Raw genomic sequence first — 137,849 nt, 5'->3', positions numbered from 1 at the left:
GAGAGCCAAGTTAGCTGGCCTCAAGTAGCATCTGTAGGCAAATTCCTCCATTAAATATTTGGAAGGCAGCTAATTGTAGTTCAGAGCTATTCCCTAAACAGGTTCATCACCTGAGTTCCTTCAGTGACTTTAGGGGACGGGTGCTAATATTGTATCTCTGTATTGTTGTAGTGTGTAGCAGGAGTAAAACGCGTCTATGTAAGCAAACGTTAAGAGATGATTGCTTATCTTATGGTAAGCACATACCTTTCATAACCGTCCATCTTATTTAGCTGCTAAGAGAAAAAACACCTGCTGATGAAGGAATTGGAAAAGTAAAAAGTTACCCTCAAGTTGCAGGCAGAAGTGACCATATAGCCCAGTTTAGTTTCTGCTGTGGAGCATAGGGAATGTGTTTTTTAAATGTGTTAAATAACAGTAAACTAAGATGAGATACAGTTGTAGTTCTCCATCTTTATAAACTACCTGCCTTTGGCTACACTGCATATTTGGTGTCTTTCAGCATATTGTGGGTGGGAGCTCGAGCAGTTTTAGCACATTGGCTCTTAAAATAGGTCTATGCTCTCAAGAATTTCAAGCTGGCTCTTTGCTAAGGTGTGCAACAAACAGGCTAAGTTTGGAATGAATTTCATCCAAAGAGCTATGTACATCTGCATGGGGAAATGTGTGTGTTTGGGTGTGTATATGAAGTAATCTTTACTTTTTGCAGTGCAGTTCAAGTAGGAGCTGGTATCTGGAGTGCTTAACTGGGTGAAGATAATCTAGTACAGATTGATTGCTTGTTTGTTTTTGAAATGTCTGTTGTGATACATTTGAATAGTTGTTAAACGTTAATAAAAGCTGTAGTTGTTCCCTAAACAACTAAAGTTTTAATAAATAAAGTTCTAATGTGCCAACATGATTTATAGGCATGCAGTCATATGAAAAGGTATTGTTTCTCGTTTAATAAGCAGTCTCCATTACTGGTGGATGTTCCTTCTGTGCCCACTTTGAACCTTTGAATACAGGGTATTTTAACACTGGAGGTTCTGCATGCTCTGTTGTGCATTTATTTATCCCAGGTGCCTTGCACACTATGCAGTGACGGGAATGTACTGCCTTGTTTAGTGATAACTTTTACCCTGTAAGCAGTTAGTATTTAGTGCCTGTACAGCAGTACTTCATTGCTCTCTATATGCTCTTAAGCAAGGGAAAGTAATACAAAATGCATGTCTTTTGGAGGTTAAAAACTGAGGTTTCAGTATCCCCCATTCAAACTCTGAGACGTGTTTTGTAATTTGGAAATAAAAAGAATAACAAGTAAATCTTTGTGCTTGCGGAATTCACTAGGAGGGGAGGGATGAGAGCAGGGCTGTAATAAATACATCGTGGGATTACTGACTGCAGGAAAGAGGTGATTTTTGAGTTGAAAGTCTGATTGCGAATCTATACAGCCCATTTGAAAATCTGCAGGTGATGTACTTATGTCCACTGATACGGAGTTGCAATTATAAATAATAATATATATATATATCATATATATATATACCCATATATATATATATATACACATACATATATGTATATATATATATATATATATATATGTATATATATGTATGTGTGTATATATATATATATATATATATATATATATATGAAATCCTGGAACTTTTTCTCAAATTTCTTTATCAAAATGGAAAGCACAGTTGCATATTTTTCCCTGTGGCTTCTTTCCTGACTGAAGGTGTTATCTACGTGTAGAGACCTGAGGTGAATGTGTGATGTGCAGTGAGGCATTTGGCAGGAGCCTCTAGCTCCCTTATGTCTCCTAAGGTCTTGTAGTTTATCCACACTTTGTCTTTGAACAGCTATTAGCTGGAAAACCAGCTCCATTTAATGATTCTTCTTCTTCCAATGTTAGGATAGAGAAAAAAAGTCTGAACTGGAGAAAATGTGCCAAATAAGAAGGAACAGAAGGTAAGAGAGAACTGGCACATCATATCCTGACAGGAAAGCTGGATATTGTGGGAGTGAGCAGGATGAAAATAGATGTGTGGATTCCAAAGGGAGCGAAGCACCTGAATTAGTTTTGTTACAGAGAGATCTGAACTTCACATTTCTGTCCTGTGTACACAGGCAACATGACTGATATAGTTACCAGAGACTAAAGTGCCACAGTGGGTTGTATGCTGAATGAAATAGATGTTATTCTTACAAAATATGTTCTTATACTCCTACAAAACAAGCATTGTAGTGCAGATGCACGTCAAGTTCTCTATACAAAAAAAAAAAGGTGGCAGATCTTTGAGAACCCTTCAGGGAAGGAAAGGATTGCAGAAAGTGTAATCACAGAATCACAGAATTGTAGGGGTTGGAAGGGACCTCTAGAGATCATCGAGTCCAACCCCCCTGCCAAAGCAGGCTCCCTACACCACGTCGCACAGGTAGGCGTCCAGGCGGGTCTTGAATATCTCCAGAGAAGGAGACTCCACCACCTCCCTGGGCAGCCTGTTCCAGTGCTCCGTCACCCTCACTGTAAAGAAGTTCTTGCGCACATTTGTGCTTCCTATGCTGAAGTTTCAGCCCATTTCCCCTAGTCCTGTCCCCAAGCACTACTGAAAAGAGACCAGCCTCGCCACTATGGCTCCCACACTTCAGGTATTTGTAAACCTGGATCAAGTCCCCTCTCAGCCTTCTTTTCTCATGGCTAAACAGACCCAGTTCACTAAGTCTCTCCTCATAGGGGAGATGCTCCAGGCCCTTCACCATCTTTGTGGCCCTCTGCTGGACTCTTTCCAAGAGATCCCTGTCTTTTTTGTACTGGGGAGCCCAGAACTGGACACAGTTCATGATTGAAACCTCCACTGGCACAACTTAAGGACATTAACTCTCATCCCTCTCCATGATGTTCCCCTTCTCCACTGAGATGTTCACCTGTGTGCCCACAGTCCATGGTGGACCTCCTCCTGTAATGTTGCAGCTATTTACCAATGCTTGGTTCTTCATCAGGTGATGTGTGCTGATGTGTTCATAGGGAGTTTCTTGGGACAGTTTGAATCCTGCACACTTTCAAACAGCTGTTTGTTAGCACATCTTCCTGGCTGGTCTATGAATATATATATAATGGTAACAAGCTAGTAAAATTAGTGATCATGTGTAGCATAATGCTTTGGTATAATAGCTAGTTATGAAAAATGAATGCAAAGTTAAAACAAATTAAACACTAATTGGCTGCTTACTAGACAGTTTTGTCAATGTAGCTAAAACAAATGAGATTCCAGCCAACACACCACTGGCAATGTGCTGTTACAGCTACAACCAAGCTAAATAAGCTCAAGGCTGGACAAGTGCCAGAAGCGTTTCTCAAACCCTTCACTCTTTTATTGCCATGAGAATACAGGGACGGTGGTCTGCCAATGGAGACGCTGTATTTACTGTGCTACGGGACTACAACAGAAGTAAGCCTCATTTCTACAGGGCCAAATAGCGTGACGCTGCCTAGGTGTTTTTTTCCTTATGTCTCCCATAGTTTCATCCTGTGTGGCAAGAGGAACAGAGAATCGTCATCAACTTGAAAATGAGCACAGAAACAAAACAGAGTTTACTTCTATGCTTGGCCAAGCCACCCAGGAGACCAAACCTATGTAATTTTATAGTACAAGGTTTTATGTCTGCTGCTAGAACGGAACTGCTAGGACCATAAATCAGGAAAGATCCCCTTGTTTTCACTTTCTGAGGGTGTAAAAGCTAATTTTCTCCCATAAGCTCCAAGGGCTACTTCTTATACTAGGATGACAGAAGATTTGTTTGTAAATCTTTTGTAAACAGAGAAAACTCTTCCCAAAACTTCTGTCACGGTTACTAGAATGACCTGACAGCAAGGGATTAAAAACCAGAAGTACATTGGGGTTTTTTTCTGACTTATTTTTTATGTACCAGACTGTCAAAATTACACTGGGCTGCCCAGGGCCTCATCTAACCTGGCCTTTAACACCTCCAGGGACAGAGCATCCGCATCCTCTCTGGGCAGCCTGTGCCAGCATTTCACCACTCTCTCTGTAAAATGCTTTATTTCATTAGATATTTTAACCATTCAAACTGTTCAGCTTGCCCTGGGACTGGAAATGTGTTGCCTGTTGGCTCATCCTTGAGTAACGGGGAACTGTAAACATGAAGCACGCTTGTTCTAGCAGCATAAAGGAATGAACTAGTGACACGGACTGCAAGCTACACAAAAACTGCATTTGAAATGAAGTGTGTGGTTTTTACCAACCAATAAGCCAACTCCTATACAAGACTGTACTCAAATCAAATCAAATATGCTCCATAACTGGAAATCTGTAAGATAGGCAATGCTGGCAGCTTCCTGTGGGTTTCTGTGGGGTCCCTGGGCTGTAGCGCTGTGCCAAAGTCCCTGTGAGGTGCAGGGCATGCAGCCAGGATCCATGCAGTTTGGCAGGGCTTGTCTGGGCAGCCTTCCCTGGCCTCATTTGGGTAAAACTTTCCTCTCAGGGCCCCAGTTAAGAACCGCAAACAAACAAGAGCAGCAATAACAACAAAACGGGGACTGGAAGCTGGGTTCGTGTTACCGTTTTCATGCGCCTAAACCCGAGGTGTGACTTTCAAGACTCTGGCAACCATCCAAGTGCAATCTAAGGGGATTAAGCCTGCTTTAGGCTCAGGTGTTTCATCATTATGAAAAATCAGTGCTTAAATGGACACCTGGGAAGCGAGTTTTGGGTAGCTGCCTCATTTATTTAAATCTTGACCCGAATACCCAGTTGCTCTGAGATGACCAGGATGAGACTCATTTCATTTATTTGCTTGCTAACGTTTCAGGAGGGCAATGTAGGTTCCCGAACCTCCCCGTAGTGCCTGTGCCCACCCGCACCCACCGTCCCTCCATGCTTTCCCAGCGAAGCCAGAAGAGGGCACATCTCCATAAGAATTCCGCTGCCTCTGAGCGGTGACGATCCGGATTTTCCTCTCTCTAAACCATCCTGCTCGATCGGGACGCGGCTTTTTCACTAGGCTTTTAATGGCTGCTCTTTGAGATTTACATAAGCAAAGATCTGCGTTATATTGGGCCAGTGGGGCTTTTCTGAAAGCAGCTGATGAGGAGAGAGCTTACAAAGCTTCATATGTGAGCAGGAATTAACAATGCTTGGAAGCAGTTTGCGACTACATCAGCTCTTCCTGATTGCCACTATCAGAAAAGATCGTTTCTTAAATCACCTCCTCCCCAGCCTCAATAAATACGGAGTGTTGGGCTGGCTTAGCCATGAAAATCTGCAGCCTTCCATTCATAACGCTGCTGTTAAATTTTAGGCTGCTTATTTTACCTATCCCGGTGCCTCATTAGCCTCCTTGAACAATTCAGCCCTTTAGACATGGTGAAAGCTGGGTTCCAGAGCTGGAGAGCCCAGGCTCAGGGATTTAGTTTTGCAGGGATTTAGTTTTATTTGGATGCGTCATTTAACTGCAGCATTAGTTAGACCCCAGGGCTTTCAATTCCAAAGAAATGAGCCATTCCGAAGAATCCCAGGGAAGATGATTGGGCCAGATTCATTTCAGGACACTTTTTCTCAGCACAGCATTGTCCAGTCAGGTTTAAATTCTTAATTATCTGTATTAGCTTTCTTGAATTTAAAAACTTCTAGGTTATTTGACAACAGAGAGTCCTCACCACCATGTTGAAGCGCCTGACTTGATATCAGTTGGTTAGCCAGAAGGAGAGTCTCAGAATGCATGGGCAGCATGAGACTATCATCAGCACTCACTGCAAGAACACTTGCTGCTATTCCAGCCCCATGCCTATACCTCAGGGACATGCAGTGCTGCCACATCACTACTGATTAGAGTTCCGATGTTTCAGAGTCTGGGCCTGGTGCTTACTAAACCAAAGCAAGCAAGTACCTCCTAGGAATTTCCATCCTTCAATAGCACCTTTACCACTAGACATGCAACATGTGAGCTTTGCCTAGAGACGACTTCAACTGAAAGAGGTTAATGATATGTTCACAAACATCATTGCATCATAACTGCAAGCAGGATTTGTAGCTTCTAGAAAAGTCCATGGAAGCCCTTTTCCCTCTCTGAATGCCAGCGGTGACAGAGTCCTGAAGTGGTGTGATTTCTCCATGCCTGGTGTTCCTCAGGTATGGTTGACTTGTTTGGCTGCCAGGCACACTGCTGTCTCAGATTCAGTTTACCTCTGATCAGATTCCCCAGATCCCTCTCCTTGAGGCTCTGCAGCCCCTCATCTCCCTGATTGTACACACTCCAAGGGTTGTCCCATCCTGGTGCAGACTCTGGCACTTGTTCCTGTTCAGCTCCATGTGGTCAGTGACTGCCCAGCACTCCCATTTGTCAAGATCTCTCTGTAAGGCCTCTCTACCCTTGAGTGAGTCAACAACTCCTCCCAGTTTAGTGTTGTCCTTAAACTCAGTATGCATTTAAGTCCTGCATCTAGACATCCTCTCTAGATCAAACCTTTCTCTTACAGACAGAGCACTTGATCATGTAGAGAGGAGTGGGATTTAAGTGGTTTAGAGAACATTGCTGATTTTGTTGGATTGCTCTCTAGACTTCTAAAATATCAAACAGCAATGTGGGAATCAGTTAAAAGAAAAGAGGGGCTGCACATTTCCTGTGTGCCATCAGCAAAACTCACTCAGTGTCTTTTTCCATTGGACCCACAAAGCAGCCTCTGGGAGATGGCTGACATGGCAGCACACTGCCTGCACACACAGCTATTCCCTTGCAGAAGCTGTGCTGTTAAAGTCATGGAGCATGTGAAAGAAATGGTGACAAACTGGGAAGAGATGGCTGTTTTCTTCTGTGTTAGCATTGCTTGGGAAACTGGTGTCCACTCCCATCTGGAGACATAGAGGGACATCAAGGAGGCCATAAGGGAGCAATCTGAGGACCACACAGGGAAGGGGAAGAGAGGGAAGGGGAAAAGAGTCATCCTCTTCAGACACAGATTTATTTGCTCCTTGGTTCAAATGACAACACCTGTGGTTCTGTGCAGGATCAGCAACAAGTGTGGGTCAGCAATGCCTACTCTGTCTGCTGCACCAGCCAGGCCCTGGGCACCGCACTGCGATGACACATGGGTGCCATGATGACATCTGAGTATCTCCCAGTGGAACCCCAAACAGCTCCATGGGATTTCGCTTGCCAATGGGCAGGACGAAGAGCAGCTCCTCACAGAGATGGCTGTGAGTGCAAACACGGTGAGAGCAGATAGTCCTGGAAATAAGATGTTAGAATAGCATACCCCTTCAGTTGTCATATCCTTTCATCCATTCATTTGTTCATTCGTTCATTCACTTAATGGTTCTGTAAATAAACTGCCTGAATAATAAACCTGTTCAGTTGTCATGTCCTTTCATTCATTCATTCATTCATTCATTCATTCATTCATTCATTCATTCATTCATTCATTCATTCAATGGTGAAATCTCAGGCTGAATTTGTATTTCTTCTCTCAAAAGGGAGTAGAAACAATGGTTCTTGCATCAAGGTAAAGGTTTTCTGTGGCAAACAGGCTCTAGATTCTTAGCCGTAGAAGGTAACAGACTGGTTGATGTTTCATGCTGCATGTGCTGAGAATGCTCATCCTAATGATGTCTTCTGAGAGCAAATTAGGAGAGACTAATTAAATAACAGTGTTTTAATGATTGAAGACTCAGAGAAAGTCACCTTCTTAGTAAGATGACTGCTCACAAGGTATTGCTCTACACCGTCAGTCAGTAATAACCCAACTTAATTTCTAAGCTAATGTTTACCAAGTTTGTGAGAAACCACGTGCCTTGGAGAGGTCATTCCTTAAAAATCAGACAGTGGTGTTCAGAAGTTATGAAAAGATAAATATTTAGCCTTTCTTGTTTTAGAAAGGTTACAATGGATATCACTTAGAAAACTGTTTTAATTAGTAAAATCCCATTTCTTTAACCTCCTAAGGACTATGCATTGCACCAAGAGGACAGTTCAGTAGTCACTGAAGATAGCATATGGCAGCACTGCCACAGAGACACTGTCATCCTGTTCTCTTTTTCCCACCTTGTGCCAGGCCAGAATTTCATGCTTCCATGTAGTGAGCAGGAAAGCTGAAAGCTGGCCAGGCTTTTGGGGGTTAGTTTTAGAGCAGCTCTCATATCAGGTTCACACTCAATCACTATTGCCTGGGTGACCCACTGGTTGGCAAGAGAGGATCTGAGTGGAGAAGAAGGAGAATGCAGAGGTGAAACAGACAGACACAAGACTGCCATGCTACCCTTACTTAACATAGTAGACTCAGAGTGTGGAACTCACTGAACACTACTGGCTTCCTTTGTGAATCTGCACTATTATGAGCAGAAACAAATACATGCTTCAGTCCCTGTGTGGATTCTGATTAACTTCACTCTCTTCTTCTATGATTTCTGTCTTGCAAAAATCATACTTACTAGAGAAAAAAAGAAAGTTTACATTATTAGTTTGTAAGACCTGAGAAACCCTGTCCCCTGTAGATACCATACTTCCTCCATATTTAAAGCTATTGAACTGTGAGTGAAGGGCAAAAGTACTAAAGCACTGAATGGGTCATTAAAACTCTCAGGATGTTCAGAAGCTCCTGAGAGGTTTGTGTTCCCTCCAGTGGAGATGCCATCTGCCTTTATTTGCATTAACAATATGGCTTTTAATAAGTGCACCTCCACCTTTGGCAGCTGCAGCTGTAGGAGAATCAGCCTGTTCATGCAGGAGCAGTGCTTGCTCACAGCAGCCAGCTCAAGAGCCTGATTCCACTACAGCCAGTGAGAATCTTTGCCACTTGCAGGAAGTTTCAAGAACTGAGTCTTGGACTTAGTCAAGAACTTCTTGGACTTCTCAGTCCAAGAAGAACTTCTTGACTTCTCAGTCAAGTGTCAAGAACTTCTTGGACTGCTGTTTGGGTTATTTTCTCTAGAGGGTTTGTTGGAGCCTCCAAGTAAACAAGGAAGAGGGAGCCCAGTCTTATTCCTCATCCCTGTCACTGGTGCTCTCTTCTGTTGAGAGCTGTCTGACAGAAAATGGTGATGGAGAAGTACCCCTGGCAGCATGGCTGAGGGGGCTGCTTCTAAGGACCAGTGGAAATGCTAAGTGGGGAGAAGAGAAATCTTGTCTGTCTTTGTTGGTGTGCATGTGCACCTGCATGTTTCTCATTCTGATAACATCGGTCAGTTCTGTTTGAGGCGTCTGTTCTGAAACACTCTCCATTCCTCCATCAAAACTAATGAAAACATCACCAGTGGTAGCAGGGAAAGGAGGATCAAATGGAAGCTTTTGCTGAAATGAACTTTGAGAATGTTGATGAATTCAGTCATTTTGTTCACCTTGTTTTTCAGCACAGCTGTGCCTCCCTTCCTTCATGGAGAAAAATAAGGAATTAAGGATAAATATGGTTTCAGTTAGATGTATTTCAGATAAATTGGCATGTCACTGCAAAATAGTTGTTGCTATCTCTCTGCTTTGTGTTGTAACAAATCTCTCGATGTCGAAGGTCTTTTCCAGCCTAGATGATTCTAGGATTCTAGGGTCTAATGAATTTTGCTTTAGCACAGGAGCCCAAGGAGCAACACTCACTGCCACGTGTCAGTCAGCAGGCAGATCCTTGTGAGTTATCCTTTCCTCAGGGAGCTGTTTGTATCACAGCTGTCATGTTTTGTCAAACTGCTGGAACTTCTCCAGTTTCTGCAGGAAATATGTCCTCCTTTGAATGTTTTCTTAGCAGAAAGGAGCACATGCAGAATGTATGGCTTTCAGTAAGGTGCTCCATGAGATTAGCTTCCTATCAGGAAGCTACAAGAAGGCCAGTTCCTTCCAGGCTGCTCTGTGTTTGTTTGCCAAGTCCCAGTGGCTCTCTCTGGAAGTGTAACCAGCAAAGGGTGGTTGCTTTATGGGGAGCCAATTGACACAGGACATCCAGTGGCACTGCCAAGCTGCCATTTGAACATGTTTCACATGAAATGCATCAGAACGTGGGTATGATTTTTTCCTAATGGAGATAGGCTTGCCTGTCTGCCTGTTGTCTCTGATTGTAGCAGCCTTTTTTGGTGTATGTTTCAGTCAAAACTGGCAAAGCAGCAAGAGTGTCCAGCTGAGGGCTATAAGCTTTGTGAAATCCAGCACTGTGGTGGGGAAGCAGTATATACTGTCCTACTGAGGGAAAGGGGGTGGAATTAGATCCCTGTACATTCTGGATTCAGAGCTTCGGGACAACTACAGCACACAAGAGCACTCATCTTGTATGTATGTTACAGGGGACATGGAGGATCTGGAGCTACTGCAGTGTTGGTAAAGGGAGTGAGAATCAGTCATCACTTCAGAAGAAATCCTGTAGATGCAGTGCTTGTTTGATTTTGTGATGGGTGCCCTAACATCTAACTGATCATCTCAAATGGCTGTGCTTCTCAATCTCTCAGGGATGAGACATAACAAGACAATATGTTCTTTGGCACTTTGGTTTAAATTCTGCCCAGCTCTTCTTTTCAGATGTTCAGGCACAAAGTACTTAGGCAGTTTTATGGCTCCAGAGCTGTTGTTCAGATTCAGCAGCCTGATAATAACGCTATCCTTTTGCCCCTTTGTCCTCCAGAGATTTTCATCAGTCTTGCAAAGATATTTGAAGCTTGGGAAATGAGACCTTGCTCACACATGCCAGAGAGATTGTGTAAGACCAGCATGTTCTAAGCAGAAGGGAAAGGCAGATCAAGTGAGCTCCACTTTCTCCTGATAACATCAAGGAAAACTTGTGCAGTTTACTTTGGTGCAGTCGGTGCACTGTTCTTGATCCACAGACAGTGATATTGTGGGCTGGGTGGGTGCAGCTGTGAGGTGGAAAGACAAGGAGGAAGCTGTGTAGTGCTTGTTGCCCCACTATCTACCAAAAGATTGCCAGCTAAGTAAGTGAGTGAATGGCACTTTATTATGCTAAAAGCTGCACTGATGCAATTTTGTACTGATCATAACTGATCCAGGTGCACAGATGTGTTAACAGTTTTCTCATAGATAGAAACCATGTCACTTCCTACTAAAAAATAAAAGAGAACACCACAGGCATGGCTAAGAGCAGAAATATGGTTTTAGCCTAAAATAACAAGCAGGGAGGTGAGCTGAGACCTGTTTCCAGGTGTATTACCAGGCTGCTGTGTTGACTGGTCCAAATCATTCCTTGTTCCCTTCTTGGAAAGCACACATAAGAAGATAGATAGCTTTACACCATGAGGAAATGAGACCTCAGCTCTTGCATGCACAAGGGATGATCCAGTGATGAACTCCCTGGAAAACCAGTTTATGGGTAACCTCAAAAAGCCACAAAGAACCGTGCTATCAACACAGGTGGTGCCACCATGACTGAAAAGACATTCTCTGTGCTCCTCCATTCAAGATCAAAGTATTTTGTCTAGCAAGCCAGGTCACTCATCAATGTGGCAAGCTAGTCTAAAGTTTTTTGTAAATCAGGCTAGTTTGAGGACTGTATTTTCTGAGGTCCCTTTGCCTTTCACACTGAAGGGAACTAGTTATTTTGTGCTAAACAAGTGAAATGGGCACACAGACTTCAGAAATTTCATTTTAGCAGAAACACCTTCAGTTTTCTCACCAGGAGTCCAGGTCTTATGGCTGCTCCACTCTGTGTAGCACAAACTGCCTCTCTTCACAGAGAGCAGTTATATCCTCTTGAAAGCAGGGCAGGGGAAGGGTCACCACATTTCAAGATTTGTATCTGTCTTTCTGCTAAGTGTGAGGTTCCTCTTAGCTTCAGCAGCTGGTTTAATCAATGAGCTAAATAAACAGCTTTCATCTGCAAAGAGTTAGAAGCCCCATCATGCAGGCGAGAGTGAAGAGTAGCATTTAGTGCTGCTGTGTGAGCTGAAGTGTTCAGCAGAGAGTTTGGGAGAACTTCCCTGACCCCATTTGTCCATTTTGATTGAATAGAAGCTCCTGTTGTTCATTTTCATTCATGTGGATACCAGCTGCTTCAAACATATAGCTTGAGGTTAACCTCAGCTGGAGACAGTTGTGCAGTGGGTAAGATGGCTCTGTATTTACAACTTCTTCCCTATGAGTTGGTAGAGAGCATCAAATAATGCTAATAAGGAGTAATGGTCACATCCCTTCACCTGGGATGAAATTCAGGGAGGATCCTGTCCAGGCAGAGTAACTTGCTACGAGGTCTTTCAGGTGTTAGTAATGCAAGACACAGGTCTAACACTACATTAGTGATCATGAATTTCACAGAGCAAATGTCTAATTGACACATTGACCTTTGGTATTATTGGTTGTTCCAACAAGGTCCAAACCATCGTGCACCCCCCCAAATCTTCCATTTTACCTGTCCTTGAGTTACTTATCTGTAAAGTAGGAGAAGAATTACACCTTTAGATATGAAAGTGCTTGGCTGTAAGTAGCACTGCAAAAAGCATTTGCATCCTATCCCTAACACAAAGACCAGAGGAGGAGTAGGAATGCTGCAGAGAGGATGATGTTTGAACATGCTCCCATATCAGGATGGCTGCAGGGGTAAGATACCAACAGGGGAATCTCGTAGACAAAAGCTAATACTTCCAAGTGGTATCAACAAGGATGATGAACCCAGTCCTGGTTTATCTTTAAACAAACCTTCTAATGTTGAGGGTGGTAGGAGGATAAGGCTAATCTTGACAAGACCAACTCAGAGCAAACTCACCTCAGATAGCTTTGAATGAGATTTTCTTTTTGCCTGTCCACATGACTTGGCTACACTGAAAGAAGCAGCACATCTTTTAGCAACAAAGAATACCTCTTGTTAACTTCAACTGTCTCCATTCTATGTTTCTTAAAGCCATATTGTTGTTCCGCATGACTGCTAATCCTTGTGACTCACACAAGACTAATAATTTTAGCATAATTTAAACAAAGCATTTTTCATAAAATTAAAAAATTAAATCTAATAAACACCATTTATTTCCTGCAGAAGAAAACAAAACTCATGTTACTGTAGAATTAGCATGGCTATTTCTCAAACATTAAATGTAATGAAAAGGGATTATTTCATAGCCTTTGCTGAGAATTGTCATCATGGTACGCTACCCCCTGACCTTGAAGTTTTGGATTGGGAACAGAATAAACTCCCCATGATTCAAGTGGAAACTTTTAGAGACCTACTACTTCACTTGCACTGCTATGAGGGTGCTTGGGGAGCTGGTAGAGGTGATAGTCAAGCTGCTTTTCATCATCTATCAGCATTCCTAGTCAATTGGAGATGTCCAGAGGATTGGAGGCTTGCCAATGTGACTCCCATCTACAAGAAAGGTCATAAGGAGGATCTAAGGAACTACAGGCCTGTCAACCTGACCTTGGTGTAAGGAAAGGTTGTAGAGCAGATCATCTTGAGAGGGATCACAGTATGTGTGAGACAGCTGATGAATCAGGCCTACCCAACATGGTTTCATGAGAAGCAGGTCCTGCTTGAGCAAGCTGATCTCCTTCTATGATTGCGTGAAATGCCTGGTGGATAAGGGAAAGGTTGTGAATGTAGTCTACCCAGACGGTTCACAGACTTCAGCAAAGCCTTCAACACTGTCTCCCATGGCATTCTGGAGAAGCACACAGCCTGTGGCTTGGACAGATACACTCTTTGCTGGTGAAGAACTGGCTGGACAGCTGGGCTCAGAGAGTGGTGGCGAACGAAGTTAAATCCAGCTGGTGACCAATCATAAGTGGTGCCCCCGAGGGCTGTTAATGGGGCCTATCCTTTTCCATATCTTTATTGATGACATGGATGAGGACACTGAGTGCACCCTTGGTGAGTCTGCAGATGACTCCAAGTTGGCTGGAAGTGTTGCTCTGCCTGGGGATAGGCAGGCCCTTCAGAGGGCTCTGGACAGGCTGGATAGCTGGGCTATCCAATGGGCCAATGGGTTCAATGGGATGAAATTAACAAGAGCAAATGCTGGGTCCCACACTTTGGCCAGAACAACCCCAGGCAGTGCTGCAGGTAGAGTGGCTGGAAGACTGTGTAGAGGAAACAGATCTGGGGATATTGGTCAACATTCTGCTGAACATGAGCAAACAGTGTGCTCAGGTGGCCAAGACCTGCCCATTTGGAGAAAATAACTGTCACATTAGGTTTCCACAGAGTTATCCCAAAGAATTTTGTTTTATTAAATAAAAGAATAAAAATGATTTTAGTGCAGAATAATGACATATCTCTGGAAACGTACTAATTCTTTTACAAGAGTGTGTGCTCTGCCATGACCATTTTTGCTAGTATTTTCCACAAGTTTTTTGTAGTATTTTTCACAAGTCCCATGTTAGCTCAGATTTTTTTTCCAGTCAGTTCAGACAAGGGCTTTTTGCCACTGTTTTTTGGATTGCCTTCATCATGATGGAGGCTTTTGTTCTTTTTTGTTCTTTTCATTCACAGGGTGTCTGTGAATGTTAAGTATCCTTTTCCTTCCCTTGCCTTGTTTTGCCTTGCCTTGCCTTTCTTTGATTTGCCTTGCCTTGCCTTATCTTGCCTTCTTATTTTTCTCTTCTTTCTATTATTTCCAGACATTGACTGAAGGTACTATTATTTCCTTTCCACTGTAATTCTTAAATGTGCGACAAGGTTTGACTCTGCTTAAATCTGATGTCTGCAGACCTTGCAGTATGAGCTGAGGTGTATATACTATTTCAGTGAGCTCTGCAGGGCTAGGACAACTGGAACTCCATGGAGCATCTCCCACCTGCAAAAGCTTATGAAAGAAAGACTTGGGCATACCAGGCTACCCCCTACCTCTCTGGGATCCAGCAGATGAATCATGACTTCCTTGCTGCCAGATTCATTTCTGGTTTGGAGTACCAGTCAAACTGAAGCTTGAAACAATCGAAGGTGCTGCTTGCAACACCGGAGGCCCGGGGTTCGAATTCCCCCTGTGGCGCAAGTGGTAGAAGTGCTGCTCTGCTACACAGAAGGCTCGAATCCCAGGAGTTGGACTCGATGATCTCTAAGGTTCCTTCCAACTCGCACGATACTGTGATACTGTGAATGTGTAAACCAAGATCCTCAGCCAAAAGTTTTGCAAAATGATATTTAATAATAAAATACAAGCATAATTCCAGTGCCAATAAATGTGCTACATGAAAATAGACATAAATATGAGTCAGAAAATTTGTCCAATTAAATGTCATCTTTAGCTTCTGCTATTAGTAGAGGGTTCTAAAAGCGTTCAGGTGTAATGCGGAAGTCCTCATAAAGTAATGATTTGAACAAATCACTGAGGTAACAAAAGTCATTCTGGGCACTTAAGTTTCGCATCTGGGCATAGTTTTAAAAATCTTGCTACATATTTATACCAGCTGAGATTTTTTCTATGTGTAGCAAATGAATCTGTTGAAAAATAGTGTTTTATGGACAAGCTCACCAGGAGGCGGTGGGTAAAAGTCCCTTTGCAACCTTAGTAAAAAGTGAATCAGGAAAGTATTCTGAACAGAAGGGTCACCGAAAGTCTACACAATTTGACAAACCTTTCTGAAGCATGATTTGTTTTGTTTTCAGTTCATGCCTAGGGGCTGAAAGTCAAACAGATATGTCAAAGGTTCACCTGGTTCTTCAGCCTGTTTTTTTGTTTTTTCACTGAATCTTAAGGGTCAGAAGGGACCTCAGTTTGTTTCTCAAAAGCTAAAAAAAAAACAAAAAAGAACAAAAAAAAAAAAAAGAAAGGAATGGTTGTTGGAAAGTGCTATGTGAGCACAGACAAGCCCTTCCAGTCAAATACTTTTTTTTTTCAGACATCTGAAGCTTTTCTCTCTAGTAGGATGCCACGAGCATATAATTAAGGTTCCAGGTCTGTGATATTTTCCTGTATGCTTAATGGGGTGAGTTCTTGATGTTTCTTGAGAGATTTTTTTCCCCAAACTGAGGTCAAACAGTTGACTAGTCATTCTTTTCATTGTTCTATATATAGATAATGCAAGAAACAGGACATAGTAACATTCTCTTGTGATTCACCATGAGGAAAATATTGCATTTCTCTTTGGAGACAATCCTCAACAGACCCCACAGCGGTCATTCATTTATGGTTTTCTGGGGAAAAAATTTACTTTCTCCCTATGTCTGACATTAAGGACTGCAGTGCTGCATGAACTCAGTCAATTAATTCGAACTAAAGGCTTACTCAACCATAGTCAGCTCTGTAAGGGCACACAAAATTTCTTACATGCTTGAGAGCCTTGTGTCTGTTAGAGACCTAGCACGACTGTGTCAATGTCTTGGCCTCTCTGTAAATTGCCTCTGTGTCCAGGGTATGTAAATAAAAGAGCTTGGGAGGCCTCCATGAGGGGTCCTTGTTCATAGGGCGCAGAAGATGCTGCTGAGCAGTTCAGCTCAGAGAAGAGACCAAGTAAGTCCCCCTTCACATTTATATTGGATGAGAAGCAAATATTTCTCAAGTTTTGTTTCTCCTTTCAGGATGTCAGCATCCCATCCTTTGAGATCTTTTTGCTGGAGTGGCTGGTCTCCAGCTCTGCATAGCACTGCATGGGGGGGTTCCTCTGGGAAGAATTATGGGGAGGAAGAAGTAGAAGAAACTCTGATTTTAAAGAGAGAAAACTTCCACCAGGAACAAGTGGTCCTCTTGAAATCACAGACTTCAGACTACTCAACACTGGAAGTTCTTCTGCTCTTTGGCTCTCAGAGATTTGTGTCCATTCCTTCCCCGTTATGTAAAGTCTGAAGCATTGCAAACAGATTCAGCACTGACGGAAGGGCAATAAAAGCCAAAAAATCATGCTGTTGTTGAGAGGAACAAACGCTGACTTATGAAACTCATTCTGTATGCCTGAGGTTCATAACACTGGCTCCTTCATATGTACAACATGCCAAATCCTAGTATGTAACGTAAGAAAGAGTCTTCAGTGGCAACACAGCTGTTGGGGGAGGCATAACAGCTTCCCACACCTTCTTGTGGGTATCATCATCTATTCCTCTTCTGGAGAAGACAATTTTATGACCAAACATGATGTCTGAGGAAGATGAGTCAGCAGAGCATGGAGCATGTCATCTGGCAGGTGACAAGAACAGGGTATTATTGAATTTTACTCAATAGGGGAAGTAAAATGTGCAAATCAAGGACACATTTTTTTTTTTCCAGATAACCTACTGCATTCCCCTTGAAAGACATGGAATGTAGTTTTCAAGAAAAACTATTATAAAACATCATTTTCCATGAAAAGTCTCTTAAGAACATTTCAATTCAAACAATTTCAGGAGGAAACTGCAACACAGATCTCCTGTGTACATGTAGACAGTGCAAATAGTTGCAATATTTTCCCTGCTGACTGCTTTTCCTCTTCCCACTAAAGTAGGAGGTGAGACAAAGGAAGGGGAACAGGGCATGCTGTGAAGTAGGGTGCTGTGACCCATCAGGGACCCATTGTGGATCAGGCAGAGACATGTCCACACCTGCACTCCTCTGACTTAACTGTGTGGAGCAGCCATCTGCTCAGCTTATCATACTTTAACCACAGACAAAGCTTAGGCATTCGTGCCCATTCCAGAAATTCTGCTTCAGCTTTTCTGTCCCTGCAACTGAAGACGCCTGGCTAATGACACCTGTACTGCAGGCACATTTTATATAGGTTCAGAAACCCTCATTAGGTCATCATGGTTAAGCATTTTCCTGTGGTAACTGCCTGAAAATTGATATCCAGGCATCAGACCGGTAATTTCTAAAGTTAAAAAAAATACTGGAGTAGAAATGCTTTTCAGATCCATCAATTTTAAATAATTATGGGTTCATTTAGGAAATCATGCAGTGGAGCACAGCGGATTGATTTGAGCAGTCATACTGGCTTGAACTTGTTGACTTGATCTTTTAGTCAGACAACAAAGAACTTGTGTTGAAGTAGCCAGTCATTGTGATTGTCAGGAAAATTATTTCTCCCTTACAAGTGGGTTTATATTTGTCTGTGTAGAGCTTGATGGAGGATTTAAACAATTGCCTACTTGCAAACTTGATCAGCATACTTATAAGAAAATTGGTTCCCATAAAATACCCAACCTAGCACCAAACAGCTACTAGTTATTCCAGTTAAAATGCCTATGACAACCTTAATGTCAAAAATAACATTCTCAGCAAAATTACCCTCTAAGGCTTAGAGAACTGTAGAGGTGTAAGAAGATTTAGAGCATACTTATGAATATGCAAAATACCTGTTCTTAGCCAGTTCTAATTTTTGGCTTATGCTATTGTAAAGAAAATCCTGAAATGTGACCTGGAGAAAGCCACTGTAACATCTATCAGCAAGGCCTGATTGAACCTGCAAGCAGCCTCATGATGAGTCCTTTTCAGTCTTGCTGAATAACACATGCAGGAGTTAACTCTGGAACAAAGCGACAAAAATTGTGAGCTGACTATTTACCTATTCATCATTTTAGTGGAAACAAAGAATGTACAGAATCACTCTGGATGTATTCTTATGCCTTCACAATCAGAAATTCTTTGTATTTCTCTCCCTGCCAAACTAGACACCCATCTCTCCTCCGTGTGGCTATTTTTCCATATAGTATTCAGCAGTGATCTGAATATGAAATGTGATGTGGGAACATTCAATTAACACAATTAAGTAAGACACAGTCATGTTACATGCTAATCATTTCCACGATCCAACAAAAGCCTGCCCCATTTTTAATTTATTTGGAGCTGCCACTGAGTTTCCAGTCTGCTGCACCAGAGCCATCACAGATTTAGGTCAGGCTTGCCATGTCCTCTTCTGCCTGAAACAAGCTGCTTTCTTCCCTAGTGGATAGATGCACACATCTCACCCCCTCTCCCACTGCCAGTGTATGACCCGTATCTTGCAACTCTGCCTGCTGACTGGTGGCTTTAGGGCTGAGGAGAGCTCCTGCTCCATCACCACTGGTGCTGAGGTTGGTCTGCTATGTAAGGACCTTCAGCACTGGAGCAAGAGTGATGCCTTGGGTGAAGGAATAAGGAATTTACCTCCTCTTGGTGGCATAGCTAGTCCTCAGCAACCACGCACTGCTTGGATAAAGCACTCTTTAAATTGCTAAATTGTGCTCAAGCAGTTTCACTGATTCCAGTATCATCTTCCAGGTTTGAAAAGGTGAGTCTCCCTTGTGTTTTAGTGCCTTTTCATAGAGCAAGGCACCTCACTATATCCAATTTATTAATTCCCACGTGTAGTATATCATACCCAGAGACATCTGTTTCCCATGATAGAATGATATTAAGACAGATTTTCCTCACCTGTTGTGTAATACAAATTAAAACATAGTGTCATGAAGCACATGGATGGCCCAAAACTGGTGCTGGCTCCAATTTCCTAGCATCACATCTACATAAAAGCTACATCAATGAGGTGGAAGCTTTGAAAATCCATTAAGCCCAGATACAATATTGAGGAGCTTCAAATCCTAGCTGAGTCATGTAGCTATACAAATTCACTGGACAGACCTCTCATTATGGATGGGGAACTTTACAAACTACTTTGAAATTCCTTAAGGTAACTTTAGTGGTGGGAATCCTTCCTCATCTGACCCTTTTCTTGTCTCTGACTTACGAGAGCATTTGAGAAATGGAAAAAATTTCACATGCTTTTGTGAAACATTATTATGGTATACAAGCACTAAATAAAGGGCCTCTATTGATACGGATACAGCCAATGCAGAGACATGCTAGCTACAAGGCAGTAACACAGCAGGGACATGCGATTTCCCCTTTGGCCACCATAGGGGAAGAGCAAACGTTTTGTGAAACCTTGTCCTGCTGAAGACAAATCCAGAAAACTAGAAACATACATATATGATAGCTCACTGTGTCCCACAGACTGTATGCTAACATATCTTATGGACGTAATCTACATCAGACTCCTACCTGAAACTACCCCTGAGCTCATGCACTTCTCAAGTCTAACCACTGGCAGCTCGATCTGGCTTCGTAGACTCCGCGTCCCTGGCTTGGAAAATGCAGATTTTGGTAGTTCAGACCTAAGCGCGCTGTCAGTGATCTTCATATATCACAAAGGACACAATCCAGTGATCTAAGGCTTGATTTACATGCTGCCAAGATAATATTCAAATTGAAATCTTAAGTTTGACTTTTTGTTGTTTTATTATTATTATTATTTGTTCTTTTGGATTTATTTCTTCTTTTCTGCTTGGTAGGACAGACTTATTGCAAGGAGATTTTTATGCTCCTGAGCAGCAAGGAACATTTCTATTTTTGGTTATCACAAGTACTTAAACAGGCTAGAAAGAAGGACATCTGAGCTGCATATTTTTTCTTCTGTTTGTTTTGACCCCAAAGTAGACTGAAGTCATAAATATTCTCAGTTTTCCTCAACAAGATGCAGAATTCCAAGAAAGTCTAATTTGAAAACAATGACTACAAAAAAGTCTGTCTAGAATATCACAGTCCTGTGAGACGGAATTTAATCCTCAGGCACCAGGTGTTTTTCAGAAAACACAGGAGAACACCAGCTCAGATGGACTCCAGAGGTGTGAAGGCTTGCAGCTGTGTTCCAGGCAGCACTGAAGAAGTCAGATCTTCCTGGAAGTCATTGTGGACTTTGTGACCACAAGCCCACAAGGATGTCAGCTCCAGGGCAATGCGCTTTGAATCTAACCTGTGTTCTTTCCTATGTTCTGTGCACTGAGCTGGATAATAAGATCACTGAACCTGCTTGTTTCAGATAAATTGATCCTTACTCAGTGAGTCAGTAACATCAGACTGTCTCCATTTCACATTTGTTCTGGTAAGCTAGACAGCTCTCTGCATCTGCACATGTTGGGGAAGATGCTCATGGAATGAATCATTGAAGTTGAAGAAGACCACGAAGACCACCCAGTTCAGCCATCAGCCCACCCCCACCATGCCCACTGCCCACGTCCCTCAGTGCCACATCCACACGGCTCTTGAACACCTCCAGGGACGGTGACCGCACCACCTCCCTGGGCAGAATTTTCTGCTGCCCAAAGGGAAAAAGAATGAAAACAAAGAGAGATAGGAGACTGGGGAAAGTCCAGAGTTCAATAATGAACCAATCTGACAGAATCTGTGGAATGGCTGACTTGCTAAACTTGTTGTCCTCTCATGACATGACATGAAAAGAAACACTGAGATCTTTCTTTAGCTATACTGTCCTGGACAGTTCCTCACCTTCAGCTTTTGGGCTGTAGTACTGATGTCTGTAGGAACGTGCATCTGGGGGAAAAAAGCACATCAGCTGAATCATTCAGAGCAGATGAATAAACAAATGATGAGCCTTCACAGTCTTCGCAGTCTTCTTCACAGTCTTTTCCAACATTTTAAATGTTGCAGCATTGGCTGTAATGAATGGATGCACTGGACGCAGCATGAGTCCTAACTGACTAGTGGTTACAAACACATCTTTAAGAGATACTTTAATAGCATGCCTTGTAGCAGATATCCATTTATAGAGCACCAAACAGGATGAAAAGTGCTGTGGGTTATTACTGTCCCTGAATACCCTCTCGTACATGACATCTGAATCATTTCTGCAGTGGCAAGAGCAATGGTGAGTCTAGCACGAGCATTAGAAGAAGGCACACATCGTAAATGGGAAAGTTGACTGTTTCTTTGCCAAAAAGCCTTTTCAAATATACATATATATATAAAATGTCAGAAAATTCTACACAGGCATACATATGTATACTGAAGTCTACAGTAGGAATTTGTGTGTGTGTGTGTGCTCACACGCCTCTATTACTGCAATCGTATGCTTAAATCTCTATGGCCATATAAAATCCCAATTACTAATGTGTCTAAAATAAAACATGAATGTATACTTATAACGATGTGTAATATTTTATATAACACTTGAGAACAGATGTCCAGGGAGCTGCAAAATTTTAATTAAGGTTTTTCACTGCTTTTCCTAAGAAGTTGAATCAAAGTCCCATTGAAAGACAGGGGTTAGACAGACTAAAAATGAAACAACCCTCCCCCTCCTGCCGCCCCAACACACAGCAATAAACATTTACATGTATTTTATACTTCACTCTGTAAAAGACATCTGTGGCTCATCTAGTGTAAAACAGCCCAAGACTATCTGGTCTTTCCTCATGTACATTTCTCTAATGATCATAGAATCATACAATGACTTGGGTTGGAAGGGACTTCAAAGTTCACCTAATTCATCACATTAATCATGTTCAGGGTAGTGTGAAAAAGCCTTGAGTGACCTGATTTTCTATTAGTCTTTGTCACTAGGTTTATAAATGTTTTATTAAGAGATGTCTTAGACAGAAAGCTACCTTAGGTAGCTGCATGCTGCTGAAGGTACCTGTGCTGGGTTGGAAATCCACTGTCCCAGGGTACTCTGAACTGGAAGAGTAAAGTCACATTTCAGGCAGAGATGAAAAACCAGCCTGTAAAGACTGACCAAACAAACTCTGAAGTGTCATATGTGGATGCTGGTAGAGTGTGGCTCTAATACCATAGAGCTCAGCAAGGCTTGAACAACAGGGTAATTGCCCAGTACTAAAGGCAGGACCTCAAGCCACCTGAGATTCTGTTTGCATACTCTTCTGGAAACTGGTTTAAAGCAGGACTAGAAAACACAAATCTAAGTGCAAAAATATGTTTGATCTCTGGGTTGAGACATTTGTGTCTCTGAGCTACTGTAATTATGCTGTCAGAGGATATAATTAATTTATTAAATTCAAGCCATCTCTGCACGCAAGGAAGTCTTATTTTCTGTTTGCAGAGAGGGAGCCATAGGAAAAAGTTCAGGTAGCAGTCCAACATCCATCTCAGAGGATAAGCCCAAGAGGGCTGGATATGGTCTAGTGCTTTCACCATAGTGCCAGCGTTTTTCTACCTAGACGCTCTTCTTACATCTCTTCTTCTACACAAGACGCTCTTCTTACATCTGAAGAGGGAGATTTTCTTGAGTTCAAAGGTCTAAGCCTGCTGCAGGCTGAGGTAGAAGTGAAAACAAGAGACCAGACTGAGACAAGGAGTGACTTCAAGGGGCACTCCATTTCAGTATTCAGTTGTGGCAGGACATTGCCCTTACATACTGGAATGTGTGGTTGCCCAGAGAAGCTGTGGTGCTCCATCCCTGGAGGCGCTCAAGACCAGGTTGGATGGAGCCCTGGGCAGCCTGAGCTGGTGGGGGGCAGCCCTGCCCAAGGCAGGGGTTGGGGCTGGATGGGCTTGGAGGCCCCTTCCAACCCAAGCTGTTCTGTGATTCTATGATTTCCCCCCCACAGGACTGACACTGGAGACAAGACGCAGCTTTCTATGTAAACTCTGATATTGCCTTACTGTCATAAATGGCTTAATTAGAGCCTGCTTCTAAATAGGTTTGGAATTACTGGTCATTCTAAGCTACTTCTAAAGCATCAATGTGTTAAAATATTCTGATTGATTCATTTTATTCAGTATCTCAAAGGCAACTTCACACACACACACAAAAATGCTGTGAAATCAGTAGTAAGCTGTTTGCTCTTGATTCTAATTACTCTCAGTGGTTATATTTAAGCATTATTAGACATAATTAAATGCACGATCAGTAGACAGTCCTGTTTTTATATATTATGCTTGATATTCAGGAAAGGCCTCCGTGATGTGTACCTCATAACATGAGTAATGTGATGGAAATCTATTAACAGGTGAAAAAACACTCTGCATTAAACACTACCTGAAAAGGGCAGCCAGTTCTTCTTTAGGATCTTACTCATCAAACAACAAAAGAAAACCCACACAGATGAAGGCTGAACTATTCGTTTGGAAGTTTTTAATTTCTTTCCCCAAAAGAAGCAGAAGAATGTTTTTAAAATATATACTAAGTTATAATTGACATTTCCTTGGCCTACAGCATTTGTCTGGGGATTGGAACCAGATGATCTTTAAGGTCCCTTCCAACTTGAGCCATTCTACTACTCTGATTCTATGTGTCTATAGTGTGCCCCTCTGCTCCCTGCGAGGAGCTGCAGCTGCCATGAGGCCTCCCCTCAGCTCCTCTGCTCTGGGCTGGACACACTGAGGGGACTCAGCTGCTCCTTTTATGTCTTGTCCTCCAGACCCTTCACCATTTTGTATCCCTCTCTTGGATGCTCTCTAACTGTTTAATGTCCTTTTTGCACTGCGGTGCCCCAAACTGCAGACAGTACTCAACATGAGGCTGCATCAGTGCAGTATAGAGTGAGATAGTCGCTTCCCTCAACAACAAAGTATGTGGAAGTTCTAAGTGCCAACTACATATGTCTGTTCAAATGTGAGCAAGGATTTACTAAGATCATAGAATCACAGAATGTCCTGAGTTACAAAGGACCACAATAATCATCTAGTTTCATACCCTCCCTGCTATGTGCAGGGTTGCTAACCACCAGACCAGGCTGCCCAGAGCCACATCCAGCCTGGCCTTGAATGTCTCCAGGGATGGGGCATCCACAACCTCCTTGGGCAACCTGTTCCAGTGTGTCACCACCCTCTGAGTGAAAAACATCCTCCTAATATCTAACCTAAACCTCCCCTGTCTCAGTATAAAACCATTCCTCCTTGTCCTATCACTATCCACCCTTGTAAACAGCCATTCTCCCACCTGTTTATATGCTCCCTTCAAGTACTGAAGGGCTCCAATGAGGTCTCCCCAGTGCCTTCTCCAAGCTAAACAAGCCCAGTTCCCTCAACCTTTCCTTATAGGGAGAGGTGCAATACAGCAACAATTGTACAACCTTACAATAAAACATAAAAGCAATATATATTTCAAGTGTCTATCTATTAACAACAGGATTTCTCTAGTTCCGTATCCATGTTTATATAAATAATGTATTTTTGTGTCAGTCTTTACTCTGCTCCAAAATCTTCTCTATGTTACGTGTTCATTTAATGATTATTTTGAGTGTAAGAAAATTAATTTTATATCTTCATATTTTGGCATTCAACCAGTGTTTAAATGTGGAATGTGTTAAACAGTTAATGGCACGTTTGCAACTCCCCAGTATACAGCCTCCTTCAAAATGTTTGCTCATTTTATTATGTCTTCACTACTTGTTTTACTCTTTTCTTAGCAACTGTAATTATAAAATTGTTCAAGTTAGGCTCATACACAGAAGCAAAGTCTAAGGTCAGCTTAGATAACAGTCCTAAAAAGCCAAACATTTTGCTTGAGGACCAGATAGATAAAGACAGTCATGATTTTGTAGTTTCATTTCAAAATAATAAATTCAGAAGATTGCTAAAGCAGCACTTTCCTATTTTAGTCGAAGAGTGTCTAAAAGCAAAAAAATAAGAAACTACATAATACGAACAGAAGCTACAACAGCAACAACAGAAAACAACATACCGTACAGTTGAATACTGTATATGTATAATGACAAGCCCTTTGTGACAAAGAAAAAACCTTACTTTTACTTCTCAGACTATTCCGAACCAATCATCTGCAGTATCTCATCATGCTTCATCTGGTGTATTCTTAGTATAAGGACAGGTCAAACAATTTAGAGTTTTATTCCAAAGACTATCATTAATATTTAGAGGTGTTTTCTCGGTCAGATCACATTGTCTCCTTTCTTTGATCTCTTTAAGGAGCACTACGTCAACTGAAGGCACTGGCATTTGCAGAACAAACATCACTCAAAAAAAAAAAAGAAAAGAAAAGAGGAAACAAATCTCATAAATTTTGTCTTTATGTATGTAGGCTTAAGGGAAGTGTGTTTTGCTGTGCACTCTTGTTAGGAAGAGACACTTTACACATGGGAATATCTGAAAAGTAACAGCAGCTGCCAACAGAAGGTCTTGGACTGTATAAGGAATAGAGGAGGCCAAACTCCCCACTGCCTTTAGTAGGATGCTGCTGCCACCCCAAGAGCCACACCAGGCTTTATAAATGAAAATGCTTATTCAGGCAATTGTCAGTAGGATGTGTGGGGTTTCTCACTTTAGATTATGGTTTCCCAGTATCTACAGAATGCTTTGTGTTCAGCTGCTCAGCATTCATGTCTACTAATGTGAGGAGCTGTCCGGTAGCTCACATGAACAGGCTTGATAGATTGTCTACTGTTTAAAGTGAGCCACAGCTCATATTCTGATAGAGGAAGGAAATGTTTTCCCCACATCTGGAGCAGACTAAGGAAATATTCTAGCACCATTTTCTGTGCTACTGCTTTCCTATGAAAAAGTGCCTGGACTGTGGAGTAACTTTCTCCAAGCACTGAATTTAATCAAAGTCATTAACAGAAATAATCAAAGGAGAAAGGATAGAGATTTACATTATGAAAGTAGGAAGACATCAATAATTTCTAAACCCATTTTCCAGTCCTCATTTCCTTCCCTTTTGTTATTTCTCACCTGAACATCCATTTTCTTCCTAGGATTCACCTGTGAGTAAGATTTTTGTAGGACAAGAGTTTAACCATCAGCCTGTGTGGAAATGAGAGAACACTTGGAATCTTTCTCTGGCAGTGAGTAGAGCGAACTGCAACACCTATTTACACCACCACTTGCATTGAGCTCTGGAGAAGCTTTTCTGCATAGCTATGGGGAAGGACGAATGGTAATATAAGCTTTTAGCAGGAAGAGGAAGGAAGGGGAAAAAAACTCATGCTTGTGTTATTACTTCAGACAGAAATAAAGAAAGCCACTCAGGACGTATAAATACGTCAGTTGTAAGGGCTCAAATTTAGCAGATATCCCTATCTTAGAAGGGTAATAAAATATTAATTTGAAGTAAGCCAGCCTAGTCAGAGCTTTTAAAGTAAATATGTACTTAATTATCTTATTTCCTTCGTAAACTGTGATTATATCTTTTTCCTGTTTGGCTGTTGGATATAAGTTGGATAGCAGAGTCAAGCAGAAATCTCATGAAAGACCAGACTGTTAGTGCTGATTCATCTACTGGATTCCTGCAAAGCTATTTTATAGATACTAATGTACTTAATACATTCCATAATGCTGTAGTAGTAGTAGGTTCAATTTTTACAGTTGTAACATTTTCAACCTGCACTGCTGTTTCATAGATTTAATCCTGAGATAATACACAAAAATCAGTAATCTATGTAGCATGCTAAAAGGCATATATTGTTCCTTGGGTCAGTACAATTTAATGCTGACAACAACTAGGTAACTATAATATTTACCTTTTCATTGCCTAATATTTTTACTAAGTGGCACATTCAGAGGGCATTTATTACATTTAAATTAACTGGCTCAAAGTACTCTTTAGAGACTCATCTTTCAAATAATGTGCAGATTTCTATACAGAGATGTAAAGAAATATTGCCCTCTTCCGTCAAACCAGGCTGAATCTCCTTAGAGACAGGCTTTCTTCTTTTTTTCTTTTCTTTTTTTCTTTTTTCCCCCCGTAGAATCACAGAATGGCCTGGGTTGAAAAGGACCACAATGAACCCCCCTGCTATGTGCAGGGTCGCCAACCACCAGACCAGGCTGCCCAGAGCCACATCCAGCCTGGTCTTGAATGCCTCCACGGATGGGGCATCCACAGCCTCCTTGGACAACCTGTTCCAGTGCGTTACCACCCTCTGTGTGAAAAACTTCCTCCTAATATCTAACCTAAATCTCCCCTGTCTCAGTTTGATGATCCTGGCTTGTATCAGGACTAGGGAAGTCATCCTGCATGTACTTGGCACTGGTGAGGCCTCACCTCGAGTACTGTGTTCAGTTTTGGGCATCTCAGTGCAGAGAGGACATTGAGGTGCTGGAGCATGTTGAAAGAAGTGCAACAAGGCTTGTGAGGGGCTTGGAGAATGTGCTCTATGAGGAGAGACTGAAGGAACTGGGGCTGTTTAGTCTGGGGTAAAGGAGGCTAAGAGGAGTCCTTATTGCTCTCTTCCAGTATCTGAAGGGTGCTTACAGTGAGAGTGGGGTTGGTCTCTTCCCACTGGTGACAGGTGAGAGGATGAGGCAAAATGGCCTCAAGTTGCACCAGAGTAAGTTTAGGTTGGATATCAGGAAAAACTTATTTGCAGAAAGGATTGTGAAGCACTGGAATGGGCTCCCCAGGAAGGTGGTTGAGTCACCATCCCTGGATGTGTTTAAAAACTGTTTGGATGTGGTGCTCAGAGACATGATTTAGTGGAGGGTTGTTAGTTAGGATAGTATGGTTAGGTTGTGGTTGGACTCAGTGATCTTTAAGGTCTTTTCCAACCTCAGTGATTCCAAGATTCTATGATTTTATACCAAAAATGAGTGAATCAGACATCATGAGGACCATGACAGAAATAGTAACATCACATCCACATTGACCAGATGTGCCTGTGATGAATATACATGGCTTTGCCTAGTTATCACCTCAGGCTTTGGAGGAATCATTGCTGCTGGCATGTCCTTGATGTTTGTAGAGAGAGAGGCTTGTAATTTCTCTGGCAGAAACAGGACACATTCACTCAGAGGGACAGAAAGTGGCATTTTCCCATGCCTGGAAATGTGGAAAAGAAAAATGACTTCAACTGGACCTGCAGACAAGCCAGCATCCATCGAGTGTCATCGTAAGGAGAATGCTGAGTGATCTATGGTAAAACATCTGCTTGCCCATTTGATAATCTGCACTCATATCTCTTGATCTGCTCCTTGTGAGCAGAGGCACCAGGACACATGCTCCGTATTTGCATGGCTACGACATCTCAAGTGCATGACACTTAACAACAACAGCAAAAAATTGGTGGCAGATGGTCTAAAAGGACAAGGCTGAATTTGAGGATTAACCAGACCATAATAAAAGCTGTCATTACAAGTTGTCATCATTGGCGAGTTATATATTAGCTCTAAACAAACAGTGTTCCCTTCAGATACCAAATGTCAAATGATTTAATATGTAGAAATCAGGTCTTCCACTTCCAGCTTCTCTCATTTCATCCTGCCAGCTGTACCGTCTCATCTTCTAAGACCTGCCAAAGAGCCGAATATTAACATACCTTATTATGCATGCTATTTTGCCAAAAGGGGCCAGATGAGGCCAAATTGTTCTGATAATAAGCCCCGCTGTCATTAAATGCTATTATGCATGCTACTGTTGATCCTGAAACCTTTGCAGAATACTAATGAGGCCATTCTTGGTATTTGCTGAAAGCGTTCTGGAGTAAATGACTTCAGCACTCACTAGATTCGTCCAGAGAGAACTGGTGCTATATGTAACTCAGAAAAATATTAGGTGGCTGCATGCTAAAGATTTGCATTTCTTGGAAGAATTCCTTCTCCTTTAAAGCAGTAACAGCTAAATTACTGTTTGGTTTGGAGTTTGAAGTTGGCTCATTAGCAGCAAAGAAAAGGAAAATAAAGCAAGGTATTGCCTCTGGGTGATCAGAATGTTACATCTCTTTTTTGAGAACCTTTTTTTTATGGTCTGTTTTAAATGACAACGTTGTTGTGAATTCAGAAGCTGAAAATGTCGTTTCGAAAATAGAAGCTGAAACACTGGAAATTCTCTGAATGTTGTTTTCCCCCCTTTTACTGAAGAGCTGTGTGGGACTTTGATCTGGAGGGGTGAACATCTTTGGTTAACTCAGAACTGAATGTTCTAGTGATTTTATTACTTGGAAAAAAATATTCACCTGCTGTATACAATCTAAGTTCTATGGGGTGAATACTGTACATTTACCTGGAAGTTTTGAAGTTCCTTTCACCCAATATTTCAGGTGTAATTGGAATCATCTGATTTGTTTTCTAGAATTAGTTAGACCTAGAAATTCAATTGTTTTCTCTTTTTCCTGTCCATCTTCTGCATGTCTTTGGACAGTTTTTATACAACAAGATTTCAGTACAACAGCAACACATAAAAACAGTGGGGGAAAGTGCCATAAAGTCTCTATTGCGACATGACCATAAAATCAAGCCTTACATCTGCTATGGGTGGCCTCTTCTCAGCTATTTAAAGGCTAAAGCCTTATGTGCTGTGATTAATTAGTCAGAATCTCAGCCAGCTGCACACCCTATGACAGAGATCAGGGAAAGTCTGTACAGAAAGTTATTGTGGTCATTTTTTATTATTATTTTTTTGGCTATGCCACAGAAAAGGAGTATAAAAGAAAACCCAAAAGGGAAATGTTTTCATCCCTTAACATCTGTCTGGGAAGAGATTGCGCATTTGCCAAAAAGACTGTCTCTGACTCTAGAGGTGCGAGATCTTGTTATTATAAGAATAAAAGGGAAAGAAAGATAGAGAGTCTTGAAGAGAGCCTTCCCATCTGGGTGCTCTGCCTCCTAAGCATCATGAGGTTTTGTTGTGGCCCTGCAGGATACAGGAAATGCAGGGAGGCAGGGGCCTTGCAGGGAAGCTGCTGAGCACGGTATGCTGCTATACGATGCTCCCAATGGCTGCAGGACCCACAGCACAGCCTCAAGCTGGTACATGTCCCAATGGAGCTGGTCCATGGCTCCCTGCACAGGACAGCCTTCTTTTTTATTTCTCTCCTTTTCTTTTTCTTTACTATTTGGACAGCAGTTGGTTTTGGTGTATGCAGTTCAGATTTGACGCCTCTCAGAATTTGAGCAGCCACCACCCTTGAGTCTAATTTAACGTGTTTTCCCTGACCTTTTGTCAAGTTGTCACTGTGGGTAATTTATTTCACTTTGTGCAAGGGCCGCCTGTTCTGGAGGTTATGCTGCTTTCAGCCTGCCACAGAGTGATGTCTGCAGCTGTTACTGCACTGTGCTACTGACCTAACGTGCAGAATTGAGCAAATCACATTATCTCTCTGCATTTCACAGTCAAACTCCTTTTAATACAAGGGTGCAGTGAGTGGGAGAAAGTGCCCAGAGATACAGAATCAAGCCAAGAAGGGGCATCTGAGAGTCTCTGACACTGCTTGCTCCCTCCTGCCATGGTGCTGGCTTTCTACGAGACCCTGCAAACATCTGCTTGCCATTGCCATTGCTTTGGCAATGTTGATGGTCTTAATCATACTTTGCTGCAAGTCTTTCCACATGTGTGTTTGTATACTCAGAGTAAGTGTGGTTATACATATATTTTTGTAGCAGAAAAAGTGAAGCCTGTTTCTTTTTTTCTTTTCTCCCTTAAACCCTCAGGCACTCTGCATGTATTTCACCATTCCTTGTACCACCTGGGAAAGCTGGGATGTCTACCCATGACATATGGACTCAGCAGTTGAAGGCAGCATGAGGGCAGAGGGGTGGAGAGGAAGGTTTATGAGCCAGACACATGAGAAGAAGCTTTAAAGTACACATCTGTACTCTGTGCAGCGGTACGTATATTTGATAGGGTCTCACCCACACATGCACTTTTGCAGTCTATCCAAAAGGAGATGAAGGCATTTGTCAGAACAACAGTTTATTCCCCATCTGCTGGTGGACCCGGAAGAGGCTGAGCCAACAAACAGAGGAGGGAGAAGGGCAGCAGGAAGCAGATACCAGGACTGCAGGTCTATCCTGGGGGAAGCTGCTTTAGAACAGATCCTTTATTGGTGCAGCTGTATCTGGGGCTGAGGAATAGGCCCAAAAGGTCAGACAAGGTTTGAGTGTCCAGAGTAACCATGGTAGCCCTGGGTGCTGGAGAATTGGCCCTGGAGCATGTGCAGAGAGGGGCAATGAAACTGGTGAATGGTTTGGAGCAAAAGTCTTATGAGGAGCAGCTGAGGGAACTGAGATTGTTCAATCTGAAGGAGACTCAGGGGAGACCTCATCGCACTCTACAAACACCTGAAAGGAAGTTACAGCAAGGTGGAGATTGGCCTCTTCACCCAGGTAACAGTGATGAGATGGAATGGCCTCAAGTTGCACCAGGGGAGGTACAGGTTGGGTATTGGGAAGGATTTCTTCTCAGCAAGAGCAGTGCTGCAGTGGCACAGGCTGCCCAGGGAGGTGGTGCAGTCACCGTCCCTGGAGGTGTTCAAGAGCCGTGTGGATGTGGCACTGAAGGCTGTGGGCATGGTGGGGGTGAGATGGCGGTTGGACTGGATTATCCCAGAGGTCTTTTCCAAAGTTAGTGATTTTGTGGTTCTGTAATTCTATTCTGGAGTGAGGCAGCTGCTTTGCTAGAGCTACTGGGATGCTCATTCCCAAAAGGTGAAGGCAAAGCACCCACAAAAAAAACCCAACATAGCAGTATGTTTAGTGCCCTGTTGGAATCCCCTGCAGACTAATGCTTCTGACTGTTTTTGCAAGAAAGAGATTTATTTCCCCAAGAGGAAATAAAAGGTTGTCTGCTATCTCCTGTTCTTGTCATACCACAGTCCTTTCACTCACTGATTTTATTTTCAACTCTTTCATAATGCCTTGGATTGTGGTGTAGATATTGCAGCCATATCATGAGATGCTTACTTTTACATGCACAAGAAATGAGCTGTTGCTCATGTAATATGCAAAGTTTGCTATTTTGGTCTAGATATTTAATTCCAATCAACATTTTCAGCTGAAAAGGTTGAAAATATAATTTTGTTTCCAATCAGCTACAAAGCTTTTAAAAAATCAAAACTGACATCATTTTGTTTGACATTTGAAGTTTTGGTTAAAGACAGCATTTTCATCACCATGTTTGGGAAAAATAAAAACATTTTTCAATCAAGTTTTTTTTTATTATTTTTTTTGTATACGAGTGGGACTGGCAGGACTTTTTGTATTCCTCGGGAGTTAATAAAATTGAAAAGAGTTGACAGTGTTGCCCATACTCAGATGTCAGCATGTTGCGTGAACAATTTCAGGACCGTTTTGCAGAAAAATTAAGGGTCAGAATTTTGCTTCATCTGTTTCGCTGTTCTCCAATCTAAAACCATCCCACCACAATCAAGTGCCTGCGTGTATTCAACAGACAAGTGGTTATAGATGATGGCATACCTTACCAATGCAAAAGCCAGCTGTTGAAATATCTATGTCCTGGCTTTCAGAAAAAAGAAAGAGGTAACTTCTTAAGTAACATTTACTGCCACCGAAAAGAAATAAACAGAGAGCACATGCCTAAATCCGAGGCAGAAAAGAGAGCCAATGTATTTTTAGACCGTCTGGGTTTACAGCAGAAGTAAGGGAATGACTTTAATTAGCTGTAGCCAAGCTTCAGTCATTCTTTCTGTGGTTGACTTCAACTGTATATCTCACATCTTTGAACAGCTCTTCTCAATTGAACACAGGCAGCTTTGTTTATAGCATAGAGAAGGATCAAATGGTTTCCATTCTGGGGGGAAGGGAGAGCTAAGGAAGGCATTTTCTTCTCAGTGATCCTTGCCTACAGAGGAAGATTTATAACTTCACAAGAGAGAGTACAATATGCTCAGCATATGTCAGTCTTTCCTCCCAGTAAGAGAGATGAATCACCTGTTTTCTCTTGAAGGGCGATGTTTAAATCCTCTCTGTTCATTAGGAATAGACAACAGCTTCCTTATTATAATGCATATTAGTAATAATCCCAGCAAGAAGAGCAGCATGTGCAGTTGATGCTTCATATTGGCTATGGATACTGACAGAAGAGATCTTGAGGGAAGGCTTTTTCTTCATGAATAATGCAGAATGTTGTATTTGAAGCTCCAGAAGTTCAAGGTCCAGGTAGGAAGCCTACTTCCTTCTACACAGGGCCACACTTCCCCCCAAGGGCCCTAATGATGTGGCAAACTCTGGAAGAGGCCCGATGTCACCTCAGAGAAACTCTCTGGTTCATAAGTGCATGAAATTCAGGACTGGCGAAGAGGAAGGCAACACATCTTTCCACAGAAGTGGACTTTGATAACCACCTACAGCAAAGCACGTATGTTTGGGCACCAGTCCACCCCTGTTCAAGAAGGCTTTTCCTTACAGTACAATATAACAATATTTTGTGGTTTTAAGTCCTTGCTAAAAGCCAAGCTTCTGCCAGAAACTCCCCAGAATAAGTGCGGTTTGCAAATTGGACTGCAAAGTTAAAAGAAGCAGAGCTGTGTAACCTCAGAAGGGCTCAAGAGGCTCCACTGTAAATCTGATATTTGCAATTGTTACTGTGATGACAATATCCACCAGCCTTAGGGGGGACTTTGTGGTGCTGGAAACTCTGCAAATAGGGAGTAAGAAGATGGTTCTTGTCACAGGATTTTCAAGCTGGGTAAGACAAGCCAGCAAAGGGCAGGAGGAGTCCAAGAAACAGTAATAATATGTCAACCAGAAGTGATTTGCCTGTTGGATAATTGGAACCCTTAGGCAACTTGTTGATTCTAAAAAAGTGCAATAATCACATAATTCTGTGATGGAGTTAGGAATCCTCTAGGCTCATTTTGCTGGTTGTCTTGAAGCAAGCTCTTTTGAAATTTTCATACAAAGGGAAACAGAAATCTTCTGTTGCGTGGCAGGAACAAAAAGAACTGCTACTTTGCAAAGGCCAAATGGTTTAAACTGTTCATACAATTCACCTTTCTCAGCATATGAATTAATGAGTGATGTGGGAGCAGATGGCCCACTTGTGCAGACGGTCATGATTGAGCACAGGTTTGACATTCATTTTTGAGCACAAGTTTGCCATTCATTTTTGTGTGAACAAGAAATAAAAGCATCTTGTATATTCAGTCTCACTGATCATAGGGAATGGCAAGAAGTGGGGAGCTCAGTACAAAAGAGAATCATAGAATCATAGAATCACAAGCTTGGAAAGGACCTACAAGATCATCTAGTCCAACCGTACCCCCCTTTGCCATACCTACAGAAGAACTCCTAAACCATGTCTCCTAGCTCCCTATCCAGACGCCTCTTGAACACTGCCAGGGATAGCAACTCCACCACCTCCCTGAGCAGGTTATTCCAGTGCCTGACCACTCTCTGAGAGAAAAAGTTCCTTCTTATGTCCAGTCTAAACATCAACTGATACAAGAGAAATTGCTGCTCTGAACTTAGATTGAACTGAAATGGTTCAACAAATGAAAATTAATACAGTATCCTGGGAGTTCAAATATGTAAACGATTTATCTGGGTAGCAAGTGGTCAGAGCAAGCTTTAAAGAAGGAACTTTGACTTCTTTAGATTTGTGATTTGAAGTGCCTCTTATTGTCTCTAATCCTCTGATTTCTGGAAGTGGAGCTGTTTTGCTAGGAAGAAGCACATTTTACCCATCCTATTTAGTGTTTATGTCCCCTAAAACACCCTTGAAGAGCCACCCCTGGAAAAGTCATGCAGCAGAGAGCCTATATGCATGTACATGTGGCTGTCTTGCTGCATCACTGCTTTTGCCAAGGCTTTGAACAAGTGTTTTAAGCAAGTAGCTCTGGCCCAGCCATTCAGTCATAAGGTCTCCTGTCACGGCACAAGAGCATGGACTGGGGTGGTTGGCTAACATGAGTGACCAACCAATTGGCCCTCAACTTCCTCCTTGAGAAATGATTCTTTGCCCACCCCACTGGCAGCTTGACCCTTGTTGGGGCTCATATGCTGGTAGAGCAGAGGGAGGGTGGAGGAACTCTTCCTATTGCTTATGCTCAAAGCATGGCTAACCTCACAATGGTTACTTCACCCCTTTCAGAAACATGAGTGTAGGGACAGTTCTTCTGATCACACTACTTTAGTACAGTAAAAGTGTACACATTTGCCCTGACAGCTTTTCACTGTTTATCTGATGACTGATTATTAAATGCCATCATGTCCCTGAATTTCCATATAATAGATATCCTTAAAATATTTCACTATTCATGGGGAAAAAAAAAAAAAAAAAAAAAAAAAAAGAATAAAAAAAAGAAAGACACCGTTGGTCAATGAAATCCTTTGAATCAAACTTCTACAGACGTACTTATAATCATCTGTAGCACATACTACTCATGTCAGCAACTTCTTATAATATCTACTAAACATTTTAATCCTTTGCAAAATATGCAAGGGAACATCATGTACATAACGCATTCCCTAGATTGCTGAAGTTTTAGGAATTACGTTTCAATAGCTTTAAGATGTTAGGAAATCCATTTCCTACAAAAAGAAGAAAATCTTTTCCCCTGACTAATGGGGAATGTCATGTAGCTCTGACTGTCAATGAAGTGATCCCCATGCTGTCTTAGCCTCAGTATTGTAGGTGGTAAGTATATTGCAGCACCTTGAATCCTATTTAAAGTTCTACACTGGATATAGAAATGTTCCTCATTGATTTATGTAAAGTAAACATTCCAACTTGTGTCAGAATAATTTGGAGGATTATTCTTGTTTTAAAAATATTTCTTTTCCAAGTTGAAAAGTTTAATAGTAGCCCCAAGCACAGCAGTTGTGGAAACGCCTGAGGCTAAAACTGTACTGCCTTTGGATCATGGATACCACATTTTATACACTTGATGTTTTCCTTTCACCAAGTTTGAGAGCTAAAGTTATGCAGGTCTATTTTGAAATTAAATAAAACATTTTCCTTTTACAGTCTGACAGTTTATGGACGTTTCGGTAAATGCATAAGCAGTCCATCAGATTAATGCTTTTATTATCAGCTTGAATACTTGGTGGTTGAAAAGTAACCTGCCTGAGAGACAAGAGAGTCTCATTCAGTGAGGTCTGTCTGGTTGCTGGTCTTTTTCAGAGAGAAGACAACCTCACCCCTCTAACTTGCATTTGTTCCCTCAATGAGACAGTCCCCAGTGTTCATGCTTCTGTGTGCTGCCAGGCACACAATGGCCATCCTGTTTGCCTAGAGAGATGCCAATCTGTACAGTTCTTATTTGTACTTTGTGAAGTGCTGCAGCACAGAGATAGGTAAATCCCAGTTTTTGTGAAATTTGGAGCAGGAATTTTGTTTGGGATCACACCTCATCTAAAGAAGGGCAATGAAGCTGAGAGGGAGCTAGACCACAAGACTGATGCAGAACATCTGAGGGAACTGGGATTGCTTAGTCTGGAGGAGATTCAGGGGAGACCTTATCTCTCTCTATAAAACACATGAAAGGAGGTTGTGGTGAGGTAGAGGTTGGCATCTTCTGGCTAACAGCGATAGGATGAGAGGGAATGGCCTCAAGTTGCACCAGGCTGGATATCTAGAACGATTTCTTCTCAGAGACAATGGTGAGGCAAAGGAACAGGCTGTAAAGTAAGGTGGTGGAGTCACCGTTCCTGGAGGTGTTCACAGAGTCAATCACTTTTAAACTTGGTTGTGTAACAACCATACTGATTAAACTGGTGAAATTGGGTGAATTCTCTGTGAAATGGCAGATTAAATTATTCATTTATGAGAAGAAAAAGGAATACATGAGTTATATGAGTCACTTGAAGTACTGAATTTGGGAGCAGAAGTATAAAACCAACAATATAGATTATAATATAGATATAGCATAGTATAATGTAATATAACAATATGATAAGACATAGTAACTATCTACTATATAGTAGATATCTACTATAAGATGTAGTATTCAAGAGCCATGTGGATGTGGCTCTGAGGGACAAGGGCAATGGGCATGGTGGGGGTGGGCTGATGGTCGGACTGGGTGATCTTAATGGTCTTTTCTAACCTTCATGAATCTATGATTCAGAGATTCTGTGTAGTCAGTGTTTTCCCCACTGGTATGCCATTAGTGTCATGGGAGAGCCCTCCCTCCTCTGGTAGTCAGGATGGCAAGGCTATGAGGAAGTGATGGTGTGTTGCTGTGTGGGTTGGTGGTGGTGGCCTGGTGTCATCAGACATGTAGCTCTACTGTGTCCCTGTTCTGTCCCTGCACAGTAATTATGGGCTGATTTCTAACCGACAAGGCACACAGTTCCCACAGTCACTTCAAAGGTGTATCTCTGGTGAGCTGAAGGCATCATCACATGCTGTGTCGTGTCCTTGGAAGCCCTAACAACAGCAACTGGCAGTCATATAGCTCTCCCGACAGCCTAGCTGAATCCATAATCTAGCTGGCTCTTTGATGAAACCTTTCTGCCTTCTCTGCCAGGACTCCAGGCCTGCTTCAGACAGCTCCAGCAGGAACTCCTTTCACTCGCCCAGCCTCCCCACGTGGTAGTAGAAGGCAGAAGATGACAGTACCTGGAATGACAGCTGCTTCCCAGGAGCTGGACTTACAGATAAAAGTACCTGACCTGCTCCAAGGGTAGGTCAAGTGCCAGCTACTCTCTAACCTACCAGTCAGCTGGCTCTCCCATTTCACAGGAGATCCTGAGATTAAAATCAGTTTTCATTACAGATTGATAGTCCACTTCCACTTTCATAACTGCTGGGGATACTGATTGCTTAAAGTTCTCTTTCAAAGTTAATTCTGAGCCCAACTATACTGCCTATCAACATGATTTCTCTCCCTTATCAACAGTATGAATATCAGAAATATGCATTTCATGCTGGGCTATCTCTTTAAAACATCACAGTTTTGCCTTTTTAGAGTTCTTTGACCATGTTTCCTCACTGTGAAAAATGCATGGCTTAATAGTTCAATACTGCATTGTATCCAGACCTGTGACATTTTTCCTACAAACAAGAGTTAATCTCTTTCAGAATATAGGCAGAATTTCTGTGTGTGGGAAATGGATCAAATTCCCCACAGAAAGTTTCCAGATCTATCCTTAATGTCTACAGAGACAACATCCAGGGAGCAGAATATTCTGCAGTGCATTACTATGACTTGCTCTTTGGTCCTGACTCAAACGAAGCTGCCACTGATTACAGGCTCAAGTGCTAACCAAGCAAAGCTGGGTATTCTGCAATACCCAGAAACCACAATATCAAAAATGTGCAAACTGTTCCAAAGGCATTATCAGGATTTACTACATGCATTTGTTCAAATTGATAAAGGGCTACATTTTCAAATCTGACTTTTAAGTGCCAAAATCTTTGGTGTCTACTAATTCACTTTGTATGTACACACCAACATTTCATAGCATTGTAGTTTCCCCTGTCTGCTATAAATCTCTTTAGAAAGGATAAAGTTATACACACTGAGAATACATAAAGCACACTGAAATCTTGGCCCCACAAAAATAAGTGGGAGTCATGACTTTGGCTTCAATCTGTCCGAGATCTTACCCACAGAGTTTAAAGAACAAGATTTTTTTAGGCTTAAAGGGATTTTTCTTCTCCTTGCTGGTATTGAGATCCGTACTGCACTTTTCAGTATTTATTTCAAAGTGATATTCCATTGATTCAATAGAAAGAAAAGGCAATGCTCTAAATTGAGAGAGAACAGAGCACCTAGTCTACTAATGAACCATAATTATTTCTTTGTTCAATTGAAATTGCACTTAGCCCTCAGCCTAAAGGACTGCTAATTCTGAGAAAAATGCAAGTTCTATGCAAGTTCTGTACATTAGCACATGAAGACAGATGCTGATACGTACACACAGACACAAAAAATGGCTTTCCAGCAGCTGTCAACTCATTCATCTGACCTTTAAAGTAGCTGAACAACTCTAAAACAAAAAAGTTATATCGATTTGGCTTTCCCACAAATTCCCCTCACTCTGCTCACGGTGTTTATTTGTCCATTTGTCCCTACTTTTCATGCACATGATCAGACTGAACATTTCATTATGTCAGCCCTTACCTTGGGTAGATAATAGCATAAGTCCTATAATATATATGAGACAGGCACAGGATGAGTTGTCTTTGCCGTCATTGTACATCCACAAAACATCCAGCACGTCTTGCTGGCCGATTGCTCAGCATAACCAGTTTCTACGTGATGCTCATCCCAAATTCCTGTTGCACGTCTAAACAATTGTATTAATTCTAGGAATACATCTGCAACAAAAATTCAGTTGAATTCATAAACAATTGCCCTGTCTGGGTACAGAAGTCTCTGACTGCTGTCAGTACAGGTATATGTGCTGCATTTACAGCCATGTTCTTTTATTGCTAGTCCATCTGTACTGCATTAGGCCAAAAGGGGTATTTTTAAGGCCCCAGGTGTCCTCAAGAGCCATTTTTTTCTTGGAGACAGTGGCACTATCAGCTACTTTCGAAGAGATCTGCATAGTCCTCTCTCATGAAATGAGAGGATGATTGAGACAGATTTTGGAGGTTTTTATCTGCTTCAGACCCTTTGTAAGAGTGACAGCAGAAGGGCCTCACTGTGCCAGTGAAGATCACTCCTTTTTCCTCGCATTAGGAAAACACTTTCTGTAACAGGTAAGACACACATCACACATGAACAAAGTGATATGCCTCCTATTTTATTCCCTTTGTCCCTGATTTAACTCCTACAGAGAGGCATCTAACTACTTTAAAGACTAACCACTATAGACAGTGACTTTTCGAGGCTAAATGCTCTGAAATTACTTTATTTATTTATTTATTTATTTATTTATTTATTTTTTAAGGAACTATTCATTTGCTTATGATCAGCCAAGACTAAATGGGAACTTGATTACTTACTGAGTTCTTAAAACAACTTTCTTTATCTGCATTCCCATCGTATGCAGAGATCATTTGGGCCCATATGAGGCATTGACTGGTTTAAGTTCCCATTTTGTTTTTAAGAACAAAAGGTCTCATATGTCTAAAATTACTTCTTTCCTCTCCCATCTTTCCTTATACCAACTGGCAATCGACATGTTTGTCAATATCATTTAAAACATCATGAAGTTCAGAGCAGGTCTATGTGTCTGACAGATATGAGGAAAGACTCTTCTTTCCTCAGAAAGTCAGCCAGATGAAAGCCATGTCAAAAAACTTACTTTAGGAAGGAGATAGGGATTTCACTATGACCTCTTCTGCATTAAAAGCAGCTTCACAGTGCTGCTCGCCCTGCCAGCTTGCTGAACTGGGCTCTGCAAAGTCATAGCTGTAATGGGTTTGGATTGACTTGCACAGTGGCATTTCTGTGTGTGCATAGGGCTGGATACAGCTGTTGTGTGGCTGAAGAGCAAGGAGAGATCAGAAGTTGCATGACCACATCACACAGCTGACAGCATAAGTGCAGCAACGGTTGTGGATAATGGAATGGGACTCTTACTCTCCTAGTTGGGAAACTGACTTGACTTTACGTGCATTCCTTCTCTCTTCTGACTACATGCAGAACAGAGGACGCAAGTCTGGGATTAATCCCTGCTCTGAACATTGCCCAAACATGCAGCTGCAGTGTACTGTGAGATATTTACACTGTGTTCAGTTTTGCTCCAGAGACTGTTGGAGTCGGTGGGAGTCTCTCCAGCAATGTCTGCGAGCTTTTAATCCATCAAAAGGTGAAAAGCAGAACTCATGACCTGAGTGTGCTGGAGTGCCATTGTCTCTGCTTTTGATGACTATGTCAGCACAGAAAAACATACCTTGCTGCTATATTCCAGCAGGTAGCTCACTGCAGAGCTGTGAAAGAGGTCAAAGCTTTTTAAAGGACATCTACACATTGCATCCTGTGTGCTGGCTGGCTCTTAAAGCACATCCATGTCTGAAGCTTAACACTGCTTCACACAGCTAGGCAGAGAACAAATCCTTCCTCCAAGTGACCTCCTCAGAATGGTATTTGAATCACACTGGGGAAAAAAAAAAAAGGAAGAGGAAAATGAAAATAAAAGTGTAATGTAATGTACGTGCTGACTGGACTTATTTCCCTTTGAGTTTTCATCTCAGGCATCAGTAGCTCAGCACAACCTAGCAGGGTCTAGAGAGCCTACCTGCTTCACATTCTATAGGGACTAGCTTGACCAAAGCAGTAGCACATTGAAATAATGATTTCCTGGGCTGCCTCTTCACTGCAATTGTTCTATCTTTAGCATGTTACTGGTTCATGGTGCTTGCTGCCACTGCCTATTCTGGACCTGGGCATTTAGTATCTGTGCTCCTCCAGCAGAGAGCATGTGCTTTCCTCATCTGACTCACTTTCCAAGCTTTCATTGCCCATGAGCAACAAGCAAGGTGGAATCACAAATTTCTTGGCTCGCTTAGAGTCACAGAATCATTAAAGTTGGAAAGACCACTAAGATCATCTAGTCCAACCATCAGCCCATGCCTGAGACTGCTCTAGACCATATCCCTCAGTGCCACATCTACCCTTTTCTTGAACACCTCTGGGGACAGTGACTTCACCACCTCCCTGAGCAGCCTGTGTCTTCTCTATCTGAGCAGAAACTGTTCCTAATATCTGACCTGATATTAAATGGATGATGTCCTGCTAGGTGGCAGAATCCTAACAATGTTGGGATGAAGTGCCAAGAAGCACTGTACACCATGTGCTCTTAGCTGTGGCACGTGGGAACTGTTGGCATCGCCTTCCCCAGAATGGGGTTTAGTCACCCACAGTGGGCAGCAAGTAACAGCGTTTGCTGCCAGATGAAAAGGAGACAGAGTCCCGTGGTGACTGGGAACAGCACAGTGCTGGAATCTCTGATTTTATGCAAGCCAGTCAACACAGGACTTAAAGGTCCCAGCTGCTTCAAATTGCATCAGGCTGGAATCTGGCAAACAAATATGACAGAAAGAAACATGCACATTTGCAAAGAATTAAGTGATATCTTCAGTGTTGGGCTTGGGTTTGCTATTAGTTGTAATCACAGCTTTATTTTATAGGACTCTGAAGCATGAGTGTGAGTTACTTTTGGGAGTCCAGCTTCCCTGGTGCTTGAAATGCAAAAAAATTTTCCATCTACAAGCAGCAATCCTCTTCCTCCACTCTGTGATGCATTCCTTCTTCATTGCTGCGTGGCCATACAGCTCACTTAGCACAGGGTCTCTTTCCACATCAAGACTACCCCAAAGCCTGCCATTACATGCTTGTGGGGATGGCACCGGAGCCTAGCTGCTGTCACAGCGTGGGGTCAGTGCAAATGCACAGGGACAGCACTGTGGGCAGGGGGACTGCTGAAGGGCACAGGAAATTATTTTCAGGAACATAGCAGGTTGAGATTTTTGAACTCTAGGATACCTGGGCAAAAATAAAAGAGCATGGGAAGAGCAAGAGACTAAGGCAAAATAAAATAAAATAAAATAAAATAAAATAAAATAAAATAAAATAAAATAAAATAAAATAAAATAAAAATCCAGCTGCTATTCTTTCTGCTCACAGAGGAGCTGGTCTGCCTTGCTGCTACCAAAGCACACCCAGAGCAAAGAAAGGAACTTTGTAGCCCTCAAAAGAGAGACAACATGGGAGGTGCAGCAGAGATTCTGCTAATACAGTCCTCTTTGACCTGGGCTTCAGAGGATTTTCCAACTGCTGCACTGCAGCAACCAGTGAAGTCTGGTTCAGCCTCAGTGGCATTTTGCGGTGATACCATTTCTTCTCCAGATCAGCTTTCAGGATTGCATTGCTGTTGCTGCCAAAAATGTTATTTTCTTCAGAACTAACAGCAGGGGTCAGAATGGCTTTCCTCACACCTGGAGCAAGATCCTCAGCTAACTCAGAACAGCCATTCTTTATAAATCCCACTGAATATCACCAGATATCCAACACCCCTGGTTACTATGGGTGTGAACCTGTTCCCTCATATGGCTGGAGACAACACTGAGATAACCTACTGTCTTTAAGTAGGCAGAAAACTAAGTCCAAACCAACCCAAAGCTGGTCTCCATCCGGGAGTACCTGATCAAGAAATCTCTTTTGAGATCCGAAGGGTGAATCCCCAGCAACCTTAGTATTATTATTTTTCCAATAGGAGAGCAATTCACATTCAGATTGGAAATACCTTTCCTGTAAAGGAAAGAACTTTGCAGCTTCCATTTAAAACCCACTGCTTAATACACTGCTTAATACCTTCCCTGTTTCAGCTTGTAGTTAAGTTCCAGCTGCAACAGGCTGAGAGCTAAAACCCAGGTAATTCAACAAGCAATTAAAAACAACTCAATTCCATGTGCTAAATGACTTGCAAAACCGGGTTACTGTAGCGCCGCTGAGCAGCGCAGGTAGGTTTTTATCCACAGGGGAACATCAGTCAGGTAATTGCCTTTCCATTTGGAATAAATATCTTTTATTCTTTGCTGCTTAACATAGTGTTTTTTAAAAAACCATCACTATTAATGTGAGCAAGGAGACGCTTCAGGCAATAAAGCCCAAAGGTACTTGTTAAACAGGAATAGCACAGCTGTCACTAGCATGAACCCCTTTGCAGCTGACTGGCTTTTTTTTTCCAGCTGAAGTAGGGTTCACCTGTGTAATTTCAAGACCCCGTGTGTGCTCCAGTACTTGCCAGTGTGAAACTAAATATCTTCCTTCTCATTCACTCAGCTTTCTAAGGCTCCTCTTCACAAACTTTCCACCCAAATCATCATTCATGATCATGACTAATACTAAGTCATTTTTGTTGCCTGCAAATGTTGCCATTTTGCAGTTTGTGGGGAGTCTTTAGTTATTCATAATATTCGCTTGATATGAATTAAATCTGTCTGAATTATTTAAGCACGCAGCTTAAACAATCCCCTTCACTTCTGGTTATTGGAAGAACAGATGGAAAGAAATGTCTCTACACAACCAGGCATCCCTCTCAAAATGAAATCTTATATACAAAGGGATGATAGGATACAGGGAAATAAAAGGAAGGGTGAAATCTTGAGTGCTTTTAAAAGGGAAATAAATGGAAATAACTCCAAGAGAAGGCATTAAAAAAACACCAGATGCAGCTTGACTCAGCACAGGGAATACACTTGCTCAGAACTTCTCTGGGAATGGTTTTGATGAGAGAGTTGGCTAAAAGAAATCTGAAAACTCTAAGCAAAGAAGTTGGTCCCTGCTGTAGGAGTTCCACTGGGTTTGGTACAACGAGATTTTGTCCATCTATTGTAAACAGATTTCTGTCACAAATTCCCAGTTCCACCATCAGTTTCTCCTGGCTACAGCAGACGGATCAGATCAGAAGGGCTAATGATACACTGAGCAAATTCTCATCTCACTCTGGGAACTCTGATGAGGAGATGACTGGCAAAGATTTCACAAGGTCAGTCACACAGCTGTATGCAGCATCAGTTGTATTTAACCCCTCCTGGCAGATGCTACTTCAGCTTGTTTGCAAAAACTGCCACTACTGGAGCTTCCTCAGTTCTCTCAGGCAATATGGTACAGAGCTGTGTCCACAGCTCACTAAATGTCTTTCCTTACAACTAACCCTAAGTCTTCCCATGAGGCCGTTAAATTTTTCTCTGTGCCTTGAGCACATGAAGGATAGTTTACGCTTTCCTCCTTACAGCTACCTTTTATGCACTTGAAGACTGTTGGCATCTTTCCCTTTCTTCTCTTTAGTCTGAAACACTTCGATTTCCGCCACCACTTCTTCACAAGTCTTTTCTCTTAGTCCTGGTTCTCTTTGTCATTGCTCTTCTCACCCTTCCTGGAGAACTGTCCCAAAACTAGGCAGAGCAGCAAACCAAAAGCTTCATGACTGGAGCCAACAGAGTGAAGGGATTATTTTAGCTTGTCTTATGCAGGGCATTCCTGTTCATACCTCTCACCACTGGGTGTTTTCTTCTCAGCAGTTTGTTTTTTACAGATTCAAGTGCATCCTACTATCACCGAACCATCCAAACTGCTCTTCTGCAAAACTGACCGTTCCTTCTTGTGGTTGTGCAGGCGGTCCCTACCTTCACACAGAGCAGTGCGCTTCTCCCTGCTGGATTGCAATTAATGTTCCTCCAGACTAGATCCTCAGATGGAAAAGATTAATCTATATTCTGTACTATAGTCCTCGAGTTGGCTTACAGTCTTGCACAGCTTTGTAATATTTGCATATTTGTTAAGTATCCTATCTATTTAGTAAGTCATTATTGAAAATACTGAGTGGTGTGGGCTCCAGGAACGATCCCTGGGGAACACAGCCAAATAGAGTCTCCCAGGTTGATAGAGAATGACTGAGAAACATTATCTCACTGTCTTTCCTTTCTCTTTTTTAAGGCTATGGGCAGATGTCAAGGCCACTAACTTGGCCCTGGCCTGGTTAAATTAACTGAACAGGAAGCAGGGAAACGAGTGGGGAGGACATGAGAAAATGCTGAACGTGAGAGATAACAAAGTGAGAAGCTGACAAAAGTGCAAACAGTAACTAGAAAGGGTGGCTGGATTTTGCATGTGGTTAAGGAGGTGTTAGTGAGCAATGGCCAAAACTCACAAATAACTCAAGGGAATCTTTAGGGAGTAGGATCTTGCAAGACCAAGAACAGTGTATAAGCATGTATTACCTAGATACTGGTATCAGAAATGTTAAAATTGGTACAGCTGAAGCAAAGCTGGGCCAAATGAAGTAAAAAAATATTAATTAGGAGTTGATCGTTTATTTGGAGGAAGCCTAGGATGCGGGAAAGGAAAAGCATAGCAAAAAGGAGGATTAATATCTAGGAAAAACAGAAGTATGTGAATAACGTAATCAGGCTTGCACATCAAATTTGTTAAAGCTTGCACAGGGCAGTGTATCAAAACTGTTGCCCTCATCATACCATGCAAGCAAAACCTTCCTCTGTGCTAAGGAGGGCTCTCTACAACTCTCTACAACGAATCAGAGAACATCCATACATAAATCGAGCATCTTGGTGTCACCAGGTCCATACCCACTCCAGGTCTGACAGCATCACCATCTTCCCAACAAATTCCCATATTGTCTTTTTTAACTGCTTAGTTATTTGAGCCTGTTTACAGCGTGGCTCTATAGTTACATCTATGAAATATGGGGACATTGTTCTGTGCTCAGGAGTGGAAATAAGAGGCCAGAGAAGGCACTTATTTAAGCCACTTTCTCTCTAAAGCCTCTATTCAAACTTTGGCCTGAGAATAAAAGAAAGTGATTTTACACTCTAGCCTTTCCCTAGCCAAAATTCAGGCTCTTCTGAGTGAAAAGTTATGTGCTCCTGCCTCTCATTTCCTCCTTCTCCTTTTATTCAGACATTTATTTATCATCCCAAAACAAAAATCTGTGGAGTAACTTATTCCTTACACTCTGTTTTTTTCTTCCAGATCTTCCATATGACTAGGAAAGAGTATTTGTTAGCTATCCCCATTCTATTTATGTTTGCATTCTCTCTTTCTGTGATAGTAACTTCCCTTCACTCTCTGACATGTTATTAGTTCAAAATGGGAAACTCTGGCCCCGCTGACGTCAAGAGGAATTTAGCTATTGATTTCACTGAAATTGCAAACTCAAACAGTGACCTGACAGACTGCAAAAAGCTATGCCCACGCTCTGCATGCAGGGGCCTGTCACGCTCATCACACATCACTTTTATTTTCCTCTCATCCGTCCTTGGGTCCAGCTCAGAATCAGTAACAAACTGCAAAGATGTGAGCCTTGATATTAACTATCTGCTTATATAATTTTTTCTGATGCTGGCTTCAGTTACCCGTAACTGGGGGTCATGCTTTGCTGCCAAGTCACTGAGCAACTTCCTCTGTTTAAACAGACTATGTAAGCCCCACTTTTTCCCAGAGTTCACGACTCTTTCAGAAAGTGTTTTATGATACAGTTGTTATAGAATCCACCATCACAGTAACAGCTACAGACAAGGCTTCACTGTGGGCCTGGCTTCAAGCCCATTTAATTGAATGGAAGTTTTTCCTTTGCTATCTGTAAATGCATACATCAAGCTGCACCATACACCCCACTGTAATAACAGTGCCACAGTGTTTTGTGGGCTGTGTCCAGTTGATGTTTTTCTTCAGAAAAGTCAGAGATCGTGAAGCTAACGTCGTGCAGTGGATCCTGAAAGCTTTTGCGCACCTTCGAGGCCCTGAAAATAAACTTTGAATGTATTTTCAGAGTCTTTGCAATGGTACTTGGCATAAGAGCCATGTTTAGTCCTTGCATATGAACTCACAAAAGGCCCAAGCTGCTTTTCTTTCCCTTCTGTCCATCACTTACAGTGACTCTGTTCATGTGAGATGCAATACTGACTGTTGGGAGTTGCAAGGAGGAGCCAGTTGGGCCAGTATATGCAGTATGATACACCCTGTTACTGTGGTGCTTGGCCAGCTTGGCCTACTCTATCATGGCCCTGCTGCAGTGGGGTGAACCCAGGCCATGGCCTCCAAAGGTCCCAGGGCTACAGGCCCTACAGCACTTAATGCAGGCACGGGGACATGTCCCCAGCATTTCTGCACCCTGAGTGCAACCATGTACAGCCATTGCTCTTCTTCAGAGATAAGAGTTTCACTGTGCTTCATGACAAAATACCCTATTTTTACATGGCACTGGTTTGTGTAAATGCACTGCTTCCTTTGAGACTTTGTTGGGTGACATTTAATTCAAAAAATGAAGCACCTACTGTGTAAAAGAGCATTTGGGAGATGATGCAATTGGAAGTAATTAAGGAAAAGGCTAAATAGGCAAATTGCATTGTATTTACAGGGTTGTTGCATTAAAACCACAATATCTTTGTGAGGGATGATGGAATTAAATGCCGCTTTTTGATGCCATACTTCTAAGTCTCAACAAATATATTTATTCCCAGAGGGAAACATAAACTCAGTCTCCCACACTTCTGATGAGTGAGCTGCTGTGTGACTGAATGAACCAAAGCACATGTATGGTGTTCTTGGGAGTATGTTGTAAGCTGAACACCTACAGGCCATCAAACGTAACTTTTATTGTATTGTAGAGATTGCATTCTATAGAAACAATGTTAATGTCCTCATACAAGCAGAGTTTTTTTTTTTTCTCATTTCCTTAGGTTCATGTTCATCATTTATAGCTTGACTGCAAGAGGTGACCCCTGCCAGATGCTGCAGAACAAGAACCGGACGATTTTAGATCATCCTGAACAAGAAGAAAGATTTCTCCCAGTATTAGGCTGAAATGCAAGTTTGGCCTAACTTCTGAAATACATGGGGGAAAAAGAAGGGAGAGGCTGTACTTCATAAATTCTCCTCAATGTGGATCTGAAACCGATATATTTCTTTCTCACATGAATGCACAGCTATTTTCTCTCCTTTTAAAAAATGATCGTTAAAAAAAATATATTGTGAAACAAGGGGTTTTGATCATAAAAAGGACAGAAAAAGCTCTGTTGTGACTGCTTGCAAAAACTAGGCTGCAGCTCATGGTGAGCAGTCAGCTCCCAGTTATCCTGGTCATCTCCTTTCCTACAGCTCCTCAGAACGCTCCTCATATGGAAATATCTGTTTTTTCAGTCATAACTGCTATTGCCTGTCCCTGAGGGAGCTGAGTAAATTAATTGAATTGCTCCATTTTATTTACTTTGTTGCTCTTTTTTTAAAGCAAAACAGCCCGTATTTCAAAATCCCTTTGTAATGGATAAAAACACAAAAGAGTCCCTCGAAGTCCATGCAAACATGCCAAATCAATTACAGCATAATTAGCCAGAACTGTTATTTGCTGAAATCCTGTCAGCAAAAATAACTTGCCATTCCCCTTCAAATTGCTCCATCATCTTCATTTTCTTGACAAAGATTTTGAAAGTAAGATCACCGACCCTCCAGACTGAAGGGAGGGAATTAAATACAGATGTTCTAAGCATTATATACCAAGCAATGTTGGAAAAGGGTGGAAAAAGAGAGGACGGACTGAACTGTGGCTGCCCTTCTAGGGGAGGATGGGAGGCTTGGGCAGGCAGGCAGCACTCATGGGGCAGGCTGGACCCTATTTGCCCTGGTGTGATGCTGCAATCTGCTGTCCCTGATTTAAGCCGGCACAGACAGAAGGAGGCCCACTTCTGGCAAGTTTATCTGCAATTCATTTAGGAAGGAGGCAGGTCCTCTCTTCAGACCTAATTGGAAACAGGCAGCCTTCTCCTAATTGTGTGCTCCAACTGGTTCATGTGCATTAGCGGAGGAAATCGTAGAGGAACAGGGTTCTGAGTTGTCATTAATTTCCTGGACTGGAAGGTCCATACATTGGGAACTTCGGCTGTTTATTCATACATCTTTCACACTGTTCTGCTCCTTTATGTAGAACCTTGACATTTGCTAAAATACAAGCATCATGACTTTTTTCTTCAGCTCAAATTTGAAGCAAGTATGCAGAAAGATAGAGCGTTTCCAAAGGGCACCTCATAACCTGCTTTATTAAAAAACAAAGCCAAAACAACAAGCAAATGTCAAAAGACAGCTGCGAAGTTCATTTTTACATTCCTCTAGAATAGCTTTTAATGTTTGATTGTGTCCACAGAGAATGTTGTAAGAAAGTGGTCTGTTCCAGTTAAAAATGATGCATAAATATCCATTTGGGGCAGTTGAAGCAGAAGGTGGCTGCTAGGGTGACCATTTTCATCTGGGAAGGGTGGTGGTTGTGGTGGGAATGGGTAAAAATGTTGGCCCTGCCTTTGTACCAAAGGCACCTGGCTACCCAGGAAAGCCTTCATGGGAAAGCTTTGCTGAGGTGGCTGCTCTGTTCTAACTCAGGTCAAACTTGTAACATTTGAACTGATGTGAATACAGACGTAAAATGGTTCATGTTCTTAATGTGTGTCCTGTAGCTCCTTCAAAGTCAACCCTCTCTTAATTCAAGCCTTCAAGGGGTTTGAGCATTGCTTTACCAGATCTTGAAGCTGGTTCCATGCATCCTGAAGACTTTGGAGACTTCAGAACGTGGTGCAGCCTGTCTGGAAGGATACCAAGCTGAAGAAGCTGATCCCAGCAACTCCTGCACACAGTCCTGCATTGCAGACTGTGGTGTATGGAGGTCTGTGGGACACCCTGCTGCAGTTCCCACTTTTCTACAACGCAAGACACCAGAGTTCAGATCCACATATGGAGCAAAGCTGTGTTTGTTTATATACCTACTCAATAAAAGCTGTTACTGGGAACCCAGCTGTGTCTTTATGATTTCCTCACGCTACTAACGAGAAAGATTTCCTTAACAGTATGCTATTAATTGTTATCCAGGCTGAATGAAAAATAAATTCACAGTTCATAGATGGGAACTGCAGACACCTGATTTAATGAGATGACAACATGTGCTGTCCTTCACATTTTATGCACAGCTGGAGAAAGATAGGAGGCTTTACCAAACTGTTCTAGTCTGTGTATTGAAAAGAAAGAAGGCTGAAGAAGGAGAGTTTGGACTGACAGGGAAAGTTTTCTGTCTTGAAACTGTGTATGCTTATTTCATAAAGTGGATATTCAGTAGATTACTTTTTTTGTTTTTTATCCAGTGAAACTTTAAATAACTTTGGTCCACATCTTTTCTGTCTACAATTTGAAGCCTTCAATAAATAGCCAACGGGATGAAGACGAGAAATCCCTTCTTCACTTGGCAACTTTAAGAGATTTACATCCTACAAAGTCACACATGTTCTGAATACAGAATTACAGTAAAATAATGCAAAAACAGCAATAAAACTTACAGACAGTATCTTAAGTCTGTGTTTGTATTTTCAGTGTTTCTGTGTCTATGCAGGTCTTAGTCCTGAAACTCTCACATCTAAGAATAACCTGAAGTTATTTGAAAGTCACCTTAGTCTTTGGCAACTTGATTGTACATGAGTAGTTATAAACTGGTTGTGCTTAAGCAGACATATAAATTACTGCTTAATTGCAATTAGGTGTCTGTACCTTCGTACAGTCCTTGCAATACACTAAGGGGTACGCTCACTGTATGCGCTAATGCAGTGGAGAGATGCAAGAAAAAGGGAAAGACAAAGACACATTTTTTGAGCAGAAGGTAGAACACAAAAGATGAAATGCTGAACTCATCTGAAGGCAGAGGTTTAAACTTCAGCTTCTTCCCAGTCTCACCCGGTGCTGCCATGGATCCCAGCTCTCTGCCATGTGCTCTGTGTCAGAGGCTATAGCAACAGAGAATGCTCCCCAGCTCCTCTCGCAGGTGTTGCCATCTTTTACAGAAGTTTGTTCACTGCAGAGTGATTTTGTAGTGAGCAAAGAGAAAAAATCAGAAAATTGCTGTTAATCGGGTGGTATTTCTGGAACCCAGCAAAACCAGGGGCCTCCTCTGGACATTTGCAGGGAGCTCTGAAGTGGATAGTGCTTGAATTATTACCTGTTCTCTTTCCAGGTCCTCTAACTCATATGAAAAATGGAAAACGTGCATTCACTGTTATGGTTAAGTGCGGAATTATTGATGGGAACTTTAAAGCTATTTGTCAGGCAGAGGTTTGGGGAACCAAAAGGGGCAAAAGATTTAAAGAGAGTCTGCTGGGTGCTAGCCAGTGGTGTAGACCAGGGACTGAGAGTGGGTGGTCTTGGAAAAGAGCCAGTCGAAATAGGGCCAGGAGATGGTGTCATCCTTGACTCAAGCACACTCATATTTTGGCTTTCTAGCAAGAGTTATTTCTTCTCTTTATTCTGCAGCTCAGCACAAACATCTCTCTCATTTTCTACAATCTGTGGGATGACGTGTTCCGCCCGCCAGGTGCAACACCATTGACCAGAAAAATGCAGCGAATTACTAAAAAGAAAAGACCGTGAACAGGCCTAGGAGAAAAGAGTAACACCTGCTAAGTCATTCAATTAGTAAAAAGTTGACGTTAGGCTCTCCAACAGGAGAGTAAGTGAATCTTGAAAATCATGAAATACAGCAGCAGTAGGAGCTGCTCACACATTGAACTATGAAACACGTCTTAAAATGTTTGTGGGACTGGAGTAAAGTGTGAGCTTTCAGTATATTCCCTTAGTTGCCAGCAAGGAGGGAATAATTTTCAACTGAAGGAATGGAGATTTAGTTTGGATTAGATGTCAGAGGAAAGTTTTTCAGAGAGGGTGGTGAGGTGCTGGCACAGACTGCTCAGAGAGCTTGTGGATGCTCTGACCCTGGAGGTGTTCAAGGCCAGGTAGGATGGAGCCCTGGGCAGCCTGATCTAGTTCTTGATCTAGTGGTTGGCAGCTCTCCCTGCAACAGGGGGTTAGAGCTGGAGGTCCCTTCCAACCCAAGCCATTCGATGAGTCTCTGATTCAGGTTTTTAAGCAGTGCGGCTTGACATCTTCCTAGCAGTAGGAGTATTTTTGTTGTTGTTTTGTGGTTTTATTATTATTATTATTAATTCTTCTTGTTTTCAGTATCACTTAGTAAGAGCATATAGGTGTCGAAGCACTTTCTCACTATTGAGAAGATCTGCTTTCAGCAGAGGTGAGATGTGCCCTGCAGGGCACTGTAGGGCCCTTCCCAGGCCATGGATTTCCAGGTGTGCCTCTCACTAATCAGCTTTGCCCTGTGTTACAAAAACATTTTAAAAATTTTAACCTAGCGAGCCATACTAGGCAACACATTGGTCCTCATAAGCATGGTCACTTTTTAAGCTTTGCTTGACTTGGAAATCAGAGTTTCCTGTTACCGGGACCCCGATTAACTAACCAAAGGTGCAAGTGGTTGGCTCTAACCTCACACTTTTTCCACAAATGGCATAAACTTAACATATTTCACCTTGAAAGTCTCACTATTTCACTGGTGCTCGGGCATGATGGAAATTTTGATTTGTTTTCATAACCAATGCCACTCCGGTTTCTTGTTACTTCACTATTTTCATGAGAGGAGAATTTCAGAGTGGACACTTAGGTCAACTCTAGGAGTGATTTGGGTTCTGTATTATTCTCAACAGAAGAACAGGAAAACTGTAAGTATAGTTGCAAGAGAAAAATGTTCCTTTATCTTTTTAATTCTTCCTAGTCATCATTAAATGATGAGGCCAGACACGGAACACTTCTGAAGAGCTCGCTGGATGCTGCTTAGGGCTAAGAAAATATAAGCGATTTTTCAGAACATCAGCCAAACAAAGCAAATCAGCTGAAAATCCCTCTGGAGTGAAATAAGTTATGAAAGATTTCGAATTCCCTTCTTCTGGGAGGGAAAGAAAAAAAAAAAATCAAAACCAAAAGAAAGCATTCTTTTCTGCACAAAATAACCCATTCAACCAGAGCAAGCTGCTGATTTCTGAGTTTGGGGAAGAAAAGCAAACAAAATGGGAAGCTGGGGTATTAAAACCTGCAAGAAGAAACATTCCCCTTTTCTCACCATTTCAGGGCTGAAAGAACACACTGGGATGTGGGTACATTTCGTTCCTTTCCTTCCTTTGCTTGAGGAGAGTTGAATCCCATCTTCTGGTCTGCAGGCAGTTTTATGGATCTCTTCCCCAAATAAATGTATTTCCAGCCCAAACAGTTCTAAAGCCACTGACGGTTCCAGAAACACTGAGGTCACATTTTTCAATGAATTTACTATTTGCCAATATATATACATGTCTCTGCCTCAGTCTTGCACAGAGTCTTATTAATATCACTCATCCATGTGTTAAATGTCTGCTTTTAAGTTGCTTTCCAGTGCTCCAGACAGAAAGCAACTAAATCCTACAGAATTGGGCTCTGTGAAGTTGGGCTTAAAATGTCTTTCTTCAGTGGGAGATGGAATTGCTGGGTGCGTGTGAGGTCCCATACACCTCAGAAAGGGATGAAAGCGAGATCAAATGCCTGGAGACCACAGTGTACAGGTTGCATTACTTCAGTGCTCTGGGAGAGGGCACCTTCTTGTTTTCTTTCTATGCAGAGGTTTCCATTTCACTTGCATAAGAAAGAGAGCAAAAGAGAAGACTCACTTTGATTTTAACTCTAGAATGTCCTCCTGTGGCACTGATTTTCAGACATAAACATCTTGAATGCCTCCTCCCTGGAAGCATTCCATGACAAGATGGATGGGGCTTTAAGCAACCTAGTCTAAAGGAAGGCATTCCTGCCTCTAGCAATGGTCCCTTCCAACTCAAACCATTCCAGGATCCTATGATTCTATGATCATTTTTGATGGGGTAGAACAGCTGTGCAGAGCTGAGGGTGAGCAGTACTACAGTCACTAGGACAAAATGTGCATCCATAGCAGGGATATGTGCATCCATAGCTGCTCAGAGAGGATCACTCCTCTTGGCTGTGCTGCCTAACAGTTGCTAAGGTGGCGAATCCTAAATGTTTTGCAATCCTTTTCTAATTTTTTTTCCAGGATAATCATTGCTATTTTCCATGAGAATTTTTAGACTTGTAGTAAAACTCTTACCTCAACCATAATTGTAGCCTCATATTCTTCTGGCAAAAATGTGTATGAATGGGAAAGCATTTTCATTTGTTAGCTTTACATCTGTAGGGTTCTTGTCCAACAATGTCTTGTTCTTCTTGTGACCAAGAGCAACACCATCAGGTAGTGCATCTTCCTCCAGTATGCTGGGCCCTCGTTTCTTGTATGTCATTGTCCATCAGATGGAGGCAAGGATGAACTGAAGCCAAACTGTGCTCCTGATGAGGAGAGCAGTGTTAAGCACACATAGAGGAACATGAACTGGGCAGGGGATATCTTCAGTCTCCACCTTTGCCTGTCTTAGAGGCCCTTCATCTGCTACCCTGAAGGAACAAGCTAGAACCACAACCAAGTCCTCAGAGTGAGTTGTTCAACACACAATGGCAACCATCAAATGCCAACTGAAGGAAGGACATTCATGGGCTCCTAGAGTCAAAACACAGAATCAGAAACAGAACATGCTTTAGCAGAGCAGAAAGCAAAGGCCAGTCTGTGTGAAAAGACAGCTTTAGTTTCTGGCAGCCAAACTGGTCTTTAGATGTTGCTAAGGTATTTATAGAGCTTCTGGAAAGGGATTTGAAAATATTCTATAATTAAGCATTTGAACTGGAATAATGTTATGATAAATGAACATATGGAGGTCCCAAACACCTTAAATAGTCACTCTGTGCTCCTAAAGCAGAATGTTATTGGCTCTGATCTTGATTTAATGTTCTCAGAAGGGGCTTTAAAAACAGACCTGGGACAGAGAAGTCAAGCATCAAGTTTTTATTTCAGAACTCAAAAGCCTAATGAGGTAAGGAAGCTACCAAGAGAACTATAAAAAGAAAGGCAAAAGGTTGAACAGTCAAGTAACTTAAACAGGAGGAGGTTGCAGATGTGCTTGATATACGACATAGGGCAACTGCTTAACTTTTTATTTAAATGTTAATCAAATCCTTTCAAAATAGATGCAAGAAAAAAGGGATGATTCCTTTTCCTGTACTTTATCATTTTGCACGGGGAGACCCCACCAGCTGCAAAGAGCCTGATGGCTGCTGGGTGTTTGCCTTCTGCTCTGCTTATACAGTTTTGATGAGTGCAGTTTCTGCCAAACTAGTTGCATTTCTACCATCCTTAATTCAGATGTAGCCGTACTGGCATAAGGCTATCCATTACCACCAGTACGTGGGTCCTTGATGATGATTATTTAGTATTTAAAGTATTTTTTCACCAATGTAACTTCAGTCATACTGAGAGTACCCTGGCACCCAAATGAAGGTCTCAGCTAAGCATATAGGGCTTTGAGAAAAGATAAATGTTACAAACCTTATAAGATTCATCCCAAAAATAAATAAATAAATAAATAAATGAAGGGCCTATAAAAACACAGGATGAGCAGTGCATCTTAAAACAGCTCTGCAGAGATTCTCATGTGTATGGCAGGAGCAATTTTTTCTTTACGTGATTGTACAAAACAGCAATGTTGTCAAAAACATGCCAGTAAGAAGTATGTTAGAACTGTCACTTAAGCCTTGGCCTTTTAGGAAATCCTTCTGCCATAGACGTGTTAACTTTCAGAATGACTGGGCTGAATTTGGAAGAGCAAAGGATCCAAAATGCAATTGGCAATGACAAATCTTTAACATTTTGGCATGTCCTCGCTTAGCATGGCTGTTCACCAACACTGAAGGAATTACAACAATTTACATCTCCTAAGAGACATCATAGACATTCCTTAGCTGTGCATGTATAAATAACTTAAAGTTTTGAGTCGTGCTATTCTTAGAAGTGAGATAATTGGTAGTCCCTTAGGAATAAGATGCAGTAGTGGCAGTACCATAGCGAAAAAGTCAGTGAATTGATGGCTTTTTTTGCCATCTTGGTTGCTGGCTTTGCTAATAAATTCAGGACGCCTTTTTGAAGTGTCTGTCCACCTCTCCTCATGATGAAAATGGAGCTGGGACGGGTTTCCTTATCCTCCAAAGACCCGCTCAAAAAGATCAAACAAACCGGGGAATCCAAACAATTCCAATAGCAAGGTATGAGGAATTCATCTTCTCTTAATGCACGTATCAAGCAAATACCCCAACATCACCCTTATTTACCATACAAAATCTATAGCAAGTGCAAAAACCTTTTTCCTTCTGGCCACCTCAGCTTTAACTATGCAGAAACTGATACTAACTCACCATAGGAGACATGCTGTACTTTCCTTTACCCATTCTATAAATAAGCTGGGTTTTGCATCACTGTCAATAAAGCCAACGCTTTGTTCCTTACCCTCCTTGACAGACAAAATGGGTAGGACATTACATGAATGATGAATTGGTGAATTTGTGATAATACTACTTAAAATAAATCCCTAACTAAGTTTGGGCTGCACAAATGAAGTTATCGAAGTATATAGACTGTAAGAAGGTGTACAACTCCTTATATACCTAATGCTGCAGGAGCATTAAATCTGAATTCTCCTGAATACTGTGCATGGAGTCTTTGGTTAAACATTACATGCATGGCATTTTCACACTGTCATTCAGATTCGTAAACCAAACAGGCCAACATGCACAGACAAATGTTACGAGTATTTTAAGTTCCTCTAAGATTTTGAAAGCAGAGGGGATAAAGCTAAATGGAACAGTTATTGTAGCATAGCATTATACACAGTTATGTCCTGAATCATTCCAGATGCGTGTTGTCTCAAAGAAGTGAAATCAATCAAAAGCAATTGGTCCAGTGAAATTACGAACGTGTGTGTGGAAATAATAAGACATCTGGGCCTTTGACCACCTCTGTGACTTTCCAAGAGCTGCTAGAGTTTCTTTGTTTGGGGTGGGTTTTTTAGTTAGCATCCTGGCTTCTCTTAAACACCCGGGAGACTTTTGCATGTGAATTAACGTGTCTTTTTTTGTTAAGCTGACATGGCATATTTTCATTTCCTCTTAATACATCTGTGTATATATACATACACGTATATGTGTACACATACATACATAGCTGTATAAATAAATCAAATAAACCAATGTATGTCAAAATGGATTTCTTTGTAGAATGCCATCTTGTAACTGAGTCTTGACTAGGCTTCAGAGCCTGGCAGGGTCTTAATCCACTCTTCATGCACAGCAATGACAAGAGATCCCCTGAGCTTTGGTTTGGAGCAGCTCCATCAGCTCTTCCCCTCAGGTACAGAAGGACATATTAATGATATATTTTTTTTCCCACTGGAATTGGTTTAAATGGAGTTATGTGCAACTATCTTGACAATGCAGCCAAACAACAGCAATTGCTTGGCACTGCATCATCCCTTACTACTCTGCCTTAGCACTTTGTCCAGGTCCTCCCTACCAGGAGGAAACTTACATCTCTCTGACACTTGCTTTGTGGAGTTTGAAGTGTCCTTTTCACAGAGTTGGGTTTACATCCTTGGCCCGAATAGGAGAGAGTCTGAGGAGAACTTGGGTGTACAGTTAAAGACCATATCTCACTCTTTTGTATGTACAGACAGAGAACTTCCTTGGTTACAAATGCACCCAGGCTACAAGGAAATTTAGAGTTTGGACCTTTTGCTGGCCTCTCTTTCCTGCTGTGAGATGAAGGGAAATCCATGGATCAGCTCTGGGTCTGGACCTTGCATCTGGTTGTATTTATAACACGCTTTGGAGTAACCAAATTCTATTCTGTGATCCAGGTGATCATGATGATAGCAGAAACATGCTTCACTTTTTCCATGAAGTAAAACTGATGCATCTATGTGTTGTACACCACTAGAGTTGCATGAGAGAAACCACCATGTATTGGTTGAATGCCGGCACTGCAGTACATAAACTGTGTTGGTGTGTGGAGCACTTGGCAGGAGGAATTCTCCCACAGCAAGAGTATAAATACACTGGCTTGAAGCCATCATGGGTTGTTTGGAAGCAGGGACAATGTCAAGGTAACCCTGGCTGGAGGGAGCTCAACCACCAGATGGGGCAGCAGCAAGAGGGTCCAGGGTTAAACCCACCTAATGATTTCTAGGAAGACTTCAATGACAGGGGGTTGCAGCAGGCTGGAAGGGTGCTGGGACGCTGCTTCAGCTGTTTATGAGGAAGGTTTTGCTCCTCCTCTTGTTTCTGCAGTGTTTGTCAGAGAACTGGGATCGTGGTCAAGAAAAGACTTGGTGGGACTATGCTTGTATTTTGCAGTGCTCATGACATTTTCTGAGCCCAAGCTGTATCCTGCCAGAAGGGATAGGACAACAGGAAGACTGTCAGTGACAACTCTGGAAGTGGCAGTACCTTTCATCAGAGAGCTGAACAGGAGCAGGCCTGGCAGGCAACATGAGACAGACCATGGGAATGAAACAGGGCTTTCCAGGGCAGAGTGTGGATGGGGATCCAAAGTGGGGCTGCTCAGGGCCTCCAGGACCTGCATTATTGCTTTTGTAGCACAGAAAGTCAAACGTGTAAGGCCTGAGACTGCAGATCATGATCTTGGTGCTCAAGCAGCAGCAGGCAACCTGAGCCTCCAGAGGGAAGTTGGAGGGAAGCTGAGAAGCACAGTGCTCAGGGAATTTGCTCTTTCTCCAAAGATCTGTGACCCTTGTGCTTTCACTTAATGGAAAAAGAAAGGTTTGCTTCAGAACTCTCACAAAGCCTCTCTGTGTCTTGAGCTGTCCTCACAAAGCCCTGGGAAGTAGTAAAATGTAAAGGAAAAGGCCCACATTTGGGATTGAGGGTGTAGTTTGCATGGCAGGGTAGGCAGAGATGCAAGGGCTCTGAGCAATGTGATCTAGCAAGTAGCCCTGTTCATTGCAGGGGAGATGGACCAGATGAACCTTAAAGGTTCCTTCCAGCTAAAATGATTCTATGATTTTATTCTATAATTGGACCTAGGGACCGAGATACACAGCATGTCTTGCAGCCTAAACGTGCTAGGAGTCCAAGGCAGAGAGCCTGTGCTTGGACACTGGTGGAAACAGGCATGTCTCTCTATGAAGACAACAGCAGCCACTTCTATGCCTAGGAACATTTCCACCCATCCAGCAGTTTCTTCCACCATTGTAAACACATGGCATTTGTCATGGTGAGTCTGTGGAAGTGTGATACAATCCACCTGCCAGGCTGCCAGCCATCATCCTCCATACCAAAGAGAATTTATCTGCTTGGCATCCTTAATTACAGCATGTTTCACATTCATGGATATCCTGTACAATAGCATCCATGGTCAAATCAACTGTTAGGTTGATCCTAAGCCATCAGTATGTTGTATCTCTTCCTTGATGGCCTGAAGCATCTCTGAACCAGAAATAATTCACCTTCATGTTGCCAGTCCAGACTTACCTAAGCCATTTCAATCCTAGCAGCCCAGTCCACCTGCTGTTTGTTTTGATGTTCTTCAGTGGTATGACTCCTGAGTACGTGGGCATCTATGTACGTTAAGGTCAGTGGAGCAGCTGTGGTGGCTTTGGAGAGGCAGCCACCTCTGCACAGCAAGTCCTTCTCCCAGTGACATGTGGGAGAAGAGCTGTGTGCAGACATGTCCTGAAGCTGGGTGTTTTGAGGTGACTGTCACCACTGCCCTATCTTTTGTGACCAGATTAAGTTGTTTTCAAGACATGTTCAAAGCAGTAACCACAGGGTATTTTTTAACTGGCTTATGTTTGAAGGAAAGATACAGTCACTCCTATTTAAATGCAAGCTGAAAATACTCACATCAAGTGGGATCTGTAGTACCAATACGTCCTAAGTCATCATGACATATATACAATGGAGCATCCATTTTATTTAAAAACCCATATGCTGAGAAGAAAGTGAATGGCTTTGCCAAGCCTGATGTTTTGAGGTGAAACATCATAAACTATCCAATAAAGAGGCTTCTGTCCCTTTTGATGCTTTACTGTGCTGTCAAAAGCACAAGACAAAGGCGCTTCCACATGGAGGCTTTGAGAAGTTAACCCACACTAGCATTAATTACTGCCTCCAGCCAGATCCTGGCCTCCTGCATAGGGGCAATCTGAAAGTTTACTGCTCCTGTTCTTGCCATCTTGGGTAGCTTCCATCCCTGTTGCTGTGGCAGCAGGGGAAGTGACCTACAGCTCTGGTGATTTTAACCAGGTCAGTGCGTGCAGCTTGACAGCACTGCAGGTTTCTCCACCAGGATTTTGCACAATCCACTGCTGCCAAATCGGAAAGGTTCCATCCAGGTTAAGTCATCCCATTGGCACCGAGCATCTCTGCAGACTAAACTGTAAACTAGTAGGAACTCAACTGCTAAAAGTAAGATTGTGTATTATCAGAATCTCCCGCTTTCATTTGCGACTTAAAGAAAACTTAAAAATACAACAGTGAATTATAATAAGCCACTGGGATTTCTTTCCTACCTCCTCCAAAATAAGAAATTACCATTAAAACAAACAAACAAACTACCCAGAGCAATGCTGGATTCTTCTGTTTAGTGCAGAATTAACAGAAAATGCCATTAAGCCTGTTTTGTAGCTGTCAAGTTCAGGAAAACATAAGGATTTGAAACAGAAGCAATAAATAGCCAGCAGAAATGAGCCAGAGGCAGATATAGGCACAGATTTACCACAGAGGGATTTTTCAGGTTATGGTGACAGAAGACATTTGGATTCATAAACATTTGCCAGGGGCCATCACTTGCTGGGAAAGCTGAGGCCATACTGTCCCTAAGTTCTCTTTCAGTGCAAGCTGGCATGTATGCGGCCATGCAAAGCTGACAAGTTAATGAAACAAGTGGCAGCATTTATAACCCCTGCAGTCCCTGGAATTGTTTTTCTAGCACATCCTTTGTTGCTGAATTATTGCTATGGGCTTTTTTAATAGTAGAACAGGCCTGGATCCACTGCATCATCATTTATGAAGCCAGTACATTTATCTGATTGAAGGAATTTTTACTGTATAAATGCTGGCTTAATAAGTGAGCGTTGATTTGTAAAGAAGAAAATGAGGAGATGGGGAGGAAGAATGGCTCCGTCTTTCATCTACTGTGAAGGTTATTGTGGGGCAGCAGAGGAGCCATGGGTGCCCAGCCGTGTGACGTGACAGCCTGCAGAGCACAGCCTCTGACAAATGGGCTCTGACAAGGGCAATTGACAAAAGCAAGAGCCAGCGCCTGAATTCTAAGGACTCTTTCCTTTTCTTTTCTGCTTTCAGGAAGGCTGTTGTCAGACAGCTGTTTGATGCAAAGCAGACTGATATATGACGTGGTCCCTGTGGGAAGCTGGGGGAGATGCACACAGGAGTCAGCCCTCCCCCACCTACCTCCATTCCCTATGTCACACTGGAATATTCTTGCAGCCCTCACCGAGCCTTCTGGCTTTCTGCCTTCCTTTGGTGCTGATGGGCCATCTCCCACCTCTGAGGAGTCTTTGAGGAAAGCTGCATGTGTTGCATCAACAAACAGGCCCTGCCTAATTTCCCCATGGTACTTAAGGGGAAATTCTCTATAAGCATCTGTAAAACTAATTTAGTCTTTTCCTCCTAACCCCAGTGTAAATGTTCCCTTTTGCAGGGTGTATTGAAACTAGACACAACTGCTGGCCACTGGATGCTGAGATGAGAATTTGTCGTGCTAACCAAAATTAACTCCTTGTTGCCTTGTCCCTCTCCATTTGTTTGCTGTAGACTGCAGTGTCCTTTGAAGAAGAGACATCTTTACAACGTTTATTTGCACAGCACTTAGTCTAAATTCCTCACTGGTCTTTAACTAAATCTTCCAGGCATTCCAGCTACCCACATAATATATTAAAGAAACAAGTAGCTCTCTCACAGGGCTCTAGTTAGGACAGGCATGCATTGTTGGTTCCTTTAGAAACCTATTCTCTTTGTTTCCTTCCAAATATTTAAACAAACAGTATTTTCATTTCAGGCTTTTTAACTCTTTCCCACATCTTGTAGTATCTTCCTAAAGAAAAGTGTCAGGGGTCCCAAATCCTCAGTAGATCATAGAACAGAAACATAGAATCATAGGATCATTAAGGTTGGAAAAGACCACTGGAATCACCCAGTCCAACCACCAGCCCACCCCCACCATGCCCACTGCCCACGTCCCTCAGTGCCATATCCACACGGCTCTTGAACACCTCCAGGGACGGTGACTGCACCACCTCCCTGGGCAGCCTGTGCCACTGCAGCACTGCTCCTGCTGAGAAGAAATTGTTCCTAATATCAAATCTGATCTGTGCATATGGAGAGTGTACACTCAGAGCTTCACCAGTGCTTTTAGAGTTCCATAAAGTTCTGTTCAGTGGAAGAACAGGCTTCTAAAACAGCTTGCCCATGCAATGTATGTCTGATTAATGTATGCTTAGCGTGAAGCTCAGTCCTCGGTTATCTTTCTGGTTAGGGCTGGAGTTCACTTTGAAAGAATGAAAAATCATGGAGTTGCAGTTCTCTGCAATGGTGAGGGGTTGCCCAGAGAAAGTGCAGCTATCTTTTGCATGGGCTATATGTGGATTATCCACCCAAAGTCACACCTCATGTAGGGTTACAGTTTGGTTTAGGTTTCAAGTTGCACCAGGGTAAGTTTAGGCTGGATATCAAGAAAAACTTCTTTATCGAAAGCACTGGAACAGGCTCCCCAGGGAGGTAGTTGAGTCTCCATCCCTGGATGTGTTTTAGAAACCATTTGGATGTGGTGCTCGGGGACACGATTTAGTAGAGGGTTGTTAGTTAGAGTAGTATGGTTAGGATGTGGTTGGACTTGATGATCTTTAAGGTCATTTCCAACCTGAGTGATTTTATGATTCTGTGATTAAGGCTGAGGGATAGAGGTAGTGTGGAGGTACAATTATTGTGGAGTGGAGAAGCTGTCTGCAAAAGGAGAAAGTAGTCTGCCAGGAGGTCTTGGCTATGAGATGCTTTTTGCATGGGATGTGTCTGGAAGGCCATGTCCAAAGGTTGTTCCTCAAATAAGGGTAGGGCTACCTCTGGGGTTGAGGGAGGAAGGCTGCCTGGATTTGCAGTTGGCTTTTGGGGTGAAAAGAGACTTCCCAAAGCAAGTGCAGTTCCAAGAAAATTTGTGAATCAATTTTCAGTTTGGATTGTGTCTGGGGCACCTTATCCAAAGACTGTTTACCAGTTGCTGTTAGGTTTGTGGTTCACATTGAGATTAAGAAGATGGCTGGAGGTGCTGTTGTCTTGGGGTGGGGATAGTATCTGTGAAAAGGAAGCAAGGAGAAAAGACTACTTTCATTTGAGCAATTCCTGAGGCTCATTGCCCATAAGCCAACTGTTATTTTGGTTATTATGGTTAGGACAGAGAGGGAGAAGTCGTGGAGCTAAGAGATCGCGGCAGCAAGGTACCTTTAGGTTACCTCTCCAAAGACTGGCCATCACTGCTTAAGTGAGAATTGTGCTTAGGGTTCAGAGTAAGTCTGGAACTGTGAGAAGCCTTAAAGGAGCTGCCAAAGGGAAAGGTAAGCTGTGGGGAGAACTTGGCTGTGAGACAGTTTTGTCTGGCATATATCTGTGGAGCCTTAACTAGCATTCAGGATTCCACAGGGTTGTAGCTGAGAGAGAAAGCCAAGGGCTGCTTTTGGAAAGAGATCACCTGAGGAAACTCTTGGCTGCAAACTGAAAGCAACTCATTCAGGTCCTCCTGTTTGGGTCCATCTTACTTGTCTGGGGCATAGCCCAGACCCCACACTGAGTAACTGTTGTAAATCTGAAGCAGTTCTGAATTGGTTTGGTTCTGTCATTTTTCAGTCAGAACGTGGAGAATAACAGAAAACTGTAATGTAAGCTTAAGACTATTATTCCTGTTTAACTTCCTTCTAGCGTCCCAAATGTAAACTTTCTCCATTTGGTGCACGCAGCCCTTATCTGCATTGCAAGGCTGGTTTGAAAAGAAGCATTATTTCTCCTGGTCATGATTTGGGAGTGAAGGGGTGGCAGTTTTATTACCACAGATGAGCCCAACTGCCAAGTTTTAAACAATTCTGTGATCAGCCTATTCTGCCTCTGCCTTGTTACACCCATCCCTGCATCTTGCTCTGTAGTAGTGTTGTTTGGGTACATCCGTCCCCTGTGATGGCTCAGGTTCTTATCCTTGGAACATAATTATGGGTTCCTAGCACAACACTGCAGCTGGGAACAAGTCTTTCTAGAGAAAGTATTTGGTGAAACTCACACAAACTTATTTTCCCCAGCAGAAGCTTGAGAGACAGACTGTTCTCCAAGATACTCCCTGGACAATGGGGTAGTGTACTCTGGCCATCAATTAAACTGTAAGTTCAAGGGTCAGGAGAGCTGCTGGAAGAACTGCTTGTTGCATCTTCATTAGATTCACTGATTAAAATGCTACATATTCACACCTCACTGCCAGCAGTTTCTTCATGGGGACAAATCACTGAAGCACTGGAGAGATGGAGAGGGTGCAACTCATCAAAGAAACCACATCTGTTTGCAGATGTGCAAGATAACTAGTGCAGAACTTAGTTATCACCTGGAGAGAAGCAGTACAAGTGATGTTTCAGAGCGCCCTGAGCAGAACTACTTTTACTCATCCATCTGGCATCTCCATCTTTTGGAAGGAGTCAATCATGTGCAGGGCTTTCAGGCTCCATGGCAAGCCAGGCTCAAGCATAACATGAGGTCTATGAGCAGCACTTAGACTGCAAAAGAGCCATGACGCTGTTAACAGGGTTTTCCTTAGCTGGTCTTACCCTGCACTGCTGCTGTTAATATCTCTGCTTGGCCAGAGTGTGCATTCACCTAAAAGACTGCCAATTCACATTCTGGTGTTTGCTTTTTTTTTCCTAAGGAAGGGGAAAAATTCCCAGTTCAGTAAAGCACATGAATGTTGCGCTGGACTAGATCTTCTTCTAAGCCAGGCAGTGGCAGCCTTACAACAATTAGGAGGATTTAGCACTCCAGTAGGATCTGTTTTACAGACATGCCCTGAGGTACTGAATTGTCTTAGTCTTTACATAATTTGAACAAAAACCACAAAGCTGTTGAGTGGCTCCTGCACTTCAGTTGCTTTGGAGCTGTATCCTCCTGTGCTGAAATACTTGAGAATGAGGAAATTTGCCAAGACTCTGAGAGGTAGGAAAAACATGAGAGAAGAGTCATTAAAATGCTTAGCACCTACTGTGCATGCAATTTGCATCTCTGTTGTATTGTAGAAAGATTAGCTGAATTTTCACAGTGATATTCAGAGATAAATGAAATGTGTCCCCAGCTTGCACATAAAGGGAAATACGAATTGTAAAAACCTGTTTTTTTTTCATGCCTACAAGGGGCTTGATATTCTTCTTAGCTACAGTGGGAACTACCAGGGGTGTTTTGGAAGCACCATAGGAAGCACCTCCTGGGATATACGTACAGCTCGGCCCCCTGAGGGAACAGTGACTCAGTAAAATCACTCATGTAGGCATCCCCTCTGTGTTCTCAACCCTGCTATCCTTACTAGACTACATCAGCTCATCAACAAACTGACAACTCCTAGTCATCATGAAAATACTCTTCTTCAAATGGAATTCAGAAGTGCTATTTTCCTACAAGCACTAGAATTTAGGTTTGCTTATATGCCCCTCGTGATCTCTAACAGGAAAGAAAAGAAAAGAATCGACAAAATTATGCCTGACTCATATTTTTACTGATTCATGCCTAAGGAGCTTCAGTATCGGAAGAGATGTACAGACAGTCAGAGAGAGATGTTATTTGATGGGTTCGGGAACATTTGCATTTGTCTTCATACAGACCCTTGGCATTTGCCTAATGCAAAGTCATGGGGGGCAACCTAGAAGTCTTCCCTCCTGAAGTCACACAGCTGTTGCCAGTGGACCCCTTTGGGCTTTCCCGCTAAAAATATCATATAATCATAAAGTTGCAAAGCAGCTTGGGTTAGAAGAGACCTAAAAGCCCACACTGCCCCAACCCCTGCCATGGGCAGGACTGCCCCCCACAGGCTCAGGCTGCCCAGGTCCCCATCCAACCTGGCCTTGAGCGCCTCCAGGGATGGGGCACCACAGGCATCTGTGGGCATCTGTGCCAGCACCTCACTGCCCTCTGAGGAAAGGATTTCCTCCTAGCATCTAACCTATGTTTCACATCTTTTAGTTTAAAGTCCTTCCCTCTCATTCCATCACCATCAGAGCTATCCCGTGCTGCATGAATTGGTGTAGAGGGACTTCAACTGAGCTGTTAGCTGTGTTGCCTTTTTAGAAGAGCCCTCCCTAATTCCTTTGGGATAATTCACAGGTATTTCCCTGTTGCTTCCTACATTTTCAGTGTTCCTCTGTTCTCTGTCACTCAAAAGTAGGTCTCCTTCCCCTGTTGAATCTAGTTTAAAACTCAGCCAGCAAGCCCAGTCAACTTGCTGCCTCGCCTGATTGAGTCTCATCCTGCTATGTCCAGTTGGGCCTTGTGCTTTCTTCTTGCTCACACAGTTCCCATACAGCATGGTTTGGCCCATGCATTTGCTCTGCCCTTTGGTCCTTGATAATCTACACTCCTGGGCCAGAAGATACTGTAATCTAAATGAGACAACAAATACAAACAAGACAGGAGGATGTAACCTCAGGAGAGATGTACACTGGGGTGATTGATGAGGTGGAGGGAAGGGACTGCTTGCAAAGAAAGGTTTTATGACAGTCATTGCCCTAATAGAACTAAAATGGGACAATTTCTTATTCTGAAATCCATCAGTGCTGCTTTGGGTGACCTTTGGCAAACCAATTCATCTCTGTCTGTTCCTCTGAAAAATGGGAATAATACAGCCTCGCTGTCTGGAGAACCCTTGGTAATTCTGTGATGAAAGATGTTTTATTGGTACCAGTATCATCTTTTATTGTCATTAGCATGATAACAGATCTATCACCTAGCAACGGAGCAGTAACTCTCCTGGCTGATTGTCCATGTACTTTTTCTTGAGTTTTGGTTCTCTAACTGCCTGCTTTCATTTGGAGCAAGTTTACAACCCGTGACTGTTCTTTTTTTTCTTAACATTGCCTCTTACAGACAAGCAAAGCTGTAATGTCCAGGGCTACTCCTTGTTTCATCCCAACCTTTCACCTCTGCCCCTGTCTTTCATACATGCACATGGTGAGAGTATTCCTATCAACTAACAGCAAATAATATTTGCTTCTCTTAGATAAGGCACAGAGCAGAAGTCTTAAATCTTAAAATGGAAATATATATTTAAAATGAAAAATATAGTTATGTATCTGATTTACATGAATTATGGAGAAGAAGGGAGAAAGAATTAAAGCCTGACAATCAGGAGACTTCCTACAATCTTGCAGAGATACTCCAGGCATCATTGAAAGGTCAGATAAAGATGTGAATGTAAATAACACCAGTCTCTGAAGATTAGGATTTCTGCCAGGCCCTTAGACCTGTGATAAGAGCAGTCCTATCCCCAAGTGGCACGTAGGCCAATCCGTACCACTAGAATCAGCAAAAGATTAGAGAGGAGAACAAAGAGAAAGACAAAGGTAGAAGAACATTGTCATATATATATATATATATATATATATATATAATTTTTTGTAAGTGCCCATTTTTCTGATTTGTAGCCTAAAGCATGGAGACACACCGGTTCTGCTTGAGCTAGTATCCTGCTACACTTTGGAGTGAGAGATCTGATAAACGTGGCTTCTCTGCCTGAGAATGACTGCTGTAAAACAGCACTGTCATCCGTCTGATGCTTCGCAGGAAGATAATGTGCCAGCTGGACGTTTATTGCCCAGTAAACCCCATGCTGTTCCCTTCAGTTGCTGCTATAATGCAAGAGTGATTGCTGGCACTCAATGCATATGCAGCTCCCCTCCTACAGGGACAGGCAGCAGTGCAGGTTTCAGATGTTTCTGGGCGCCTGCGATGTGGGGGCAGCCCACCCTTCCTCTCTCAGATCAGAGGGAAGGCAGATGTTCATTCACAGTGCTGATGTGTCTGTCATCATTAGGTGTCTTTTTAGAGGAAACTGTGCCATAACCACTGCTTTTTTTTCACAGTGCTTGTCCTCGTGAGTTGTTTTGTTTGTTTGATTGTTTTGTTTGCATGCGCATTTCTTTTTTAAAGGTACTTTGGCTTCACACGTGATAATAGATGATATTTTTCATATCCCTGTCTTCCCTCCAGGTTCTGCTATATCCCTGTCTTCAGAAACACAACTCCACTCTCACTTCTTAGAACTCACATCCACCCACACCCACACTCCTGCACACCAACCCCCCTTCCTGCTGTCCTGACTTGCCTTCCTGTGCAGCACCATCACTGACCCCAGCCTCAGCTGAAGGCTCATGCAGTCCCGCTCTGCTGTTAACTCCAGCCCTAACCTTACTCTCTCAGCTCTGTCTCCCCCCATCAGGATCCCTTTTCCCTGCAGCTCTTTCAAGTCCTGACAACCTTCCCAGAAAAAGCTAGAACTTCTGGAAGACAACAGAAGTGGCAGAAGCAAAGTTTCCTCCCTCTGCCCCTTCCTGTTAACTTCACCGTGCCTTTGGAAGGACTTTGCACTAGAGGAGATGCTATTTTTGTCCTGCTTATGCAGCTATGCTTGATGCAGTGAATAATGCTGCAGGAGAACAGGCCTATTGGAGAGGACCCGAGTGCAGTCAGCTATATCATATTTCCAGGTTGGTACTTGAGCCTTAACAGTGCTGTCACCACTGGAGACCTCAGTGACAAATGCACACCACAGCATTTTGCCTTTCTTGTCCCTCACCACCTGTGCATAAAACATGAAACAGGGTATTCTTAAGAAACTAACATCAAGGTTTCATTTGACATGGCTGAAAAGATTTGAGGGGAGGATGCCCAGGGTAAAATGCTTGGAAAAATTAGAAATCAGCATCCCTTTAAATAGACTGAATCTGATCCTTCCTAATTGCCATATAATCTTATACTTCTGACACACGGGAGCACAAGTAACTAATCACTTCTGTAGTCTGGCTGTGAGCTGGGGATTTAGTGTCTTCCTTCAAAGAGGATTGCAGGTAACTGACTAACAGTAAGATAGGACTGCCTGAGATGACACTATCCGTGCTAGCTGCTCTCCTGGCAACCACAAGCCAAGAAGAGGAAAATACCAAGAGAAAAGGATGAGCTGGAGGGAGGAACTATTGTTTGAACACGCAGATGTTGAACTCCCCCAGAAGACATCTGCAAAGATGAAACAATTGGAGGAAATTTGCTTTGTGATGTCCTTTCCCCCTGCAATGTTTGACCATCCTGGAGAAGAGAAAGGAGGTTTCGAGCAGATCTCTGTGACATTCCAGTGCTTGAAAGGATCTTACAAGCAGGAGGGGGAGCAAAACTTTTTACATGCTCTGATGGTGATGGGATGAGAGGGAAGGACTTTAAACTAAAAGATGTGAAACATAGGTTATATGCTAGGAAGAAATCCTTTCCTCAGAGGGCAGTGAGGTGCTGGCACGGATGCCCATAGAAGCTGTATTGCCCCATCCCTGGAGGCACTCAAGGCCAGATTGGATGGGGCCCTGGGCAGCCTGAGCTGGTGGGTGGGCAGCCCTGCTCATGGCAGGGTTTGGGGCTTTGTGGGCTTTGAGGTCCCTTCTAGCCCAAACCATTCTGTGATTCTGTGAAAGACATCCCTCTCCAGTTTATTATCAGCAAGGAATCCTCCTGCCTCGGCATCTGATTTTCCTTATCAAGTCACAGTGCTCTGCTTGCAAATTGCAATTAATCACTATGGAGACTGTTGCAAAGTCACCAGTTTGGGATTGGTCTTTCAGCTGAGCACTAAGCAACAGGTGCTGGGTGGCTTTGAGGAAAGCTCTTTATTCACACTGAGGTGCATTGCCTGAAGGTGAGGAGAGGTTTTCCTTGCAGCTAAAAATAATCAGAGAATAAGAGGATAATGAAAGTTGGAAAAGACCTCTGGGAAAAGACCCAGTCCAACCATCAGCCCACCCCCACCATGCCCACTGCCCACGTCCCTCAGTTCCACATCCACACGGCTCTTGAACACCTCCAGGGATGGTGGCTGCACCACCTCCCTGGGCAGCCTGTGCCACTGCAGCACCACTCTTAAATAATGGCATGGGCTGGGGGGGATTTCCTGAAGTGGAAGAAACCTTGTGATGTGGATACAGCCCTGTGGCTCATGGAGGGAGCAAGAGTCAGTGCTGGTTTGGAAGGTCTGCATTCATATCCATCAACAGTAAGAGCGCTACATGCTCCAGCTGTGGCCCTAGGCCATCTCCAGCCTGCCTCTTCAGACTGTGAGGCCAGAGCAAGAGCATCTCGCATCACTCTCCTCACTACTCTTGGCACAACAGTGAGGGAGTCAGAATGCTGTTCTGCAAGGACCTGTTTTGAAGCTGAGACCAGAACATACCTGAGAGCCGTGGCTCCTTTCCTTGTGTCCTCACACATGCAGACTGGGGCTGCAGTCAGCTGGAGGGGTTTTAAAGCATTTTTCTGGAGAGCAGACTTAAATATGTCATCCATTCCATTTGGAAATGAGGGCAGCAGCTCTGAGGAAAAGCAAATGGTGGGCATCCATGGGACTTGCCAGATTAGAGACAAATGGTACAAAAGCACAGTCAGCTCCTTGCTGACTTTGCACAGATGCCTCTGCCCTGTCCCTGCCCCCCTCTTCCAGCCATTGCGTGACACCACAGCCAGTGGGGAAGGGCAGTGACAGCCACGGGTAAAGACTGCATAGCACAGTGCACTTTGGCTGCCTCCAGGAGCTATATCTATGCTCTGACAGGTACTGTGCACAAACAGTGGTGATGAATAATTGCATCCGGAGGCACCTGGGGGCATCAAGGCAAGCATTTTTAACCAGGTGCTGCTGATGCAAATCCACGAGCACAACCCTTTGTGGAACATTCATTGCAGTCAAAGGCTCAATTCCTCACCCAGCATCCAAGAAAGGACAAGGTGGGGGAGGGAAATCACATCCAGGAGCATCCATGAATGAAATATTGAAATGAAATGCTGTGAAAGGGGCCCTTGGGGCTTGGGAATATATCATCCTTGTAATGCACGAGACAAGCAGCTCTGCTCTGGGACTCTGCTTTGCCCCAGTTCCATTACTGCGGACGTACAGTAAAGACAGCAGATGTAGACCCCAAATAATCCTCCCATTTCAGTAAGGAGTGCTGGTTCAGAAGAGAAATGCATAACGCATCTGCTAGAACAGGTATGGCATGGTTCTGAAAGCATCAGTTCCACCTGTTTTCCTAGAGCAGTTCTGGGGAAAAGGATCAGACACATTCTCATCTAAATCCATGCCTTAAGATTTGGGCTGTGTGTATCCCCAGAAAATCATGGGGCCCTATTACATATCCCCATTTTTATCTGAGTTTTACTAAATACATATATTAATTTATAACCCTTTAGCAATGTTTCTGCACACGTAATTCTCTTGGCTACGTATATAGCATCATCTAGTACACATTGTTTTGGCAGCTTTACATTTTTCAGCACTCTCACTGTCCATGAACCTGCTTAGTCACACAGGGTTTGCCCCACTGCTGCCAACTGTGATTCCTTACACCTTTGCACACATTTACTGTGTCCTCATTCTCCCACACACAAGAAAAAGAGATTGTGCTGCCTCTTGTCTGCACATGAAAGTCTGAGCAAGGTCCGCTATGAAGGCTGAGGCAGAGTTTTGCTGAGGCAAATGTGCAGATTTCATAGAATCATAGAACCATATGAGTTAGAAGGGACCCTTAAAGATGATCTGGTCCAACCTCCCTGCAATGAACAGGGGCATCCATAGCTCCGTCAGGTGCTCAGAGCCCAAACCAGCCTGACATTTTGAGTGCCTCCAGTGATGGGGCATCCACAGCCTCCTTGGGCAACCTGTTCCAGTGCATCACCACCCCTTGTGTGAAAAATTTCCTTCTAATATCTAAGCCAGACCTCCCCTTTCACAGTTTAAAACCATTCCCCCATGTCCTATCACTGTCCACCCACGTAAACGGTCATACCCCCTCCTGTTTATACTCTCCCTTCAAGTACTGGAAGGCCACAATGAGGTCTCCCTGGAGCCTTCTCTTCTCCAAGCTAAACAAGCCCAGTTCGCTCAACTTTTCCTCATAGGAGAGGTGTTTGCTCCTTGGAAAGTGACAGTCAATAAATGTAAGAAGAACCATCGTGGAGGAATGGCAAGTTCCCTGATGGAAGAGACAGTGTGGAAGATGTTTCTGGTGGTACAGATGTAGGATGAGTTTATCACAGAGAGTAATTTCTTGTTCCCCATGCAAAAGGTTGTACAGGGCAGGCTGATGGACATGTTGCAGGCCCCAAACTGCAGAGCTGGCCTTAGAATGTGTCAGGTCCTTCCTGGAATAACAACACTTAGGTCCATGTGAGGTGGAAAAGGGTTTTTTTATCCCAGATCACAGATCTGTCTGTCCATCCAACTGTTGGTCTCTCCCAAATGAGATCTGAACCCTTCTGCTGCTTTTGACAAAAGAAAGTCTCCAAAATCCCAAATTCCCAGCGGTCCTACTGGGCAGGTAGACAAGGAAACACAAAGCAACTCAGTGAGGCACACAGGAAATGAAGGTGCAAGATCGTGGTCATGGCAAATTGGGAAGAAATTGCCCTGGAGCAGGTAGAGATGGTGGGGGGGAGGTTGGGGAGGGGTGGAATCGTGTTGTCTAAGAACCAGCCCAGTGATGTTTTCGTTCTGTAAAGGATTGAATCTATTTTGAAATAAAGCCTCTGTTGGCTTTCCTTGTCTTTGTTTTAGACTGTATATTATTTGTTGTGCCAAGGGACATGGTTTAGTGGTGAAATGTCAGTCGGTGGCATGTGGACATTTGGGCTGGGTGATCTTGGAGGTCTGTTCAAACCTGGGTGATTCAATGATTCTGCAATTTCATCTTTACAGGTAGCACGAAATACAGTGAATTGGGGGATTTTTACATTGGTTAGGAATGCAATCCCTACCAACCTGAATTTAAAAGTTTCTTCAAGATGATAAAAATGCAATAGTCCTTTTTTCAGAGTATTAACCAAAATTCTGAATCAGGGTTAGCACTTTGCCTTTAACTGATACGCCTCTTCTTGGTTCTTCTCTCAGGTATTTTGCTGCCCAGCATCAGCAGCCAAACCACAAGGAGGTTCAGGTGAACTCCAAGTTCTATTTTAGGCTCAGCCTCAACACCCTTTTTTTTTTTCTAACAGCAGCTCATTACTTGTAACTGAATAATGGAAGGCATCACGTTACGAGCTTCATTTGATGCTGAATATTTAAAAGACTCAAACTGATGTAAGCCAGCTTCCCCCTGTACACATCTGCAAGCCATCTTCATGAAAGACAAGTACATGTAATGCAGTTAGGTCCCAGGAAACACATGCTGATGCCTGCCTGTGTCTTAGGAATGAGTGCTCAAGAAGCTCATTTGAGAGAAACCTGCTGCAAATGTGGTGCTGCAGTGGCACAGGCTGCCCAGGGAGGTGGTGCAGTCACCATCCCTGGAGGTGTTCAAGAGCCGTGTGGATGTGGCACTGAGGGATGTGGGCAGTGGGCATGATGGGGGTGGGCTGATGGTTGCACTGGGTGATCTTAGAGGTCTTTTCCAGCCTTAATGATTCAATGGTTCTATGATTCAGATAGCATACTCCCTCCCCTCCAAAGGGATGAGCAGTGAGGACCTCCAGCTGAGCCATCTCCCAGTTTCCTCCCATAGTGTTCCTACGGGAGGCCACCTTGGATGCAGATCAGGGGATAGGGAGCTTGCTGAAAGGCAGTGGGAAGGCACACCAAGGAATGATTTTGCCACATGGTTGTATTTTTGCACGCAAGTGATTTATGGCTCTTGTTTCGCAGAGCTGTGATAACTTTTTAATAGGAAACACAGGCAGTGGTTCTGCACCTTGTGGTTTCATTGTGCTCTGGAAGGCATGTGGGGGAGAACAAAAAGGGAAGTGCACAGAATGCTGAACAAGAATGGAATAGGCAGGCAGACTTGGAGTTACTCTACACAAAAACAGCTTTCCTGAAATTTCTGTTTGCTCCTTGATAAGCAAAGCCTGGAAGCGTATCAGCCAGGTATGTGCCCAGGCTGGCACTGGCAAAACTTCTTACAGGTGTACTGGGCTTAGAAGTCGCTCGGAGACCTGACTCCATCATTCTGCAGTTACAGAGGGATTTTGTTGCAAATGTCAAGTGATGTAAAGTGCAAACAACTCTTCAAGCACTTCACCACTGGTCCTCTGTTTCCATTGGGTTCTGGGCATAAACAGCACCTCAAAAAGTCTCCATAAGCTCCAGTGCTTCCACCTTGCACCCAAAAGCTCAGCTATGCTCTCTTTCCCCCAGGGGATGACCTGAAGCGTAAGGCCTGTTTTCAGATCTACCAAACAGGCTCCTCACGGGCTTGGTTCCTACAACTGGAACGATTTACTCCCGAAATGCAGAAGGCTGATCAGCAAATTCCTTTGCTTGAATCAGTGTGAATTCCTATCCGTGGGACTCGCCTCGCTGCCTAAGAGCTCAGTTTTTTTCTGAAGTGGCCAACTCTATTTCCTCTCTCATAACTGAGTGGCAACTGAGAGTGGGGAGCCATTCATTTCCCCTATTTCAAATCCCTGTTTTAAGGAAGGGAGAACTAGAGATGCCTATCTGCCTGCAGTGGTGGCAAATGGAGTTTGGATAATTAACAGAGACAAGATGCACTACATGCAAAGCGCTCGTGTAAAGCAAGGGAAATCTAACCCTGTGCTAACACCAGCCTTTTAGGGCTTGTAGGCAAGTCAGTGGTCCCTTGCAAAGGAACAGCCTTTGCTGGGTGAAGGTAAGGGTACTAGTAATTCCCACCACCTCACTGTTCTGCTGGTTGTTTTGTCAGATGTTCCTTGCCACACGGTGACCTGGCAAACAAAGTCATCACTCCATGGCAATCTTGTTCAAAAAGTATGTATATTTAATATTGATAACAAATACATTTTTTCCCCCTGGAATTTCCACTACTGTATTTCAAGAAGTCCCTTACATGGCCACTGCAGTTGGACTGTACATAGCTACTGTCTAATCTGGATACACATTTATGTTTTAGCAGTGTAGTACTCATATATTCTCTATAAATATAACAAAAGATTTAACATTTCTATTTTCATTCTGATTCTTACACGTATTTACTGAGTTTTCACAAAAATACACGTCTTTTTCCTGCCTGCCCCAACCTTTTATTGGGTCCCAAATAAACCTGAGTTTGTAGTTCCAGTCAGTACCTGCCATCTGTGGGGGTGCACAGGTCTGATGCACACGTGTGGCGGTGTTGCCGTTGCCTCTGCTCACCAGCTCTGCAGCACAAACACGTTCTTGGTGTGAAGGAAAAGAGAACACTTCAGTGTTCTTAAACAAAAGGAAGAGCTGTAATGGACCCCTGCGAGACATGGGTGCTCTGTACCAATAGAAGATGGCATTTTTCCACCTAAAAATGAGCCACTGTATTTCAGGTCTTTGTTAATACGTTGAGGTTTCCATGTGTATCACTTTACAGTTGGCTTGTGACCAAAGTGGTGCCTTCACCACACTGAGGCGTACAGTCAGAAGCATTTGGACACCCCTGCGCTGAATGATGGGCAGCTTCGAGGCTGCGGTGATGGTCCTATCTGCAGAGATAAGAAGGGAAGCCCTGGGCAGTCACACGCTGCTGGGTTTGCTAGCAAGCACTCAGAGTACTGAGCAGTCCAATTACGTGTTCTGTCAGTATCTGGATGGGTGACCTTTCCTTTTTTTTTTCCCCCAGCAGATTTTGATGCACAGCCTAAGCTATACTGAGAACTGGCAATGTCTGCTGAGCTATGGGCTCTGCTAGGGACCTTTCCACCTGCCTCTGGTGGCTCTTCCCCACCTCATGAAACTGGATGGAAGACTTGTCAAAGAAAGGAAACTCCTCACATTTGTACAGAAATCAAAGCAAAACGGACCCCAAAAACATTTCCAATAACACTGGTAAAAAAAAAAAAAATAAAAATTGCTTGGGTTCCTACTGATGAAATTTAGGAAATTTAAGTGAGATATTAGGAAGAAATTGTTTCCTCAGAGGCCGGTGAAGCGCTGGCACAGCCGCCCATAGAAGCTGTGGTTCCCCATCCCTGGAGGTGTTCAAGACCAGGTCGGATGGGGCCCTGGGCAGCCTGAGTTGGTGGGGGGCAGCCCTGTCCACAGCAGGGGGTGGGGCAGCATGGGCTCTGAGGTCCTCTCAAACCCAAACCATTCTGTGATTCTGTGATTCTATGACAATCTGATGCAAAATCCTTCTATTAGCCAGCAGCCCCAATGGCAGGGCAATGCTTCCACTGCCTTGTTTGTGGAATGACATGAAATGGATGGGCAGCAGTGGGGCGCCTATGGGGGAACTAGATTAGTATGAGCTTTGCTGAGATGTCCCATGTACACAAACACATATGCAAGCACATTACAGACAAAACAAAAGTGCAGTCTTTGGCTAAATCTTCTAGTTTATAGGAAATGGTGTGAACACAAAAACAGAACCAAAAACGTTGCCAGGCTCTCAGATCATTTACTTGGAAAAAGAAGACCAGTATGCAGAACATGTTGCTTTTTAAGAAACTTAATCTTCACAGCTCATAGCAATTCCACATTTTTGGTAACCACCGCATAACTGATCTCGTAGTATAAACGGCATTGGTATAGGTTTGTGTGTTCTTTATGAGTCGCTTCAACTCACTGCAGTCTCTCAGAAAAGCCTTCAGGTGCTGTGTCACTACAACAGGGGCTAACGCAAACCTGCGCACAGGAGTGGAACTAGTACAGCTACAAGAATTGGAGGTGATCGGATTGCCTAAACACAGCATATTGCAGTGGGGATCGCTGACTAAAGCATCCACTTGTAAACCCCTTACATGAAAGGAACAGGCCTTCAGTGCGGTTAATTGTCATGTGATGAGCTTTGTTTCTGAACAATCGTGTTCCTTCTGAATGGCATGATTGAGTTATCATTTTCTTTAGGAACAAATGATGCCATTACTGGCTACTTTATGTAATAAACAGTAAGATCTGCTTTGACTCTTATTAGTCCCAGTTATTCTGAATGTTTAGATCATGCATGTCTTGATTCAAGCTTCTACAAACTTCATCTCCCTGGCAGTGCATTTTACCAAGCTGACTTTGGAAATGGCATTTCAAGTTTTTCCCCCTTGAATGATGCCTGTAACAGGACAGTGTACTGCCTGGCACAGACAGAAGGAGCATGGGTAGCCTTACCATGGCCCCAGCTGGCACCAGCACTCACAGCATCACACTGATCACCTTGATGAATCACACTGGTAATGCTCGTTGCTCTTCCAATTAACTTTACTGCAATATGAGACTTTGAGCAGTGAAAATACATATTGACATGGATCTTTCAAGACATGTTCTACTGTACAGTCTGATGCCTAATGCTAATACTTCTTAACAGCACAAGCAGAGCACTCTTCTTTTCACTTTAATACATAGGACAACCCCTTCCTTACAAGTGGACCTCAGATTTTCTACATTGGACCACTGCACTGCGTTAGGTAGAGATGGTGACGTGCCTGTGGCTTTCCCTTCTTTTTAAAAACAAAACAGGCTGGGTCCCAGACAACAGCAATACAAATCCTGGCCTGCCAGACTAACACTGGCCGCTGACAGCATCTGCATTGAACGTGATCTGCGTGGGGCTCATCTGCTGCAGCTGAGGCATCCGTGCTTCCAGTGGTTTGTCGCCCACCGACTGCATTGTCTGGTTCCTCTTCCGCAGCATCTGTCCGATCCCCATCATGGGGAACCTGCCCCTGCTTTTAACACAGTTGGGGCTGCCCAATGGGTTGTTGGAAACCAGCTGTGTAGGAGACACGGCTTCTTCCTTGGCAGGATATGCTTTCTCTTCATATGTGAAAGAGACCTGGTTGGGGTGGATGGGGGATGTACTTCCCGGCTGGAAAAGCGGGGACAGTGTCCTTTCACTTGAGCTTTTGGAAGGAAAATTCATCGGCGAGCCTAAAATCTTGTACTGGTGGGAGGGGGAGACCTGGTCTGTCTGGTCCTCTCTGTCGACGGACTCGAAGGAGTGCACAATGTTCAGGATGAGGGGAGAGTCTTTGGCCCGGCCCCCACCCCGCGCTAACTCCTGCTGGGGGGACTCCTGTCTCTTCAGGAGTCGGGGGGTCCTGGGCAGTGGCTGTTGGGCCTCCAGGTACTCCAGGGAGCTGGAGGTGATGAAGCCAGCCTTGGTCGCCAAGGGCTCGTGGAAGGGGCTCAGCCCACTGGTGGAGTCTGAAAGCAACCAGAAAAGGAACCAGAAGAGCAAATGGCATTCAAGAGCATCGCCTTCTCTACTTCATGGCAGGCATCGTCTTTCATAGACTGCATAACAGCATGGCACATGCACCAGCTCAACCAAATGGTCTTAGGGATGCACACAACACAGCACCAAAGAACCCGATTCCTTGACTTCTATTTGATACTTACGCTGCTGACCATGGGTAACTTATCTGCCTCCTTCCTCAAATGCATTTAAAGTAAGACAAGGACATGAAATAGGAAACCATGGATGTTTTCAGCTGTTTGTATTAATCATATCCTCTAAGGCAATGTCACATTTCTTTGCATAGTTTTACATGGGTCTGCTTACTGTACTCCTTGACACACCTACAGACATACGGGTCAACAGGGAGTTAATTCCTAATGTCTCTACTTGCGTTTTGGAATAAAATCTGTTCTTAGTTTCACACGTGTAAAATATGGAGTAACTGCATTGACCAGATTCAGGCTGTTACAGTTGGAACAGATTTGCTGCACTGACTTCAACGACAATCTTCCCCGAGCAAGGACTGAATATAAATGGAACAATCTTTCCAGGATTTGGCCCAGTAATACAAAACAGCCCATGCAGAAGATCTGTTCAGTTTCTACAGAATGTTGGCAATCACTCACGCCAAGCTAGTTGTGAGAAAAAAAACACAGTACATTTTGCTGCGTTTAGGAAACGCTCGCCAAGCAGCCAGCTTTGTTAGATTGCTCCTAATTGAAAGAAGAGCGGACTGGCAGCTTATTACTGTCTGTGACTTCTTCCAGTCTCAAACTATCTAAAAGGGATAAAAAAATAATGCAAGACTTTGGACATCGGGTCATAGCCACAAACCTCACATGTGTTTCTTTCAAAAGGGATGGTCTTGGCAGAGGTTGAGGCCTCAATGGATGTATGGCATGAAATCACTTGTGTTGTGAGTTGCTTGGGAAGGGTGGATCAGGATTAATTGGACATATTTACTTCCAAAACTGGCCAAAATTACTTGACCACTTGATGAAATAAACATCAAAACACAATTTCCATAAGCAGAAAAACGCTTTAGTTGAGACCTGAATGATTTTCGGATTTCACTTCAAAAAGCAAGTAGAAGCCAAGGAGAAAAAACAACTGCTTACTGTCCCCTGTGCCTCTAAACAACCTCCTGGCACCACACTCAGCATTATAAGTCACTAGATTTCTCTGCATGGCTTTGTAGTTACCTCCCTTGATCAACAGCTACATCCCCTTCCTACCCCGCACTGCATCCCCCCTAGCCACATGCTCTTGCTGCCCTGTTTTTCACACTGGCTGCTCTTCCCCTACCTTCTTCACCCTGCCACCCTTGGAGCAGGTCCCACCCAGCCCTCCCCAGGCCACCTCCTCCCCTGCATCAGCAGTGATTTTTTCCCTTATGGCTGTCTCATCTTTTCCTGTTAAAGCTCTTCCTCTTCCTTTCGTTGCCAGTGTTCAGCAGTCCCTGTCACATTTCCTCTTGCCTGCCCAACTCCCCTTTCTCCACCACCAGCTGCTGCCACTTCTTCTCCCCAGAGGCCAAGATCAGATCCACTAATCTTGGGTGGCTGTTGATGCTTTCAAAGTGCCAATGTGCCATGGTTTCCCCAGGATGTTATGTTCAATGTTTGATTACACGATTCCATCCTCCTTCACATAACCACATCTAGAGCAAGCAGCAAACACGAGCACTATTTACACACAACCACATACCACACAAGACATCGGCACTACACAGGCCCATGCCAGCACAGGAAGGCACATGCCCATAGGCACAACAACACTTCTCCCACTGACCTTTCTCAGCACCTCCAGCCTTGGTAGCTTTTCGGTCCCTCAGCAGAGCCTTGGTGTTCTGTATCTGTGAGATAAGACAGGAAGAAGGCTGTCTATATGAAACTGGACTTTTCTCAGTTTTCTTTGGGAGCTGACGGTGAAGAATCTCCCCTTTCTTTTCTTGTTTTCTGAGTTTTTTGTCCTTTAGGTTGTAAAACAAACAAGAACAATCTGGTTTACTGAAGGAAGTTCAAATGTCCTAAGCCCCCCAGAGATACACCGCTTACTGAAGACGAATTAAAAACAAAATATATACAAGGAATTTATCCTGACTACTCAAAATAACTGCATCTTCCAAGTCGTATTCTCCTCTGATCTGTTTGACATGATCAGAAAATCAAGCCTGTCCTCAGAGGCCATTTGTGCTAGGATACTTTGTTCAAGCAAGGTACACACAGATTAATGCTCATTCAGATTTGAAATCTGTCTGCCCATTTCAACACACACACACACACAAAAGGCCTTTGATTTCTCTTTATTGCACTTCCTCTAGCATTTCCAAAGGTGATCTGCAGAACTTTAAAGTAGTTTAAACTCTTTGAGTCATTCATCTTCTGTCTGCACAATATCCCGAGGAACGCGGCCTTTGCTTCACATCCCCGAGCTCTGATTCTGTGTATCTATAATTCTGTAATTCAGCAGCCTCTTCTCCCACATAACTGTAATAGGATCAGAAGCAACAGCCTCAGGTTGTGCCAGGGAGGTTCAGGTTGGTTATTAGGAACAATTTCTTCTCAGCAAGAGCAGTGCTGCAGTGGCACAGGCTGCCCAGGGAGGTGGTGCAGTCACCGTCCCTGGAGGTGTTCAAGAGCCGTGTGGATGTGGCACTGGAGGACAAGGGCTATAGCAGTCCCAGGCATGGGCTGATGGTTGGACTGGATGATCTTAGTGGTCTTTCCAACCTTAGTGATTCTATGATTCTGTGATTTCATGACTGCACCTGTGGATGGGAGAAAGCTGAGCATTAAGCCCTACCACCCAGATCAGCAGTGGATCTGATTGTTTTACAGCTGAAATTTATTGTATATTTTTCAGCAGGAATCACCCGATTGTGTAATCTGCACAACACTCTTTAGTCATCACTGATTCCAGAGGGAGCCCAAAGTCTGATATTACTAAAACCCAGACATCCAAATCTGTGGCTTGTATTTTGCTGTCACTCAAAGACTTCAACAGTCTCCCACCTCTCTTGAAGAAATGTGTGTCATGTGGTTTTAAACATGAATCTGAGAGCAGTGCGACTTTTGTTTTGGTTGCTTTGGGGTTATTTTTTTAGAGGGGCATCTGTGTGATGGAAAGTAACATGTATGTGTGTGTAACAGAGGGAAAGAAGGATGCAGAAGACTATTATTATTATTATTGCCCACTAAATAACTCAGGAAATGTGTTAAGACACATAAGAGGGAAATAAGAAGGAAGAGCTCATCTTGATCACTGCCACCTCAGACAGAATCAGGCCTTCTGCACAGATAGTGTTTGGCACTGCTGGGCTCATTAATCTTTGACCTTTCAGAAGTCACAGAATCAGCAGGAAGACCTTCAGGAAGATGTTCAGATGTTAAGTTTTATTACAGAAGCTGTGAGGTGACATGAGAGAGAGAGAACCAGGGACACCTTTGGGAGCTCCTCACTGTCTTCTTCCTCTTGGTGTACTATCACAGACTCATTGTCTCCCAGCCTTCTCTCCATACATCCCTTATTTCCTCCAATTGCTTTTCCCTTAGCCGGCTCAGGATGGCTAATTCTTCTACAGAATAAAACAACACTTTGTAGATTGGCCATCGCTTTCCTTGTGTTACACCTCCTGGTCAGCCTGATGTCCTTCCCCTTGCCTTTAGAGGCCATAGCTATGCCAGTGACAGAGCATTTATTCCTCCGTGCCTGTGTTGTGCTTGAAATAACACCACATCTGATCAGTCCCAGACAGCATTTTGGCGAGCACAGTCACTACTAATGTTGATGAAGCAGTAACAACAGTAATAACAACAATAGCAGTAATAATAATAACGCCGTGTGAACAACAGACTACAACAATAAAGTCAGTGGAAGCTCCTCATTTAATTTGGAGCTCACCAAACTATTTTTTCTCCCAAGGCTGCAAGACTCTGCTGCCAAGTTCAGCAGAGACCAGGTTCTATCACATACTATTTTTTTTTTAAGTGGGTGAAACTGAGTGGTGACTACGTAAAGCCTAAAGGAGTCTCTCAAAATTGTTTAACAGCTTTCTGCTATTTGGGTAGGTGAGGAAAGAATCTGTATCTTGGTAGACGCAGCATCTGTCAGCATGCAGGACATTAGCCCTCTAGCCTAATGGTGCAAGTGCCAAGCCAGAACTCCTAACTGCTCTGCTATGAAATACATTGGAGAAGGTGTTTGTCTGGAGAAGAGAAGGCTGAGGGGAGGTTTTATCGCTCTCTACAACCACCTGGAAGGAGGTTGTAGCAAGGTGGGTGTCAGACTCTTCTCCCAGGTAATAGCCATAGGATGAGAGGGAATGACCTCAAGTTGTGCCAGGGGAGGTTTAGGTTGGGTATTAGGAACAATTTCTTCTCAGCAAGAGCAGTGCTGCAGTGGCACAGGCTGCCCAGGGAGGTGGTGGAGTCCCTGGAGGTGTTCAAGAGCCGTGTGGATGTGGCACTGAGGGATGTGGGCAGTGGACATGGTGGGAGTGGGCTGGTGGGTGGACTGAACGACCTTAGAGGTCTTTTCCAAACTTAATCATTCTATGATTCTATGTTCCACATGCCCATGACTTTGTTTTTACACTGCTGAAATGTTTTACTAGCAGCAGCAGCACAGTTGTGTTGTACAATTGAAGCACTGATAAAAGAGCAAATTCACACATCCAGCAATTAGCAATGGATTACTATACCCCAGAAGAACGCTGTAAATGGTTTTATTTTTTAAATTTACTAAAACTCCTTCTCTTTGATGATGGTTATAGGAGAGGGAACAATGAAAATCCTAAACTCCCAAGTTTCCACATGCTATTATATTTTAAGAAGGAAAGGAAGTGTTCCTTTGGGGGAGTTTATACAAGTTTACTCCTCACCGTGCTATAAGCAGCCATGCAATGGCATGCTGCTGTACAATGAAAGGGTTGTGCCGGTATGTTATACTTGAATAGGTTCAGCATTACATCAGCCTCTGCTATTTCCTGTCCTGACCTCGACCTTAAAATCCACACTAGTCCCAGCAATGGACTTGAAAGGAAGATAACGGGTATTTGCTTTGGCCATGCCTAGTATTGTGATAGGAGGATGATATAAGTTCTTAAAATCACAAATTCCTTGAGCCTGAGTCCACTGGCTTGTCTAGAGAAAGCAGGGATCCTCAACACTGGTCCCTGGGTTTGCTGCAGGAATGACTGCTCACCACCTGTGGCCTCTGCAGCAAAAAAAGACCCTGCCCAACTGCCCCAAGTGCTAAAATAAGGCCAGCCTGCAAAGCCACATGGATGTTTAGCCCTGAGAGCAACTCTCAGCACTCCAGCCCTGGCACACCAGTGCTACCACGCGGTTTAGGACACTGAAGGGACAGGTGGGCTGGGCCTGTCCCCTGCCCATGTGGCACACTGCATGGCCCAGCAACAATCAGTGCTGCTGGCAGCCGGCCCTGGCCCACAAAACATCCTCATTTCACATGACAGAGGGAGGTGGAAGAAACACAGTCAGCTGCTTCTGCTGTGCCTGACCACCTCTCTCCTGGAATTGCCATGGCAACACACAGCCATGCTGCCTTGGGGTTATCTGTCTGGGGACCGTGGCCTCCCACTTTCAGGCTGGGCACAGAGGATGGCAGGGGGACCCTGACCACAGATCATGAATACCTCCCAGCCTATGAATTCTGTCATACTGAGCTCCAACAGCACCTGCTGATCCCAAGGGCACAATCCAGACACTTCCATTCATCCTCCTGAAGGCATTTTAGCAGACGTCTACCACAGCTGCAAGCAGCAGGAGCATCTCAGGGCTTGCATTCACCCAAGCGTGCCACTTTAACTGTCCTGGTGTTATACAATCCCCTCATGTAAATACAGCTAAAGCAATATCAAAATGCTTTATATTCAGCTGTGCCCAAGTAGAAAGAGATTATACTGTATTATTATCACAGCGTCTGTAATGCAGTTGCATTAAGGTAACTATTTGAAGAAAGAAAAGACACATTCTCATCCTCTAAATATCTACCTTGGGACTAACTCCAAGTGCAGGAGAGAGCCTTCATACATGCATACAAGCAAAACTAGGGTCACTGAGTCACACCATTACTAGTTATGCACACTAGCTCTGTGCAGGTGCTCACACAGGCCTTGCTGCAGACTTCTCAACATGCAGCATGGATGCAGAAGCAGTAAGCCAGTGCCTGTATGCTATGCAGAGTACTCCTGGGGCTCTTGGGCACTGTGCTGGGAGGCAGCACTGGCAGCTGGAGGAGTCTGAGTCTGGCAGGGTCAGGATGCACTGTGCAATGCCTGCATCACAACCTCTGGGGACATGCCTGTGTTCTGAGGGGACATTGGCCTGCAGCAGTTTGAAGCACACTGCCACAGGGCATTTTGAAATATGATATTCACTGAATCTACCCAGTGCTGATACATTTTAAGTAAGGTGGTTTCAATTTATGTAAGAAAAGAATGGTAAAAGTGTTTTGCCCTGATATTTCCATCTGGCTTGCGACTCAGCTTTTCTATTAAATTTGCTAGCAGGCTTTAAAATAAACAAAACCAGCTATGAAACAAATCTGTCCCTGCAACTAAATCATCAATCCAGCACTGAAGAATAGCAAGCTCCTCAGGAACACTGCTGTTTATGTTGTCAGATACAACTCGTATAGTTCACACAACCCTTATAACTTCAGTGCTTCACCAAGAAACATCCAGGGAACAAAAAATCCAGACAGGAGAGGGTTCCTTTAATATAAACTACCTTCTCTATTGTGGGCAAGAAGACTGGAGACAGACAGAGTGAATGGTAACCCAGCTCAGTCTTTGCTCTGGTCAAAGGAAGTCCCTCACAACACAGTGGGCCAGTTCTCCAACAGTTCTGCTGGGAAGCAAAATATTCACTCGGGCAGAGCTTTCTGCTAATATAGTTTTACTGTTTCTAGTAGTTAGTTAAGCCTGGGCTCTGCCAGGTAGGTGCACTCTGCTATGCAGATCTACACCAAACTATTGTAGAAGGTGAATCCTGGCAGTCACTGTCATGCACCACCAAGGTCTTTAGACTCAAAACAATGAAGATATGGTCTTCTATAGCAACTTGCACCTCAGAAGGAAACTAAAGGGCCCCCTGAAGAAGTTTTGTTTTACTATGCTAAACAGAGGATTTCTTTTCCTCATGAAAGATGAAAGTCATCTTTAAACTTCCACTCCAGGGGGCAGCTACTTTTTTTCTTTCAAAAAGAAACTGAGAGAATTGTTCTGCGTAGATGGTTTTTTTTCCCTCGCAGTTCCAGAAACTCATTGTCTTAATCCCAGTTGCTGGGGATCCTCAAATTCAGCCTGCTTTTCAAATACCTTAAGAAGCTTTAATGAGCTTTACCTCATAGGAGTCTTTATTTGCCTTGTACTTGTCAATCTGGTATAGCTGGTTCTTGTGGCAAATATTGTCCTGGACTTCAGATTTCTGTGGAGAGAGGAGCACAGAAAATCAAAGTATGTAAGATAATTAGAGAAAACTGATGTTTAGCTACTGCTTAATGGACGATGTCCACTCTTGGTATTCAGTAGAGTCGCGTCAACTTATGGAGATGTTGAATACGATCAATTACATTCTAAACACCATTGATGCCATCATTTAAACATACTTGTTATGAGAAATGAAAAGACAGAAAACTAAGAAGCTGTTGTCAGAAGAAAAAGTAATCATGGATGATTTCTCAGAGGAAAAAAGCATTTCATAATGAAAAAAGCCCACTCTACTGATTAGGTGATGTAGGAGCCTACATACTCTTAACTGTTTAAGACTCCTCACCTGAACACAGACAGTTGTGTGGAGAGGCCATGGGAAAAGGGAGTGCAGGTTGCCTTTGTGTGCTTTGCCCATCCTAACACTTGACCAAGTGTGACGCAAAACACAACTAGGGAGCTCACTTGCCCCGGATGTGGAAGAAGGGATGATGTGGCAAGGTGACTGTTCCCTTCAGCCACACACAGAGCAGTCCCACAGCAGAGGGAGGTAAGCACAGGGTACTGCAGGCTCTCAGCGGTGTTCCCTTCAGGGCTCTCATCTAGGTGAGATGGGCAGCAGTGCACCATTAGCACAGGCACTGAAGGGCATGGATTTTACGGAGAGCAATGCTAAACAAGGGAGAAAATGGTCTGGGAGAACATTTGCCAAATCAAGTGGGCTAGACTGCATATACATTAGGCACTAACTGCACAATAGCCAATCCCAGGATGGCAAACATATCACTAGTTTTCCATGGAAAACTAATGCACTTCTCTGGAAATACTTCTCATGAGATGTAAAGCCTATAAGCAGTTATCTCAGTAACTTGAGGAATTATTATTTGAAATAATGCTTTTAGTTTGCAAGGAATACCTCCATTTCATGGTTACTATGACATAATTGGTAATGGGTAATGGTAATTCTGGTACCCAGAATTGGTAACTGGGTAATGCCTTGAGAAACTTCTAAGCATTTGTTTTACCCTCTCACCTGCTTGTCCAAAGAATCAGTATCATGCAGTACTTACTCTAAGGCTTGCCAGGTAGCGCTCCAGCTTCTTATTAAGAAGAAAATAGATAGCAAGTGTGTGACTTGCCCTGTTTGAGAGCACAGTGTTGATGACATCGCTGTTCTTATAGCCAAGCTTCTCAGTCATATGGAGCAGCACGCTTTGGCTGAGGTCCTCCAAGTGGATTCTGCAGACAGAAGACAAGCAGAGCATGTTGCTTGTAATGTCTTCCCAGCGACAGAGCTTTGTTAACAACAGTGGAGAAGAGATCTGGAAGGCTCAGTAATGCAGACATGAGTAGGTATGAAAAAGGCACATTGTTAGGGAACCACACACACTATGGGACATCATGAGGTTGAACAAACAGAACTTTTCCTGACAATTCAGAATGACCTCAAGTGGCACTGTGATACTCAGAATGTCTCAGTTTGTTATCCTAGATGTGAACAAGGGTGAAAACCATCAAGAGAATCCATCTGATTTTGAAGGGAAAGAGGCAAAATCCAACTTAGGTAGTGACATTTTGCTTTCTGAAATGACTCACATAACCAAACACCAGTGTTCATCTTCATTCCTCATCTATTGCACAATATTCATGCACAAAGTAGCTGGAGAACTTTACCACAGAGAAAGATAACATACAGGAAGGATTATTACAGCAGCTCTCAAAATGGTAAGGCTGCTACTATTCTCATGTTGGTTAAAAGCAGAAACGCCATGCAAGTTTATGGATATGCTTTTCTGTAAAGTCCATAGGAGACTTAGCCAAGGTGAGAAATGCAGTACAGCAGCCTGTGCAAACGGCAAAGAACTTTTGTAGACTATGTTAAAACCAGATTTTCCAGAGGACTCTTACTTAGGCATCTAAATGTGCTGGCCAGATTCCCAGATGTACCCATCAACTCCTATCTATCTCCAAAGAAATGCTAGATTTTGTTTGCTTTCTAAAAAATATTCCTCGCTTCCAACATCAAGCCTAATATCTGCCCAGGGTAACTCAGGGAACGAGCTATTACGTATATAGAGAGAAAGGTATAATTACCTACCTTTCTCACCCCTTCTCTGCTACACCACTGTCCTGTACACCTTTGCCATGAGGAATGATTGGTTCTGATATGAGAAGGGCTTAGACAAGATGCAAAACAGAGTATGGAAAATCTCAAATTACTGTTTTCCTTTACTCAGCACTCTTATTAACATGCATTCTACAGCTAAAGAATGCTTGGGTGGTTTTCTTGGAGTTCATAACCAAAACGTATCTTGGCCATTGCATAGTAAGGCATCTGGATAGCAAAAAAAAGTAAGCAATTTCTCCTTGAAGTGCTAAGCAAAACTGGAAATCTTTGCTTGCCTTCAGGGAATTTCTTTAACAAAAGCAAGCTTTTAGAAAGCCTGAGAGAGCATTCTCCTGAAAATGCCATTTCTGCTGTTATTGTACCTTGCTTTCACTTTTCCTACTATGTTCCCACCTTGGTAATGATGGCTGTTACCTGAAATCAGTAGAAGAGGACTGCAAGAACAGAACATAGCTTCTTGTTTGTTACAAAGAGCACGACTAAGAGATAACACAGTTCCTTGCAAACTCAGTAGTGGATTTTTCAGAACAATGTTGATAATATCTTACCCACATTTGCACCTAACAGAAACTTGGAGACACTCTGCTGTAGCTGACCCTAGCAGTACTTTCTGAGCAAGCTTAAAAGGAGGCGAGCCAAGTCTTTAAATATTTCAAACTTCGCTGTATTTTCCCTACAAGGCTTCAGTATGACAAATTCTAGGTAGGTCAATCTTGATGAATAAACTAATCAAATTATAGAAACATAATCCCCCCCAAAAAAAAGAAGGAAAGGAAGGATTCTGTATGGCTTCGATCCTTTACAGCTTCATTGACTTCATCATACTATTTGGGTTCTGATAGAAGGAGTAGTTACTTTTTTCTTGTTTTCACATCAAACAGTGAGAAAAAACAACACAACGAGGAAAAAAAAGTAACCAATTTCTTTAATAGCAAAGGGTAGTACGCTGCATTAATGAACTGTTTAAAAGTGCTTGTAATAGGAAAGAAATACTATCATACCCATATATGCATACATGCATGAACAAACATATGCCCTCTCTATAGTTCAGCTCTACATTTTCTTCTGTTCTTACATATGATTTGCTTGCCTTTAGGAGAAAATGACTAACGGGCACTCCACAAGCACTGTGGCACAGCTGTTGTATCTAGTAGAGGCCAGCCTCTCTCATGAGTCTCTGACCTAACTGCACCAGCGAGCAAGCTCTGAAGTGAATACTTCCATCACAGCCTAAGGCCTGATAACTGCAAGCTGACAACTCAAAAACAGTGGCATGAAAATGCACCCACAAATACAAAATAATTCTAAAATCACATTCAAGCCGTATTTCTGTCTTTTTTCCTCTTCTTAGATAGAACACGCTCAGCAAGAGAATTAAATTACCCATACAGCTCTCAGTTACACTTACATTCATTTAACAGATGCCACGTTTAGTAGATTGATTAGACTCATTATGGCAGTGATTTCATTAGCTTAACGACTCATTCAGTTTACACTTGTTTTCTCCTTCTTTACCATATAATGTTCATATGTAGAGTGCACTTCAGTACAGTCCAACGCACCATGGAAACTCAGATTTCCTTTTGTTGTACAGCGCACTATGCAAATTAACTCAATTGACCTTAAATTTCAGGCAGTAATGCTGAGATATGAGGAATGAGTCCGCCTGTTCTCCATCTTGCTTCCTGCAAAACAATCCTTCTTACGGTCTGAGTAAGTTGTCAATTCTGCCCAAGGCAGAGGGTTGGAAGTAGATGACCTTTAAGGTATCTTCCAACTCAAGCCATTCTATGTATAATTCTGTGATCCCACTGCATGCAGTTAGCCTCACATGTGTTTCAATGGATGGATCTAGCGATGTCACCCTTTGGAGAACAAGCATCCAAGCTGTTCAACATTTCTCCGGCCATATTTTGTGAGTGGGAGACAACTTATCCTGCTCAGGTCAAAGAAATACAGTCACAGTCATTGTCCACAACACTATACTTAAAACACTAACTCTGGAAGGAAAATGCCTGCTGGTAAACTAGTACACCTCAGTTCCCTGTGCACACAGAAGGTAAAGCGTCTCTCAGCTCCACAGGGTTGGGTCCTCCATCTCTTAAACATGTCCTATTCATGTGGCTAGCAGTAGACCAGAGGGGAAAACAGGGGGGAGGCACTTTTTAACAGCAAAATTGTGACTTCAGATGAATGCTCAAGGCTGTCTGTATGCACGGTCAGAGCTTGCTGACTTAAGACCTTCAGGGCACCAACAAAAAGAGATGGCTCAGTTGGTGAACAACAAATCACTTCAGAGTGAGGACAGTGGTTCTGACATTCAAAGGTGATAGGCTGTCACACCCCTAGGTGTGTGCTGTATCAGGATCTGGCACTTGAATAAACTGTACGGCGGAAGTTAGGCTCTTCTCATAGTGATCTGCCTATTAGTGAGTTAGAACTGAAATTCTGGGGTACTATCAAATTTTATGCTCCTAAATTAAGCTTGAAGTTGCTCTATCTGCTTCAGTGCTAGTTTGGATATTGGCCTGCAAGCTAGTAACTCCTACAACATCATCTGCAGGTATGAGATTGTGTGTAAGACACAGCGGAAAGGCTTTGATGCAGGAAGCAGGCTTTATCAGATCAAATATAGACATGCATTTCTAAGTGAGTTGCCCGAGGCTCCTTTTACAGTCACAGGAGAGAAAGCAGAATCTCCTGGGCACAATGTCATCCTGCTGCAGAATCAAACAGAAGTTAGATGAATCATTCTGTAAAATTTTTTCTCCGTTGACTGTAATGAGAGCCCAGGTTGACTGGCTTATGTGAAGACTCCATACTAAAGATGCTGAAAGTCAAGAAAGATTATTTCTAACCAAAGTGGACCAGAAGTATTTTTCTTTCTTCCTTGTTTTTCCCTAGATTGCAATTTGGTCTGGCCATGAGATCCATTATCTGTTTGCATTTATTCACACATTTAGTATTGCATAGGTATTCAAGATCAACAACCAGTAAGGCAAGATTATTTAACTCTGACCTTTCTCACCACGATCTGCATGTTTACCTAATACACAGAACCTCACATATGCATCAGAAATGGGCATAGCCTATATCAGTAAAAATCACAGTTCTACTGACAAATAAGGACAAGACTAGAAGCGATGAACTGTCTTCATACACATCCATTCTGAGCTCACATGATCTGCACTTCATACTACCTCACAACCGTATCATATGCCACCTTCTGATTTAAGTTCCTGTTTTTTGACCACTTCAGGAAGCACACATTTAACGACTAATCCTTATAACTTTAAAAATTGAGTCAAAAAAGCAATCTCAGAAAATGCTGTGGGATGCTGTCATATAAGGAATGAAAATGTAGCATCAGAGTTGTTCACATTTTAATGGAGATACACACTGGCAGGTTTTCTCCACTCTTTCCTACCTGTTTGGATATGTGACATTAGGAGGTGCTCTCCCAGGGTAATTCTCATTAAGCCACCGATTCGCAAGTGCCTGCTGGATGTTTGGTCTCTTTGCAGGATCTGGCTCTAGTAGAGATCGTAGGAAGTTTATGGCCGCTGTGAAGAAATCAAGAAAAGGCAACAGCTATGTCATATACTTTATGACTTAACACAACAGTTGGGTTGTTATGCCATGCAGCCTGACCACAAACATACTAAAATGCAACTTCTTATACAGTATGCTCAAATGTCCTGGAAAACAAAGAAAGCTCGATACAGGATTGGTAACTGAAATAAACAAAGATTTACAGAGTCATAAAGGAGATGAGAAAAAGCACCTTTTGTTCCAGAGCTTGTTTGAAGTTTCTGAGCAAGCTAGTCAAAGCTTCATTCTTGTTTAAGAAGTGAGGTTATTAGAAAATCACTCATACAGAGTACAGAACAGAAAGAGGTAGACTGGTGCTGAGTGGAGAGGAGGGGAGGGATGGAGAGCTGGGAGGAAAGACATGGAGAACCGAGTTTTCTGCTCCCATTGACAGGAGAAATTCTCTTCTGGCTTCCATCCAAACTACAATCAGTTGCAGGAGGTTTTATCCAAATTAAAAGAGTAAAATTAATGGGCTTCATTCTTTTTTCAAATAGTGAACTTTCAATGACATTCAACCATCCCTTGGGATTTTTTTGCAAAAAAACCTCAAAAGTAGTTTTCCTGTATTTGTAAGTCATGTGCTTCTTACATGCTTATGAACTTCGAAATCAAGTGATTTGCTTAAAGACTCAAAATAAGCGAATGTCCGAGTTGAAAATAAATTAACTATTTCTAGTCTTTATTCCTCAAATTATCAGTGTTAGATTCAGTTTATCAACTACAAGTCAGTGATGAGATAACTATTTCCTCTACCATTCCCTACACAAAAGACAAAGAAACCTAATTCTCGGAAAGCCAAAACCAGAATGATCTTGTAGAGGAGATACAGTCAAGTGAGATGATGAGTGCACCCTGAATGATGTCAGTGGCAACCGAAAGACAGAACTGATGGCTGCAGCAGTTTTCTCCAGCTCAGGAAGACAGCATTTTGGAGGCTTTTTTCCACCTCATTCCGCTGCAGAGCTACAGTTCACCCCCTAGACTCTCCTGTGTATGTCTTATGTACTTGAATCCAAATCTTGCAGAGACCTTGTGCAGAGACCTTTGGCAGCAGTAGTACAGGACCACTGGAGTACTTTGCCCATGACTTGGTGAAACATTTAATATCTTTGGATTTTTTCTCCGAGTCCACCCCTGGAGGCATTCAAGACCAGGTTGGATGGGACCCTGGGCAACCCAGTCTTGTACCAGATCTGGAGTTGGTGGCCCTGCCAATGGCAGGCGGTTTGGAACCTGATGATCCTTGAGGAACCTTCCAACCTAAGCCATTCTATGATTCCGTGATTCTATGTGGGAAAGAGTTAGAGTCTGAAAATACTGTCCCCTATTCTGAAGGACAGCAGCCGTGACTCGTCTATTTCACCAACACCACAACGCAACCCTTGTGAATCCTTCCTCCCATATTCAGCTGAAGGAGTGCAATATGCCTGCTCACAGTGTGTTCTTCTGGAAACAGGAGCCTGAACACAGAGGCACTGCCTTTATGAGGTTCTCTTCTACGAGACTTCTTTGTGTTTGCCTGGCTATCGACCACTTTCAGGTCTCTGAGCCCAGGCTGTCTGGGCTGATGCATCAGAGCAAAGCAGTGAGCAAGGGAGGGTTTCTCATCAAATAAGTCAATATTAGATGTGATGGGTGCCAAGACCTAACAGCATGGATAACTTCTTGTTTCACCATCCTGCAACCATCAGACATCAGCCCTAGAAGGCCCTGAGAGGATATCCATTACAATGTAGGTCTAGCACTGAGAAGTTTATATTAGGAAGAGAGAGAGTTATGATTATGTATTTACCAGTCCAGCTAGGCATGAGCTAGGTGTTTTCTAAGCTCTGTCTTCACAAAATCACTGATTTATGTGAGGTACTTCACTTTAAATCTTTCCCAACATTTTTGTTATTTTCTTACGACAGCAATATTGTGGAAACAGCAGGAAGAGACTACATCCAAGTTCATAAATCTCCTGCAAGCTGATGTTAGGGCTGTTCCCTGCGTACCCTGAAAGCCCGCACGTCAACACATCTTGGGCGCCAACCCCTCCGTTACGGGAAACAAGCTCCCCATTGTTCTGCCATTTTAGTTCCTCTCTTCCCAGTGCTTCCCGCTAGAAACCGCACGCATCCCACGGGTTCAGAGCACTCTTCTTAACACAAAACAGCCCCTCCCCAAACCAGCCACCATCCCCCCCAGCCCCCACATCAGCTAACAGCTCCTTAAAGTCCCTGTTTTTTCCCTTTGGCAAAAGACAGACTGATTAAAGGCGGCTTGCGAAGCAGTAAAGTGCAGCAGGTTCAGACCAGGAGTAACTGATTCCAGAGAAAGGAGCCCTCCAGAGAAGTTCCTTTGCCAGTCCTACCCAGGCAATGAGGAGAAGGTTTGTAGCAGCACTTCTGCTCACCTGAACTGTTAGGTGGTAGGAAGAAGAATGAGTCTTTTTCAGTTAGCCACACAGCTGCAGGACAGCAAAATTAATCCCCCAGGAAGCAAACATGAAGCGAATGAACCGGTTTTTAGACCCATCTGAAGCCGCTTTTCATGCTGAACCAAGTAGCTTCATGAACAAAGGATGCTGTGAATTATCCCTCCAATGCTTCATTATGTGAGGGAATGTGAGGGCCTCATTTATGATGAACTCAAGGACAGCACTAATCTGATTAGCTAGTGACCTGCACTTGATGGAATTTAGTTTCCATGGTGTAACTTTGGAGCAAAATTTGCTCTTTAGACAAATGAGAGATTAGTACCATGAGAAAAAATAACAACTTTCTCTTTAAACTTCTTTAATAGATTCAGCTCAGTAATGAACAGAAATGGGGAGAGCGTCAGGTATAGACTACAAGACCTCTGTTGCTTCCATTTTCTTTGTCATGAGCAAAATGAATTTCGTGTCTTGTTTAGAGAATGCCACAGTATGAGTGGTTGCCTGACTAAAATCAGGCATATGCAGCTGTTGTTCATGAAGCTGGACAGAGAAAATGAAATAAGGTCATTTAATTTTACAGTGCCAGAGTAAACTCTGAAGTACAGGCATGGACAGACGATTGCTTGTGTTAGTCAAGAATTTGCATGCACCTCCATGTGATAGCACTGCCTTTCTTCTCCTGACAGTGGTTAACATTTAGCTGAGCTGCAATAACTTCCCATGACGGATCTGACTGAGGTGGTGCAGTCACCGTCCCTGGAGGTGCTCAAGAGCCGTGTGGATGTGGCACTGAGGGACGTGGGCAGTGGGCATGGTGGGGGTGGGCTGACGGTTGGACTGGGTGATGTTAGAGGTCTTTGCCAACCTTAATGATTCTATGAATTGATGATAGCAGTTATTCTGTATTTCACAGAAGAAACAGAAGTTACCAGCTGACCCATGTGTTCTTGAAGTTTTAAGTGATTCACTTCTGAATGCTCTTAAAATGTAATGCTTTTCCTCTGCTGCAAAAGCATGGAATACACAGTTGCACAAGTGGTAGATAGTGTTGGAGAAGCTTTAAAAAGGGGATCACGTGTAAATGATGATTAGAAGATAGTGTCACTTGATGTTACCTTTCAGACTCTCCGATATGAAAGATGGGATTTTCTAACAAAAATTCCATCATCTAGACAGAAAGCTTATCAAGTGAACTAGCTAAGGATTAAAAAAACACCTTTTTAGAGAGATTTTTTAGTCTCAAATGCACTTTTCTGTTCTGAAAGGAAGACCACAAACACACAGAAGCAGTACATGGAGACAAAAAAGGGATGTGTGCAAGGTGAATATCAACTTCCTTAACAACTGAACCGTGCTCACCTAAAATCAATAATCAGATAGATCTGTTGTGTAAGCAGCTTAATGAAAAACTGTTTCCTAAGTGGGAAAATCAAATACTAACCCCTCAGTTTTCCCTGTTGCTACACAGTTCCTTTGGGCATCTCTCCATAGTCACACAAAACTGTAACAACTAGAAAAAAAGCGTGCTCTTACTTAGTGATAAGAACAGCTACTTTTACACAGGAGCCCTGCATTCAGCAGCTGTGAAGTTAAACGTTAAAAGAGAACACAAGGAACAAGCAAAACATGCTACTATAAAGTATCTCCTATGCAAACTCCATGTGAATTTACAGAGAGAGAAAACTTAATATATGAAAAAGAAGATCCCTCTACCTAAGTTAACTAATAGAACAGCTTGCAGGGCAGAGCAGCAGATTTTCTATCTACTGACCCGAAGTCTAAATGTGGCAAGAACAAATGTCATCTTAAATCACAGTTTGCCATGTTGGTGAATGTGCAAACCTGCTGACTTAAATCAAGGACCGATGCGTACCTTTGTTCACACTTTGTTGAATAAAGGTTAACAAGTTTAAATCTGTTCCACTGATTTTCCATCATCTCTGAAAGTTCAAGCTTCTATTGTTCTCAGAGGATAAACAAAACATTGTTTTCTTTGGAGACCATAATGTCAAATGATGTGACTATGAGAAAATTTGATCTCCTTGATAAAACTGTAGGATGTAAAAGGAAACCTGTCAAAAGTAGTATTATCTTTTTTGCTGTACAAGGTCTGGTCTTCTCCAGGCCTTCCATGGGTGATTCAGACTTCAACACATGACTTCTCCCTGTAAAGTCAGTGAAACCTCCCACATAAAGATAGCTGTGCTTGAAACAAAACAACGATTGGGAAGGCAAGTCCATCAGTTCAAAGCTACTGCAGAGCCATTAAACAGCAGCTGTTTTCTGGTAAAAGCCTCACTGTGGGAGGTCAGCTCAGTCAACTATTTGGCAAACCTGGCAAATCTTCACAACTACATCCAAGTCCCTGAATTCAAGAGTAATGCTGCAATTGATGTAAAAGATTTGGCTTCTAGATCAGTACAGTGTGAAATAGTCAGGATAATCTTTATTTTAATTCACTCAGTGGGGCTTCTATGTATGGCAGAACATTAAAACAGCAGTTTTGTGCAACTGAATCCTACAGGGGAGTCTCCCAAATGGAAAGAGCAAATACTCCAACCACATGAAATACAAAGTGAGACTGCAACATCCCATCACTTGCAAACCTACCACTTTACAACATGCCAGCAACATGAATTGCTGGCAGAAAACACGTACTTCGTACAGATGCTGAGTGAAAGAGGAACAACATTCCACTTAATTCACAGATAAGCCATGTGAGAAAATCCTTAACAATTTATTCTGCAGGCAGGGAAATCTGCACTTGGAGAATCCATCTTGTGAAACAACTTGCAAGGGCTTTTTCTTATACCCCATGACAGCGGTTTGCCATCATTAGTGTACTGACTGAAAATACATGATCATTCGCCCTTTTTCTATTTGCAATCTTTTAATTTCCTTGCAAATAGTCTGCCAGACAAGAACAGAAGCTCTCCATGAACATCAAATTTAGCACACAAAAATAAAACCAAAGTACAAAACAAAGTTTATTCCAAATGCTGACACAGTCTTGCTATAAGCTGAAAAATGATTCCGTTGCCTAGTGACACAGCTTTGAAGAAAAGTTAGTGTTTCTAATATTAATGCAACAAGAATTTTGCATCTTATGAACACACACAGTTTATCGCAGGTCACTGTCCCAAAATCTCCTTCTGTGTGTGTGTCATTTCATGAGGAATGTGAGGTCATTCAAGGTAGCTTACCCAAGCCTTTCCATGATTCATTGATCACACAGTCCTAATCACGATAACTCCCAAGAATGTGTTACTCCAAAATAACCATAACCTACTCTAAAATATCTGAACACGCAAAACTGACCAGCTATTCTGTGAAAGCAATTTCACTGGATTTGCTCCTCTCTCGTATTTAGTACAACTCGGTGTTTCTCCAGCTTATACACAAAAGTTAAAGCAAAAGTAGTTTTACTGCAACAACACCTGCAGATCTTCTCAAGACTATAATGAAAAAGGATATTTTTCATAATTAGTATGCCATGTTGGTAACAAAACTTGCCATCCACAATTCAATGCAATGAATTCCAACCAACTGGATCTGAATAGGTCTCAACACACTTTTTTGATTACCTGTGGAGAGTTGGGTGGGAAAAGGGTTCATTTCTTTGTCCACCATTTTCTGGTATAAAGCTCTTAAGCTGAATGGTTCCACAGTAAAAGGTAATGTTCCAGTCAGCATCGCATACATGTTCACCCCACTAAAAGAAAACACGCAGAAAAAGAAACCAAAATAATCAGGAACAAGGAAATAATTAGGCTTAGATTTTCTGACTGTAATGACATCTTTCATGTCTGACGGTTATTAAAGAGCTCTCTCTTCTGTTGTGCACAATGATTTGGGCAAGAACTTGCAGATTTTTGCTCATGGAGGGTTACACAATCTGTAGGACATAAGCTGGGACTCACAGAACCAAGCCCAGCTGTTAGGCAAATTCTTAACTCAATTTTGCCTCACTGTTATGTGTCCCATCAGGCTGCTTAAATGCCATGCTTTCAGCAGCCTTGTCCCACTGCTGCCTTGGGTATGATATGACTGCCTATGTCAACAGGAACATCACCGGTCCTGGTTCAATGCACAAAGGTTTCCGCTGACCCTCATAGCCTCTGGTGCAGCACAAAGATCAGGTGTGAACAATCACATTTTTCAGAGCAGAAAACTTATTGCTTATTTATACCCAGCAGAGCCAGCGATGAAAAGTGGATTCTTATTCTTTTTCCTCTTAAAAGAGCTTTAAATTCAATTGAGTGCAACTCCTTCCTTTTGGGAATTGGTTTCCCCAGTCTGCTGAATGAATGCATGCGAACAGAAAGAAACCAAACCAGTGTGCTTTTAGGAACTATGATCACAGCAACCATTTGTTCAGCTATGAGGAAGGGCAGGGGTTAACCATATTTTTACTTCTTAGATGAAAAAAAAAAAAAAAAAAAAGAAAAAGAAAAAGGAAAAAAGAAAAAGTAGCACATTATTACTGGAGAAGTTTAAATGGTTTACAGGAATGACTGTGCTCTGTTTGCATTCCAGTACCAGTAAGAGCATTCCTCAGGGCTGGTAATCTCACCCTTGATGTGGAGGGATGGCCCACTGCAGGGTAAGAAATGAAGTAGCTGCTTGACAGTTTAGCTGTGGGTCTCCATGTAGCGTGGACTAGAGGATGAGGCTTCCATAGGGTCACAATGCTGACCAATATGAGAGATTAATTTGATCCATGTCCTTGTCTCATGTATAAATGATGGCGAACCTTTCTAAGCAGAAGCAGCACTTATACAGTACTTATTTCAGAGCACTTCAAACACTTCCACTTGGGAAACAACACAATTCTATAATTTTATTTAAATTTATTAATATTTTATTATTCCCAGTTTGCTGGTGAGGGAAAACCTTCAGATACCGAAAAAAGCTAAAAGTCAGCTGACTTCATCTAATTCTTCAGGACAGGCAATGATAACTGACACCATAGCCAACAGGAGAGCGGAAAGCATTCCAGTCTGTAACAGTACTGCAAGCAAATGCTATGACTCCAGAACACCTTTTTAGCTTCCTCTGTCGCTGTCTATTCTCTTGCCTGAACACTGCTAGGTGCTCAGGATTACAAGATGTCTGGCCATTTCTTCTTCCCTTCAAACTGCTATGCTTTCAAAGTGATGACTGGAATAGATTTCACATCTCCTGCCAGACCTGACTGTGGATAGTGCACAGAGACTGTGTGAAAGCTTGAGGATCCTTCAGGGAAAACGAAAAAAAAATGTTCATCATCTTGTGCCAGAAGACACAACATGTGTCTCACTAATGTGTCTCAAAGTCATCGATCAAGTTGGGCTTTACTGCGATCACACCCTGTTCTGCTTTCTATCAATCTACATACGGTTATGCAAAGCTCTATTTCAAATCAAGATACCCATACAAAACAGTTCAAAGAGTCATGCTAATTAAACAGATTTTCATGCTTATTTCTCATCTGAGCAGTTGGTAACAATAAAAGAAACAAATTATAAACTAGAGAAGTAACTCACATGGACCAAACGTCTATTTTGGGCCCATATTTTTTCCTTGCCAGAAGTTCAGGGGCTGCATATGCTGGGCTCCCACACTGGGTGCTGAATGGATCAGAATAACCCAGGATGCCTGCACAGTTGCTCAGTCCAAAGTCTGTGAAAAGCATAGAGACACAGTTATGAAAGAGATGGATACAGCAAAATTGTGCTAAAACAGAAAAGGGAAAAGGCACATTTATTACCAAAATCTATGCAACGAACTGCCCAAGAAAAAAATATCAATCAATCATGTGAAAAATTTTCTACAATTTGTGCTAAATAAAAAGAGATTTTGACCAGCAACAAAAAAAAAGTCCCAGAACACACATGAGTATCAGTTTTATACACAAAGCAACAGTGTTTCACTCAAAATTAGACAGCTTAACTGGAGTTGAGTTTGTGCCATGCAGTACATGATGGCCATGTCGAAGAAACTAGCTTTGGATGGTCAGGGGTTCCGCACTGTGGCAGTACTTTGCTAAGAGGCCAAGTATTGCTTCTTCAACGTTTTCCTTTATTTAATTGAAGAGCCATCACATTTAAGGCAGGGAGGTTGCTTTCTGTAACTACTACACACAATAAGGGTTGCAGTGTCAGCATTTCAACTCTAAAACAATGCAGAGAGATCTTGGAGCACGAAGGGGAATGCGTTGATTTGGCTCTCTCCCTCCTTTTCTGTCTTGAATTATGCCATTCCTGGCCCCCGGGTGTATCCAGTGTTCTTTGCTGGCAGGAACCACAAGGGACTGGCAAAAGTTGGCACCACATACTGATGAGGAGCAAGACACGGTCCCCTAGCACTGAAGGAGACTGCAGTTTCACAAGTGCTCTCTGCTAGCCCAAGCCCAGACTGGCGCCATGGAGGGTGTTCTCCCCATCTCCTTTGTCAGCTCCAGCGCTGGTATGGCTTCAGGGTGAGCTGTGCTTCAGAAAGGATCTTAAAAATTAAAACACTAAGCAAGAAGAGAAATTAGGAGAGAGCAGCTGTGAAAACGGCCTGTAGCTCAATCAGCAGCAGTGGCAGAAGAGGCCAGGGGCAACATGCAGTCAGCGTGTGCAGGCCCACCCTGCCCGCTGGGCCAAGCTTGCCTTAGTAGAAAGCAATTAAGGAGTCACAGCATCGGAGATGACAAGGAAAAGCAAGGAGGAGTTGCACAGGGTCTTGAAAGAGGACAAACAGCCTGCTGGAGAGGCTTCATCTGGAGTACTTTGTTCAGTCTGGAGAACAAGATGCTGAGGGGAGACCTCATCACTCTTTACAACTACCTGAAAGGAGGCTGTGCTGAGTGGAGGGTGTTCTCTCATGTAACAGTAATAGGACAAGAGGGAATGGCCTCAAGTTGCAGCAGGGGAGGTTCAGGTTGGATGTTAGAAAATAACATTTCTCAGCAAGAATGGTGAGGCAGTGGCACAGGCTGCCCAGGGAGGTGGTGGAGTCCCTGGAGGTGTTCAAAAGCCGTGTGGATGTGGCACTGAGGGATGTGGACCTGAGCAGCCACGGGCATGGCTTGATGGTTGGACTGGATGATTTTACTGATCATAAGGATAATTTGATTCTATGACATGATAAAGGGGAAGAAGGGTGACAAACTCACAAGGATGAGGGCAATGTGGGCAAAGCTGATAGGCTGGGAAATCTGCCTCTGCAGCAGGGCAACATATCCATGAGTAGAAGTCTTAGAATAGTCACAATCAAAGATGTTCACATTTATTAATAGCTTGCTATTCATGATAGCTGCAAAAAATAAAATAAAATACTAGTATCAAGAACACTGACATCTGTTTATCTCCTTTTCTACTCATTCAGTCTTCTTAAAATTTCTCTGAATACCAGTATGTTCAAAATGAAAATGGTCTTACATATACATAAGGCAGCACAAAGAAGTAGATCACTGAATCCTGCTCCTATAGACTTGTGTCTAACATCCACACATCTCATAAAGTAGCAGCCTTCTGGGTGTGCTACCCACCTGCTTGACTGGGCTCAAAGGATCACATCTTGCAGACCAAATATGAGAAGCAACTGCTGAGCCCACACCTCCCTCCACTAATTAGAGTCTCTCTCCCTTATTTGCCTACTTATTTGCACGAGACTTGAAGTAACAGCCTGACCTTTAGTATTCAACTCATGCCAAATATGACAGAAATCAGACAAGAGTCCCTTACGGTATTAAAAGCACCCTGGCAAGGCATTCATGCAAGCCTTGTTCTTTATGAATGAAATGGGGCTAAAAACAAATAAAGTTTACAAAACATAGATATATAACAGTGATTGTGGGTTGGAGTGTCCAAAGAACAGTGTGGACTTGCTGGCTCTCCAAGAGGGAAGCAACTGAAATGCTACCATATTTAAACAGTCAAAGAGGCTCAGAGGGCTTTGCTGGAGCACGCTGTATCAGCTGAAGGGAGGATCAAGGCAATTTCCTTGCCTCTGATGGAAAACAATTGTCTCTGTGCACTGTTTAAACATCTTTGCTAGGTATGTGTTATCCTTGGGGCTTATACAAATACTTCTGAGGAACTACTTAATTAATTTATTTATTAGCTACGGCCTGAAAGAGGTTATGTCAACTGTTAAATATTTTTAAAAACTCCCTCCTACAAATAATACCTCTACAACGTATTAGTCATGGTCTTTATCCTACTGTGACATATCACCTCAAAATTACTTGACTGCAATACAGTGCTTTACAATCAAGTACATTATGTTTATCTACTGACCTGGTGTAAACTAGCATCTGCTTATCGTTATCAATGGTGGTATCCTCTTCTGAAAGTTTTCACTATCCTATTTGCTTAAACTACAGACACCTCATTGGCTTGTGCTCATTCAGCTGGTGTACTGTATTCTTTATGTCTTTTTTTTCCCTCATGTCTGTTGGAATTAAAATGCGTGCAAACACATGCAGACTGGAGACAGGGATTTCATTGCAAAATAAATGGGAATATTGTTATGAATACCATAGCAGCACATCGCAATCACAGGCTGATTTGCATTAAGGATGCACTTTTAATCTCAACAAGAACGGAATTACCACTAGCACTGATAACTTTACTGCTACTCCTGTCTCTGTCTTGGGCACCTTTCAATAAGCCTAGCTAATTACAGAATACAGATCAAAGGCCATACTTGGTTTTCCAGTGTAAATATTATGACATGGAAGCACCACCACCCCCACTCTTCATGCTATCAAAGTATCGCATTACGCTACTACTTCTCAACGCCTCCAGGAAATCAACACTACAACATTAAGCTATGGGTACATGGCTATCTCTGAAGCTGCGATATCAAAGCTATTTAATAGCACAAGCCGTAGTACAAAGTGAGAGTTCATGGCCAAGTTTGACCTCTGTGTATGCCAGCAGCACTCCAGAGACCTCAGCAGAGCTACGTATAGGCAGGGTCCTTTTGGTGCTGCAGGTCCTTGAGCAGACAGCCAAAGACTTCACATGCTCTGTGAGTGACCTTTCATGGCACCTTTATCAGACACCTGCCGTCATTGGATGGTGGATAAACAGAAGTGAATTACTTCCAGCATCTCCACTCCTGATGTTCTCAGATTTGAGACTTACCAGGCAGCTAAGAATAAGTCCACTTAATGCAGCAAATGGATTTTTTCTAATAATACTATCTAAGAATATATTCTAACTGAAAAGTGTCATTAAGCAGCTGGATGAAGAAAGGCACTCAAGGGATTCAGTTCTCACTGAAATGCATGAACAAGTAGGAACTTTCAGTGTCACTTCACATTACATTTTTCGTCTTCCATTTTTAGATGCTAGAGCGTCTGCTGCTGCACCAGACATGGAGAGTAAACTCCTACCCAAAAGCAGTTAACGTGAGCTGCTTTGTAGCTCACTGTCTTTCCTTGAAAGCATGAAAAGCAGCACGTAACCCCTCAAAACACTCTTTGCTAGTGGTGAACTTTCCTGGGCTACACTACATGACAACGAAACTGATTCATCATGTTTCTAGGAAGACACTACATAACATACTTCACTAAAAGTGGAATGATCCGAGTGAGGGAACGAGCATGGAGAAGGAACTGATCAGGGATACTCCACCAGCCCCAGATAGGTGCTGAAACATTTCTCTTGTGTGAATTGCATGGAAGCAGGACATGGGACATTCAGTCTGTACTAGAAAACAAATCCTAACTGTCTGGGGCTGTTTAATCAAGTAGTGGCTTCTCTGGAATATTAGATCAGAGATTTTCCTTTGGGAATGGGAGGAGAGGAAACAACGGACTTCATCTGACTGTTGATAAAATGCAAGTGTTTGAGCTGACTGTGCTTTTCAATCTGTTTTTGCTTACAGTGAAATTATTACTAATAAAGTAACCTTTATTTTTTAATAACATACCCAGCTGGACAGTGGGATGTAATTGCTTTGTTTTAAAATATATACCGTGTACAATCTGCTTAAAAACATCAGGCTGCAAACCTGAAGACAATTTATCTCAACACTAGCTGGGCTGCAGATCTGTCTCTTTCTCTATGCATCCCACACCACCCACTGTGAGGAGACCTTTCTATGCGACTGAAGCAACTTAAACTGCAGGAACAGCTCTGAAGTTCTTTTTGGCATGTAAGTTTAAATTGAACACGTATCATCTGATTAGATTTGGTTTTGGATGTCAAGTTCACATAGCGTTGTGTAATCAAACACTCAATAACAGGAAAGTTATAGAAATACTTTAAATCTATCAGATGTTCATACAGCACTGTTGCAAACCATCTGGTCTCACTTATCCGCTAAATCAAGATAATGGGTGGTATCCATCATTACTGATGAATGATTCATGGTAACATATCAGTATCCTCTTGACCCGTAACTGACGTAATGCAGCATTCTCTTTTGCTATTATTTTTCCAGAGACATTTGATTCACTACAGAGTAGCGACTAAAAGTTGTGGTTAATTCTTCTAGAGACTGAAATTCCCCAAGCCATTTTTAAGTATTTCAGATTTAATTAACCATCCTCTTCTTGTTTGTTTGGGGACGCATGTGCTTTATGTATTACAGCGACTGCCCATTTGACCTCAGTGTTAAGCGTTTTTCACCCCTTTTCAGATGATGAAACCTTCTGAAGAAAGTCAGGCAAGTGTTTTAAGTCTGCAACCGCGGACACTGCTGTTGGCAAAAGTTGAGGCAAGGAAAGAAATATGAATGCTTATTATTATTATTTTTTTAAACGAAGGGCATATTTTCTTTTCAGTGCACACATTAGCATTAATGAGAGTCATGCAAAGGCAGTGAGAAACTACACCCACAGATGATTAATCTAAAATGTCTGCTCAACTTGAATGAATTGAGCACTGCACACAACTGATTCTCGAATACAAGGTCCCTACTTTTTAATTAATCTTTTTTTAAACAGCCCTCTGAAACAACTTCTTTTTGGGTTCTGGAATCAAATGGAAGGAATATAAATAGAGGACCAAATTTTGCCAGCTGCTAAAAACGTGTGCGACTCCCACTGACTTCAGCGGAAGCATATGCATATGGGGGCAGAATCCATCCCTCAGTAAATACAAAATTATAAAGGTAATAAAACAGAGGACTTTCTGAGGTGCTAGTTCTCCAGTTCTTTCAAGGTTCCTAATTTAAGTAGGAAAGTCACTCGTTAGAAGACGAAGGATTCTGCCCATACCCAGTTGAAGCTGAAATAACTGGAACATTTTTTCACAAGAAGCTGTCAGGAACAGCTTGATTGCTATCTATACTCTCCCAGCTCCTCTCTGCAGCAACATTAGCAGTTGTCACATGGAGGGTTATGAAGTCTCAAGAATTCTCTTTATAAAACTACCCATTTTAATTGCTGGAATTGCCAAACTAGGTTCATACCAATGAGCTTGATATTGTTGTCTTCATCTAGCAACAGATTTTCTATCTTCAAGTCTCTGAAAGAAATAAAATATTTTGAGTGAGCCTCTGAAATAATGAAGCAATTTCCCATCACTTTCATCAGTTTCTTTACAAGATGCAAATATAATAACGGGCATTATGAAACTCGTGCACACAGTTCCACATTCAAAGCAGAAAGCTCTTTGCATTGTATTCTCTCCGTAATTACCAGTGCCTTCACGCACAGGTTCGCCCCAATTCTTCATGCATAAAATGAATTTACAAACATTTGTCAGTATCTCCTAATCAGACTCTTAGAATTTTATGCAAGTCTGCAGAAGCCTCATACAAGGAAATCTTTCAAATCTGTTTTTCAGCCGCAGGTCATCTTCTCATTACTTCCAATAACCAAAACTTCTTCCATAAACTGTCTTCTGCAGATACCGGAGGAGCCAAACGGCTCTTCTCTGTTACTGTCTACAATGCTGGGGGCCAGAACCAGCCTTCTGGGAGGGAGGAGGAACAAAACCAGTCCTCTTCTACATGATCACTGAAAGTCCCGCTGACATGTAAAATGAAGTAAGCGTGCATAAGTGCACATGCTCTTCATCATTGATGAATGTGGTTGTGTTTTCCTAAATCACATTCTGTATTTAAAAAAAAATCCCAGATATCATTCCTCGTCCCATCCCTCCCCACCTCCACCCCTCCAAAAACAATCCCAAGCCCCAAACTGCTTAAACACAGTTTAAGAGTTAATTATAACATGAAAAATCATTTAGATTGCTATACAGCCACTCCATGACTTCTAGCAGTTGGTTGTGTCTTCATTACAAGATTGTTTTTGTGCAATCCAGATGCAAAATATTTCTAACTTTTAGCATGCTGGGAGATCAATAGCTCAGACTGGCAGTGATACTTCTCCCAGTATGCTTTGGAACAAAACTAGATAATAAAGCCATCAGCTATAATTACGGGAAGGCAGTGACATCCATGGTATTTTGCCTCTGTGAGGCAAAGAGAGTAATGAGGAACGCCTCTATTGCAGATGAAGATAAAATGCTTAATAAAGTAAGACAAGTAAACCAACCAAGCCAAACAAAGCGTAAAGTATGTGGGAAAGAAAGAAAAATAGCTGTGACCAACTCCAGGCCTTTTAAAAAATGTTCCTTTCCACTTCATTTTAGGCCCATGCTATGTTTCAAATAAAACTGTGTAAGAAGAATATCTGCATGTAGGATGACGCTCACTTCATCAATACAGTCACAAAGACCTACCCCCAACAGAACAGATGTTTCCATACTCTACTTTAGCCATACTTAGCCCTTCTTGCAGATTTTCCTTACTTCATGCACAAAAAGAAACTGGACAAATAATACATATACCCATCAAATATATATATATATTTATATATATGTTGTGAATTTCAGCTATTTGGTGGCATTCCTCTCTTTGCAGGAAACTTCATACAACACAACATGCTACAGATCCACCTCTCTGACTCCTCCAAAGGGAGCTTCTGCTGTGTGGCAGCCACCACGGCTGAGCAATTGCTTGGTACAAGAGTGATACGCCTTGCCAGATGGATCCAGATCAACCCACTTCTGCTTCCCCCCACTGCCAAAACAGGGTTTATTTCTTCACGTGTCACGCCTTTATTGCTTGCAGATGGAGATTTTTCCACAGACGGTGTGATTAGCCTCTAGAAAGATATCAGGGCCAGGTATTTGACAGGGGAGAGTGCCAAAAAACAGCATGGGAAAGAAAAAAAGACTTGAAAAATTAACAGAAGTAAATGGGACGTCAAGTCGTACACTGAAACACTCAGCACAATCACTCAATGCAAGAAGCATGGAGATTTGGAAGTTCTGTGTACGTTAAATATTAGCAAAGAAAAGTCAAGCTTTTAAAACTAAAGGAGAAAGGATGGAAAGATGAAAGCTATAAGTTGAGGTGAGAAGATGTGCAATTAGAATAACAAACGAGCAACAGAAGAGCTAAAAACAAATGCAAGATATTTTAAAGTATTCAATGTTAAAAAATAAAAGCCAGGATAAATATTAAGGGGGAATCTTACAGCTATCAGAGAAAAATAAATAAATATAGCCTCAGCATAGACAGCAATCAGACCCAGTTAATTAAAGCCATTCACCCACATGTCTGTTCTCAGCAGACTTGCCAGTAAGCAGTAGCTGATCAAACAGCTCATACGTACTGCATTTTTGTCAGTCCACATCAACACGAAAGCCCTACTTTTAGTGTGATGCTGGAAACTACAACAGCATATTTTCACTCCTTGGTACAGCCTAATGAGAAGGTTCCATGTTAACCAGACTCAGCAAGACAAAGGCAGTACAAAACCAGATCAAGAAAAGCTGGACTAGACCACAGTTGGAGAACCACTGCAGCTATGGACGCGAACTTTCCAGTGGGCAGAGGGCAGGATCATGCAGCAGCCCAGTCCCTCTGAGCATTCGGTCCACCAGCAGTGCACACAGAAGACCAGTGCTGATATTCAGCAGGAACCTGGCACCCATAGCCAGGGCTGCAGGAATACAAATAGAGCCTGCTGGTCTGGACATGTACCAGGAGAGCTGGGTTGGAGGGGTTATCCTGTGACAGAGTTAAGTGACTTTAACAATACACCAAATTACCTGCTATTGCATTTTGACAAAGAGTGTAATTGTACAATCTGGTTTTATATCTGTTTTAAGGTCGCCTTGTAGAGACAAGACAGATTTTCACTCAAGTTTCTAAATGCTTTATTATGTGAATTCTTTCTGGTTCCAACTTAAGTGCACGGACAGAGTTGGTTTTGGTTTATCATTATTATTACTGTCATCGTTGTATTTACCTGACTTACCTGAGTCACTACTTGGTTTGAATGTTTTATTTGCTGCAATGGGAAAAACAGCACCATTACGCTCAAAAGTTAGGGAATACTGAATTTTATGCACAATATTATAATCAGTTTAACAAACAAACAAACAAGGCATATTTATTCTGGGTTTTATTAATTAATGCTTGTTTTTAACAGCTGTATACTGCATGGTGGAATACAAGCTACAGGTGCTAGGAGTCACAGCAAGGAGTCCTTCTTGGAAGTTAATTAGAAGTCCCAGAGCAATTAAGTACTAAGCATACCCACAGGTCCCTGCAAGTCCCTATCATTTTGCACGGGGCCTGCACTTTTCAACAGGTTTGTGGAGTTGGACACAGCTGCTTTGTGACTGAGAGGGCTGTGCAGCTGCAGAAGTAGCACAGTAGGTGGAATCAAGACGGGGCAAAAACACAGAGTTGCTGGAGACCTTCAGTTCCCCTCCTTGAGAGTAGGACCTGCTCTATAGGATAGCTGGTTTGGGTTTGGAGTTTCTTCTTTTGTTCATAGGGTTGATTTTTCCCTGTCTCTGCATAAAGCTTCACAGACCACTTTGGAAACCCCTACTCAAGCCAGCAACTACTAACAGACATGAGCCTGCTGCATCAAGCAAGCTATTTCAGACTCCTGCCACATAAAATCACACCTCAACTACCAACCCACAAGCACACTTTGCAGCCCCATGAAAGAGCCGGAAAGGGTGCAGAGACTTGGGTTCATCATCATCTTATCAGGCACTTCAAAGACACCGCTTTGCTATCAAAGTGTTATTTCTTTCTTTTTGCTTCCATCAGTCACTAAGTCCCTGAGTTCAATGTGTCTGCATCTGTAAATGTGGATTTCAGTCCATTGTTTTTACTAACACAATGATTGGTTTGTTTACAGCAGAGCAATCCAAGAGAGAATGCCCAAAGGTAGTTCTGAAACGTGACATAAAATAAAAAGACAAACCAGCTTTGCACTTCAAAAGGAGACTTTGTTCTGTAGTGCTGTCACAAATACTGCATCAGCAGGCAGACTACTGGCACTTAAAATTAATAGGAGGGAAGTTACCAAAGCCAGCATGTCAAAGCAGTGGGTACCAAGGCAGGACTCCTGTAACACCATGAGCAACTGCACCATGACACCACCTTACTACTCTCCTGGGTGTGCTAGGGGAAGGACAGGAGATTGTGGAATAATATAGAAACTCTGTTCAAAACCTCAGGTATATTCTTTTGTCTTTCAACTTCCTTCTCTGCTTTTAATTACAAAATGGCAGTGGAAGGTATGAATATACTGCCACGGAGACTGGAGAAGGGGGAATACAGAAAGCTACCTTCGCTACCGATACATTATTAAATTCTTTCCTTTGACATCCTGACAGTAATTGCACTGAATGGGATTGAATTTTGTTAAAATGACTTTAAAAGGGTTGTTGAGAATTTCCTGTGGGATGCAGTTGCAAGCACCAAGGCTTTCACTTCGTTTTCTCTGTTGCCCTTACTCTCCCAAGGGGCTTACTGTTCATCCTGCCTCTTGACAGCATGAAGGCCTGTGTAAACACCCTCTGAAAAGAGAAAGCTTCACCAGATACTGCCATTTGGGTTTGTTTTTCTCTGTCAGAGGCAAAGATAAATATTCCTACCTGATTCACAGCTAAGCTTGTTGCAAGTGTATTTTTAGCAACCAACCAACTCTGCTGATAAAAGGAACGAAACATGAACAATTATGGGGAATTATATTTAGAAGAGCAGTATTTTCTTCTTCAGGGAAGCAGTCAAAGAGTTCTGAAAACTGGACTCAGCAAAGAGGCCGTTCCTGCACTTCTAACTTAAAATAGTCAAACTCATGTGTGGGTTTTTTGTCTTCTCTAAATAAAATGAGATTTCTTGATGTTTTTTTTTTTTAGACTGCTCGTGTGTCCTACTGCTTCCTATAAGAAGCACTGCTTTTGAGTTCTGGGTCCCAACTCTTGTCCAAAGATCCGTGTGCTTTTCTGTCATGCCAGGTCTTGGTTGAAACTCATGAAAGCTGTCTGAGTAATATTCATCAAATAACAGACTCCAATTTCAATACGACTTATTTTTGGCTCCTTTTTTACCCTGAATTATAGAAGGTGGCAAGCAATCTAGATTATTCCCTGTACAGTGCAGACAAAACGCTGGTGGCTTTTGTAATCAATGGTTCAGTGAATGCTTTTCAATGCTCTACCCCAAGTCAGTGTGAATGATGCAAGTATTTTGAGACAGGCAAACAGCACACCGCTTCCCGGCCTACAGCACCGTGTTTTGTTTCACACACAGCGACTGCAAACGCCCACAGATCACCACCACCACCACCTCAATGAAAGCGCTGTTATTTTTACCTGCTTTAAAAATAACAATAATAACAACAACAGAACACTGCCGTTTCATCCAGGGTGAGCATGAATCAGCCTTCTGCACTATTTTTTCCCCTCTCTTCAGCTGAGTAGTCTGTTTTTAGAGCTGCCGCAGTCAATAGCCCAAGAAGCTGAAGGACAGCTCTAGCGGTGACTACCAGTCCTTCTCCCATCTCTCTGCATGCAAAAGAGGGAGAAGAACTCTGGATTGGGCTGCCCTATGTACCTTGTTAACAGCGTGACTGAAGATGCTGAACAATTAAACTAGAGAAAATGTTTTAACAGTAAAAACAGAATTGGGCCTGCTAGTTAGCTGGATGAATAACGTGGGTCTGAACACTCTCTGATCAAGAAGGGAACCAGTCCTGCCAGCCCCCCCATAGGTGCAATGGACATCATGCCAGCAAGAAGAGGGCAGATTTTCCAGTGAAAGGCTCTGCAGTTAGCAAACCCCCAGTGCTGCTGCTAAAAGCTCAAGATCCTCATCTCTTCCTGACAGGTTTTTCTCTGCCCATCTCAGAAACGATGACCTTTCTCCTTCTTCTTGACCCCCTTTCCATATATATGGGATACGAATTGATCCCCTAAAGCAGTAAGTAGATTTTCTCCTTTTCGATGCCCCAAACTATGGGGTTAATAATTTATAAAGGTCAGCAGTTCAACTGCTGATAGAAAACCTGCAGACTAAACCTGGCTGCTGCTCAAATATTTGCATTACAGTGGTACCAGAAGTTTAGCTTGAGATAAGACCTCGGTGCACCTGAGGTTATCTGTGCTCATAGCACCAATCCCTAACAGATGACAGGGAACAAGCAGAGAGACCTGAAGCCCAAAAAAGCAGCTTCTGGGATATCTGCCAGGCCAAATGCATCCAACAGCATAACCCAGTGGCAGGCAGCACACAGCTGGGCACAACTGGGGGGCTACTGCCTGCACAGCAGCCCTGTGGACTGTTGCCTATGACAGCTGCCATCTTCTACTCTGTAAGCACGGTTTAGGAGACTAAGACCAAGATCTGCACAAGTATCCAGGTGCCTGGCTCCTGATACTGAGAGGATGGGGCCTATGTGACTTGCTTGGTGTCACATGGCAAAGTCTGTGGGAGTTCAGACTTAACTCTGGTTGGCCCAAATTTAGAAAGTGTGGTCTCTTTCTTAGACAGCACCCTATAAATACTCCTAAGAACAGAATAAGAGACGTACTGGGTCAGACCAAAGGTACACTCAGCCCACCATCCTCCTGTCTCCATAGCAGCCAAGAGCACGGAACTGAAGAAGGAAACAGGAACAGGCAGTCATGTGTGATATCTCCACCTGTACTCTTCTAGCCTCTGCCAGGTGCTACTCATGGACTTCAGGCAGAGATATGGTACGGCTAAACCTTATTCTGTAATCATACAGAAGTTTGCTGAGGGTTAACTTGTCATATTCCTCTCTGAGCCCAGGTGAACTTTAAACTACAGCATCCTCCTGCAAGGAGTATATATCCTGCTATATACATACACACTGATTAAAAGAAGGTCCTAAAGAAAGAAACACATCACAGAGCATCAGCTCTGGGTTTCTCCGGAGAAGATACAGTGAGATGAACTGAATAGCCACATAGTCTAGATTGTACTCCTCTTCCTCCAGTCTTGTGAGGTCCCATTGGGGTGACAAGTTTAGTGGAAAGAGGAAGAGTGAAGGAAAAATGAGGACTTTTGTGGTCCCAATCAGGCTTCAGATTGGATATTAGGAGAATTTTTTTCTCAGCAAGAGTGGTGAGGCAGTGGCACAGTCTGCCCAGGGAGGCGGTGCCTGGAGGTGTTCAAGGGTTGTGTGGATGTGCTGCCGAGCTGAGGTCAGTGGGCATGGTGGGGGTGGGCTGATGGTTGGACTGGGTGATCTTAGGGGTCTTTTTCCAGCCTTAATGATTCTGTGGTTCATCCCATCCGCGTCACTAACAGATGTTGGGCAAATCAGTTCATCTCCCTACATTGCTGCATTTCTACCAGCAAAACAGCAGATACAACCTCCCTCAAAGGAACAGTGCTGCTGCTCATTAGGTGACAATGGTACAGAGCTTCAGAGGCAAAACAGTACTACAGTAGTATGGGCCTATGCTTAAGGACATGGAGTTGGTGCAGCTCCTGTGTGCTCACCTAAAGTTAAACCTTTAGGCAAGCGCTTTCTGGAGATGGCTTTATTGTCTATAATTTGAATATCTGAACAGTATCACAAAGATTAGCCAGAAAGCTGGCTGGAATACATTATGAAAAGGAAGTCACCTTGCTACATAAATACATGCACAGATACCGCTTCTGGGATAAGTCTGTTCCAGAGAGTGTTTTTAAGATTACCTGTGAACTACGCCTGCCCGATGAAGATGTTCTACTGCCAGAATGAGCTGCCTGATGTATTTGCGCGCTTCATGCTCTTCAAGTCTCTTTTTCTCATAGATCTTGTGCATCAGGTTGCCACCGGGGCACAGCTCCATGACAAGGTAGTAGCTGTTTTCAGTTTCCAGTATATCCAGCAGCTGGGCGATGTTTGGGTGGCGGATCATCTGTTGGATCTGCCCTTCCCGTCGTAGATTCTTGGTGACATAAGTGTCCTTTTTGGCTCTTTTCTTGTCAATTACTTTCACTGCCACCTAGTGAAAAGTGAAGGAGGGGGAGGGGTTGTTAGCAATCATAATTGTGGTCGGTTGCTTTAACCTTGCACAAACAACCTCAAGAACAAAAATAAGTAAATAAAACTAGGTCACTCTCAACTGATACACCATTGTTTCAGTCACAGCTACCCAGCTCAGAGAACCAGCTGCTTTTGCAAGCCCAGCCTCCACTGACAATTTAGCTCTTTATCCCCTTGAGCGATGACAGATAAAAGTTATTGTGAGGAAATCGGTAACAAAGGGCAGGCAACAATGTCATTAACCATTCCCAAATACGCAGCACACGCAATGCTGGACATTTAATGTCATCTACTTTCTGAGAAAGTCTCCAAGCTGATATTTACAAGATGTGTCACTTTCGGCTTTTCCCACACGTAGGCCGTACAACTTGAAATTCTGTGTTTCCATGACGAGTTTCTTAAACTATAGCCAAGGGTTAGTTTTTACATGACTGAAAAGAAAAACAAAAAAATTACCATGGAAAACAAAGTTAATTTGGTACCATTCTACTGGCACCTTTGTTTTTTTCTTCCCCCTTCTTTTAAAGCAGCCATGGGAAACAATCTTTATGTTACCTCTATAACCGAGCAACGTTGCAAAACCCTTAGAGGAAAAACTTTGTTTTTAAACATAACACTATACAGAGCCATCCAAGTCAACCGGAGCTCATCATGAAAGCACATAACAGAAGTGAGGAGACTTCACATCACAGCATTTGCTATCCCCTATCCAAGGGTTTTCATTCTTACTGCTGGTGCAGAACACTACATGAGAACAAAAGGATGAGGCCAGCTATGATACAGCATGATTAAAGAACCTGATTCCTTTTACTGTTTTTACAGAAGTACTAAATTATTTCAATAAAAGTATCTGCTTTGATCTACTTCAAATTTGTAGATATCTATTCATTGAGATTTCTTATTTAGAGTGGGTGCTGCGGACTTCCAGGTCATCTGTGCCAGATAATGATTGAACAGCATATGCCAGCTAAGCAACAAAGGCGCTGCTGAATCCTCCTCCCTCGCTTATTTCCTCAGAGCTCTGCAACAAAGGAAGTCCTTCAATGCATGCACAGAGCCCCAACAGCTCAGTGATCATTACCAAAGTGACAGTTGTTCATTTGCCAGGATAAGGAGAGGGAAACGCTGTGCTTGGTATTCCCGGGTGACAACACTGGATTTTGCATGGAACTGATGGAAAAAGTTCTTGTTTGCATGGGTATGAGTCCAACAAAAGGCACAAAAAATGTCACAACCCCTCTGCGTTCCACGTGTGGGAGGCACAAAGATGCTACACTTGTATCTTTGCTGCGTGCCTTGATTTGACCTGCGAGTATCTCCTGCATCACCTTACTCCTACAACAAGGAGGAACAAGAAGAAAGCCTTGGAGTTTTACTGACCTGACCACCACCTCTCAGCACTCAGACAACAGCCCAAGTCAAACAGGCATACTCCCTTGCAGCTGATGAGCTACCCATTCACAGTATGCTTCCAGCTGCAGCCAACTACATCATCACAATTCATGGCATTGAGGGCTGCTGGTCTTCCACAGCAGGCAGACAAAGCTACTCACAACACAGCTGGCCACCCTCCTCACATGGGAAATGCCAAGCGCATGTCAAAGCACATGGCAGCTCCCGGCTTGGCTGGCCTTACCTTGCTTTCTACAAGCAAACAAAAGGTTAAAGTAGCAAACAATTTGGTTTTCCTTTAGAAAATAAAAGCAACCAAAAAAGTACGACAACAAAAATAGACCTGGATCATTTGACTGACTGTGTCAAAGACAAGTTTTTATTGGCAGAGGAAGTAAAGAATAAAACTACGGGAGCCTGGGCTTAATAGTTTAACAACCAGAAGTCATGGTATACATTAGTATCTGGATCCATTTCTGCTGTTAGAAGATTATTCTAATGAAATACCTTTGATAAGAAGACAAGGCAAAACACCACATGCGTGACAGCTGCCTGGGTGAAATGTGGAGAAGCATCAGAGCCATAAATGCCTGGAAGCTACATTCCTGACTAGTCACATTAAAGAAAGATCATTTCATTGTGATATAAGACAACAGGCAAATCAGAGCTCTGCTTAACCATCTCTGAAAGCCTCAGGTGATTCACCAAGGAAACGGTCTTAAATTAGTAAGTTCTTCCATCTAGTAAGATAAAACCAAGAACAAAAAGGCTTACATATATTATTTGGACAGCAAACCACAGAACTCATTCTGGTGAGGACAAACAAATTAATGGGTAACAGAAACACGATATACCAGTTTGTTTGCTGGCAGCACATCACAACCTCTGCAAAAGTTGGAAAAAAAAAAAAACCACACACACCAAAATGTTGATATTTTCCACAGCTGCGGGATACGCAATACGGATTATGAACAAAATGGAGCGGCAACCTGTTATACGTATCAGGAAGTCATCCTGAACTCACTGACTAAAAAAAGCACATTACTAAATGCAGGCGCATCTCCTACACGGGCTGAGCAGAGCTGTGGGCAACACAGAGGCAAACACCAGAACCTGAGAGACAGAGCCAACCACATGTACCCGGTTACTTACCAGTTTCTTCACTATCACAAAGAAGTTGCCCTCTGTGCCTTAAGGACAAATTCTCTCACTGATTTTGACAGGTGCTTGGACAGGCACCTTACCTATCTCAGCAGAGCTGCCTTCATAACCACCCTTTACTCTGGGCTACATTTCCAATGCTTTCTACATTCCTTGCACTGGGTCCAAGAGGTTATCAGCATGGCTAACAAAAGAGGTGATAGCAGTTTTGTTTTAACAATGGAGATCTTCATTTCCCATACCAGACAGGACACTGGTTTCTGTGCCATCTTGCTTTGCTCCTGGAGGAGAAACATCACCTTTCTTCCTTTCCTAACTCCATGCTGCAGTACAGGAATATCTATGATGGATGCTGTTTTCCCCATCTCAGTGTTGATTCAAAAACCCCGATCTTTAAAGAAAACTTGATATATCTAAAGGAAGAATATGCAGTTGACGCCCAACACATAAGCAGCCTATCGACTCCCATAGCAATACTCACCATAATAGCTTCTAGCTTTCATACTTTTCCCTCTCAGTTCATCCCATGTATTTTCCTCCCCTCCTAGCAATGCCCTTCCCTTTGCACTGCTCTTTTCACTTTTGTTTTCTTGTAAGATCCCTTTGCTTTACTAAATGAAATGTATCCCATGGTAATAAGAGTTGTGCAAATGGCTCAGCACTGTCTGTGCTCTGGTCATTTTTCTGACTATTTGTTCAGGTTTCTTGTATTTTCCTCCAATTTACAATTCAATTCTGAAACATATAGAAGAATTCTAAGGATCAAACTGTGCGCTCAGTAACTCCAGGGTCAACTTAGCTCAATATCCCTGATTTTGAGTTCACCCAGAGTTACACCAGGGTAAGCGGAGATGGAATGTGCCCCAATGTATTTAATATGCGTGGCCTCATGTATTTGCGTACACATCTGAAAATTTCATCCATACAGAAGGAAAATGTATTCAGAATGGAAAATACTGTAGATGTTAGCTAACCATAAAACAAACGCGTTCAAGCTTTCATAACCTACTCCAGATAGAACAATTATTCTGTTTTGCTCTCCCAGGTTTCACGCAGTGGCTCTGCATCATGTCTATCACCTGACCTGAACTGTTGGCCAACACTGGCATACAACTAAAAAACAAATGATAAAGCAAGTAATTATTCTCAATATGTAGCAACAACGGCTCTTGACATTCAACACTTTGCTTTTGGGTAAATCTTTGCTGTGTAAATAAATAAATGGTTTAGGTTATGTTGTGAGATACAGAGATGAAAAACAGGCAGTATTTTTGGTTCCAGAATCCTAGAATTATTGCTGGAATGAATTACCTTCCAGAGTTTATGGTGTGACACATCATATGAGCAATTGCCGCTTCTCTCAATCGCTGCACTAAAATAGTTCAGGCTGGGCTAAAGCGTACTGGAAAGGAGCTGAGGGGGAAGTGTAAACACCACTATTCTGCAAAGATAGTTGGAGGAGACAGTCACGATGCTCGCAGAGCCCAGCAACTAGAGCAACATCAGCAAATACAGGCACGTGCCATCACCCAAACAAAAGCACACGTTTGACACACGTGGGTGGAGGGTTTTTGCCAGTCAGTGTTTTAGGAGGGTTTCTGGAGCTGCAGAGAGAGGCAGGGGGTGGAGTTGGCTGGCACCAGACAGCACAGAAACAATCGCAGCGATGCCCTGAGAAAAAGCAGAAAAGAGACAGCTTAAAGGACCAGATGTTGCCTAGAGAAATCTGGGAGCACAGGCTTCAGGTGCTGGATGACTGTGACATCCAGAGAAAGCACATTCTGCAATTTCTTTGTAAACAGCCGTGCCTCAGCATACGGCACTGCAACAAAGCACAGAGGGAAAGTAGCTGGGTTTCCCCACAGTCCTACGCAAGGACAAACAACGCTTTGGTTCCTCCTCGTCTGTTCCCCAGTTACAAGGTAGAGAAAAACCTACCAATGGAGTAATAACTTACCCAAACAGCAGACACTGCCCTCAGATCTGCAAATATACCTCACCAGATCCCCCACAAAAGGCTAAGCGTACCAGCATCCTGCTGCCAAGCGTAAGTCTGCCTTTTCTCCAGCGCACATTACTTCAGGCTCAGCTGGCCTGCAGCATGCAGTGGCTTTCTGCTGAGCTCCCCAGGGAAGCCCCACAGCCAATACATAGGGCTAATATTCAATCACATGCAAAACTGACGGAGAGCAGTACATTTTTCAGTGGTTTTACAATAAGAATCTCTCTCTCTACCCAGCTTTTCCCTGGTGAATCTCAGGATTCATCTAGTTAAAGACATACCATAATTCCACCTGAATAAAATCTAACTTAACCATCATATGACTGCCCATGATTGCAGTCACATGGTGCTCAGAAGACCCGGGTCCAAAAGCTGCCTTGGATTCCTTGCCTACCAGACTGAGTGTCTTTGTGCAGGCTGTCACTTGGCAGAAGGATGGATCTCAAAAGAAGCAAGCCTTCCTGTCTGCCAGTAAATGGGCGTTCTCAATGACCTGTTTGCTGAGTCGAAGTCGAGAGGTCTTAAACAATACTCATGTCAGACACTTGCAATACCGACTAGAAGAACAGCTTCATGGCAATGGCACCAAGTTGACAAAAAAAACACGTTACAACATGTTTAACTTTACTGAGAACAGAAAACTGCATGTGACCTCACAAAATAAAGGTATGACTTTTTGAGGACTCTTAAGCAATTTTCCCACTCGTCCAACCCCTTGAACGCTTTCCCTCTGCAAATTCCCTCCCAGCTTTAAACAAGAGGAAGCCAGTTCCTGCAGAGCTCTGCCAAAAGGAACTTCAGCTGAACAGAGAGGAAGCCGGTTTGAATGAGAATCCAGCAGGCACCGTGGGATTTGGCCAGGAGACCAGCACAACACAAGTGAAGAAACTCCAGCTACGGCCTATTGGAGGGACACCCCACTTCCCAGCTCCCCCCTTCTCCTTAAATTTTTCCTTTCTTTTTTCTTTCTTTCTTTCTCAACTTCTGGCAACCCTGCTGGAGGTGATGCCAAGCCAGGCAGCAGAGCCAGTTCTCAGCACTGTCCCACTTCACCCTGACCATTCATTCGCAGGTTACAGGGTGCAGCCAGGAGGACAGTCAATAGGAAGGCCTGGACCTCCATCCTGAACCAAACTTTTAAGCAGGAGAAGGAGACAAATAGGAATACCATGCAGATATTCTCCAAAGCCACTGTTAGTGCAAGCTAATCCTTTTTTGAAGTGCCCAAGACAACTTTTGCAGTGAATCAATTTTCTTCCCTCCTTTTGGTGATAGCTGTCTGGCATCATTCATAGCTTGCTTTGTATTTACCACTGTTCTCACTACAAAAATCTGAGCTTATTTTTCAAAGCTGTTTGGTGATTTTGGGTGGCCAATTCGAATCATATTTAACAGACCTAACTTTGAAGCCTGCCCAAGTCTCAGCACATTCTTGAAAGCAATCCCTTTAAGAGTATCTTGGTTTGGGCATCCAACCAACCAGACATATAAGAAGTTGCTTTTCATAACTCAATCCAAGAATCAGAAAATGTCAACTTTTTCACTGGGCAGTGAAAAAAGTTCTCTGCTGTACTATAAAATTCACTGAGATTTAACAGCTAAAGCAAAGACTATTTTCCTATGTCGTAAGTTCTGGTATCTTAATAAACAGCATTACAGAAAAGGGTTGTCCAAGTAAATGCATACCAGCAATCAATCATTAAGTTGTACTCTTTCAGAAAGGGCCACACATACTCTGCCTGCGACAGAGAGAAATCAGAGGTTTTCTGTCATGACTGTCAGATTAGGCACCATTATAAAACACAAACTTAACTTCCTCTGGATGAGTAAACACCACTAAAATGTAAGGAAGACAATATGTCTGCTGCTGGGCATTGGCCAAATTGCAGCCTATACCAGCCATGTCAGAGAATCTGCTTAATGCTGCTCAGGGGACGTTGCTGGTGGAACTCTCCTAGCTGACCTGTGTGGCTCCCAACTCCTTAACGAATGATAGCATCCTATTCACCCTTCAAGACCTGCTGTCAAAACAAAACCGCAGAGCAATTCTAAAAGTATCACAAAAAGATAAGCAATTGCTATCCACTCTCTTTACAGCCTTGTCACTCATCTCACCAAAGTCAGCAATCAACAAAACCTATAGCAGGGCATAAGATTTGCTACAAGAATAACATCTGTTCTATTTATCAAGGATACAGAAGAGCAGCCATGCAACCACGGCCATCTGATACCTTTTATCCTTGCCTGGTGTGCTTGCTAGGAATGGCATAGGAGGAACTGAGCGTGAGTTAAACATACATGCATATGCATGTATACACACTGAAAAGGCTTCTCAGTAGCTGTACAGTGAGAGATGGATTGAGATTTTACATTAAACAAGCAGCATCATCTCTGCTCTTTACATTTGAGTGGTGCTGTTCAGCCTTTGATAACTTCCGTATTTGCTCTTTGTAGGCCAGCTGAATTATATACATATATATATGTATATATATATATACACACACACATATATGTGTATATATATATATATACACACACATATGTATGTGTGTGTATATATATATGTATATATATATATACACATACCTTTTTTATTTGCTCTGGCATTAGGAAAATCAACAATTAAAAAAACATAGGGAGGAGTCACTTTTGTTCAAATATTCTCTTCTCTTTGGAGTCCCTGACAGCATAAGCCAAAGGTTTTGGAGTTAGCAAGAGACAAAAACAGCTACTGCAGAGATAAGCACAGGACAAATGTGTTAGTATGTAGGGGACCACTCAATGTTGGCAGAGCAGACAGTCGGGGAAAGTTTAAATCAGCCCCTAAAGCAGCATAAACTTTTCTAAATAGAAAAGTAGCTCAGAGTATGCTCATTTATATGCTTCAGATTTAAGGCAGCCTGAATGAAAAGAATCAAAGCACCGGAAGATAAGATCTTACCATTACCTACAGTACAACGAAGATAGCGCCCGGCAACGTGCAAAAGGATTGTGGATTATTTTAAATAAGCAAATGAACCGTCTTGCTGTCACAGCTAACCTGAATGTAATCCTTAAAAAGCATAAGCAGGATGTATTTGTTAAAGGAAGAAAAGGTATTAATTACACCTGTACGTGGCACTAGGGACTTTTATTAGATTACTGCAACAAATTGTGGTGCAAGCACTTCAGGAATGATGTTAAAGTTCGCAAAGAGTTCTTTCTGAAGAGAGTTTCAGGAACGGTCTGAGGTCTGTGAAGTACTTGAGAGAGTAATAGACTGAAGCTCCAAGTTTTTAATTAAAAGAACGATAAACAGTGACTTCTGCAAGTATCTCCACAAGAAAAAGACTGCTGATAACAGACAGCTCTTTAATAAAATAAAATTAACGTCCCAAAAGGTGAGTTGGGCGAACTGAGGCTGCAAACACAATCCATGTTTTTCAGGTGCAGTGAAGCAGTGAAAGGAACATCTTGTCTTACTGAGATGAAAGTAGACTCCGAATTCCCACCCTCCCCACTCCTAGAAGCATCCAATAGCTCAACAAAACACTGATGATACAGATACTCCCAAAGAGAACATCAGCTTACATAGGAAGTCAGGTAGGATGATGACCATGATGCCTTTAGGCACTAATGCCTGTACAGGTGAGAAGAATAGCTCCATCCTAGCAGAGCTAGGCAAAATACTCTGGGAGCCATTAGCAGCAACATCAAGGGGATGCAAATTTTGAAGACTCCAAGATCTTTGCTTGAGCTCTGCAGCACTGAAGACACGAAGTGTCACGAAGAGTCATGCAAATATTGATGCTGCTACAGACAGCCCAACTCACCCACGCATCTGGCTGTCTACCGCATTTAGCACAGTGAAATTAGAGTTTCCATGAGGATCTGGAATTCTGATGTGTCAAGGCACTGGTCTTTGTGAGGATACACTATAGGGTAGTTCCCACCATGCCATGTGAAAGGGCAGACTTGTGCTGAGTGGGTCATGGCTGGGGCCTATCTAGCCTTTGGCAGAAAGAAACCAAGTGACCTTTCATTGCTCTCTCGGTCAGCTAATTAATGGGGTAGCAGTAATGGTGTCCCCCAAGGGACAAGAGCGCATTTTTTACCTCCCTGGCCTCTAGCGATATCTACACAAGTCAAGAGAGATTATGCAGAGAATGATGGACGTGGTGGTGGCAGAAAGCCGGAGGCAAAGATAAATGAGGATGCAATACTGAAGTTCCTCAAGAAATCCTTAGAAACTTGTCAAAACCAGCCTTCAGGCCTGGGCCACGCACTGTCAAAAGAAAGCGTGTATCTGAATGCCTGGAACAGCTGGAATTGCCTAGCCACTGAAATGGAAAAATATTTGCTGAGTATCACTTTCCAAATATTAGCTATTTTGCAAGAAGGGGCTCTCTGACATGCTAAAACACTGTCCATCACTCAATACGAAATCTCTTTTGAGCTCGAGGTATTATCAGCTAACAGGAAAGATGTTTTTTCAGGTCTTGTCACACAAGCGCACGGGAACCTGATGTGCAGACACTGCAGCAGAGAGAAAACTGGTCGAGATGCACAAAGTCCTCACCTTACACTACCCAAAGCTGATGGCTACTCACGGCCATCATGGAGAAAATCAGTCTGACAGCTGCTAGGAAACAGAGGCCTCCTCCACCCAGACATGGCCCCAGTACGCTGCCAGAACACTGGGAAGCGGCTAGAGCTGAGGCGCAGCAAGGCATGCATTTATGCTGTGGTTACAAATGAACCATATCCTATCCAGCTGCTTTTGATAAACTGCAACTTGCCCTTTCAATGATGAAAACTTCTGTCACAGCGAGATGGATGAGGATCTCAAATTGCTTGGGGGAAAACAAAAGCAGAGATTCTATACCAAATAACATTCCTCCAACACCGATCCTCGTGTGTGAAACCTTGCGGTTAGTGTTGCTTCCCACTTGCATGATCATGGACTTGAGTAGCGTAATCATGGAGTACCATACTCCACGTTAAACAATCCCTGCTTCACATTTCAGTGAACAAATCCAAAACTTGACTTAGAGGAGACTGAAAGAAAGAAAGACATCTGTTATATCAACTGGAGACTCTGCTTTTTTGAAGACCAGGTATCACCCTCCTTTGTAGCAATACAAATATAGGAGATAAAACATTTACAACTGCTAGGCATCCCCGATGAAGCTTTGTACATATACATTCTCTTTCTTAGCTCTGTGGGCATTATTTGCAGAAAATAAATTTATTCCCTGAAAAAAAAAAGGAAAAAAAAATGTTTCCATGACAATCTTCCACAACAGGCAGAGAGCAAAAGAACTTCCATATATGTATAACTTATCTTTTTTTAGTTCCCTTTGTTGCAGTGATTTTCCTCTGAGCACTGATGGCACACCATGAACAAGAAGAGCTCTGCTGGGGCAAGTGTTGGAAGTGCCAGGCCTGCAGCCCAGCAGCACACTACTGCAGCAAAGCTTTCACAGGAAGGGAAGCTTGGACAGGACCGCACCAGCTTTCTGTGCGGTTTTTGTAGGTGCTCTCCCCTCCTCAGACCACATTATCTGCTCACTCTCTTTGCTGAAGTGGTCCTTCCCTTCATGAGGAGGATGTTTGACTCTCCTCTGATACCAAACAGGTTTGGCAGCGCTTTACCTTATCAGCTTAGGAATGAGTGCACTCTGTCCTACTGGAGGACCCAGGGTCGCACTTGTGACTGCAGCTCCTCCAGTTAAAACCTACCACAAAAAGCCTTCCTGGTCCTCCTCATTAGCACCAGCTCAATCAGCCCACCAAAAGCACTGGCAACCCCACATTCATGCCCTCAAAGATATCGGCCAACAACCCACATCTTCTTCTTCTGGCCAGTATTTACACAACCACTGGTTATCACAGAACTGTAGATGTTGGAAGGGACCTCTGGAGATCATCAAGACCAACCCCCTGCCAAAGCAGGCTCCCTGTAGTACACTGGACTCCCTGCAGCAGGCTGTTATGGATGGGTTAAGAACCTTCTTCAAGACCTTGAAGAGTTGCGAAATCAGCATGCAGACTTCCAGCTCATTTTTATATGGTTGTTAATAGAACACAACAGCTTGGTTTCTGGACTATTATTTCAATTCAGTCACCAGAAGGGTCGCCGTGTCATCTTATGACTGCTTTACTCATGGAGTTATATCCTTGTGAAGGGTAAGTGCTGCTCCTTAATAACTTCCATTTTCCTGAGTGCAGGCTAACAAACAACTCGCAAGGGCAAAGGGGCAGAGATGCCTAATGTGTTATGTCCACTGAAAGGCAAGGAGCTATGGTAGCATTCTCCAGCTCCTACTGTAAAAAGAGATGTGGCAAACTTCAAGACGCAGAAAGAAAGTGTTTTAATTGCCCAGACACTTATAGGTAACACGTGCCTGCAAAAAACAGGCTCGCAGCATTACACACCATTAAATATGTTAAAAATACAAAACTTGCAAGAACAAACACAAGGATCCAGATGCGAGCGCCACATAAGAGCAGCACCTGGTGTCAATTCAGCCTAAACACTCGGCTTCCCTCAATCCTGCCTATGTCACTAAAATTGTGACGGTCTGTATGAAAAGCAGCACATTGCTGACATGCACTGTTAGTGACATCCTTAAAACCGCTGAATGTAAACTTGAAAGCAGATTATCTCAAGAGGATAAGCAACTGCCACATGTGCATCAATTGGGCTCAGTGCAGAATAAGTTGCAAGCTACAGCTGAAAAGTATTAAAACAATCATCCCGGAAGACAGACTGAAGTAATTAACAGACTCTCTTGCCTACTCAAGCCTATACCTGCTTACTCCGAAGGGGCAATATAGGAAAGGGTTAGAGGCAAGAGTGTAGCTGTATAACCAGCTCCTGTTACGACTGGTTATTCTCCAGATGAACAAACTGTTAGCAGGAGCTCCTACACGAGACCAAGTAGGTGACTGCACATCAGCAGCCTGTGGGGAACTTTGTGCTGACAAAGCAACCAGCTCTCCAGCCCTGCTTCCAGCCAAGTCCTCACTCATGTCATTGCAACTGTGACAAATCATTCTGTGAAGTATCGTATGTTAACAAAGCGCACATTTAGCGGCTTCAATACAAATTATGCATCTACATGCACACGCACAAGCCTCTGTGAAAAGAACAGTGTCAAAGCTGTGAAAACAAACACTCAGAAGCACCGAAATGTCAAAATTAAGGCTGCAGGAACACCCTCATTTCATTTCCTTGGTGCCTATAATCACAAGTGGCGTCATAACGCATCATCCAGGTGTAACAGTTGGCAAAGACACCGATATACAAGTATCACTGGAGAAGAAGCAACCTGCAACCTTACAGTTGTTGGAGGAGAAAAAAGGAAACTGCAACTGGAAGACCAGTGACCACACCAGAAACTTGGCTTTTGTTTACTAAGAAGTAATTTCCTGGCCCATCTGCATGGTGAGATGGTTCGAAAGCAACCCGCATGCACACAAAGACCTGAAAACTCAAATCAAGGGTTAAGATCCTAGGACTACGTGCAAGTATAAACCACAATTTCCTCTTCCCAATCCAGCAATACTATCGGCCAGCCCCAACTCCTGGGACACAGACAAGTCTGACAATGGTGAATCCTGACGTAGAAACCCTCAGTGGGAATCCCCACATTTTTGTTTTCCAGTCAGAGAAGAGGAAAGTTATAGGGGTAGCACAGTTATTGAGGACTGAAAGGAGGCTGACAATAAAGAACCCTATCGGTTCTCATCTGTCAACATGCCCAAAGACCTCTGGTCACCAAGTCAAGCCTCCATTCTCCCAAGTCCACAGTGGAACACAAGAAGAAAATGGCAAATTTACACAAGGCAAAGTTGACAAAACAGCATAGGAAGATACACATGGCATATATTGTTACCCACCAGCTCTACTTTAACCATGCTTCTCTATGTCCACCTGCCTATATTCTCCTGAACGACTGGTGACTTTCCAAGGGAAAGCTGCTGGCAGATGGAAACTGTGCAAAACGCATCACTCCAGCCTTTGCTTCTGGTGGCACGTCCAGAAGCAACTCAACAACCACCCTTTGACATGAGCAGGAGATTAGAAATGGGATGTTGAGACCAGGGTAAAAGCTATTTAACAGTTTTCGCAGCCACAGGAAGGATTTCAGGAGACAACCACGCTGGCTGATGCAGGGCAGCCACACAACCTGCCCAACCACCAGTGCATCCCATTTTGCCTCCCTGGAGGCATCCTGAGCTCCCACCACAAAGGTGCAGCTCCTCCAAGCCTTGCACCCACTGATGGATGCATGATGTTCGAACAGAAACACGTTAGCAAAGCTCTGAATGCATTTCACAAAATTACATGCCACCAACGTGCCACCAGCAGGGGACAGAGCCTGTGAGACCACTACCCAAGTGTGCTTTGAGAACACCTCCCCTGTTCCTTCCCTGGGGTGTGCAATGGGGGTTGCTTGCTTTCTGCCCACGTAGCACTTCCAGGAGTCTCTAATAAAGCTTTTTAATTCCTTTTTTCTCTTTTTTTTATTTAAGCATTTTTTAATACAGAAACACATTCGGAAAGCAAACCCTTTTGTGAAAAGGCCACTTTCAGTATTAATTGCTTTACCTTCATAAAAGCTGGTAAACTGTATTTTTAGCAGCTGCTTCCCACTGACATTGTTACAGAAAACCACTCAACTAACTGTAACTAAAAATGGCCCTTTCTGGAGTTTAACAATAGCACGAGAGAAACCGATAAACACATATTTCAGCGGATGAGAAATCAAATGACTCAATTTGCCTCAGTCTCTCTCTTTGTAGAGACAAAGATTATACTTGAAAGTAAGGTAAAAGCAATCTCAGGTCAAGTTTGCTTACAAAGGCTTCAGCTGACGCCATTCTCTCCCCCCAATATAGGGCCATCCCGCAATGCCGCATGGAGTCATTGAGGGTTACGGAGTCATTTCATCAGGGTTCACAGCAGATGGCACGATCTGGTCAGTCTATCAACAGAGCATGATACTACCCCCGCTGCGCTGGTAGGATTGTCATACAACTACAGAAAACATCATCTTGCATTGCCTGCTTTCTGCTGCCCAGTGACAGACTATGCCGAGCCTCAAGCTCAAGGCTTGGAACAAACCAGGAGTATCCTGGGCAGCGCTCCGCGAGTTAGCTGGATAACAATGCAGCTATCCCAGCGGGGTTTCATAGCCGCAATTTAAATCTAAATTGGCTCGCTCTTCAGAGAGAAACTGTTTCCTTAGGACTGGCAATAAAGACTGCCTGAGCTGATCTAACAAATCAGCCTTCTACCCAAAAACGTTAGATTATAGGCTGTGATATTTTTATTCAAAAGCAATGGAAAGAATAATCTGTTCAACATTCTCCTGTGCTCAGCTAAAATACACTTAATTGCATCAGGCATTTCCAAACATTTCTCCAGCCCAGAAAATAATAACATGCCTGACATGATGGTAATACGAACCCCGAGAAGTGCTGCAGAAGATTTGATTTCAAATCCAGCGGTACAGAGATTCATAGTGAAGGTTTAAAGCCTCACCTTAGCTCACCCTCTTGCACTCAGGAGCTGTTGGTTCCAGTCCCACGCACTGCACTCAGCACGCACAGCCCATCCAGCTGCCCTTGGAGCAGCTGGTAAAGCAACTAGCGCCTGGCCCACGGCACACAGCATCTTGTGCTCTCTCGAAGACCTCTTCAGCTTCTAGCCATTTCAGGGTGAGGTAATGGCAGATTTTTGGCATTCGCTCTGCAATCGCCTTGATTCTGTACAATGCATTGTGTCAGTGCAATGGATCCGAGCCTAGCTGGGGACTCATTAATCCACAGATTTCGTTTCTAAATACACAGTTTTCTGAAACAATAACGCGCATTAACTCCTCCAGAGTCACTAAAGTCTGCTGCAAATCAAAACCTGCTTGGGCACCCTTGCTGAAATCTGATGTTCTGGTGACCGTAACAGCTTGGACTGTGCCAAAACAGCTACCAGGCATTAGCAGTAAGACCCCTACTTCACACTACTACCGCAACTGTATTGAAGCCTTGGCAGTGCCCTTGCTCGACAGCGGCTTTACAAGACAGAAATCAGATGTCAATTATTTTTTATCTCAAAGTACACGCAGGCGCTAATCCTGGAATAACAGGCTCATAAAGCACCAGCCTAGAAAACTGCAGTGAGTACAGCAATCCAGCGAGCCGTCTGCAGAAGGCTTTGTTTCCACATCTTGCTTCACTGTGCCCCACTTGCAAGCACATTAAGTGCACACTCCCACAGATTAACTTTTCCCTGCAAATGAACATACCCAAAGATTAGGCCTGGCCAACCTCCATCCCTCATCCTGCTGAATGCAGGGCAGTGCCATTCCATTACAGGGCAACGCTCTCCTTGAACTCCAGATGAGTGCGATGTCTCTCCTGGGGTTGACGGATGGAGGCGGGCATGGAGAGATGGCCAATGGTGGCTGTCAAACACACAGCTGCTCACTCACGCCTTGGGTACCTCTGTTAGCATCAACCTGACACTGTTAGCTGTCCTTGGGAGGTCTGTGCCCAACATCTGGTCACCCAGGCTCTGACACTGGAGTACCAAACGGTTCCTAATTCTCCAGCACTTGGCTTGCTGCTCATCAAGATTTCTCAGAGGTTCAAACAGTTTAACCCATGCCCCCTCATGCCATGATGCTCTTGTGGAAGGACTTTGCCATGGTAACAAAACATTTCTCATGGAAAACCGTTTTCAAACTAAAAAAGAGGAGATTTAGATTGGATATTAGGAAGAAGTCTTTCACAGTGAGGGCGGTGAGGCAGTGGAACAGGTTGCCCAGAGAAGCAGTGGACGCCCCATCCCAGGAGACACTCAAGGTCAGGCTGGACGGGGCTCTGAGCACCTGATGGAGCTGAGGGTGTCCCTGCTCACTGCAGGGGGTTGGACCAGATGGCATTTAAGGGCCTCCTGTCCTCCAGTGTTGCCAATCCTGGCTCTCACACTGCCTCTTTCCTTCCCTCCTCATTCAATTCCCACACTTGCCAGCCTCAATCTCCTCCCAAACACACTCCCAGGGAAAGGAGTCCAGGGAAGCAGATGTTTTCCTTCTCTTCCTCATGTTACAGCCAGAGCTCAGTCGCCTGTGGTGGGCTCAGTGTAGGCAGAGCTGCCAGCAGCTGTGAGGCAGATCCAGTTTGGGCACGCCTCAGCCTCCTCTGGCTGGAGGCCACACAAGAGCAAGGTTGAGGGACGTGTCCAGAAGAGCTGAGTGTCCACCAGCTCTCTGTATGGGGTGAGATCCTCAGGTTGGGGCCATGTGTAGAACGGAAAGCATTCCCCCCCCTCCAGTCAGAGAGAGGAACCGCACTGAGATGGGACCTCACCTGAAGAAAGTCATTAAGCGCCCTTATCTCCATCCACTAACTCAGGTTGCTTATCCATAAATATCTGAAATGAAATAGGTGGATAGTATAGGAGGACGAACCCTTGATTAATGAGTTTGAAACTATGCAACTGATCTTTTACCCACTGAAGTCAACAGCAAGAGCCTGCTTTGATCCTATGGCAGAAGAGAAAGTCAGACAGCACTCAAGAGAGCGCCACAGCTGGCCACAAATAGGGATATCAAGGCTCAGCAGGAAGGAAGGGAGATCACAGAACCATGAAGGTTGGAAAAGACCTCTAAGGTCACCCAGTCCAACCATCACCCATCTCCACCAAGTGCCCACGTCCCTCAGTGCCACATCCACACGGCTCTTGAACACCTCCAGGGACGGGGACTGCACCACCTCCCTGGGCAGCCTATTCCTCTAGATTCTCCTCGAGCTTCTGCTTGTCACTTTGTCATCACATGTCTTATCCAAGGCACTCGAGGAGGATGGGAGGGGAAGAGAAGCAGCAGCCCTGGCAGCTGAGACAGAGGGGCGTGTGGCGGGGCTTTTTATTTTTGCCTCTTCACAGACAGAGATAAATGTAGCAACCCAGAAAGTGGAGGTGGGAAGGACGTGTGCGTGCATGTGCCTTTTATCAACAGGAGGATCATTGGATGTATCTGTTACCAAGGAGAAGCACACGCTTGGTAACAGAAGAACAACAACAACATTTTTTAATGCATTCCTATATGACAGCAATCATCTTTTTGTCACGAGGAAATTCAGAGCTCTACTTCAAATTTCACTCCGTGACAAACTTACTGGAAGGAGAAGGGGAAAAAAAACAAGCCTGGAAGCGTAGGGACCCCACAAAGACGCAACCCCAGCAATAGTGCATATGCAGCTGCTGCTGGAGCCAGAGGAGACTGTGCTGCACTCAGCTCAGCCGGCAGCAGCGGGGTGCCCTGCGTTAAGCCGAGCTCTGCCAGTCAGCTTCAACATGAGCGGGACAGCCCTGCAGCAGGGCTCTCTCCAGCACGCCGTGCCGTGCTTAATGCACAGCCAAGCGCCCGCAGCTCTTCATCACGTTGTGACAGAGCCTGACTGATAGGTGGAAGACTCCGCTACAGGATTGCACATAGGAGACGAGAAGCAGAGCTCCTCGGTGGACTTTCTTTACTAGATGAAACAACACAACACTCGTGCGAGGGCACCTTGTGATGTGCGGCGCTATCAGCTACTTCTGCTCACTGAACCGTAACACCTCTTTCGCCAAAGACGCGCAGCACCTCCTGTCATTTCAGTGAGCGAGAAGTGTTTGCACGCTGGATGGACCAACTGGGCTGCGCACTGTCACCGGTCAGTGGTAGAAGTCTACGTACGGTGCCACCAACACACCGCTCACACCGTCACCGTCCAGCGGTTGCACGCTGTGCATCGTGCTGTTTAAAACAGCGTTCTCACACAGGCACAAACCTTACAAAGGGGGGCACAGGCAGCTCGCGGCAGGCGGGTATCCCCGCAAGGCGCAGGTCCCGCAGCCCCGTGCCGCCGGGACTCCCCCAGCCCCCGGGGCGCCACCGAGCGGCCGCCCTCTCGCCCCGGCCGCTCCGTCCCGTCCCGATACCTTCTCTCCGGTGAGCACATGCAGCCCCTCGCGGACCTTGGCGAAGGAGCCCTCGCCCAGCTTCCTGCCGATCAGGTAGTTGCCGACGCGCTTGGTGTGCTGGAAGTCGCGGAGCCTCTCCCGCGGGGCCGCCGCCGCCGCGCTCAGCCAGGCGGCCAGGAAGCTCCCCTCGGCGCTCGCCGCCGCCCGCCGCGCCTCGCCGCCGCCGCCGCCGCCACCGCCCGCCACCCCCGGCGGCTCGCTCAGGAGCCCGTCGCCCGCCGCCGCCGGCATGCCCGGCCCCGGCGCCGCTTCTTCCCCGCGCCTCGCCCCGGTCGAGCGGGGCGAGCGGCCGCAGGGCGGAAAGTTGCTCGGCGGAGAGCGCCGGCGGCGAGGGGCGGAGCGGTGCTGACGGCGGGGGGCCCGGGCTGCCGCCCCTCGTCGGAGCCGGCGCCGCCTCCTCTCCACCCCGCTTCTCCTCGCTCCGCCGCCGGGAGCGCCGCGCTGCGAGCGAGAGGAAGGGGCGGGGGCGAGGGCTCGGCTAGAGCCCGCGGTAATTGAATCCAGCAGGCGTGCTGACCCCGCCGGGCGCTGCAGCGGGGTGTCCGCAGCCCCAGGCGAGCGGGACGGCCGTGCAGGCTGAAAGGAGCCGCCCCGCTGGAGCACGCCGCTGGTCGGGGATGCTCTGATAAAGCCGCTAATTCATTGGAATAACCAACGGCTTACAGAGGTTTCAAGCTACTGTTGATATGGCTAGTGGGCACGGTGGAGACGGGTTGGCGGCTGGACCGGGTGACCTTAGAGGTCTTTTCCGACCTTAACCATTCTCCGATTTCTTGGTATGAGAAAGTAACCAAGGAACCCCTATTTCTCCTTGAGGCTGCACGAGCCGTGTCAGTAGAATCTCCGAACACACGCAGCTGTGCCGACCGAAACCAAAGCTTTGCCGCTTTCCCGCTAGAGGGCTACTGGTGCACGCCGTGCCTCCCGTTCTCAAGCTCTTCTCTTCCTCGTTAAAAATGTCAAAGCAATTTTACACCGCGCTTCTGCCTCAGCGCCGCTCTTAATGCGGAGCTGCAGTCATCCAGTCCCTTCCGCTGCATAGCTAATAGGATTCCGGCTGGCACAGGTGCTGATGAGCAGCGTGCTGCTTTCACACCAGCTTTCACTGACATCGCGGTGCTGTTAAAACTTCCTCATTTAGGACAGAGCCGAGAAACGTCGCAGTTTTACCTTCCCAACGGCACTGAATTAGTCTGAAGGCTCTCCTGTTCGTCCGGCCTTCCCAGCCTTAACTCAGCCCTTAGGCGGTAGGGAAGGAGAATGAGGGCAGCAGAGCCTCTCTGTGCCTCTCTGGTGCTCCTGCCATCCTTCCTTGTACAGAAGCCTCCAATGTGTATTCCCTGTGGCTGCAGCAGTGCAGTCACTTAAAGATATAACTATGCTAAGAGGTTGGGCTGGCTTTGAGGTCCCTTCTTGTTGCCTCAAAGCCAGCCCAGTGCCAACCCCTGCCCTGGGCAGAGCTTCCCCCCACCAGCTCAGGCTGCCCAGGGCCCCATCCAACCTGGCCTTGTGCGCCTCCAGGGACGGGGCACCACAGCTTCTATGGGCAGCTGTGCCAGCACCTCACTGCCTTCCAAGGAAAAAAATTCCCTCTTATATCTCATCTACATTACCCCTCTTCTAGTTTAAAATCATTCCCCCTTGTCCCATCACTATCAGACTGAGTAAAAAGTCCATCTTCCTCCTGTTTATAAGCTCCCTTTGAGGGAGAAGGCTGCAGTGATGTTTCCCAGGAGCCTTCTCCAGACTGAAAAAGCCCAGCTCTCTCAGGCTGTCTCCACAGGAGAGATGCTCCATCCCTCTGAACATCTTCATGCCCTCCTCTGAACCCTACTCTAACATTTCTGCATCTTTCCTGTGCTGGGGGCCCCAGGCCTGGACGCAGTACTCCAGATGGGGCCTCACAAGGGCAGAGCAGAGGGACACAGTTCCCTTCCTCTCCCTGCTGCCCATCCTTCCGATGTAGGCCAGACTACTGTTGGCCTTTGAGGCTGCAGGCAGACACTGCTGGCTTGTGTCCAGATTTTTGCTCATCACAATGCCTGAGTCTTTATGTCTCAGTGCTCTCAATAAGTTCTTTCTTTTCCCAGTCTGTACACATATGTGTGTTGCTCCAATCCACGTGCAGCATTTTGCACTTGGCCTTGTTGAACTTTATTAGATTCTCGTGTGCCTGATCTTCAAGCCTGCCCAGGTCCCTCTGGATGGCATCCTTCTCCTGTGTTGTAACAACTGCACTACTCAGCTTGGTGTCATCAGCAAATTTGCTGAGGTTGAACTCAATTGTACTGCCTCTGTTGTTGATAAAGACAATGAAGAGCACTGATCCCAAGAGTGACTGCTTGGAGATGCTGCTCAAGACTATCCTCCACCTGGACGTGGAGCCGTTGACCCAAAGCATCTGGCTGTACCTGAGCACAGCCCTGTTGAAACAGCAGCAGGGTGTCCTCAGGCAGGAGGAGCCGCAAAGCAAAGAGGGCATAAGAAGCAGGAGACTGGCAGATGGCTTAGATGAACAGCAAGAGAGGCTTATACTGCTCAGACCTGTGCTGTTCATGACCTGGCTCCAGAGCTGCTTCAGCTACCCTGCCCTGGCTTCAGGATGCACAGTAAAGGGACACAAAGCAATGCCAGTGTTCCCTGTGGCATGGGGAGGGTGGTCAGGGACTAAGCGTACTAAATACACTGTCACCTTGTTGCCTGCTGCCCTGCTGGTGCTACCTAGGGTTATCCTTACCTCCGTGGGACCAGGCACAAGCAAAGTGCTGGGCCTGTCTGAAGGAATACACGGACAGACAGATGGACAGATAGAAGTATGTGCCTTTGTTTGGGCTCACGGCTCCCATTCGGCTAACAGAAATGTGGGTTTGGCCACCGTGAAGACTAAGCAGATATTAACAGCACACATTTTTCAGTCAAAACCCGGAAAATCAGCTTCTCTTAAAAATAAAACTGGCAAGAAATGCCCACTGCAGAAAACGTTATTAGGAGAGCTCTGAAGCAACACGGTGACTACCTTCTTTTAATTTGCTCAGCTTGGGGGCTTAATGAGTTGTCAGTGCCCTTTGAAAGAGGCGAGACTGCACTTTCCTCACGGCTCCTCTCCTGTCCAGCTGTGCCCATCAGGTTGCAGTCTGGATGGAAGGGGGGATCAAAGGCTGCATTCATTTCTGTCCATGCTTTAATTTAAATTTAACTCCAGCGTGCTTTATTTTGAGCTGCAGTCCTTCTAGGCAATGACGTTTTTCTGATTAACTGCTGAAATTACTAATGAATTAAAGGCAGCGGTCTGCCTTCGGCTTGCAAAAGCTGCAATAACAAGCTACCGAAAATAATTAAAACTTGATTTAAATCCATGAAAAACACAGAAATTCAGAATTACCCTGGTGGTAATTGTCCTTGGTCATCTGCATCACCTGAAAATATTATAGTAACGTGTGTTATCAGTGGGAGTTCTGCAGCCCCTCACAGACCTGACCCCAGGGCCAAGGGATGCCTCCTGCATGTGGCTTAGCACTGTAGCTGAGCTCCCACGCTCTGCTGCTGCTGCGCCAGGGAGTGGACATGGCAGAGACAAGGCTGGAAAATGCCATCCAGCAGCAAAACATGGTCCTGCAAAGGGAACATTTTTGACCCTGAAGGTTGTCTCACCTTGTGGTGCCTCTCCCGGTGCAGCTGCAGGCAGCAGCCTGCAAAGCACTTCTCCCCAAAGCACGGGACTGTTGCTAGGGGTGCTTGAGTTCTCCTTACGCCTCACCTGCGCGTGCAAGCCATATTAATTACTCTCACTTGTCTTTCTGAAGAGATCTGAAGTCCTCAAGCAAAGGAATGAGGAAATTGCAACTCTGCTCAGCAGCACAGTGGTAAATGAAGAAGCAGGTAAACTCACATGTATGCTGCACAAGAGAAATGCATAAATTCTCTTCTGGACAAGCAGGACAGCTCCATTTACCATTGGCAGGCATTAGGAGGCCAGTGATTGAATGCTGACTTTGGCCAGACTGTGGGAGAAACACTGACTTGGCACTACTATCTTCTGTTTAAAAAGTTATGTTGTTATTGCTCATCGTCTCCTCAGTATTTCCATATGCTTTAAAGTAGCATTTTGGGGCTTGGGTGGTTTTTTTGGACGAGTGTTTGCATTTCTTATATTTGGGTCTTGGATATTACAGGGATATTTATTTAAAACAACTTATTCTATTATATTTTTTGAGAAGCGAATGTATTAACTTGAAGGATGTAGTAATCTTGAAGGATTTATGAGCCATGTTTTTTGCAGTGTTTAAATCCCAGTCCAAGTTCAGATACATGAGGCCCTTCTATACACACAGCTGTCTCTGCAGTAATAGATAGAATCATACATAGAATTGTTTGAGCTGGAAAGGAATCCTTAGAGGTCACCTGGTCCAACTCCCCTGCAACGAACAGGAGCTCCCACAGCTCCATCAGGTGCTCAGAGCCCCGTCCAGCCTGACATTGAGTGTCTCCAAGGATGGGGCATCCACCACCTCCCCGGGCAACCTGCTCCAGTGCCTTACAGTATCCTTATGGTAAAAAACTTCTTCCTTATATCCAATCTAAATCTTCCCTCTTACTTTGAAGAGGTGAGATAGTGCACTCAGTCCAGCAAGGGTGCCTGTTACACTTCAGGACACAGCTCTTTCAACGTGACAGAGTCCAGGATCATCTAATAACACTGAGACTTCTGTTCCTGTGTAATGTTCATAGTGGTGTTGCTACGTCCGTGTGGTGTTCTAGCTGTACAGAATGAATGTACTTCACCTTTCAAGGATCAGGAAGGAGGCTTTCACAGCTAAGCTTTCCTAAGCTTAAAGCTTGTGTTTGAAAAATATTGAGCAATGTTTGTCTTCAGAAATATTCAGCATATACATATGGAAAAGCGCCCGAGTAAGTAAGCAGTGAGCATTGAAACTATTTGCTGACTTTCACAGAACTACGTTAGCAATGGGTTTAACTGACACGGTTTCTCTAAGCACCAAAAGCTCCATTTTTTTTCTCTGCTCCCACCGAAGTGGGAGCGAAGAGACAGCGAAGCTTGCTGTCTGCCTTGCAGCTCCTGTAACACAGCTCGGTGCAGCTGATACAAAAATCAAGAGTGTGCAATGACTTGGAGGCATCATCACATAAATTGAATTTGAAATCAAAGGAAACAGCAGGAGGTCACTGTGTTGATGTTGTTAGTCTTTCTCCTATTCCATTAATTAAGAAATTCCATGTTTTAATTTAAGCTAAACTGCCGTGAAATCCTTCTTGTGGTGCACAGCATCAAGATGTAGCACCTTGAGTTTAAACTTCATTTACATCTGAGAGAACACAAGAGTATTGCATAATTATGCCTATCTGAAGTACATTTTGTTTTCAAAAGCCTTTTGATATCAGTGACGGATGACATGTAAAGAATAAGGAAATCAGGCTTCTGTAAATCTCTGGAATGAGTATATCTTGTCATACAGAATTTCTCCTGAAGTTCACCATGGTAATTTTTACAATAATAGTAGAGAAAAAATATCTCAATCAAATACAGGAATGTCCATATAGCAACCTGGAACTCCACATACTTAAGTGAAATTTAACAATAAGTACAGCCAAATTTAACTTGAGGGTCTTGCGCTGCAGTGCCCATGCAACCAGGGAGGGCCTGTGGAAAAAGGTGCGAGGTATAATGAATGCTGTCAAAGCCCACTCAGCATTTTCTGGGTCAGTCCATGACATCACATTGCTCGTGTGCTCTGACAGTGCGATGAGAACGAAGGTGAGTTTGTATTTGAAATTAAGCTAGGTACTGATGCTAGTCCAAACGATACTGTGCATGACAAAAACCATGCTAGGCAACATTCGAACGAGTAACCTGCCATGATAAAAATTCAGAATCAAGATGCCCCCAAGCCACAAAGTAGTATTTCTCTCTTTTCCTTTTTCTTGGCAGTAAGTCAGAAAATACGCCAGTACTGCAGAGGGCATCTTAGGACTGGTGATTTTTCCAACATAGCTGCAGGCTAAGCTCCATCAGCCTGTGAGTGCAGTGCGCTTGTACCTGCAGCAATCTGCAGGCTTTGGGGTTGATGCAAGTCAGCTATTTAAATACCTTCTTGCAAGACAAGTTCCAAACACCTTGTTTATATCAGTGCTGAAATGTGAACAAACCAGTGACTCACTTTTCAGTTAAGACTTCCATGTTTTGTTTAAGCCTGAAAGAATGTTGTATGACCGAATGAACTGTTGAAAAGCAGAGTTTCACAAGTGGAAAAAATACAAATTACACTATCACAGAACAATTACGGATATATACCTCTATATGCATGAGCTATGGGAGAGCAACTACTTGGGGATGGGATCTGAAGTGCTTGGCTTCAGCTGCTGTCTCTGCTAGCCCAGCTGCAGGCTTTACTTTTGCTTCTGGTGAGGTGCTGGCACAGGCTGCA

General features: G+C 43.5%; 2 protein-coding genes across 6 annotated transcripts in view; one reads left to right on the top strand and one right to left on the bottom strand.

The window, feature by feature from the left end:
* Nucleotides 1-901, top strand: part of MIS18A (MIS18 kinetochore protein A) — a 4,520-nt gene extending 3,619 nt beyond the window's left edge. Inside the window, exon 5 of the mRNA XM_072361436.1 lies at nt 1-901. This exon is cut by the window's left edge and continues 1,719 nt beyond it. The gene's annotated coding sequence lies outside the window, so the exon portion shown is untranslated.
* Nucleotides 902-75,539: 74,638 nt separating this feature from the next.
* Nucleotides 75,540-131,765, bottom strand: HUNK (hormonally up-regulated Neu-associated kinase). Of its 5 annotated transcripts, none has more exons than XM_072357563.1 (10): nt 127,924-128,039; nt 113,503-113,795; nt 105,925-105,980; nt 100,056-100,191; nt 98,115-98,242; nt 91,945-92,080; nt 87,460-87,628; nt 86,304-86,387; nt 80,725-80,788; nt 75,540-78,899 (listed from the first exon to the last, which is right to left on the bottom strand). In XM_072357563.1, the coding sequence occupies exons 2-10, from the start codon at nt 113,706-113,708 to the stop codon at nt 78,256-78,258; spliced, it is 1,623 nt and encodes a 540-aa protein (XP_072213664.1). In that variant the 5' UTR covers nt 113,709-113,795; nt 127,924-128,039; the 3' UTR covers nt 75,540-78,255. The 5 variants fall into 5 exon arrangements, with proteins under 5 accessions (XP_072213664.1, XP_072213653.1, XP_072213624.1 ...); XM_072357552.1 differs by lacking the exon at nt 127,924-128,039 and adding an exon at nt 131,365-131,765 and having other exon boundaries at nt 75,546-78,899; nt 80,725-80,905; XM_072357523.1 differs by lacking the exon at nt 127,924-128,039 and adding an exon at nt 131,365-131,757 and having other exon boundaries at nt 75,546-78,899.
* Between the last annotated feature and the right edge of the window lie 6,084 nt (nt 131,766-137,849).

Source organism: Excalfactoria chinensis, chromosome 1 (genome assembly GCF_039878825.1).
Source record: "Excalfactoria chinensis isolate bCotChi1 chromosome 1, bCotChi1.hap2, whole genome shotgun sequence".
NCBI lineage: Eukaryota > Metazoa > Chordata > Aves > Galliformes > Phasianidae > Excalfactoria > Excalfactoria chinensis.
Note: the sequence above shows the minus strand (reverse complement) of the source record. Positions and strands in the feature narration are given on the sequence as shown.

Coding starts and splice junctions, on each gene's coding strand:
- HUNK (XM_072357552.1), bottom strand. CDS start 131,637: ATGCCGGCGGCGGCGGGCGACGGGCTCCTGAGCGAGCCGCCGGGGGTG. Junction 86,388..87,459: donor GCTACCTGGCAAGCCTTAGA/GTAAGTACTGCA, acceptor CTCTCTCCACAG/AAATCTGAAGTCCAGGACAA. Junction 80,906..86,303: donor CAAATAAAGACTCCTATGAG/GTAAAGCTCATT, acceptor TACAACCTAAAG/GACAAAAAACTCAGAAAACA.